The 140,503-nt window shown below is 38.0% G+C and overlaps 13 protein-coding genes, 1 long non-coding RNA gene and 1 other non-coding gene across 16 annotated transcripts in view; 8 read left to right on the top strand and 7 right to left on the bottom strand.

The window, feature by feature from the left end:
• LOC116305309 (uncharacterized) overlaps positions 1-6,585 on the top strand; it is an 8,856-nt gene extending 2,271 nt beyond the window's left edge. The window contains exons 3-8 of the mRNA XM_031715192.1: positions 391-594; positions 2,599-2,654; positions 3,104-3,282; positions 4,065-4,325; positions 4,623-4,851; positions 5,629-6,585. Coding sequence (XP_031571052.1) covers positions 391-594; positions 2,599-2,654; positions 3,104-3,282; positions 4,065-4,325; positions 4,623-4,851; positions 5,629-5,816 — 1,117 coding nt within the window. The 3' untranslated portion in view covers positions 5,817-6,585. The remainder of the gene's footprint in view (positions 1-390; positions 595-2,598; positions 2,655-3,103; positions 3,283-4,064; positions 4,326-4,622; positions 4,852-5,628) is intronic.
• Positions 6,586-7,951: 1,366 nt separating this feature from the next.
• LOC116305330 (ribosomal oxygenase 2) lies at positions 7,952-16,652 on the bottom strand. Its single transcript, XM_031715228.1, has 10 exons — positions 16,119-16,652; positions 15,509-15,628; positions 15,020-15,151; positions 14,605-14,708; positions 14,197-14,317; positions 13,281-13,458; positions 11,625-11,797; positions 10,127-10,496; positions 9,421-9,617; positions 7,952-8,796 (listed from the first exon to the last, which is right to left on the bottom strand). Exons 1-10 carry the CDS (start codon positions 16,557-16,559, stop codon positions 8,632-8,634), a joined length of 2,001 nt encoding a protein of 666 aa, XP_031571088.1. The 5' UTR covers positions 16,560-16,652; the 3' UTR covers positions 7,952-8,631.
• Positions 12,743-12,864, top strand: LOC116305332 (U5 spliceosomal RNA). Its single transcript, XR_004198157.1, has one exon. It is a non-coding gene; the product is annotated as a U5 spliceosomal RNA (small nuclear RNA).
• A 1,039-nt stretch (positions 16,653-17,691) lies between the features above and the next one.
• On the bottom strand, positions 17,692-27,859 carry LOC116305320 (protein GDAP2 homolog). Its single transcript, XM_031715207.2, has 13 exons — positions 27,605-27,859; positions 26,434-26,576; positions 26,104-26,155; positions 25,103-25,204; positions 24,591-24,679; positions 23,924-24,000; positions 23,573-23,660; positions 22,807-23,044; positions 22,088-22,164; positions 21,397-21,473; positions 20,957-21,096; positions 20,095-20,293; positions 17,692-19,450 (listed from the first exon to the last, which is right to left on the bottom strand). The coding sequence occupies exons 1-13, from the start codon at positions 27,769-27,771 to the stop codon at positions 19,394-19,396; spliced, it is 1,506 nt and encodes a 501-aa protein (XP_031571067.2). The 5' UTR covers positions 27,772-27,859; the 3' UTR covers positions 17,692-19,393.
• A 1,569-nt stretch (positions 27,860-29,428) lies between these two features.
• On the bottom strand, positions 29,429-67,177 carry LOC116305303 (cilia- and flagella-associated protein 47). Of its 2 annotated transcripts, none has more exons than XM_089038509.1 (54): positions 66,800-67,177; positions 66,426-66,583; positions 65,631-65,838; positions 64,827-64,873; positions 64,459-64,687; positions 63,885-64,191; positions 63,033-63,381; positions 62,217-62,375; positions 61,301-61,453; positions 60,710-60,813; positions 60,470-60,552; positions 60,158-60,254; positions 59,628-59,731; positions 59,119-59,231; positions 58,722-58,855; positions 57,502-57,606; positions 56,989-57,119; positions 55,899-56,021; positions 55,281-55,364; positions 54,080-54,205; positions 53,887-53,955; positions 53,668-53,749; positions 53,036-53,127; positions 52,324-52,608; positions 51,758-51,968; positions 50,792-50,990; positions 50,026-50,247; positions 48,454-48,891; positions 47,216-47,726; positions 46,427-46,622; positions 45,816-45,913; positions 45,539-45,655; positions 45,071-45,205; positions 44,500-44,601; positions 43,831-43,992; positions 43,273-43,472; positions 41,966-42,042; positions 41,148-41,528; positions 40,101-40,355; positions 39,325-39,545; positions 38,829-38,972; positions 37,895-38,013; positions 37,190-37,244; positions 36,801-36,967; positions 36,235-36,603; positions 35,585-35,692; positions 35,307-35,418; positions 34,433-34,537; positions 34,163-34,340; positions 32,824-33,313; positions 32,211-32,357; positions 31,928-32,089; positions 30,665-30,833; positions 29,429-30,049 (listed from the first exon to the last, which is right to left on the bottom strand). In XM_089038509.1, the coding sequence occupies exons 1-54, from the start codon at positions 66,947-66,949 to the stop codon at positions 29,831-29,833; spliced, it is 9,561 nt and encodes a 3,186-aa protein (XP_088894635.1). In that variant the 5' UTR covers positions 66,950-67,177; the 3' UTR covers positions 29,429-29,830. The 2 variants fall into 2 exon arrangements, with proteins under 2 accessions (XP_088894635.1, XP_088894636.1); XM_089038510.1 differs by having other exon boundaries at positions 66,426-66,580.
• A 216-nt stretch (positions 67,178-67,393) lies between these two features.
• On the top strand, positions 67,394-73,605 carry LOC116305304 (uncharacterized). Its single transcript, XM_031715186.2, has 6 exons — positions 67,394-67,996; positions 69,879-69,937; positions 70,336-70,541; positions 71,498-72,756; positions 73,095-73,160; positions 73,488-73,605. Exons 2-6 carry the CDS (start codon positions 69,902-69,904, stop codon positions 73,499-73,501), a joined length of 1,581 nt encoding a protein of 526 aa, XP_031571046.2. The 5' UTR covers positions 67,394-67,996; positions 69,879-69,901; the 3' UTR covers positions 73,502-73,605.
• Positions 73,436-74,636, bottom strand: LOC116305305 (uncharacterized). The gene is made up of 2 exons (XR_004198155.2): positions 74,457-74,636; positions 73,436-74,139 (listed from the first exon to the last, which is right to left on the bottom strand). It is a non-coding gene; the product is annotated as an uncharacterized LOC116305305 (long non-coding RNA).
• A 129-nt stretch (positions 74,637-74,765) lies between these two features.
• On the top strand, positions 74,766-77,171 carry LOC116305316 (guided entry of tail-anchored proteins factor 1). Its single transcript, XM_031715204.2, has 6 exons — positions 74,766-74,930; positions 75,067-75,162; positions 75,499-75,568; positions 75,976-76,043; positions 76,405-76,519; positions 76,874-77,171. The coding sequence occupies exons 1-6, from the start codon at positions 74,835-74,837 to the stop codon at positions 76,933-76,935; spliced, it is 507 nt and encodes a 168-aa protein (XP_031571064.1). The 5' UTR covers positions 74,766-74,834; the 3' UTR covers positions 76,936-77,171.
• LOC116305315 (uncharacterized) lies at positions 76,840-92,220 on the bottom strand. Its single transcript, XM_089038147.1, is given in 8 exon segments — positions 76,840-78,836; positions 79,365-79,502; positions 80,441-80,946; positions 82,075-82,494; positions 84,802-86,148; positions 86,244-86,954; positions 86,956-87,255; positions 92,144-92,220. Coding segments are annotated over 7 exon segments (4,776 nt in total). The 5' UTR covers positions 87,080-87,255; positions 92,144-92,220; the 3' UTR covers positions 76,840-77,306.
• A 2,731-nt stretch (positions 92,221-94,951) lies between these two features.
• LOC116305308 (macoilin) lies at positions 94,952-108,537 on the bottom strand. Its single transcript, XM_031715191.2, has 10 exons — positions 108,328-108,537; positions 108,053-108,194; positions 107,777-107,903; positions 107,418-107,547; positions 101,292-101,358; positions 101,076-101,190; positions 99,864-100,369; positions 99,104-99,174; positions 98,418-98,603; positions 94,952-97,876 (listed from the first exon to the last, which is right to left on the bottom strand). Exons 1-10 carry the CDS (start codon positions 108,408-108,410, stop codon positions 97,195-97,197), a joined length of 2,109 nt encoding a protein of 702 aa, XP_031571051.1. The 5' UTR covers positions 108,411-108,537; the 3' UTR covers positions 94,952-97,194.
• A 1,437-nt stretch (positions 108,538-109,974) lies between these two features.
• LOC116305324 (uncharacterized) lies at positions 109,975-111,658 on the top strand. The gene is made up of 2 exons (XM_031715211.2): positions 109,975-110,159; positions 111,101-111,658. The coding sequence occupies exons 1-2, from the start codon at positions 110,108-110,110 to the stop codon at positions 111,460-111,462; spliced, it is 414 nt and encodes a 137-aa protein (XP_031571071.1). The 5' UTR covers positions 109,975-110,107; the 3' UTR covers positions 111,463-111,658.
• Positions 111,659-112,053: 395 nt separating this feature from the next.
• Positions 112,054-114,785, top strand: LOC116305326 (superoxide dismutase [Cu-Zn]). Its single transcript, XM_031715213.2, has 4 exons — positions 112,054-112,207; positions 113,154-113,250; positions 114,097-114,284; positions 114,485-114,785. The coding sequence occupies exons 1-4, from the start codon at positions 112,142-112,144 to the stop codon at positions 114,593-114,595; spliced, it is 462 nt and encodes a 153-aa protein (XP_031571073.1). The 5' UTR covers positions 112,054-112,141; the 3' UTR covers positions 114,596-114,785.
• A 481-nt stretch (positions 114,786-115,266) lies between these two features.
• LOC116305290 (superoxide dismutase [Cu-Zn]) lies at positions 115,267-120,519 on the top strand. Its single transcript, XM_031715170.2, has 5 exons — positions 115,267-115,420; positions 116,489-116,585; positions 117,302-117,374; positions 119,038-119,155; positions 119,613-120,519. The coding sequence occupies exons 1-5, from the start codon at positions 115,358-115,360 to the stop codon at positions 119,718-119,720; spliced, it is 459 nt and encodes a 152-aa protein (XP_031571030.2). The 5' UTR covers positions 115,267-115,357; the 3' UTR covers positions 119,721-120,519.
• A 371-nt stretch (positions 120,520-120,890) lies between these two features.
• Positions 120,891-125,005, top strand: LOC116305298 (uncharacterized). Its single transcript, XM_089038146.1, has 6 exons — positions 120,891-121,203; positions 121,561-121,644; positions 121,973-122,143; positions 122,406-122,555; positions 123,040-123,212; positions 123,300-125,005. The coding sequence occupies exons 1-6, from the start codon at positions 120,963-120,965 to the stop codon at positions 123,618-123,620; spliced, it is 1,140 nt and encodes a 379-aa protein (XP_088894272.1). The 5' UTR covers positions 120,891-120,962; the 3' UTR covers positions 123,621-125,005.
• Positions 124,942-140,226, bottom strand: LOC116305297 (uncharacterized). Its single transcript, XM_031715179.2, has 15 exons — positions 140,101-140,226; positions 139,892-139,975; positions 139,705-139,749; positions 138,076-138,144; positions 137,240-137,332; positions 136,689-136,791; positions 134,756-135,229; positions 134,017-134,237; positions 133,530-133,633; positions 132,931-132,950; positions 132,393-132,677; positions 132,127-132,227; positions 131,566-131,673; positions 130,634-130,820; positions 124,942-130,257 (listed from the first exon to the last, which is right to left on the bottom strand). The coding sequence occupies exons 1-15, from the start codon at positions 140,137-140,139 to the stop codon at positions 128,018-128,020; spliced, it is 4,173 nt and encodes a 1,390-aa protein (XP_031571039.2). The 5' UTR covers positions 140,140-140,226; the 3' UTR covers positions 124,942-128,017.
• Positions 140,227-140,503: the final 277 nt, after the last annotated feature.

The raw sequence follows: 140,503 nt of genomic DNA, 5'->3' as shown, positions 1-140,503 counted from the left end.
TATGAATTTTAGTATCTACGTAGTATTAGCTATTATTTTTAGTATTATTCTCAAGCATTAATCATCTTTATCATGTAAGGTCATTATCATTTTCGTTCAGTAATAAAGCATGCATGCAGGAAGTGGCGTAAAAGATGAAAGAAGTGTGAGGAGAAAAACGAGCTGTAGGCCGAGTGCTTCTCACACTTCTTGAGTGCCTACGGCACTTCCTAAGTGCTTTATTACTGAATGAAGCACGGTCAAAATTGTTTATTTGTTTTATTATATAGCTACTTTTTTTTCTTCAGTATTGATCCATGGGTTCAAAAAATGTTTGAATATTTCAATTTAGTTTTTTAATTACATATATTTTAAGTCTTATCATATTTGATTTTTCTTCCTTTGTTTTAGTAACCAGACTCACTTACCACAATACCCTTGCAACAAGCCACTGAAAATGAATCATGCAAATAATAGGTGTGCCTTGCCTTGTGAATGGGTGTCTTTTACCAAAAGTCAAGATACTGCACAAACTATAGTTGATAACATCTCATTGACGATAAGCCTGCTTGGATTTTTGTTCATCCTTCTAACATGGATATCTATTAAACGATTGTAAGTAAATAAATCAGGAAACATGGGTGGTGTACTTAGACTTGTCAGACTCATTAATAATTGATGAGGAAAACACAACAGAAATCACGACCGTGAAGAGTGTTGTAAATCTGATACAAAATTGTGTTCATTTGCATAAACTTTAAGTTGTATTTCCTTGGCCAGATTCACTTCAATTTTGAAAATTTTAGTGAAACACAAAGGAACTAACCTAGACGTTTGACAAGCAATCTATAGTATTGTGTCCGTGTTGTATCCGATATACAAACTCTTAGCTACGCCTCCAGTTTGTGTATCTGATACAACACGGCCACTCATACTGTATATATTACTTCTAAAAGGCATTAATAATTCATGAGGAAAACTACCAATCAAAAAAGTTGAAATGATCATGTGATGTCATCTGAGTGTGTATCCCAATACAAGGTCAACAATCTAAGGCCCCATCCACACATATCCGGAAATGTTTGTATCCGCAAATTTTTTTTTTTGGATACGGGTTGCGTTTGCAAATTTTTGTGTCCGTATCCACAAATTTTACAAAAACGGATACTTGTGGACGGTGAAAACGATCCGAATACGCTGCATGTGGATGCAAACATTTTTGTATCCACAAAAAATAATTTGCCGATACAAACATTTCCGGATACGTGTGGACGGGGCCTAAAAGTTGGGGACAAGGGGAGTGCGGGGCTAATGTAATATTTCCATGCTGATTACAGTACGCTGATTGGCTGATTCAAATCTTTTAATATTCATGAGTTCTGTAACTGATATTTATGAGTTCTGTAACAGATATTCTTGTGTTCTTTAACTGATATTCATGAGATGATACAGAACTCATGAATATCAGTTACACAACTTGTAAGGATATCAGTTATTAAACTAAAGAATATTAGCCAAACTCGGATTTTGGCTTCCGAAATTGACTCATCGAGACTTGTTTGCCTACACACAATTAAAAAGATCGAGATATTTTTTACAAACTGCCATCTCACCAGTGACCTCTGTCACTAGACTCAGTGTCTTATGTGTGTAGAGTTGAATGTTTTTCTAAAGACTCTCTGGTTTTCCCACCTCTGCAAATAATTATTTAAACTTCAAATTTCCAATCCCCTGTTAATTCCCATTATCATCATCATCGTCATCGTCATCAATAATTATTGGCCTAATTTTAATCACTGAAACTCAAAGAGCAAGACTGCTTCAGAGCACTGAAATCTTCAAAATTTGGGTTTCTTTGGGTACCAGTTTACATAATTTGGGTTTCTTTGGGTACCAGTTTACATAATTTGGGTTTCTTTGGGTACCAGTTTGCATAACTTGGGTTTCTTTGGGTAGCAGACATAATTTGGGTTTCTTTGGGTACCAGTTTACATAACTTGGGTTTCTTTGGGTAGCAGACATAATTTGGGTTTCTTTGGGTACCAGTTTACATAATTTGGGTTTCTTTGGGTACCAGTTTGCATAACTTGGGTTTCTTTGGGTAGCAGACATAATTTGGGTTTCTTTGGGTACCAGTTTACATAACTTGGGTTTCTTTGGGTAGCAGACATAATTTGGGTTTCTTTGGGTACCAGTTTACATAATTTGGGTTTCTTTGGGTACCAGTTTACATAATTTGGGTTTCTTTGGGTGCCAGTTTACATAATTTGGGTTTCTTTGGGTACCAGTTTACATAATTTGGGTTTCTTTGGGTACCAGTTTACATAATTTGGGTTTCTTTGGGTACCAGTTTACATAATTCAAATCATAGATGCAGCAAAAGACCCCAAGTTATACCATATTATTTGAATCCTAGAGTTGACATTTGTGCATGAGAAGACATGAATATTAAATCAATATAGATACTCAAATGAAGAATAATATATTCACAAGGGAATTACATGTGGTCTGAAATGGGAAAACATTACACCCAAGTCAAAAAGATCTATTCACTTGCAATTTAAAGTCATAGTTATAAAGTTATAGTTTTATCAATCAATATTTATTTTTTTTTTCCAGGCGTGTCTTTCCTCATATTATTCCACTCTACATCCAAGGGACTTCCTCTTGTATTTGTGAGTTGCATATGATGGGCAGTAGATTAATATGAAAAATACTGTTTTTCCCCGTGACCTGAAGCTCAATTAGAAGCACATGATTGAGCTCAGGGAAAGCATGCAATAACCTTGTGGCTAAAAGCCTTCAATAAACTTTATCAGACCTCAAAACAACCTCTGCCCTGATGTATTTCACACAGGAAACCCATAAGAGGCATAACAATGTTGAAGAGAATTCATCTCAAATTGACAGAAATTGTATTTGAGAGCTTCGTCTAAACATATTTAACTCAAACACTTTCTTAACTTTGTGCAAAAGAGGAAATGTTATGCCTAGTTATGCTTTTCCCCCTTTCTCACTACTTCATTTTCAGTTTGACACCTTTTGCCCATTCATGGTATAACAGTTTCAAAAACTCAATGTTTTCATTCATAGTGATTCTATTTTTCATACCATCTAAATATAGCACTGCTCATCGTCATCAGCAATGCCATGGGCAGAAAGGAATCTTTCTGTTCCCATGAGTTTTTCACAGAGGCATCAAAAAGCCCAACAAATTTCTGTGTGGCTCAAGGGTTACTGATTCAGTACTTTTCCAATGTGACGGCAATGTGGTTTATAGTCTACAGTATCTGTCTTCTTCAGGTAACTGATCATCATTCTAATGATGTTAATAATAATAATTAACACTTATTGACTGGGACTGAGGGAAACATCGCCGTCGAAGGACCACAAAACACACTGCTTTCCCCGAGGTTCTAGTCAATAAGTGTTTTGTTATATACAAGCTGCCAAAGAACAAGAAGCAGTTACTTAATTTTTTGATTATTCGATTTTGAAAAACTTAGAAAAACTTACATTTCCGGTATATTAATTTCAAATTGCTTCCCGTATTGGTCTTACCGGTCAACGACATTTTGTTGCCCACTGAGAGGCGTTGCCAAGGAAATATCAAAACTTGTTCACGTTCACATGATACCCTTTCCCCCAATCAGAGTATGAGAAAAATGGACTTTGACAGTTGGTATAGAACAATAAATGATATGACTTAGCTAGAAATTATAATATACTGATGGTAAGGCAAATTACCCCATCACAGTATGGTGGCAGCATATTGACAATGCAGCTACAACAGCTAGCCTATTTAAATTGGACAGAAGGAGAAGAAATTTTTAGTATTTTTCAAAGGAAAAACTATTGAGATGTTGATCCAGTTATTGAGATGAGAGACCTGTAGAAGGGGAAGGGGCCTAGAGTGGGCCTATGCCACCCTAATAATTTCCTCTCACTGCATGTTGAACACTTAACGTTTTAGGACTGTTACTAATATGTAGGGTGTTTTAGAATAGGGTTCTACAATATTCTTCGCCTTGGTAAGGGCCTGCATGAGGTAACTTTTTTACATTTCTCATGTCCCAATCGTTTAGATGATATGCTCAAACAACTCCTTTCATCGTAATCGCTCAACCAGAATACCACACCTTATCAGTGCTGCATGCTGCTGCCTGTTACCATGGATACTGGTCGGCATAGTCTTCAAAGAAGGAGGTTATGGAACAGTATTAAACATGCGCCTATGTCTACCCAAGAGTGAAAATCTGACTTACTACACGAATGCCATGATCACTGAGATAGGTCAAGCTGTTGCTTGTAGCTGTCTATTGTTCGTTGTCTTCAAATTATACAGCGTAAGTTACTTTGAATCCAGATTAAATGTCCATTTGTTTGTGGGGGAGGGGAAGGGAACAATTTGGACGGTAATTGATATACATTGGGGGAAAAAAATTTTCGAAAAGAAAAAAAACAAAAATTCCAGTTCTTTTGAGTTTAAAATCGTTTGCCAATAAGATGTTGTACAATCAAATGAGACAATGGGAAGCCAATTGAATAAGCGGCATGTTGTATCGTGTACGTGCTGTAAGTCAGTATTGTATATCCCCACTCACACGAAAACCACCCTAATAAGTATTTCACCTATTTTTTAGATAAGGAACTTGGAACTTCTACAAGGAGACCAAGCGAAGAGAAGAAAAAGTCGGTTGGATAAAGTAGCCATTCGTCTAGTTTGTCTAATGTTTGCATACGCTGTCATTACCGCACTAGTTTATATTCCCATGTGCATCCAACAACGCAACAAACCTTATTTGAAGAAATATTTGAAAGAGTATTTTGGTTGTTTGTTGTTTGCTCCATCTAGCGCTCATTGCTCGAAAGGTTAGAAGTTAATTCCTTAAAATTAATTTAAAAACATGGGCGCAGTTTACCTATAAAGCTATGGACACACGGTGCAACATTGCGCGAGGCAGGCAATTGATGTTGCGAGCAATGTCCCACAACGCATTTTGTTGCACGCAGCGTTTATGAAGAAGAAAACGATCCTACTTTAGTAACATTGCGTGCAAGATTGCGTGCAATATTGCTCCGTGTGTCACGCCCTTACTTTTTTCCCCCTTGCCTTTCTATTTATCGCCTTCTCTTTTTCCTTTCCGTTCCTTTTTTTCTCCTTAATCTTTTTATGTCTTTACCAGATGCGTTAGCGAGGTCTCGGTCTTAGGGGAGGCAATTTACCTTTTACCCGCGCTTTATCGCATTTTATCTTTAGAGTTTCCCACCAAATCCCACAGTTTTAGTAAAACCTTTGGGGGGGGGGGGGGGATGAGGTCCCCCTCTCGCTACGAAAAGGGTGTAATGTTTTCCCATTTCAGACCACATGTAATTCCCTTGAGAATATAATTCTTCATTTGAGTATCGGTATTGATTTCATATTCATGTCTTCTCATGCGCAAATGTCAAAGAAATGATACTCTAGGATTCGCTACGCCAAGAGTCCCTCAACTTTTTTCTTTCTTTTTATTCCTACCACTATTTTCGTCAACCTTTTTTTATTCATATCCTTTTACTTAAGTACATTCTATTCCTTCGGTCCGCTACTGTTATAAATTCGTTCTCAAGCCAATAGTACTAATATTTCAATCAATCTTTTCATTACAGAAAAATATCAAAGTGTTGCCTACGCCAACACGTTCATCATCTCTTACCTTAGTTCTGCCTTGTTTACTATCTCAACCATTTCATTCCTGGCATTCAACAAGCAGTCACGTCGGCTGTGGTTTTTTTGGTGGCAACGGTTGGTCGATTGTTGCTGTCTTCCTGAAGAAACAAACAGCGCCGACCTCTAGCATCCCAAGACTTCTAAAGCAGCATCTCCGCTTATGATCGCACCAAGACCATGGTTTTCTTTAACCACGAAATAAACCGCTAGAAAAAACGCTTAACTACCGATCTAGATGCATAGTTATGAGAATAAAGACTAAAGAATTGGCCGCCATGTTGGATGGCAGTGGGAAAATAACCAACATGGTGGTTTTTATATTTCATGGATTTCAATAAAATAAAATAAAAACAGGCATTTCTCTTAATCAGGAGAAATAGTCAGAACAGCAACAGCCTATAAACTTATGATTTTTATAGCAGCTTTTAAATCAATAGTTTCAGCTAATGGTAGACGACATCTAAATTGGAAACTTAGTTCTAAGTCTATAAACCATAAGTCTGCAAATCATTTTAGGATGATATTGATAGGTTTTATTTCGACCATGCTATAGATACAAGGATCGATTCAATCAAAGAATTAGAACTCAAATGGCAGGGTCTATCTGCCTTTGCATTTTTAATAGAATAAGAGGACAAAAGAGTTAGGTTGGTGCGCGTCACGTTGGTTGGCATTAACAAAAGAAGCCAAAACTAAGGATATGACATGCATCCAAAGAATAGTGAATTTTAGTCCTAAACTTGAGAGAAGCTTAAAGCTAAAGTTTTATAATCTGTAGGATACAATTCTACCATAAAACTTACCTTAGAGGTTAACTTATCGCGCCTTTTAGCAATTTAAATACAATGTCAAATCTTGGGATCAAAATAAAATAAACGACACAATTGCTAATTAAATTTCAAACTTCTTTTCTTCTTCACTCATCACCCTGTTGACCTGATACGCTGATAAAGAAACAGTTTAACATCAGGGTTTTTCTTTCAAGAAATACGTCAATAAAGGCCCTGACAAAATGGTCCCAACATTTGACCAACATTTGTAAGGTGAAACATTGAGACTATTTGTCATGGCTGGCTAAACTGTTATCTAAGGCCCCGTCTACACTAGAGTACAAACACTAAAAGTGTGCAACACTTTGCACTATTTAGTGGTAAAATGCTAATTAAACAATAGAAAACAATAGGATCACAGGTAGCCCAAGCTTGGTTTCTGTGGTGTCATGTTATAAGAAAATGTATGGGGAATCATCAAAAATTTCAATAAAATCATTAAAACGTGAAATAAAGCCTCGAAATTTTACCCGATCATTGAGAAATAGCACTTCTTTCGAAAAAATCCTTAAAACGGGCTAAATTCAAAAAATAACCACACAGAGCGAAAGAAGTGCTATTTCTCAATGATCGGGTAAAATTTCGAGGCTTTATTTCACGTTTTAATGATTTTATTGAAATTTTTAATGAATCCCCATACATTTTTCTTATAACACGACACCACAGAAACCAAGCTTGGGCTAACTGTGATAGGATTAGCAGTATTTAGCAGTATTTAGTGGTATTTATGTTACACACTATGCCGGATAAATTTGAATCCGAATTTTTATTTATTCGGTTAGGCCCACCGTCCACACTAGTCCGGGCGATTCACCGAAAACGATTTTTTTCGAATACGGTCTCCAGAGTGGAACAATTTGAAAACGCCGGCTAGCCGTATTAGTGTGGACGGAAAACTTTTTTTTCGGTTTCGGTGTGAAAATTCGGATTCAAATTTATCCGGCATAGTGTGGACGGGGCCTAAATGTTAGGACCGTTCGTCAGAACTCGATGGTTTACAAGCTGCAAGCTAAAATTTGGTTTTTCGCTGCCGTAATCAGTAGTCGGTACCTTTTATGTTCTTGTATTGCGGCAATAAAAAAAAAGCAATTTCATAAGCCGTTAAAGTGTCTGATTTCGCAGAATATCGAAAACCGCAGTAACGCAACCTCAACGCATATGGTTTTATAGTTGATATAGCACAGGATGTGCACAATGGCTTTTTTAATGAGCAAATGTGATGTTTTCTGGTCTAACTTCAGTGTTAAAAGTGCTGCTTTTTGAGAAAAGAAAATCTGTCAGAAGTCAGAAGCGGAGAAATTGTGCACAACATGTAAAACTGCTGGTACAGCATAAGGAATCGTTGGATGTCGAAGTGCATCCAAAACCGCAGAATTTTTCAAAGTAAATACGAAGATAAATACGTAGGAACAACGCAAAATTTTATTCCATGAAAGATATTTTAATAAACTCAATTTGAAAACATTTCGATATAAACCATGTTAATGTTTTATTGACAAATTGTCAGCATTATATGTCAATTGTTATTACCTCTTTATATCTTATAAATTTATCTTTCTTGTTTTTGCTAATATCTCCCTTATTAGAAAACCCCTTCCAGATAAACTTAGCCTGCGTTGACGCCTGTCTGCGGTATTGTGGATGAAGATAAGAGGAAAGGTTTTTCTCGTGTTCTCTTGCCTTTCCCCTTCTTCGCAAAGCCGCAGACCTTCAAGCAACGCAGGCTAAGATAAACATATCTCGCCTGTTTAACAGAACATGAGGTTGTGGTGGATGAACAACTAAACGAAACAAAGTACATCAAGTATTATGTCTAACAATGGAAATCAAAACTTTTTGCTTCTTGACTTACACAAAAAAACTTGGACTACCTTTGGAAAAGTTTCCTGTAAAGTTTCACCAAATATTATTGATCCTCTAGTTCGTTCTCACAAAAATCTTTTCTCAAGAAAAAATAAACAAGGTACAAACCTTCTCATTGGTTCCTTAATTTTCGCTACAAATGTAACAAACATTCTGATTGGGTCCTTAGTTCTCGTAACGTAAAAAACTAACAAACATTTTAACTGGTTTTAACACAGAAAACTAACAAGCATCATGATTGGTTTGTCATCAATCCTTGATTTTTATCAACCCTTCTGACCACAGAGAGGTTATAAGATATAAACTCTCGGGTTCTTTAAGAGGAAGACTCTTCAGAGGAATAAAATCATAGCGGTTATGGAACAAGTGCAGCAGTGCGTCCTTGTACGAGATTGCAAACTTCAGTACTGAAGGCTGAAAAAAAAAAGAGAAAAGGTTTTTCTTATGGAGCTGTTACAAGAATCAACTGCAGAGACTTCGCCATTGCGCGTTGCGAGTTTTTGAAACTGAATCAAAAACTTTCAACGCGTTACCGAGTCCAAAAATCGTTGTACGTGGCATGTTACAGGGCATCAATTTTTTTGCGCAACGGTGTATCGTGAAAAATCGTCGTTGCGAATCGTCCTTCACTTTAGTGTCTCTCCAGCACGCGCAGAATCGTAACAATTTGCCGTCACGACAACATAAAATTTTGGTGGACTTCAATCAAAATGTTTCTATATTAGTACGGTCGGAAAACACAAAGTTTTTAAGGATACGTGCCTATGGAATGTCATAGAAACGCCTTGATTGACGTTTACCAAACCTACTTCGTCGCAACGGCAAATTGTACGATTTCGCGCGCGTAATTGGGAAATGCTCTAACAGGGAGCCCCGATTACATGGGTGCGTGTAATTGGGATATGTTGTAACAAGGTGCCTCGATGGCGTGGGTGCGTGTAATTGGGAAATGCTAAAACGAGGTACCTCGAGTACGTGGGTACCTTCCGCTTGGATCAAAGTCGGGTGTTTTTTTTAGTGAAGTTCAACTGTACTTACCTCCTGTGGATTCATCATGTGACTAGCTCTGATGTTATTAAGAGAATGATGTACGTAAACCCATGGACCCTCATCATCATCGTCATCAGACTCATCTTCGTCATCACTGTCTTCTCCAGTGTCTTGCTCACCAATATCAAAACTCTTGTCTTCCTCATCGTCATCTTCGTCGTCTTCACTTTCCGATTTTTTCTTGCCTGGGTAAAAAATCCGTTGAAAGAATTAAAGACAATTTGCGCCAAGCAGTGTTAGCTTTGTCAGAGCATATTAAAGTCGAGGAAAAGCCATTTGCGAAGCGTAGATATGTAGACGCAAAACCGGAATACTCATTTGATAACTTGACTGAAGAAGAGCTCGCAACGCCACCAACAAAAATGAGAGGGAAGAAAGAAGGTAAATGAAAACTGCGACTGTTTAGTTCTATTCTTGGGGTGCAACCACATGACTCAAAATCTTGATATAAATAACAATGAAACAGCCACCATGTTGGTTGATTTAACACCCTCATTTTCCATTTATTTATTTGATTTATTTAGAAAAAAGGAAAATAAATAAGCAAACAATCGTGATGAGGGGCAGGCGAATGGTCTCATTCTCTCCGTGAGCCCTTCCCCCCTCCCCTCCCATCCCGACACACACCCACACTTGTATACTTACAAGACAACATTATATACATTAAACAAGAAGTGGATTAACAGACACTCACTCTTCTTTCCTTTCTCGGTTTTCTTTTTCTGCGCATCCTTTTTAGCTTTGCCTTTCTTGGATTTGGGCTTTTCTTCTTCGCTTGATTCCTCTTCGTCTTCCTCCTCTTCTTCACTTTCTTCTTCCTTCTTCCCTTTCTTGCTTTTCTTTTCCTTGGATTTCTTCGTTCCCTTTTTCTCTTCCCTTTTTCCTTTGCCTTTTTTAGCTTTGCCTTTGGTCTCCTCTTCACTTTCGTCTTCTTCATCTTCCTCTTCACTTTCGTCCTTCTGTTTCTTTTTCCCTTTCTTTACCTTCTGCTTTGCTGTTTCCTTTTTGGACTTTCCTTTTTTCTTGGGTTTCTCTTCTTCCTCGCTTTCTTCCATGGATTCATCCTTTATGAGAGATAAAAATGACATGCAAAAATAAATTTTTGTAATAGTTTGTTATTCTCCTACAATGCTTTCAAATCACACGCGCGAAATCGTACAATAGGTCTTTGCAGTTAACGGTCACTTGTCTGTACTGGTAAGCAAATTTTTTTTTTATTGGTGATTCTTTTTAGCTACTTGTAAAGAACTGAAAGAAACGATGTGTAACCAGTGTGTCACGAAATGTATTTTTATCACGATCTCTCGAAACAGGTTGTAGAAAGTTTTTTTGCTCACCAGTATATTTCACCCAGGGAAATCAAGATGTTCATTCATTTGCTCTCAGTGAATTAATCAGCACGTGATTACTGAACTGCAAAGGGCCTATTAGCCGTGAGGAGAAAATAAGGCTCAGTTTTGGTGGACGTCAATTAAGGCGTTTCCATAACATTCCATAGGCACTTGCTCTTGAAATGTTTTGGGTGTCCACCAAAACTTATTTCCTCGGGACGCAAGTTGTACGATTTCGTGCGCGACTTGAAAGAAAGGCAACAGCTAGTCTGTTGTTACTCTGTTCAGTCGCAAGAAACTTAAGAAATAAGGTCAAAACAATTGCCATCTTAAGGAAACCGATTTAGAGGGGAAGGTTGTGTATGCAACGACTCTGGAAATGAAATCCTGGTTTTTTTTTTGTTTGTTTTTTGTTTTTGTTTTTTTTGTTTTTTTGTTTGTTTTTGTTTTTTTACTCAGATATCTGGAAACCTAAGTCAAATAGCAAAAAATGGATGTATTGCCTGTTTGTAGGGATGCTAAACAACGTATTTATGTATAGAAATGCTCACTTACGGACAAACTTTTTCGAGCATTTTAGCAGGGCCCGGTTGTACGAAACCTGGATAGCGCCAACCCGTGGATAAATCCTTATCCAGTGGATAAGTCGATGCTGTTATCCAATAAATTTATCCACTGGATAAGATTTATCCGTTGGATAGCGTTATTCAGGCTTCGTACAACCAATCCCAGATCTCTGAAGGATGGGTAGTCATTATTCATGAGTACCCACCACCTGAATCAATAAAATTGGGTGCCTATTTTGAACCCTAAGCGCCAGTTTTCTATATAAAAAAAGGAATTGAAAATACCAAGTTCTACCTCAGGTTCTTCTTCTCCTTCTTCAGACATTTCATCATTTTCATCGTCGCTATCTTGTCCCGCTTCGAATACGCCAATAGGAATATTATCCGCATCTCCGACAGAAATCCGAACATATTCGGGATAGCGGAATTTCACTTTGCTGTCTGCTGTCGGTGGTTTTTCGCTCTCGCCTATTGATTGGACAGAAAAAAAAGCTATAGACTTAGGGACAGACCATTAGATTTTTGAGGGATGGATTTGGGCAAAAAAAAAAAAAAAAAAAAAAAAATCGAGCACAGTTTAAAAGAGTGAAAAAAACCGTGCATAAGGAAAATGCCAGAAAAAAATTCCTGCACAGCCATGGGCCGTAAAAAAATTCCTGCACAAACCCCCCCACTCCAAATCTAATGGTCCGTCCCTTATTCTATGGGCTCCTTAATGTAAACCACAGGAAGACCAACACACATTTTATCTTTGAGATTATTGAGCTAGAGATATCTACTGATCTACTGATCTACACTCGTCGAGCAACGAAGAACTGTAATTCTTCGAGCATAAAAAGGATTGGCATTGTCCCTTTATTGATACAAAATAAAAACGTAATTTTTAAGCGATGAAAAAGTAACTTTCGTATATTTCCATGTTTTCGAGGGAGTGCAATGGTTTCCTTTAACGTAGCAAGTCATGCCCATATTGGTTCAAAAAGTAGACATTCCAACGTAAACTGATAATAAAAACTTTCCTTTAAACCAATGCTTGAATCATCTCTAACACGTGATCATGTAATTCAAATAAAAACGAATTCCGATAAAAGACCACGAGGGTTGTCACGCGTCACGTCACACGAACAGCGTTACATCAAGAAAATACAATGCTTTGGAAAGAATCTGAGGTTATCTAAAAAAGCTTAAAGTTAAAGAACTATCTGAACTATCAAACCAAATAGATTTTGCTTAAGATAGTCTCATTTCTCGAATTACGAATGTCGGAGTTGGTGAATAAACATTCTGTCATGCGTAGTAGCGTATCAATAGAACAAACCATAGAACCAAGGACCAATCACGATGCACTCAATGCATCCCACATGTGATAAGAAGTCGCGATGATAGCCCCCTTTTTTGGATTTCAATTTTCAGGTACTCTGGTTTCCCTTCAGATCGCATAAATCTTTCGCCTTTTACTAAAGATTTCCGTGGAGGGGAACAACTCAATGAGTCTATAGACCAATTTTTTGTCGCCCTGCCTTATCGGCGGGGCAAATTTCTAAAAATAAAATAAATACATAGAACAATCTACGTTAAAATAGGCATTGAGAGATTTTTCTCTGTGAAGGTATGCAACACAAAACTACAAACATTTCTAGTTAAAGATTTTGTTTCTGCGGAATATAGCCCCAAACAAGCAAGTATTTGGACTACGTATTTGCAGGTTAAAACGAAGCAAAAAAAATTCATGTTAGGCACACATCCTAAGCTCTAAGATCTTCCATACATTTTTTACACCAAATCCTATTAGACTTGCCTCGATCAAGTCGACCTCTCTGTCTCAAGCGAGAGTTTTTTTCTCGAGCGAATATTGAGACAAATTTTTGAGAGCAGCGATCGATCGACGAGGCGGCGGACTTTGTGAAAGTCTAAACCACTAAACGATATTCCTCGTAAATGATATAAGTACCTTGATCTCGGGTGGCTTCTACCTTCTGCTCGTAAGGAGGTAGTCTGTTAAACACAAAATCAGTCGCTACTTTGTCTGTTGTCCCATGAGCGTCCACGTAGTCTGCTAAGCGTGTAAGCAAGTGTTTGACTTGGTTGTTAAAGTCTTCTTGCTTCGATTTCGCTTTCCCATCACCTTCCTTTAATTGTGTACAAATAAAAATAAATTCGAGAAAAATTTAAAAAATTACTTGAATAAGTACGGTAACATGGTTTTATGAAGTGTCATGATTTTATGAAGTGTTTATTTTGAAGATAAGAATGTCTCTGGTGATAGAAATTGATTGTGTTGATCAAATTAAGTGATAATTGGTTATCTGTAGCAAACCCAGGAGTTTGATGCTGTAAAATTATTATTATTATATCAATTCTACCTTTTTCCTTCGTGATTCTTGAAATCAAAAACTTATTTCGATAACAATTTTCGAATGATTATTTTAAATTGAAAATTTAATTCGATCAGTCAGAATCAAAGGGCTGTATGTTAAAAACATTTTGTGTTTAATAAATCTTTACCCTCTATTTATTCTAAGACCGTTAGCCATTTTACAAAGGGGAGTTGACTATTCATAATTTTTTGGCTGTATTTCAATAAAATGCTAGGTGTGACTTATATATACATAATGTTGTTATTGTAAGTACTATGCATGTAACAACTTTGAAAACTTTATGCTAAAGAGAGGGTGGTTGCTTAAGAGTTAGAGTGAAGGCATTTAACCCATGAAATAAAAAATATTAGTCAACGTATAGACACAGAAAACAATGGAATAAGGGTGCACTAAAGTGTATTAGTCTAATATCTATTTCACAGGTTTAGTGACTTCACTCTAATTTTCTGTATAAAAAAAGGTAAATCATCTGATTCTCTATGAACTTACCATCCCCAATCCCATGTAATTCAAATAGTTTATTGGAAGACCACGTCTGAATTCAACATCAGTGTCCATGGCCTTGTCGATGGCATCCGTTAAGATGCTGGACATTAGGTTGCCCCATGAACTGTGGGTCAGAAAGGATTATAAATCATGCACATAAGTGATGTTTGAAAAATAACTACATAAGACTTCATACAGAGATTTTTTAATGCCTCATTGAGTAGGGAATGTAATGGCAATGATTGTGACTCACTGGACAAGCCTTAAACACTGTAACAGATTTCTATCCTAGCTCTATTAACACTTTTCTAAACCAGTTTTTTCTCATTTGTAATACATTTTATAATCAATCTTTTTTTGTATTCAGGACAGAAACATTATGATAAATACAGTATTTTATATTTTTCTTACCTTTGTTGGTAGGTACTTATGGTAAGGTGAGTAGAGTGTCCACTTCCTTTAGGTGTAACGGCTTGGTGTATTGTACCCCTGGGAAAGTACAAAAGATCTCCTTCCTAGAAAACAAAAAGATGATAACTTGCCGAGTCGTTCATAATAAAGGCAAGAAAAATGAACTATGAGAAGGAATTCCTGTGCCCTATCATGAGCACTCTTCGATGCTATTTCTATAATTTTTTATGCTTTTTTCAAAATTTTTATGCTGTTTTAAGAATCATTAATTTGATTTTTTTTGCACACACATACTGCATGTGCTCTATGCTGTTTGGTTATGTTTTCTTTCCTGCCACAATCATGAGACAAATGGATAAGTATAACCTTTGATTTATGTCCACAATAAATAGCCTTTTCCATTCAAATAGCTTACCTGTAATTCAATTTCATGTGTTGGTTCCCCTATGTCTTTTTGCTCAAAATCAGTGCTGTAGTCTTGAGCAAGTTCTGACTTGGGTTGGTATAACTTCCATTGTTTCTTACCTTCTAGTTGAAGAACAAAAGCCTAAAAAAAACAGAAAAATATTCGAGGTTGATAGATTTTTAGGAAATATTTCATAAAATTTCCAATCTGATAGCAATGGTCAGTAATGGTAGGAAATTTGCCTCTCATCTCTGGGGTCTTAAGTTCGATTATTAGACTTGACATTACATGTGAATAGAGTTTGATTCAAGGGTTTTTCTCTAGGTTCTCCCATTTTCTTCCCTTGCTAAATTCCAATTTGTTCTGTGAATTAGCTGTGCCCTGCCTGACTGATCAGCAACAAAGGTTGTTTCAAGTTATCCATGAAATTTGGTTTCAAAACAAAGTCCCATATAGTAGTAAGTTAATAATCTTCTGGCTACTGAGCTGGAAACATACCTCAATGTCGTCATGATGGGGTGCCAATCCCTGAGAGTCAGGGGGGGTGATGTAGACATTAGCACCCACTAGACACCCAAACACACTCTCCAAATGAGCATTCAGTTGCCATAAGATATCCTGAAACAACATTAAAATATTAAATATAAAAAATGTATTAAATCTAATAAAACAAAAATTAAACAGGGACCACAGAGAGGTGGGGTGGGGGAAAGGGGGAGTGGACTGGGGGGCTATATTCCCCCCCCCCCCCCCACCCCAATAATTTTAATGCCATATTTCAAATTACTTGTTTGCAATTTAAAACATCTATAGGAAATGCAATAAATATGTTGAAAATGCCCCTAAACACACTAGGAATTGCACTTCCAAGGGTCTCAGTTTTAACATTTTTGATGGTGCCTGACCCCTAACCACCCTGATGTTCACGCCTTCAACAGTCGTGAGCTCCGCCAATCAAAATTAGGCTTCTCTGTCCCTGTTAAATCAAAAAATTCTCACAACGTATTTTTCTTTCATCCTTTTAACAACTCTTCCCATTTTACATTTCTTTCCATTAAATTTTTCTCAATGCATTGCAGCATGTTCTATAGTATTTTTTACTAAATACCTTAAAACGTTGAGGCTGATGGAACTGGATAGTAGCCTTACGTTCTTTCACTTCTTTGGAGACCTGAGAAGCAGTTGCCTTTGTATTTATATCCCCATTTAAGTATTCCTTATTGCCGTCTTCATACCGACACAAATTTAAATCTTGCACGAACAGAATTTCCTCTTTCTTCAACAAGCTATCCAAGTCAGACTTCGAGAACAAAGTCCCATAATACTCAGGTTCTTTGCGCTGCATGAAAAGCGGTTTTTTCTCCCAGTACTCAGAGAAGAACTCTTCTGCAGTAGTTGGAGAAAGAAGCGAAGAAAATAGCTTCTCTGGTGAACTGTAGTCAAGCTTGCCGCTTTCTTGCGCGTCTTCTGCCTCCGCTGTTTTCTTGGTTTTCTTACTCCTGCGCTCTTCAGTGGCATTGGAACTGGAAGGGCGGTCCTTGCGTTTCATCTTGAATGCAAACTAGCGCTAAATGGGTCAAAAATATGAGGATTTATTGAGAAAATATAAAGAGGGACAACACTCTTCTCTTCGGTCAAAACAGCAAAGTGGTGTCACATGGCGCAGAATGGAACAACTTTTTTGGCGCGCTAATGACATGCAGTGGGTTCTGATTGGTCATTATCATAGTGTGTTTAGTTCATATTTACTTCCGTTTCCGGTTGGACAGAAAACCCAGCTCTACTGCGGTAAATATGAATTTGACAGGGGAAAATATTCTGCATATTTCTCAGGAGAAAAATGTCGTTAATCAGGATTTTGAAGTTAGGGCCATTGCCAGCCAACCATTACTTATTTTCTGGAATTATTAGTATATTCAAGTCTTGGTAATAATTTATATTTCAATACTTAGAACTTCCTTGAATTTGCTAAACCCTGGAGCTAAAACAACATACTAACTTGAAAAATTGCAGCGAATGAACAAAGACATTGTATTCTGTCCACTACAGGGGTCCCACTTTTCCCCCCACTTTTTCCATACTACTTATATTTTCCAATCTTAGCCCCCACTTTTTCCCATGCTAGTCTCTTATATTTTCTAATCTTAACCCCACACTTTTTAGGGTGCTCCTCTGTCCCTGTACTAAAGTTAATTCAGAAAATCCTATGACCAACAAAAAAGGGCCAAAGGCTAAAGAACAAAAAAACTACTCAAGGAGCTGGGTAACTGGGAACTGATATGATTTAATTCCAATTTGAACAAAGTCAAGGATCCCATGGCAACTGAAACTAAGGTCAATTATCCCATGGCAACTGAAACTAAGGTGAAGTATCTCATGGAAACTGAAAATAAGGTCAATTATCCCATGACAACTGAAACTAAGGTCAAGTATCCCATGGTAACTGAAAACAAAGTCAAGTATCCCATGGTAACTAAAAACAAGGTCAAGTATCCCATGGTAACTAAAAACAAGGTCAAGTATCCCATGACAACTGAATAAACAAGATCAAGTATCCCATGACAACTGAATAAACAAGGTCAAGTATCCCATGACAACTGAATAAACATAGAGTCAAACAATCAGCATTTCTCTTTAAAACAAAAGAACCATCATTCTCAGGTTAATAACCATCAACTTCATTTTATGTTTTGAAATTCCTTTTATTATCATAATCATATCTATAGAAATATATTTTTTCTCTATTGTATTTTTTCTGGTGCGGTATAAACATTTTATCATTGTCACCCGGACGATACCTGTAGACAGCCAAAGCTTAGAACTACAATAAAATACAACAGTACAACAGCAGGACTCAATTGATTAATATTGAGAATTTCAGTTTGCCGTTTAAATATGGGTATACATGATTCATCTAATTCTGATTTTATATTCTATAACGAAATTTAGCTCTATCATTTTGCTTATTTGTAAAAAAATTTACAGAAGGTTATTTTAAATTATGTCAGTCATTATTTAGCCTCCTTTGCAGCCATTCTTAGGGTCTTCACGCAACGTTTCCCTTCCCACAAAAAGAACGTTGCATGACGACCCTAAGAACAGCTGCGAAGGAGGCTAGTCATTATTGTGATTGATGAAAAAAACGCCACAAAAAACTTCGAAGGCTTATTTCTTTCCAAAATTAATAATCGCTGTATGAGAACTTCAACTCTCATTTTCCAATTTCGTTGGTCCATCGTGTTCACATTGGATGTAAAAATAACTTCAAGAAAAATGTCAATGGAGAAAAAAATTACAAGTACAGTACATCACTTCCAGTACATCATTTCCACACCACTTTCATTTAACCTTGAAAACTAGAACATAAACGCAGTGAAATACTAAGCTAAAACTTGTGTGCAATGGCACTATGTTTATCCCCATGGCTATGAAAATAGAAACTTTGCTTAACCCCACATGATCTTATCCTAAAGGGCTTAAATACGAGGCTGTGTGGGGGACATCTACTGTCAACATGGCTGATGTGTGATAAAGATCCATGGTGACTGTAAAACAAGTAGCATAAATACTTGTAATATTGTGAAACTTTCTTGGTAAAAAAGATGAGGAGCTGGTTGCTTGCTGCTTATTATTGTCCCTTTTCTCATTCAGTAAATATCACTGTGTTTTATGACTAAAGACTCATCTGCGCAGGCTTAGCTTCGCTTAAGAGCAAATCATTTGCAAATTTTGCAAAAGTCATCTGTAATGTAAAGAATGTGCAGCTTGAACAATACCAATGGTTTGAAATGCAACAGACATTAAATGGTACCTGTGAATAGCTGATATATAAATGAGGCTAAGCCTGTGCAAATTGGTCTTCCAAAACATTGAATGCAAAACTGGTGCGTCGTGAAAGTTGTCTCATTCAACACAAGCTTCATTTCTAACTTTCCCTGAGTAACAGCACCTCAATCACGCAACCTAACGATGATGTTGCTTAAGCATTATTGCAGGTATTAGTAGCCAAATATTGTTTAATTCATACATTTTTTCCATTTTACTAATTTTGAAAACTTATCATTTGATTTGAATTTGTTTCGTAATCATGACATTTTCTAAAGAACGTGTAGTTCCAGAAATAATAAGCCATACACCCCAAAGAGGAACTTTTTTAAATAGCCCCCACCCCTGCAAATTCCAATTTTCTTCCATACAAACTCTGTAATATTGTTCTTTCTTTGACAACCAGTCCCCGACCCCTCACAAATTCCAAATTCCTCTGTTGGGGGGGGGGGGTGGGTATGGATAATTTCTGCAGTTCTACACAATGTAAAACTTTAATAGTTAGAAGTGTCACATGGATTCAGAAAATTAGGAGAAATTTTATAAGGATCTTAAAAATTAAAGACTTCCTGTATGGTAACTTGATGTCGGGGTGTGATAATTTGTTCCATTTTCCTGTGAAAAAACAACCAGTAAATTGTTATTACAGCATTTTGTCAGTTTGAATATTAGATAAATATTGTCAAAGGGTCGTTTTTTAACATAACCAGTCAAACAGGATTATCATCCCAACTATGACCTCCATCATCATCATCATCATCGTCATCATCACCATCAACATCATTACTGTCACCACCACTATCACATCATTACCATCATGATCACTATCATATTACCATCATTAACTTCATCATCTCATCATCATCAATAGATATCGTCATCGTCTCATCACCACTATCATTACCAACGCCATCACCATCATTATCATCATCCCCAATATTAACATCAATCAACTTCGTCATATTATCATCATCACCACCACCACCATCATCATCATCATTAACATCTCATAATCATCATCATCATCATCAACATCATTAACATCTCATTATCATCATCATCATTGTCATCAACATCATCATCATTAACATCATCATCACCAACACCATCATCATCATCATTAACATCTCATTATCATCATCATCATTGTCATCAACATCATCATCATTAACATCATCATCATTAACATCATCATCACCAACACCATCATCATCAGCAGCAGCAGCAGCATTGATATCAAGAGCCATTTTCATACAAACCTTCATGTCATGTTCCAGTACGAAAGCAGGTACATCCAGTTGATCAGGATTAATCCAGTTGTACAGATACTGTATCCCAGAAATAAAATGAACTTTATCTTTAATACTTGATGCCGTGAAGGTAGTAAAGAACCACGTCACCACCCTGGCCCAAAGTGTTGGATGGACAATGTAAAATGCTTTGAGGTGACGCCGATACCTACAGAAAATCAAGAAGATGAAACAATAAATATTTTATAATTACCACATATAAAGACAAAATTGTACATCAGGAAAATCCTTTTAAATAAAGTTCCTTAACTGCCCACCCCTTCATGGGGTACCGCACAGTTCCAACTGAATGGCAGTACATGATCACTAAGTGATCTCTCTTGATGCATGGGTAGCCACACATACATGTACATACCCCATCTAGACCCCTCCCTATTTCTTGGAATTTTTCTCCAATTCCATGGGAGATGACAAATGTTTTCTCTGACAAAAAATGTAGGATTTTTATTTTTTTCCAGTTCGGTATCTAAAAAATTGTGCATTGTGATTGACTGAATGAGGGGGTGGTATTCCCTATCTCTGCCTGCGGCCGTGTATCCTCATGTAAGGCTAACGTCATCCAAGCACACACATGGGAAAACAGATTGTTAGAAAATGAAACAAATGCGAAACAAATAGAAATTAAGTAAATAGGAAAAGATTAATTAAGTTATTTACTGGTATGCTAAAGTCGGTCCGGATAGGGAAAATCTGTACCCTCGGTTTTGAAAACGGACTTCAGTTTAACAGCCTCCGTCCATATTTTCAAGACATTGGGCACAGTTTTTCCCTATCTGAACCTCCTGGGCAGTAAATCTCATCGTTTTCTCACTTGTGATCAACTATGTGATACAGATCCTTCAGGAATGACAGTGGCGGCTGGTTTTCTACGGCACTGTGTGTGTGGAAATATACCACAACATACTCTCTATTCACTATTTTGTCCAGAACATTAACAAAATATGCAACAGCCTGAAATTTAAAATAAATGAAAAATTATTTACTACTACATAATAAATAGCATGGGATGGGTATGGGAAGCACGGGTGGAGTTCGTGGCTAATGCGTCATCTTTCACCGCTGTGAGTCCAACAGGTTGGGTCGCTGGTTCGAGCCCTGCGGTCGCCACATGTGAATTGAGTTTGTTTGATGTGTTGTTCTCTCCTATATGCTACGAGGGTTTTCTCGTTGGTTGGGGGTGAGCAGTGCTATAGTTCTACGATCAATGAAACATGAACAACAATCATTTAATAGAACATGCTATATTGTTACCTTGCTTAGATCAGATGACTGAGCATTAAAATGCCGTGCCACAAAAACCACAACAGGCCGTCCAAGAAAATCAACGCCTGAAAAGAAAAAGTACATAAACATGAGGTCAAGTTCAGTTACCCCAACTGAGGGAAAGAGCAACAAAGACCACTGGAATGTTCTTCAAATGTAATCAAAATACTGTAACAGCCTCAGGCAAAGTCAGCTATGTAGGGCATGGTTAAGTCAGAAATCAAATCCTGAAACAACCTCTTGCTGATCCAAGTCAGGGCAAGGCTAACTCACAGATTGAACCCTGAAACAACCTATTAGCTGATCTAAGTCAGGACATGGCTAACTCACAGATAAACCAGGAAACAAGCTCTGGGCTGATCTAAATCAGGGCATGGCTAACTTGCAGATCAACCAGGAAACAAGCTCTGCATGGGCCGATCAACCTCAAGGCACTGCCAACTCACAGATGAACTTGGAATTCATTCATCATTATGTTTAGCTTTTGGGAGAGAGAAAAACTGGATATTTCTGTTGAAAAACCCTCTAAGGAAAATGGAAAGCCTAAAAAATTCTAATCCTATGTGATCCAAGGAATTTAAGGAAATGAAACCTAAATATGAGAGTTAAAAGGATTTAAACTACTGCACCCTTCTCTTCATTATTTTCAAAGTGATAGTGTTAGATTTGAAAGTCTAACCTGATTGATAGAGCATCTTTTGCTGTCTGAATGCAGAGAAGTCTTCAGTATGAGCTCTGCGAAGCCATCTTTGATATCTAGAAATGAGACATGAAAAACATTACATAATTAATTAATTTTAATTAATAATATTCAGGGGTTCGTGCTACATTTTCGTTACAAAATTCAAGGACTTTTTAGGCACTTTTCAAGCACAAAAATTCGATTTTCAAAGACAAAGGTTTTCGTATTAGAACGTGGTTTAAGCATTGATTCAATGTTACAGTGCAGCTAATTCAGCCGGGGCCACTAGCTTAGATAAATAGATCTTTAATATATGCATTCTTACCAGAAGTACCCAGATATTCAGCTAGGCTATACGCAAATATATACGCAAACTTTTCAATCAATTTTAATCGTTATATTTTAAAACAAAAGTTAAAAATATCATTATGTTTGCATTAAATTCAAGGAGTATCCCAGGAGTTTTGGCGTTTTCTCTATTTTCAAGAGCTTTTCAAGCGCCCTTTAAAACGTTTTTTCAATTCAAGGAGTTTTCAAGGATTTCAAGGAGTAGCATGAACCCTGAATATTAATTTTTATCACTCAGCTACATGCATCCCTTCCAGGGATCTATGTGCTCCGTTTGTCGAGTCATTTGATCATGGTCACCCTGCATAGCTGCAAATGCATGCTGACAGATATGCAATCAAAATATCACAAATCTTTAAAAATCTCACATTCTTTGTCGCTCAGCTACATGCATCTCTTCTGGCGATCTATGTGCTCTTTGTCGAGACATTTGATCATGGTCACCCTGCATCGCTGCAAACGCATGCTGCCCAACATGCATTTCTTGAATATCTAACATGTCCTCTGCTTGTTCAATTTCATCATCATCATCCCTGTCTGTTGAGGCTAGAGTGTCGCTGATTCTGATCTGTCGCTCTGGGATAATAGGTTCTCCCTCTTCGTTACCTTTCAATTTAGGAATGAAATGCAAAATTAAAATTAGATTTTTATGAAATCCATGTGTAGCTGAGGAAAGTAGAAGTAAAAGCAAAATGATAATGAGACATCAAACTTGCGCATGCATTTCCGGTTAATATTAACCAATCAGAAGCATTTTCATTGCATCACCAAAAGTTCCATGATGAATTTCAAAATGGAGACATATTTTGAGTTAACCTTTTTAAAATACGTCTTGAAATTATAACTTCTAACTTTACTTGAAAATTTTTTTATGTTTCATGTACCAGAAAAGCTTCCCCTTGCCCTATGAGCAGTTAAAATTAATAAAAACAAAGCATAAATGCAATAAAAGTAAGAAAAAAATTGGTGTTGTCTTAATTAGTCACCAGCCGCCATTTTGATTACCATGAGATATTATGAAATAGGAGACTGGGTTTTAGGAACTGTTTGCTTTGACAAGTAATCCTTTGTGCTCTTTGAGGCAAGATCACCTGCTCACAGGTCACACTTCAACAATAATAGTAATAAACTCACCAATATCTTTAGGCATTATCTTCAGTACATAGTCTTCTTCATTCTTATTTCTTGGAAAATATATCGGCATAATTTTCCTATAAATAGTCTGAGAAAAGAATACATAATTAAATGTTATTTGATATCAATGATCAGGGTTTTCATTAAGGGTTGGGGATCAGAGAACACTCCAGTAACTGAGCCAAATTCTCTGGCTTAAACTACCATTAATAGCTCACTTGGGCCCCATGACTCTCCAGCAGTTCATAATCTTCCCCTTTGAAAACTTAATGAAAACCCTGAATGATTGATGAAAATTATCAGCTATGTTATAATTCAATTTGGTAAAAATAATAAGTTACTACAGTATACCTCTTCGGCTCCCTCCACTACAAATGCAACTTTTTCAACCGTCTCTGTGTACTTCTCTAAAAATCGACGAACAGTTCCTAAAGACACAGAGATTATAATCATGTATAAATGGACAATTGCTTCAATAATAAATACACCTACTTGCAAGAACGTTGTCATACGAAAATAGAACATTAGTGATTTAGTGGGATAGGAATTATATTAAAAAACAAAAGAAGATCACTGAAGCTGAACTTTTTCTTTTGTCTTTTAATGTATTCCTGTATTCCTCACTAAATTACTAATGTTCTATGACAACCTTCTTGCACTTAGGTGTTAATAAAGAAGACTGCTGGCCCAGCGTGCCTTGACTTTAACTTTGCCTAAATTTACTTTAGCCCCATGAAATTTCTCAAATATTGTGGGGTCATTATATCAGCATTGTTTTGTTTTCCCCCTGTTTGACCCATAATACCTTGCTAGGCATCGTCAAAGTAGTCCATTGAAACTTGTCTAATCAAATCCTTGCCTTGCTGGTCATTTAGACCAGCGGTGTTTGAGCCAGAAATGAGGTATGATGGGCTAAAACTTATTTGGCCAGTCATAATGAATGGTGACTATTTTGCGATCTGCTTGCCAAGTTAAGGACCTCTGTCAGTAAATCATAGTGCTATGGGGAAAAACTTACGTAATGCTATATGTGCACCATCTTCAGGTGGGTATCCTCTTTTAGGAGTGTTAATAACACAAAGACCCAGAGTCTCAAGCTTGTTCTCCCTTTAGGAATTGGAAGGAATAATCAGAAAGCCACGTTGTCAAAAAAAATTATATGATATCTATAAATTACCCAACTTATGCAACAGACTTATCATCTGCTTTAGTTCTGACGCACTGACAGAAAATGAGCCCAGCTCTTCCAACACCTTGATCAGGGCATCTAGAGAGTCAGTCAGACAGACAGACAGATGTACAGACAGAAAGACAGAAAGAAAATGATTTGCATTCATTTAGTGTAATGATATTATCGTCATGAAAAGAGACAAAGTTTTATGGGCACATGGCAGTTTATAGAATGTCATGGAAACGTCTTGATTGACATCCAACAATATCTTTGTCATGACGACAATTTAGTATGTGCTACTGAGAAGCACTGTCGGTATTATTGTATCAATATATATACATATATACATAAAGTAATACCTTACAATCCTCATAACATTACGATAACATGAAAACAATGCACTCTCAGCTGCTGTCTTGTACTTAGTATTGTATCGAGGGCCAACAGTATGAATCACATATCTAAAAATAAAATAAAAACTCTTTTAATGTATGGATTATTCTACCTTACAGTAACTATGGTAATCGTGTACTTCATGACCAGCCCACACGTGTTGGTCGAATATCGTCCGACTGTTGGTCGATAGTCGGCCGACTGTTGACCAGCACTTGCCCAACAATTAAATTCTACCAGGCTCAAATAAGCGCTGCACCTAATGCCACTAATTAAGCTGCTGCCCCGGAAAAAGTGCCCCTTTCATCCATACAAAAAACACATTGGTAATTTGTATTTTCTGAACATTATTGTATGTCATTTTGTATTAAATCATTGGCAACACATTACGTACAGGATATGGTAAACACATTAAAAAAAAAACAAACCACCCTCGAATAAATGCCACTCCTGAATTAACCCTGCATATTAAACCAAAAGCATGTATTAAGCGCCACGGCACTTAAACAAGTAAATATGGTCATGACAAAAAATTTAGGAAAACTATTTTTGTTTCCATTTTTAAGTGTTACAGGTAAGATAAGAAAATTAAAATTTTCAAATTTCTTCTTTTTTTTTCACTGTGCACTGTTGGGTAAGGTAAACTAAGATCAATCTACGCCCCAAAGGAGGGAGAAAACTTTATTTTACCAGGACTGGTCTTAGTCTTAGACCGTGCACTGTTGGGTGAGGTGAACTGAGATCAATCTATGCTCTAAAGGAGGGAGAAAACTTTATTTTACCAGGACTGGTCTTAGTTTTATACTGTGCACTGTTGGGTGAGGTGAACTGAGATCAATCTATGCTCTAAAGGAGGGAGAAAACTTTATTTTACCAGGACTGGTCTTAGTTTTATACTGTGCACTGTTGGGTGAGGTGAACTGAGATCAATCTACGCTCTAAAGGAGGCAGAAAACCTTTTCTTTACCTTGCGGGTAAGTTGTAACCTTCAGACATTTTAGCTTCACCAGTTCTACAACCTTCAATAAAGTAAAAACAATATTATCATCAATTTATTTTTGTAACGAATGGGTGGTAAATAATGTACCTAAATGACTGCAGTATAGCATATTTCTCTTCCATAAAGCTCCAATAAATTGTATAGTGTATATTATAACATAATTCATTGATAATTGGTAATATCTTATTATTATCCTATTGTGTTATTATTATCATTTTCATTATTATCGCATTTAAACTAATTCCATACATTTTTAAAACTCTTTAGATGTTGATTATTATTAGAGATTATTAATACCTATTAATTGCTGTCGGCATTCTATAAGCAGTTCTGGCCCAGCAGCGCTGTGGATTCTTTGACTCAGCTCCCCTTTGTCACTCAAGCTTTCGTTGGTGGTATTTACGATAGCTGTTGCTCTAAGGCTAGTGATGTCACCACACCTGGTATGGGGAAAAAAGAAAGGCTTTGACGACTGTCATTGCTTGGTTTTTGGCTTCCATCAATCAGTCATGTGCTGACTTAGACCAGCCCAGAGATTGTTTCAGGGTTAGCTCCGCGAGTTAGCCGTGTCCTGACTTAGATCAGCCAAGAGGTTGTTCCATAGTTTGGTCTGTGAGTTAGCTGTGCCCTGACTTAGATCAGCGCAGAGGTTGTTTCAGGGTTCGATCTGTAAGTTAGTCCTGCCCTGACTTAGATCAGCCCAGAGGTTGTTCCAGAGCTTGATCTGTGAGTTAGCTGTGCCCTGACTTTGATCAGCCAAGAGGATGTTTCAGGGTTTGATCTGTGAGTTAGCTGTGCCCTGACTTGGATCAGCCAAGAGGTTGTTTCAGGGTTTAATTTCTGACTTAATCATGCAATAACTGACTTCATAGATCAATCCAGAGCATTTCCAGGGTTTTTTACAATGGTGGAAAAAATACAAAACTTGTTGTTTACTCATGGAGAGATGCCAAAAGTTCAATGTGTTTTGTAGAAACATAACAATTAGTGCTATAAAAGACAATAGCCTTGTTTGATACGAAACTGCTTTGCCACATATAATATGTGACTGACCAAATTACCTATAGTGTATGATACGTTTTTGGTTACATTCACATTTACATTCTTGGTCCTATTTACATCTTGGTAGTTCATTTTATCAAATTAATATAGAATCCGAAATCCTTGCAAAATTAAAAAGTATTGGCTTAAAAAGCTCCGTTGATATTCTCATAAGGTTTACACGAACCATTTTTCTGCGAGATATCTAAGAAATTACGACAACAATGATTTTTTGACTGAACATACTTTTATCATTTAGCTCGAAGTCACGTGAGCCTATGACAGATTCGAAAGTTCAAAATCACGGTAACCATATCCTTTATAAAATAAGCAGCTTCCAGTACTAATTTTAAAGCCACTATTTAAGACTCTAGTAGCAACAGAAAGCTAAATTATACTCGGTATATAGAGGAAATATTTTTTTTACCATAGAGTGACCCTATCATTGACGTCTTTACGGACAGGAAATGGTGTTGGTAGGAAAGAGTTTTGCTCGTCTTGCACTGCGTTAGGATACAATGGCACCGGTGTGGACGACCATTTAGGAAGTGATGTGATATCTACGACGCTTGAACTTGCTCCTAGAGGATCCATTGTGGATAATTCGTATGTTTTTTAGCCCCAAAAGTTGTGTTGTTTTCGAAAGGGCAACTCAATCATGGATTACAAAATACTAATGTCCATCAAACGAGCCCGGTGTGAGTGGGTCAGTGGTCTGTCGTGATAGTGCCAGACCTCTTTGTTGGATGCTCTTTTCTTTTCTCCGCTCTTTTTGCTTCTCTTCTCTTCTCTTCTCTTCTCTTCTCTTCTCTTCTCTTCTCTTCTCTTCTCTTCTCTTCTCTTACGGAAGTTCCATTCCTTTCTTTTCATTTTATTTCCCCCCTTGTTTTTTGTTTTTTGTTTATCAACCATTCTCATTCAAAATTGTAATTTCTTTGTGAATATGGCAATAATATTCCTCGTTTTTGACAGTTTCAAAAATTTGACGGTAGGTCACAGCCGTTCAAAGAGGCCAATCCACGCCACTATGTGACGCAAGAAGTGAAACCTCCTATAGACGGTTACAGAATACCTTGCGTCAGTATCATGACGGGAAACCATTAACATGCGGGGGAAAAGGTGGGGGAAATGGAGACTCAAATCGATGGAAATTAATTTTGAGAACTTCAGGTTAATCGAGTAAAACTTGATATAGACAAATGTTTTCAAATTCAGTCATAAACACATTTATTAGAAATTATTTGTGCAAATTACTAGAATGTGGGGACGGTGACTAGTCACACCTTCGCCACCCCTGGATCCGCCACTCTGACATCAACACCGTAATTACCAGGTTTCGCGCTGACATAGGTGCTATGCTGTTCCAATAATAAAAGGATCGGGAACGTTTGACCTTATAAAAGGATATTCTCAACATATAAATAGATGAAACAAGAGCAGTTTTAAAAGCGCGAGTGGAGACGAAGGGCGGAACTCGAGGAACAACTGAGTGGAAATTCACCTTCAACTTTACTTCTTTTCTCAAGCAAATTAGGGCCGAGAGGAGAGCGTGTGGAACACCTTAGTCATCTCAATAAACAAAACCTAAACTTTTTCCATAAAAAAATCTGGTTAACTGAAGTTTTATTTAAAATCATTGAAGATGTCAAAGAAATATCCAGCTCCTCGCAACGAAAGCCACAGCCAAAACAGAGTTAAAGTTCAAGACCCAAGGGTTGATTCATACAAGGATCCAATGATTACGGCCCAGCCAACGACTCTTGCCTCCACGATTCATTTTTATTCAAGGCACTTGAGCGAGCACTGGAAAGCATGTCGCACGATAAGGGAGACTAAAACGCCATTTGAGGGTACTTTTTTGGCGTATAAACCTTCATAGTTAACAGAATAAATTATCCATACTCTTAAAGTCAAGTCTAAATCCATGAAATAGAGTGAAGTCATTAGGTTAGATTGGTTATGGTTAGATTTAGGGATATAGCGCTTGGGTTAGAATTAGTGTCATATTATGCTCAATATGCTATGTGTTTATTATGAATTTTTGCAAATTTATTACCCATTTGAGTCAAAGGCTCGCTTCAATCGCATTTCTTCGACATCATAGAATGTGCAAAGATAACAAAAATAATCAAATAGACTGTAATCTTGAAGACTAATAAAGATTGTGAAAAAGAACTTGATTTAAAATAACTAAAAGAATTTTACTGCTGTACAGATTATCCCGCTTGGTTGATAAAAAGCGTGTCAAATGTTACTGAAATTATGATTTTATTGTGTGTCATTCATAAAGTAAAAGCATTCTTGTACTACAACGGTGATATGAAAAAAATCCTTGGATCACTTTTTCAGGATAGTAAACCCTTAAACAAATTTTCAATATTTACGAGTTTAGAAAAATTGAAATTGTGAGACATTATAGTCTTAATCGTGAAGCTTCGGGACATAGGAAGTCGGAAAGATGAAATGGGGAGCCAATCACAAACAAGGACACGGCCATAAGATAACATAATACTAGAAAAATACGATAAATATTTCAGAATTCATGTTCCTAAAGAGGGTAAAAATTACTTAGTTTAACATCCAGTCATTGACAGTATATACACCAGAACTCGACTATTATGTACAAAAATGATACATTTCCTTTGTTGCTAGGTTACATCGTTTTGTTGCTACGGGAAACCAGCGGTGCGCCTTTGAGCGGAGATGAGACTGCGGTGTTAGGCAGTCTTAGGTTTTCAAGGACGTAGTTTTTCTTCTGCCTGACACTGCGCTTCTGCGTCTGCGCACTGGATACGACTTTTGATTGGCTGTTAGGTGGGGTGTAGTCGGGAGTGGTTCCATAGATGTCATACGTCCACTGCATGTCTGACGTCTAAAACAAATATATGTTTATCAGTAGAACTTCAAAAATTGTAATACATGTATATCTCGTAAAAATCAGAGTTCCTTAGAGTAATCAAAACCGTATGTATATCTCGTATAGAAATTATTGATTATTTGTCTCTAGCTGAAAGAAACTCGGAAAAAACAGAGTCCCTGATAGTAATTGAAACTGGTCGGATGCTCTAACCACTGTGCTACAGGAAAGACCCATGATGAGCAATGTTTTACTTAACGAGTTCGATTGCTATCATGGACTCTGAGTTTTTTTTCAGTTAGAGAAAAATGATCAATAATTTCTAATGGACTACTTCGACGATACAGCGGCCATCTTGCCATGGGGTAAAACAAAACAAAGATGATGGAAAATGTATAGTTTCGTGTGTTTGTCTTTCTTTTATGGGTAAAGGTGATCGATGTGCCGCCTTAATTCATTTTTTGTCGTATTCTCTTTTGGTGAGCTGTTAATATCAATCAACGTCATTACTGTAACAAAGCTTGATTTGCCCCAGGGTCGCCCCATAATGCTTTGCGTTCCAAGATGGCCGCCGCGCATCGTCGAAGTAGTCCATTAACAGCCAAGATGTGCATATTTCTTCTTTCATACCTGTATAATGAGTTTAGCGCGATGAGTCTTGCCATAGAGGGTTGGCTTGTAACAAATCTTGATCAACGTCCCTTCAGATCCAAAAGGCAACAGTTCTCCACATGAAGGAGTTACAGAGAACTCGGAGTCTGAACCGGTCGCGAAGTATGCCTCAAATGGCAAAACGTGTCTGTAAAGACAGAAGAGATTGGTTTGTATAAGTATTTCGACGCGACGAATTTATTACGACAAAGAATCGATTGCAGCTTAGGAACTTGTCAGAAATTAGCAGGGGGGGAGGGTGGAAACATGGGGAAGGTCATAACTTTTTAAGACCCTAAAAAAGGGAGGGTCAAGAAAAAATGTGCTGCTTAAAGGGGAGGGTCGTTCAACATGCTTGAGCTCATACATTGTTGGTTCACAGTATAAACAGATAAGAAAAAATACGGCTATATTTGGTTCAAATAACCATGACAACAACAACAAAACATATCGGATGTATAAACTGTGGATTAACATGTATCATATGTCCTAAAAATGTCTTTTTTGGGGCACATGGTTAGCGTTATTCCAAAAAGTATAAAATAACATTAATTAGGAAATTCCACTATTGCCTAGCCTATTTTACGTGCTTTCCTACTACAACATGTTTGTATGTTTTGTAATTTCCTGTTAATAGTCCATATAAACTGTTGTAATAATACTCATTTGTAAACTCCCTGAAGAAGTCTGTTGATTACGAACGAAACGCGTCGGAGTAATAAAAAAGTTTACAAAACCTAAGGAAAGATCAGTTGCTCATTTGCGCTGCTCACCTGTCATTTACACAAGAGGGGAGGGCCATGGTATTTTATGCTAGGCCCAAGGGGAGGGTAAGGAAATTTTATTCCCATTACTTGGATGGGTCACCCCCCCCCCCCCCCCCTCCCATTTCCAACCCAAAATTTAAAATTCCCACCCCCCTCCCCCCTGCTAATTTCTGACAAGTCACTTAATCTGAAAGGCAAAACAGAAAAAAGTTTGTTCTAGTTAAAATTTTTGCTGTTTTGCCTTCCAGATTAAGCTGCATTTGAGATATTTAAGACGAAAATCCAGGATTACCCTTCCAGAGGTGTTGGGTTTCGGGCAATCCCAACCCTCCACTCTTAATCGAGTCCCGTGAGGTGAAAATTGTTAAACCTTGTCTTTTATCGATATATAATGAGAAATACAATGTCATCTTTAATTTGCAGCGAAATTCGCTAGGTTCCGCCTTTCAGTACAATCTTAAGTAACCATGGTTACCTTGTCTGACTAGTGAGCCGGAAACCAACAAAAGATTCCTTGTTTAGTCCAGCGGCTTCCATATTAATGACATCATCTACTTCCGGTTCCGTGGCCAGAACACGGAAAGGGAACCTCCAGACACCGCCCGTTACGGCTGATACCACCAGCTGAGCTCTATGACTAAATAACAAAGTAATTAGAGTGCATACCATATATCGGTGAAAAACTTTGTAAAAATTGCACAAATTTGTAAGTTCAATGACTCTATAAACCAAATCAGACTGCGCTACTATAGCCTTACCTAAATGGCTTGAATGGCGAGAAAACAAAATTAAAAATAAGACTGATGATTCCAGAGACTTGGTTTCTTGCTTTCCTGATCAGACTGACACCAAGAGATCGTTCCAATGCTGCCTGACCTTCAGCATCTTCGTAGATAACTTCGTATCTAAACCACCAAACAGACAGACAGACACAAAGAAAGTGCAATGATTGGTTAGAGATGACGTATACAGGAGGGTATTTCACGTGTAATCGCATGAAAATCAGGGAACCCACGTTATCATAACAAGAGAATACAGCAATAAACCAGATCCAAACTACCGCTGTCTTCCTTGATTGTAGACTCATTTACTCAAGGTTAGCCTCGTATCAGTGCTTAAATATTCACAAATACCAACGGTAAAGTAAAGAATGCACAACTTCAACAATATGAACACTTCGAAATTCCACGGACCTTCACTGGAAGACATGAATATTCTACACAAAATCGAGGACTAACCCTGAGCAACAGAGAACTCGAAACTGGCAGTATAGACCTACCACAGGTATCCCATGCTGCTGGAGTCAAGCCGAAACAAATGGAATTCGAAGTAAAATATACGTTTTGTTTAGATGCATTCAAATGTTTATACCTGAATTCTTCAGGGACATTGATATAATCAGATCCATAATCCCATTCGTTTGGTAGAATCTGTATAGGAGTCAAAGTCCTGAGATACGAGGCGTAGCTTGTACTTGTGGAACTCGGAGCAACACCCGTCAGCGTGACTTCGAGCCGTTCTTCGACGCGACCGCGCGCCTTACACTCAATACAAGGAGCCTGGGATTCTTTTAAAGGACAAGACTCGGGTACGCCCTTGACTGGGTAGATCCACTGCAGATCGTTCATGATACACGAACCAGATAACCCATCACGGTTGTCCCACTGTGTCCCATCATGCCTGTGCATGACTATTGTTATAGTAGCTTCGTAAATCTGCATAGTGTCGGGCGCAAAGGATATAGGGATGTCCAGGGTAGCGTTAGGTGCGAGCTTGATGGATGTGGGGTGCTTGAGGAGGAGACAGAACGTGGATTCCTTGGAGTCGGTCTCTTGATCCCGCAGGGTGCTGAACATGGAACCTGGAAAAAGCACACCTTTTATTACTACTTATAAAATAACAGCTCTAAATCTTACGTTCTGATTGCTTGGGAGTGCGTGCTTTATGAGAGCACACTGCACGCGCGCGCACTTTCAGTTTCGTCATTCATGTAATTTGTATTTTATAAAAGAAATAAAAACTTGCTTGCTGTGTTGTGCTGTGCTGTGCTGTGCTGTGTGCAGTTATAAAGCACTTGGGGATTGGCAGAACACTCGAGAAGTATCAAGAAGCACTCCACTATGCGTCATGCTTCTCCTAACTCTTCTCTCGTCTTCTGCCAACCCCCGCGTGCTTTATAACTGCACACAGCGCGCGCGCGCGGTTTCTATTTCTTCAATATCACTCATAGCTATCAGGGCATGTCCTTAATCCATGAAATCAATGGTTGCGTAGAACCCGCCTTTCCAATCTGGGTTCTTAGGTTTGATTCCTGAACAGAAGATCACATTTGAGCAGAGTTTGTTAGGTCTCTCCCTTGATTAGAGGGTTTTTCCCTGAATCTTTCTGATCTTCTCCCCTCTGCAAAATCCAACAAGCTAAATTCAAATTCGATATCTGATTTGGTCGTGCCCTGACTTTGATCAGCCCATAGGTATTTCAGGGGTCGGTCTGTGAGTAAGCCATGTTCTGACTTAGATCATCCGTGCCCATAGGTTCTTTCAGGGTTCTATCTGTGAGTTAGCCATGCCCTTACTTAGATCAGCCCAGAGGTTGTTTCAGGGAACTAATGAAATTTGAAGGTATTTGAGTTATTTACCAAGACCAAATAATTGCACACATCAGGGTGCGCAAGCTTGTTTTCTCCTTCCTAGCCCTAGCAAGTACTTACCTGACCGAGACAGCATTCGTTCTTTCATTACAACATCTACAACCACTTCTTGTTCGGTAGGATTTCGGAAGGGAATGATTATCGACGAGTTTCCGCCGAGCTCCGAAAAGATATTAATTGGTTCATTAGTTCCTGGCATTCGTCCGGTGCCAGAGGCTAAAAATGCCCAGTCCCCCAGCTAGAAGAAAACAGAAAAATCTTTTTTCTTTTTGTCTATAAACGAGTTGTATGCCTCAAATATATTTAGAAATATGAGAAAGCACTACAAACCTCCAGGCTGTGAAAGACTATCTCAGCTGTGTGGTTGCCATGGCCGATGTCTGATGGTGTGAATTTAAGAGGAACCTCGAGAATTGAGAGAGGAGCTAGAGGAAGCTAGAGATTAAAATAGAATACAAGAAATAAAATAATAATAATAATATAATGAAATAAATAAGAAATAATATTGATTAATAATAGATTAATAATTGCTTCTTTTACTCCAACGAAGGAATAGCGTCCGAAACGTCAGTAAGTTTTTTCATCTTTTCACGGTGTATAATTTACCTTTTCATCATTACTGTTTCATTAGAAACACCGACGCAGCGCACACTAGTTTTTAGCTAGTTATCTCTTCTTATTAAAGTGCCTATCACCCTTCTGACAATATTCACAGTATTAATTCTATATGGGGTAAGATGTTGAATAACACTAAAAAAATATATAGTTTAAGTGCAACTTCTTGAAGTCTTAAAGGTTTTTCCATGCCATATGCTAATACTGTGACGTATGAGGAGTAATCATTTAATATACAAAATACTGCTGGTACAGATAAATTAAATTTGAAATACGTCATTGTTTTCCTCATTGCTCTTATAGAAATGATTGCAAGTTAGTTTTCCCATAGAAGCCGGTGTTTCGAATTATGAGGAACAACAAATAACCATATGCCTCCTCATACTTCACAGCATTAGCATATGACATGGAAAAACCTTCATAACTTCAAGAAGCCGCACTCAAACTATGTAATTTTTTCGGGTTATTCAACATCTTACCCCATGTAGAATCAATACTGAGAATATTGTCAGAAGGGTGATAGGCACTTTAATAATTGAGGATTAATGATTGGTGATTAATGATTTGCAGACACGTGAAGAAGTTTTACCTGTTTTGAAACGTCTATTTCAAGGGAGAAGTTTCTTGTGTTGGAGCAATAGGGAGTGAAGAGAAGGGTTTCCTTTGTAGGGTTCTGTAGCCGAATCATCTGATAAGTAGACCTGTATGAGAAAAAGAAATAAAGGAAAATTTATGTTAGGAGAAAGTCACAGTCGGAAAAAGTACCCCACCCGCAAGTGAGAAACGCACAAATTAGTCCTGAGAATGGTAGATTTCGTGGGACTTTGAATATGTCTTTGAATCTATGTAAATAGCAGTCGTACTTACTTTCCAATTTCACAATGCATGATGGGAAGATGTGAGGGGGATGGCGCGGTAGCATGGAGAACCAAGTCGTACCAGAACTCGGCAAGGACTGGGTGTTGGAAGATAACGCTGAAATAACGAGAAATACCATCAGAACAAAGCAAGGACAAACCACCACAAGTCAAGAAATAGAAGCTTTGCACCACCACGTGATGGCAGCCATGACAGGGGGCAGGAAGAGTGGACTTTATCGAAGATACAGCGGCCATCTTGCCAGGGGGCAAAACAAAACGAAAATGATAAAAAATATATAGATTTTCGTGTGTTTTTTCTTTCTTTTCTTTCTTTTATGGGTAAAGGTGATCAATGCGACGCCTTAATTCATTTTTTGTTGTATTCTCTTGTGGTGAGCTGTAATATCAATCAACGTCATTACTGTAACAAAGCTTGGTTTGCCCCCTGGGCGCCCCATAATGCCTTGCGATCCAAGATGGCCGCCGTATCGTCATATCTGGTATAATCTAATTTACATTAGAATGAATCCAGTTTCCCATGAGGGTAAAAGACTCTATTGTTGTGCCTCATGTCATGGCTGCCATCACTTGATAGCACAAGAGTACAAGAGTAAATCAAGATCAAGCCAAGATCTTTTAGATCAGTGTTCTTCATACCTTCCCTTGAACTCTCCAATCTTAGTAGGCGAGAAGTGTAGCCTGTAAATAGCCTTTTGCCTCGGGTGCACAGTGATCGTGGCATCTCCATCGAGCCCAACTCCATCTATAATGATATCTATGTCCGCTTTCTCACGTGTGGGATTCGAGACTTCAATTTCAACAGACACGGCGGAATGCGCCGCGCACGTGACCTCGATAGTCTTTTCCTGGGAAGGAGCTGAAGCCTGGACCTCTATGGAGTACCATAGTCGATAAGGTCGGGAGGGTGGATCGGTTATTGCTCCTGGTGAAGTGCCTCGTTCTGAAGAGGAGTGATCGGGTTTTTTGACTCGTGAGTCTTCGTCTTCGCTATCGGTGTCTTCGATCCTTTGAAAAGAATAAGTTGTATGAAATGAGACAGAATGGGATGGGATGAGACGAGACGAAAAAGTGGGTAAATGAATGATAAGTGAGTAGAAGCTAAAATAGCTTGTAAAAATACAGTCATACTTTGGGACAACATGAAAGTAAGCCAAAAGGACAGAAGGACAGACAGACAGACAGACAGACAGACAGTAACAAACCTTGCTGTAACTGGGGTAATTTCAGTCTCAGATATCGCAGTGAACGACACCATCCCAGTAAACTTTCCACGTTTCCATGGCGAGACTTTGACCACGTGTTCAGCTGTTTGCGATGGAAGCACCGTTATCGATGAAGAGCCTGACACAATCTCTAAATCAGTCAGAACCTACGGAAAATAACATACGAGTGGTTATGTCCTTCCTAGTTCAACCCTAACTCATCCAAACTGGTTAGAGCTGTGCTCCGGGGTCATACATGGACTGCATAGAAACTGCCACAGGCAACCTTTACATTGTTTTCATTTCGACCGCGTTGAGCTGCGCCGCTGCTGTACTTGAGTTGGTGATTAGCGATAAATTTTAAAGTGAATAAGTTTAGTCCTGTTTACCTGGAAAGTCACCTTCTTCTTGGTCATGTTCGGTACGGCAAGAACGTGGGTAATACTGTAGCAAATTGAAAAATAAGAATATTATCTTAAAAATCTAAATAAAATAAGAATATTCGAAAATATCTTGTTCTAGTACAATTTTAGACTTGAATACAGTATAGCTAAATTGACTCGCACCTCGGTAATTATTCAAATTAAACTTTCTAGTAATAATAATAATAATAATAATAATAATAATAATAATAAGTATATGTAATAGGACTCCATGCTGTCCAATTAAGAAATAATTGGACGAGGAAAATCCCGAGGACTGACAAAATTGGATGAGGGCGTAGGCCGAGTTCAATTTGGCAGTCAGAGGAATATTTCAAGTGTAAGGTTTTCTACTCTGGAACAGGGTATATAAAATCGCTCTCGCTCTGGGACAGGGTATATGGAATCACGCTCTCTCCTCTCTGGAACAGGGTATCTATTTTTGCAATACCGGAAAAGGGTATGGTTTTCAGCGATCTTGCTCTGGAACAGGGTATGAATTTCAGCGATTTAATCTGGGACAGGGTCAGGGTTCAGAGGGCTCAGCGGCACATCCCTACCCTAAAGGGGCAAGAGTCCCCCCCCCCCCCCCCCCCGGAGCTAAATTGACTCGCGCCTCGGTAAATATTCAAATAAAACTTTCTGTGAAACTTCTGCAGTCAGAGTACTTACCTCTTACCAGCTTCACACTCAACGATAATATTATCTAACGCCAGGGGTTTTTCACCCATTCCACTGAGTCGGTAGATCTGTTCTGTACCGTCTGCCGTGTTATTCAACACTAGCTGACCCTGGAGAAACAGAAAATTGTACATCAGAAATTAAACTGACATTTGATCTTTGTAATTGACCCCTTGCATGTGACGACGTCAAAGCAGCTCAATTTGGAGGATTGATTTTTCCGGGTTCTTCAGTTTACCGTCCTCAGCAAAAAACAACATTAAAAACCCTAAAGGCTGCGTTCATAATGTATGGCAGGGGGGGGGGGGCAGGTAAAATTGAGGGGCGATCGGGAACATTTTGGTAGGAAAAAGGGGGGGATGGGCAAATTTTTATCAGAAAAATGGGGGGGATGCACAATTTTTGGAAGAAGCTACAAGCCTTGCTTAGGGGGGTTCATATTTTTTGCATGATTTTAAGGGAGGTGTTAAGAATTATTCTGGACATTCAAAATTTCACCTGCCCCCCCCCCCCCCCCCCCTTTGCCATACATTATGAACGCAGTCTAAGCAGCGCATTGCGATATAAAACTAATAGACCTCTTGCACAATTTTCATGACATTGAAATTCTTTTATTTTGTCTTCCGAATTGAGCTGTTTTGACGTCACAAGCAAGGGGTCTACAGCGACTGCGTAGGAAACTAGTAGGTGACGTAAGCCATGCCGTCTTAAGGCCGGTTTGGACGGTACTATTTTCGCCTACAACTATCGTATACAACACGCTCGCGTCTGTCGTAGGCGAGTTGTAGGCTTCATTTACACGCTACGACTCGAGTTGTAGGATGGCGCGAGCGTGTTGTATACGATAGTTGTAGGCGAAAATCGTACCGTTTAAACCGGCCTTAACAGTGATACCAAATCTACTCTATCGTTTTATGACGCGTACCTGTGAAGGTCCTTCGTGTGACGGCCTGAACATTAAAGGGTAAGGGGTAGTAACCAAAGCTTTGGCCAATAGGACAGGAGGACCGTAAAAACCTTCTCCTTCTAGTGTGGCTGTCAACTGCCAGTCTTGTTGACTGTGGTTTACCTGCACATTAGAAAACAGAAATTCAAATACCTAAGAAAAAATGCCATTCCACCTACTAATCATAAGACCACCACCATCCTGGGTGTGGAATTCAGAAAAGACATATAACGTCAAAATTTTGTCTCTTTAAAGGGGCACTTGGATGAAAACGCCCCAATTTTTGAAAGTCCGAGTAACTGAAGAATCAATTATGATTATGTAAACCAGATTGGTGAACATTTTAGCCTAGGAGCCATTTGCAGTGGAGAAACTTTGGTTCAAAAGCAGAAAGAACAATAGGGTTGAGTAAATGGCCATTGTTTTCAATATGGCTCATGCGCGCGAGAAGTTCGACCTTTGACCAGAGCCTTACCACTGGGATGTCCTGGGTAACAGATTGATGTGTTGGTGCATTGAACTCCATTTCCAATGCTGCGCCCTTAGAACTAACTGTACACTCAACCTGGTAAACCCTGATGTCATGCGCAGAGCGAAGGATGACCTGACAGGGGTAGTGACCAGGCCCTTTCGGCTCAAAAGTGATGGGAATCTTTGCTGTGTCTTTCATGTTCTTTCTGTGCCTGGCTGATGATGCTGTTAGTCATAATAAAAAGAAGCATTTGCATTAGCGGGATAAAGAGTATTTTATTCAATGACTCTTAAAAAGGCTTCTGCTCTGAACCAATAAAAACGCAAGAAAATACAGTGTTTGAATACAAGAGGTAGTAACATAAAGAACAAAAATATAGGCACGCTTTAGCCTACTGCACCTTAGTGCAGTTTTCGTATGACTGTGAAAAGTTCACGGCACGAACACGGTCGTGACACAGCAAGAGATACGCCAGACCAATCACATTGCACGAGAATTTACTCTCCATCCAATCAAATACCCGGAACACGGCATAAACACGGCGCGGACACGGTCACGCCAATATCACGGCACTTTTAGACCAATCACATTGCGCGTGAAAAAAATCAGCCAATTAGAATTCTAGAAAGTATCACGGTCACGGCACGTCACGCTTACGGCACTGAGCTTTTCACAGACATACGAAAACTGCTCTATACCTTAGCAGTGCACTGTACATTGGAAATTGAAAAACTACTATTATAATCACGTGACCTGTTAAAGCAAGTCCCCTATCTTACCTGAGGATTGTTCGTTGCATGCAGGAATAGTGACATATTTCGGGACTTTGTAATATTTAGAGCTCGTCTCCGCATTAAACTTGGTCTGCGCAAGCTCCAGGGAATTCTTTAGAACAGGGTCGCTGACATGTATGAACTTTTCGTTCCCAAGCCCAATGGCTGCGATCTTGGCCGTAACTGTACTGCTGGATAACGTCCCTGTTAGTTGACGCCGATTGAGTTCTCGTTGAGACATGCGCTGTTGGGCTGCTATGGCTAAAAGAAAACAACAAATAAATTAATACATTGAGTAAAATTTTGTTTAACAATTAGTTGTTTTTTTTCGTTCGTCGAAACAAACGATAATAATGGGCATAATGCTTTCTCATTTCAGACCATGTATCACTCTTCTGAAAATAATATTCTTTGTTTGAGCACAGGGAACCCGGCTATATTTGTTTTCTTCTTTTAGAAAAGTAATTTGCTCTTTGTGGGTTTCCTGTGTTGTGATCGGTTTCCTATTACATCAGTTGTAATCAGATCTGCGCTGTAATCAGATCGGCGCTGTAAACTGATAGCCAATTAAATTCAAATCAATAACCGTTGGTAACGCACTCTCTAGTAAACTGCTTACTAGAAAGTGCGTTACACACCACAGGCAACCCATAGTAAGAAACAAATCACCAACTGTGATCACAGCGCGCAGATCTGATTACAGCTTATGTAATAGGAAACCGATCCCAACACAGGAAACCCACAAAGAGCAAAGTTACTTTTCTAAAAGAAGCAAAAACATATAGCCGGGTTCCCTGTGGTTTGAGTTGTATCTTCAGTGTCTTCTCATGCATGACCGTTGAACAAAGAAATAATACTATAGGGAATGACAAGTGGTTTTAAATGGGAAAACATTGCACCCAAGCTAAATGGGTCGAGCCGAACCTAATTGAATCAATGGATAATAAAGCGGTCTTCTTTGATGTTATTAGGTTCGGCTCATGTGAAGTTCGACGTTTGACATGAGCCTTAGTACCCGTGTAAGTTTGTTTCCCACTCATATCTATGACTTACCTAAAGCGTTCTCCCTCGCTACATTATACAACGGTACATGAAGCTCTTCAGTAAATTTCTCACTGTTCTCACTCTTCCAGTAGACCACTCTGTCATCGCCACCAAACACTCCTCTACTGCTTCTCGCCGCAGCAGCGCTACTGATCCTAAGACTGTGAGGTGACTCCACCACGGGGAGGGGGGAGGGGAGAGGAAGAAGGGCGTTGGCTTCGATGGAGTACAGGAATTCGCCGACTTTGTCGTTGATGAAGAGGATTGAGCACTGACGGTGACCAGTAGTGAAGGGTAGAAAATGGACCTCTACTAGTGCTGTGTCGTTGGCATTGAGATGGACGGTGGGGTTGGCGCACCAGAATGCACTGAGCTGAGGTGTGGGTGAGGCTAGGAATAAACATATTGGCCTGACAGTTAGAAATACATGGCTTACTATCGTCGGGTGATTGGGGTTGGGATGATAACAGAAGTTTTGCAAACCTGAGACTTTTTTCCCCCTAGGGGTCGTGTGGGTGGGTGGGAAAGCATTTCTTTCCATCGTAAGTCAGAATGAACTGAAGTTTAGATAGATTGGTTTTCACATAAGGGATAAAGCCCCTAACCCTTGAATATTATTCCCTAAGGGTCGTGGAAACTCTGTGGTCGGGTGGTTTGCTGTAAGTGAATGGGTCAGAAATGCTAAAAAATAGCATTTCTTTCCTTCGTAAGTCAGAATAAAATGAAGATCAAATAGATTAGCTTTCACACAAGGGACCAAGCCTACCCATTACTTATTATTCTCTCAAGGGGTAAAAAACTCTTAAAGACATTTCCACTGTACTTACATTTAGGTGATTCTGGTCTCTCTGGTTCAATACGCGGTAACATTTCCTTGGCTGGTGACCTGGGGTTACTCGTTTGCCTGAAGAAAGAAAAAAAAATTCAAAGACTGCTGGAGAATGTACCGAAGGGGGTAACCACTTGATAATAGTATTCTTTGAGTTGCAGTTATATCAATTACGAATACTAAATGGAACAGTGAACCGCGCAAAGAATTGGGAGAACATTTATCCCAAATGTAATAAACCCTTTTCAATTTCAGGCCACACGTTATTTTTTAAATGATTATTTCTATAAATTTTGAATAGTACTTTAGAGGGTTCAGTACGTAATAGACCTTATTCGTGGCGTGACAATGTTTTCCCAATTCAGCGTGACAAACCTCTGGGGGAATGAAGAGGTATTGTTTTGAAACTCGTCGGGATATCATCGTTATTCCTTTCGTATCCTTTGGGATAGTCATGAATTTTTCGAAGAATAAAAACAAAAGAAAATGAATCCCCTGGAGGTTCGTCACGCTGAATTGGGAAAACATTGTCACACCACGAATAAGGTCTATTGGGGTGCTTTTCAACCAATAGACAGTTTTTCCAAGATTGCGTGCACATCCAAATTTAAGGAACTTGACGGGCCACGATACCAGAACACGAGTATCATGCATTGCTATGAAAAATTTTTCGATAAGAATTCATAAAATGTGTATGTGAAAAATGTGTACTGTGGTTGTAATGTATCAAATTGAGCTGATCCTCGCAGTATGTGAAGCAATGTATGCAGCTGTAAATTGAAAAAATTCAGAAAATATAAAACTGTCTTCTCAATTTTACTGAATTTGGGTTTTTCAGTTTTGTGGCCCGTCAAGTTGGATGTGCACGTAACCTTGAGAAAACGGTCTATTGCTAGGGTTAATTTCAATCAGCTGATAATAGTCTCTGAATCTCATTATCTGCTCTAAATGGTGGTCAAACACTGGGTCCTATTGTACGAAGCCTGGATAGCGCTATCCGGCGGATAAATCCTTTTCCGGTGGATAAGTCGATGCTGTTATCCAATAAATTTATCCACTGGATAAGATTTATCCGTCGGATAGCGCTATCCAGGCTTCGTACAACCGGGCCCAAAGCACCATGACATGCTGTCAGTCAGGAAAAAAATATATTTAAAAATTTGTGATTTAGCTGATAAACGTAGCGCATTAGACAGGGAATGAACTCATTAAGTGAAATCGAAAATTGCCTTTGGGGGGGAGGGGTTGGGGGTTGAACATTATGAGCATTTTACTGAGGCTGAAAGGTCAAATGTTCTAACTCACCCATGATCTGTACGCGATGGCACGTTTTTCTTGGGCATGCTAGGCTTGCTCTTCGGCGACGTAGTACTGGTAGTACCAGGAAAAGAGAGCTTAGCTTCGACCAGGACAATCCTAAAGTCACCAGGTGATGAGAACGGGTTGGTTACGTCAAACTGGACCTTCTGAAGCTCGTAAGTTGGTGATTCACATCTTATTGTAGCCTGTTGAAAATAATATATAGCCTGGATAGTACTCACGCTCTGATTGGTCGAGAACTGTATCAGCGATATATGCTGACGCCAACCGCGCGCGCGCAGCCAGCTTTGCAAAGGAGTGTAAGAGAACAGCATTGAAAACTACTGATTTTTACTATTACATAAAAACAAAATTGCGTTTTTTCGGTGCACCGTTAAGTCAAACGGCACAGTTCTCTTTCTTACAATAACGAAAACGATAAAACTTCTCGGCTTTAGCTTGTCTGTCTGTCCTCTTACTGTTGATAAAAAATCAGCGAGCGCGAAATTTGTAAGTTATTGTAAAAACTAAAGTCGTTTTCTATAATCGTTGACGCTCTCTTACCACTGGTGTTATATTGTTGATACAGGTATCTAGATTGAATACCAGCGTGTTGCCGCACGGTGAACCAACACGCTTTCCCACCAGGACCAAAGTAGCGCTACCAGGCCTGAGAAAACGGCTCTTGAATTCAACGGGTAATTGAAGTTGACCTTTGGCTGGGACCTAATGGGAAAAATGAAAAAAGAAGAATTGTAAATCAAAAGGTTTTTAAACAAATTTTGTCTTCACTTACCGCCTGTTTTGTCTGTCTGCCCATATGTTCCTATCTATACTGATCTATTAGGATTTTCTCAAACACAGTTTGGTTATAACTTTCTGGTTCTGGTCACTAATGTCTTTTCGTCTCTCTATTAGAGAGAAAACGAAACTTTTCCGCATCTTTTAATTTGTTTGTCTGCCTGTCTGTCTGTCTTTCTTATTTTGTCTGTATGTCCACCTTTCTACATCTTTTTTCTGTCTGTCTGTCTGTCTATTTTATTTTGTCTGTCTATCCACCTTTCTACATCTTTTATTTGTCTGCCTGTCTGAATGTCTGTCTTTTTTTAATTTATTTTTATTTTTGCGGCCGTACCAATCAGTTTGCGCAGTCCTTCCGCTAGTATGATTACGAGGATAAAATAAATAGGGATAAATTATTATTAATAACGATAAATCGTTATTGTTTATTACCTGTACTGAGTCGCCCATCGGCACCTTGAAGTCAGCAGCGTCACGCCCTGCCAGGATAACCTGGTAAGACAAGGGTTTGTTGCTGGGGTTTTGAAGACGAATCTAAGAACAAGGGCGGAAACAGTAGCAAGTGGTTATCTACTACTATTAGTATATGTAATGGGACTCCATGCTCCCCAATCAAGAAATAATTAGACTCGAAAAATTCCTCTGACTGCCAAATTGGACTCGGCCTACGGCCTCATCCAATTTTGTCAGTCCTCGGAATTTTCCTTCTCCAATTATTTCTTAATTGGACAGCATGGAGTCCCATTACATATACTAATAGTAGTACAGTGGTGCCTCTATAAAGCAAACACCTTTGGGACCTTGCCTTGTGCCCACTTGATAAAGGGTGTCCACTAAAGAAAATTTCAAAGCCCAGCAACTAGTTGTCCGTTTAATGAGGTGTGTTCGCTTAATAATAGGTAGCACTGTAGATAGCATCGTTACGGCAGTCGGGTCACCACGGCAACGTAGTAATCATATCAAATACAGTTGTTACCATGGTGATACAACACATATGACTTACGTGTTTGACCACAGTGGCATGAAGAGGCCCTTGGAATTCCACCGTGGTTCTTGGGAGATACTGTGGCAGCCGTTGATAAAGATGAAGACAAAGCAACATAATGCTAATGGGGTTTGGCTCTGTGATGTCTGCAGGCTGTTAGAAAAATAAAAATGTCTTAATAAATATGTATACCGTAGTGTTTAAAACCCACACGAAACCTGCTGGAAGTTTTAAGGCTGCATTCATTATGTATGCTAGGAGGGGGTAGGGGATTTTTACAATACAATCTAAAATCCCCCCACCCCCCCTCCCCAAAAACACTGACCAACATTGGCTTGTTAATAGGTGTTGTCAACCAGAAAAAATTCTATCGCAACTTGATATTCAGTTAATGAACATTTAGCACGTGACAAGAAATGACCTCAAGAAAGCCAAGCAATTTAGTCGGTATTCAGATGCTTGAAGCATCGTGGTACGATGCCATACCTGTACATCATAGTCCATTCCAATGTGCCTGAGAGCCTGAACGACTTTCTGCACATTATGCAAACAGTGCTGAGACGTGATTGGACGCATGTAGAGAGAGTAAAGATGAGTAGACACCTGAAGAGAAAGATATTATAATGAATTTGTGTAAACACGTGTGAAAAATAAAATTCCCAGGTGGAGGGGTAGTCACGGAAGAGAGCGTTGCGTGACGACACTAAGTAGGAGAGAAGGAGACTAGGTGGGTTACATATTATACTAGAAAATATCAACTTACTAGAAAAGGAACAAATGCTGAAAGCAGAGCTGCTAGAACAAGACCATCCATGAAATCAAGATCGAAGTTGACGATCCACCGACACGAAGGGTTTGACCCTGTAGGAAAAGGTAAATGTAAATAAACAAAAGCAACATTGTTCTGCGCACAAGCTTCTACAAAAGATCATTCTACATTTTTGATAGTACTTGTGCTCTGATTGGTCGAGAACTGTGCTGTATAGATTGCTATCAATAGACGTCACTTCCGGTAATAGCTCTTTTTTGATGGCTTGTAGAATCCTGGAGGTTGTTTTGATCTCTTGTTTTCTGGTTTGATGTCGTGAAAATAGTCAAATACAATAGTTTGAGGACTTATTTTGATATGTTTTGACTTAGCATCCGCTAGTTGCTCCCCAGTCAACCGCTTGTTTGCCCCCCAGCCAACTCAAAAAAGTCACGTGATTGATAGTAAGCAATCAGATAAAGGAGAACAGTTACCGGCGCCAACCAAACGCGCAGCCAACTTTGCAAAGAAGTGTAAAAGAAAACAGCACTTCGCGCGACAACCAATCAGGACCCGAGTTTTATAACCTTTATTTAAATAATTGTTAATGAACTGCGTCTTCCTACCATCCATGCTTCCATGCCACTGTTTCTGTCTCTGCATGTCATAGTGGTGGTTAATCCACGATAATAGTACTCTCTCTCCGACACTGTAAACATTGCTGACAACAGGGTCGGGGTTGAATACCGGGGACGGTTTATCCCTGAACGGAGACTGCAGCTTCTTATACTGCTGAGGCGTCACACGACTTAGTATCAAAACCTGAGGGGAAAAGATTGCTTTGATCAAAATGTAATACTAATGTGCGTGAAGGGTCCCCCCCTGCAATATTGTATTTCGCTACTTCTACATGATCAAAAGCATACTATTAGTCTTACAGGGGCGGATCCAGGGGTGGTAAAAGGGATGAATTGTAACCCCCTTTTGCTCAAATTTCTCTGTATATCGTTAGTAACAGTCACCTCTCTTTATCTCGAACTCCTGAAAAAAAACTTTCAAATATTCACCCCCCCCCCCTTCTAAAATTCCTGGATTGGCCCCTGTCTTAATTAACTTGATTGTACTAGGGTAAATGACTTTGAATTAGTCCAAAAACTATTTCAGGTATCTTAACAACTAATTTCTATTTATTTATATTTTCTTCGTGTTTTGATTTTTTTTCTTTTCTTTTTTCTTCTTCTTTTTTTTTTTTTTCATGTAAATAAAAGGTGTCAAAAAAATAATAAAAAATAACAATTAAAAAATAATGAAAAATAACAATCTGAATCTTGGGTTGAGTCGACACCATGAAGTCTGCCAACACCCCAACCTATTCTAATACACGTACGTTTATTTCATATCCTCTAATTATATACCTTGATTATTTGTGCTAGGACGTCGGTCCAAGATTTCGTAGATACAGAACCAAATCTATCCAAGTCTCTTCTATCTTCCTTCAATTGTTTTTGCTTCATCTCATCGTCAAGTATCTCATTAGGGTCCGTTTTCTTCTGAAGTTTTCGCCATATCCGGTAATCCCCCGGTGCCAACAGATACTCCGGCTTCACCCCTGATAACATTGCCCCCTGCGTGCGGAGGAAAGTAAGAAATGTCGAGTACATCCAGTGGATCTGGCGCACCCTCTCCGTGGGGTTTGTTGGGAGAGCTGATGTCAGGGGTATCCCTGGTACGGAGCGCCCACAGAGATGAGCGACCAGATCGAACACGGATCTCATTCCTTTCTTGCTGTTATTGTCCCAGTTGGTGGTTCTGGTTGCAGCTGTAGTGCCAGAGGGGACTTCGCTGAGGTCTTGTAAGGCCATGCTTAGGGACTGGGGTATGGTGATGGGGTAGGGACCGCTTGACCAGCCTTGGACTGTAAACCATCTGTAAAAGATAAACAAAGATCATCCTGGTGGATGTAATCCTGAGAAGGACTGTTTGATGGGACTGACGTTTCGACAGCCTGAGTGGAAGCCATCTTCAAAGATTTAATCCAATGTCAATGTTTACGCTACTGGGGTAAAAAGACCTCTGGTACTCAGGGTAGATAGATTTGTTCAGCTGCCTTCAAGGCCATGCTCAAGACTGGGCACATTAATAGGGTAAAGGTGCGGTAATACGCGTATCACAATCGTGCAACTTATTGCGCTGCAAGTTGCAGAAGAAATGTTTTTCGTTTTACCACTCCGCGCGCAACGAATTTTCTTTGTTTCACAAAGTATAGGTAATTTCTACTTCGTGCAGCGATGACAATTTGTTGCACGGGCATTTTATCATAGTACATCAGTTTCTAACTGTTTAAAAAAGGTTTTTAGTGTTAACCCAAAACGAAAATTGGGGTCCAAACTCATACGAAGGTCTATTATTGCTCATTATTGAAAAAACATTTCCTCTTAAGCATTACGCCATCATCACGATACGCAATCACAACGCGCAAGATCACTGTTTAGCCAATGAAATAGCTCGGACAAAGTACCGGCACGGCAACGGCACGGCGTCTATACCGAGAATTTTCATAATCATGCGAAATTTATTTTTTGTTAAGACCCAATGAAATGGTAATACGGACCTCATCTGACGAGGGGTTATGGTATGATCAAGTTTAACGTACCTTTGGATAGCCAGAACCACTGAAGACAAGAACTTCTTTTCCGTGTCATTGGTGTTTGAAAACACACTAAGCGTCGCCTGATCGTCTGACAACACAGTCGTATCCCTAACGGCTTCATCCTGTTCCACGTGGTGAGGCGTGGACGGGAACGTAGAAGATGTGGCACTATTAGTCGACTCTTGGTAACTCGACGAACTGATCCCGAACGTAGTGCTCGTCTCAGTCGTCGATGCCTGCGTATTCGGTCGGTTTGGCGTTAAGCAAGGTTTCATGATGGCTTCGCCGGAGATTGGTTTGGCGCCATCGGTTGAATTTTCTTGGATGCTTCCGTGTTGTTCTTGGCCGCAAACGATTTGGTAGTCCTCTCGGTGAGCTGCGAGGAAGTGGTATGACGTCAAGAGGCAATTATCTGCTGTAGCTGTTACTGGTAGCTCGTACCTGAAACAAAGAGAGTTGGACTTTAAGTACACTGTAAAAACCGATTGGTTAAAACAACCAAATTAATACGGTTTTCTCAGAGTCAGCTAGGCTAGTCTGAGTCTGAGGCCCCGTCCACACGTTTCCGGAAATATATTTTTTTTGCGGATACGGGTTGCGTCCACATGTGTCCGGAAATGTTTGTATCCGTATCCGGAAATTTTCGAAAACTGTCTCCAAAAGTCACAAGTTTTCGAATACGATGACGTAAACACGATTTTGCGCATGCTCAATAAGAAAAATTATCCGTCAAAGGGACTAGGCACTAGCGTGCATCAGGGCGGATTATGAAATTTCCGGATACGTGTGGACGGTGAAAACGATTCGAATTCGCTGCGTGTGGACGCGAACATTTTTGTATCCGCAAAAAAAAATTTGCGGATACAAAAATTTCCGGATACGTGTGGACGGGGCCTGAGAGAACCAGTTTTATTTTGGTCGTTTTATTCACTCAGTTTTTTCAGTGTCCTAATAGTTAGAGCCGAATTTTATGACATTATTTTACACGATTACAGACAACATGCATATCAGCTGCAACGTTTTCTTATTGGTGGGTTGCATAAATGGACCTGCTAAAAGCTGGTGTGCGCATGCGCTGCGTATGCAACACTCTTGATTGAGAACCAAGAAATTTTATTCGCTACGGCTGGAAAATGTTTTCCCATTTCATAACACAAGTCATTCCCTTGAGTATCATTCTTTGTTTGACACTTACACAGGAGAAGACACATGAATATGGATACAACTCATGCAAGTAATACAATTCTCAAGAGAATGACACGTGGTCTGAAATGGGAAAACATTCCCTTAAGTACCAAGACAAAACACTACATGTATATGGATACAACTCAAACAAAAAATCCTATTCTCAAGAGAATGACACGTGGTCTGAAATGGGACAACATTCTCTAAAGTATCATGAGAAAACACTACATGAAATATGGCTACAACTCAAACAAAGAATCCTATTCTCAAGAGAATGACACGTGGTTTGAAATAATTACGAGGTCCCCCCCTTTTTTTTTTTTGTTATCCCCTACCCTCTCCCTCCCCTACTATATCTATCACCCTCTTCACCCTCCTAAAAAATTTTACCTGTTTTTCCCATCAGTAAACGTCACAACGCAGCTAAACGACACAGGGCTGGGTGATTTAAAGGTGATTCGGCCATTGACCACGCAGTAATCGTCTTCCTGATCTTTATCAGCACAACAAGGACGGATGGTCTGACCATCAGGGAAGGACACATCTAAGACGGTTGCGACGCTGCCATCTTCTAGCTCTGTAACTGGTACCTCACAGGAGACGGTTGTCGCTCTGTCGATGAAGTAAAGTAATTTACTACGAATAAAAACTAAATGCGCAAAGCTGCAATGAGCTCTAAGGATACTCGAGCTGGTATTTCGATTCGTACGATGCAAGATTATGGATGGTAATGTCAGCAAAGTAAAAAGGGTCCATTCAAGTTGAGCGGTGGACACGGCGCGCAAAGCATGAGGGGACAAAATGACCGACCCTAAGAATTTTTGGAGCTTGAAACGAAGCAAACATGGCGGTAAAAATAAATCGTTTAATATTCTTCCTTGCCATATTTCTGCTCCTTGTAGGCATGTGGATATCCTTTGAATATCATTTCTTTCTTTTTTTTTTTTTTTTTTTTTTTTTTACAGTACGTTACAGTAGCCTGGAAATAAGGGTTGGCGGCAAAACAGCTAAATGCGCTGTGATTGGCTGAAACAAAATTTACCGCTCAGCTGGTTCTACATACATTTGCGTCCATTGTCGTACCCAACTCCTTCACAGGTTTCTAACGTTGAAAAGGATCTGAGTACGAGAATGCATTTGCGTCCTGTTCGTTTACCTTCTAAATCCCGAAGCAATGATTTTAAAGTCTACAGATACGGGGATCTCAAGCGGTGCCGGGCTGATACAGATGCTACCTGGCTCGAACTTCAAGGAAGCAGCCTTCAATTCTCCCCTCAGTTCCAGAATGCGGTAAGGGTTATTACGATCGTCGTCCAAAATTACTGGCACGTGGGCTATATATAGACCCGGAGCAGCTGTAGAAGAAACCACAGGAATACCAATTCACAATCAAGGTATGAATTCCCCACTCTCCATACATAGGTTCAATAGTCAGATACGAAGCATCGAATCGAGGGTGCTAGGGTTCAAATTTGAATAATCCTTTAAAACTACCTTACAGCCTTGATCGCATGATTTGTATTTGACCACTGAACCTTGAACTTTTTAGAGCAACACCCTCGTACTCGTAGACCTTCATAGTCAACCTCACGAGGCGATAAAAGAACCCCAAGCTGAAAAGCCTACCAGTCTAACCCCACTCTCCCCTCCCTGGGAATTCCAGACCCCCCTCTAATTACAACCTTGGAGTCAACCTAGAAGAACTACAATTTACTTACGAGGTAAAAAAGGTACCCCAAGCTGAAAAGTCTATCCAGACTACCCCCACTCTCCCCTCCCTGGGAATTTCAGACCGCCCCCCCTCTAATTACCACCTCAGAGTTAACCTAGAAGAAAGACTACAATTTACTTACGAGGTAAAAAAGGTACCCCAAGCTGAAAAGTCTATCCAGACTACCCCCACTCTCCCCTCCCTGGGAATTTCAGACCGCCCCCCCTCTAATTACCACCTCAGAGTCAACCTAGAAGAAAGACTACAATTTACTTACGAGGTAAGAAAAGTACCCCAAGCTGAAAAGTCTATCCAGACTACTCCCACTCTCCCCTCCCTGGGAATTTCAGACCGCCCCCCTCTAATTACCACCTCAGAGTCAACCTAGAAGAAAGACTACAATTTACTTACGAGGTGAGAAAAGTACCCCAAGCTGAAAAGTCTCTCCAGATTCAAGAGTAATAGATGGGATGGTACTTTTTCTACGAGCAGACGACGGAGTGAATGGTGATCCTGTCCTGTGCAGGAACTTGAAAGTACCATCTTCTAGCAGAGGCCCCCCTTCCAGGATGTGAAGCGTCCAGGAAAGAGTGCGGTCACTATTGTTAACAAACATACATCCCTGGAAAATAACATATTTAAAAAAAATTATCACATGGTATAAGAGTTAATTTTGAGAATAACTTGGCCCTATTTTTCCAATTTTGCAAAATTATTTAGATGCAAAGTTATAAAAGAAAAGTCGTCGGTTCAGACTTTTAATGTAAGAGAGCAAAGGTCCTCAGCACAAGAGAGAGGAGGGGGAAACAGAAGGAATGGCGCGAAATTACAAGCTCATCTTTTATTTCTTCCTCCGTTGCTCCCATTCATTCCATTCTTTCTTTTCTCCTTCCATCCTTCTTCCATTCTATCTTTCCCTCCTTTGTTCATTCCATCAGCCCCCTTCTCCCCCCCCCCCCCCTCCAGTGGATTCCTACCTGCGCCCTTCCAGCTCCTGACTCAATACCAAGATCATAGTAACCCGATGGCAGCGAGAAGCTGAGACTACTATGCGACAGTTGTAAAGGTGGCCGAAGAGCTGTAGAGATGACACGACGACTGGGTGTGGCCATGCCCGATATGCAGGGTATAGGTGTTGCCAGGTCCGATATGGTCCAGTTCGTTCGTGATGGGGACGGGGTAGGGGGGTAGACTGACGGGGGAGGTGTCGGAGCCAGGATGTTGTTGATGATGACTGGAATAACGAAGTCATAGGCAGCAACCTGGGAAATTGTCAAAAAAATGTCGTAAGTTAATAATGTCAACAATTTATGTGATAGACTTCATAGAGTAGGAGTGACAGAGCGTGAGAAAAATCATCATCATAGTTGTCATCTTCAGCATCATCATCATCAAAATCATCGTTGCTGCACCTTCATCGTCAAAATTAATTGCTAGGTTTCAATCGGCTGATAAAAGTCTTTGAATCTCGATATCTGCTCCAAATGGTGGTCAAACACTGGCCACAATCTCATTTCGATCAACCAGGAAAAATTCTATTGATTCAGCTAATGAACATTCTGCACGAACATTCTGCACGTCTGCAAGTGAGCATCTCCCAGTGAGTTAGCGAGAACAACTTGGCACAAGTTTATAAATTCCACAGTCAACACCGTGAACAAGACAAATGACAAAACACATTCAACTTACTTCAGAAGGCGAGAACTCAAGAGTACAGTCAATAGTTTGTCGTGGGGCCAGAGTCAGACAATAGATACCATCACCTCGATAGACCGGCTCATCTATGGACGGAAAGAAAACATATCAATAAACCTTCTTAACTTCTCATGCAAAGTGCACATTTCAGATCACGTGACATTCCCTTTAGAATTGTTCTTTTATGAGGGACATGTTGAAATATTTACACATGAAAGAATCAACTCCCCAGAGTGGCATCACGTGGTCTGAAATAAGCACAACAAACAACAAAGCTAAAGAGGTCTATTGACCCAATTGTTTTCCCATTTCAGACCACATGTCATTCCCTTGAGTATCATTTCTTTGTTTAACGGTTGCGCATCAGAAGCAAGACACATGAATATGGATACAACTTAAGCAAAGGATGTTATTCTCAAGAGAATGACACGTGGTCATTGAAGAAGATTTCGATATTTTCTACTTTTAATGCCCAGTCGCTTCTCTTGTCTTATTTGATCTCACACTGTGGTTGATGGGAAGGATTTAGTGAGTTCTCCTTCCCAAAAGCCATCGCTCGCATCAAAAAAGTGTCGTGCGCATTAAAAATACGTGAGTGACGACTGGGTACGAGTCTGCATCAGTACCTATCTCATCGACGTCAAAGACCTTCAAAGAAAAATCCTGGTGTCGAGACAGATCAAGTTCAAGTCTTGCTTCAGTACGAGCCTAAAAGAAAACAAAGAGGAATAGCTTAGCTTTGGCATACGTCACTTCCGGTCTCTAGCATCACATGACAGAAATGGCTATAAGCGTTAGCGCCTTACGTTACTTCCGGTCTATAGCACGACATGATATGCACTTACCAAGTTGTTCATTTTGAACGGTATTTTAGAAAGGGCACCACAGTAGACTCCCCCAAAACGAAACGAATCCTGGAAAAAAAGACGTGTGAGCTTTCTATGTGCAACATAAGTTTTGACACTAACTAATTTCAACTGAGCTACGCCTGCTCCTCACGCAGGCGCAATGGTTATGTGTTACTATAAAGATACTTACCACGTCGATGTCTACAGACGGCGGTTCTACAGTACCACCCACACGAAGAGTGATCATTTTACCGCATCGTATATTCACTTGAATGTTGGTGTCGAATTTGTGTACCGAGTCAGGATGGAACTGAACCTGAAGGGAAACAAACAAATAGACATGAATAATATTATTTCTTCTGAGACTAAGACCATTTTGCACGGGTGGGCATCATACAAGCGTTCAAGGGACAAAGCCGCTTGAAATAGACCGCCTCAACACAAGTTTCCCTGAATTTTCGTAAAAAATGTAAAAATATGAAATGATTTCATGTGATCATTAATCGATCGAAGTTAACGTGGAGAGAATGGGTCAGGGTTTCGTTGTTAAAGTGCACCTAAACCCCCGATACAATACTTTCAGTATTGATTCTACATAATGTGAATAGTTGAATGGTGAAATATTTCTTCATTTGAATGTTGCGAATTTAAGTTATGAAGGTTTATGCATTCAATATGTAAATGACTGTGACGTCACCCCAGGCTTCATTAAAAATACACATTTTGACTGGTTCACCCAAACAGTTTTGAAGAACATCATCATTATACTCAAGGTTTCCACAATGTTTATTGTAAATCTGATGTCTCGTAATGGCTAGTGTTTAGTATTAAAAATTAAAACAAATACACTCCAAAGCCTGGGGTGACATCACAATCAGTAACATAATGGAGGTATAAACCTTCATAACTTAAAGACGTAACATTCAAATGAAGAAATATTTCACCATTCAACTATTCACTTTATGTAGAATCAATGCTGAAAGTGCTGTATCAGGGTTTCGTTGCTTTAGCGTATGTGTACTCGCATGTTGGCTTTGCCCTCCGTGGTTAGCTTTGCTTGCTTGCCTTGCTGTTTGCATTCAAATTCTACAATTACCTAAAATGCTCTGCTGCATATGTATATAATAATCCAAGGCATGTCCAAGGCATGTTTGTTGGTTTTCTCCTGTGCTTCGAGGGTTTTTCTCCGGGTTCTCCGGTTATCCTCCCTCCTCAAAAATCAACTTCTAAATTCCAATTGGAATCCAGTGGGAGAAGAGCCACTCTGTAGAATCCACTGTTAATCCCATTATGATTACGATTCTTATGATTATTATTATTATCAAGGCACACTCTACAATGAGTTATGTATTAGTGGGAGGTGGTTAGTGTGAATGATGTGTATCAGTTACCGTGATTTCTGTCGTCCCACCAACAGGGACCACACCTTCTTTAGGACTGATCATCATACTAGGGATAGGTTGAACATCAACTATCTGGAGAAAAATAAACATTTAATTAAAAACGTTTTATTGTTTTTCCGGCATGTCATTGCTATTGCGAAAAAAATAAACATGTAAATCATAAACAGCTGATCTGTAAAGGCCGGTTTAGACGGTACGATTTTCGCCGACAACTATCGTATACAACACGCTCGCGTCTGTCGTAGGCGAGTTGTAGGCTTGATTTACACGCTACGACTCGAGTTTCAGGATGGCGCGAGCGTGTTGTATACAATAGCTGTAGGCGAAAATCGTACCGTCTAAATCGGCCTTAATAGTGACATGGATATGACGTCACTGCAAAACTGAGGTGTGAAAATGGCCAACGAAAAATAAATACCTGTCCACCTTTGCAATAAAAATACAAAACTCATTAGTCATATCGTATTACTTCTATTATTAGAAACGTTATTTTTTCCGTTCGGTGGCCTGGAAATCAATAATTTAAGAGGGAAAGTGACTTCTCAGTTTTGCAAATTTTCTCGATTCTGATTGGCTAACATTTTCTCTCGGATTAGCTAGGAGTACCTCAAAGAAAGCATGGTTATGACTGGTGTTCTTCAGAGACACCGTCTTGGTGGTAGTAAGATTGAGGGGAACTGGTCCAAACAACAGACGTCTTTCTATAAAGGCGCAGTGTGCTGTTCCAAGCTGAAATAACAAAATTACGGAGAAAACGATTATAATTGTGTTAATGCTCCAAGAGTTTTGAATCAGCTAGTTTGTTTTTGCTCTTTCTGCAAAAATCAACTCCTAAATACTAATTTGTTTATGGATTCGGTCTGGGACCGAAACTCATGATGGCTGTGAAGGAGACTAGGAATGAGGCCCACACGTCTGTTTAGTCATTGGCTAGGACAATGATGTCGTCATGGTGGTGATGATAATAAGCAGAGAACTTGTATCCATATTGTTTATGTTTGTAATGATGATTGTATTGTCGAATAGGATGCAGATAACAATGTGAAATTCACATTGTCACGAACATTCCTTTCAACATTGCCATCAATAAGATGAGGGTAAAAATAGCAATCATGATGTTAATGAATGGTGATCGTAAAAGTGATACAAATAAGGGTTCACATCAAAAACCATTATCATCTTACGGAACCCGATTTTGAAGGGAGAGGAGAGATTACCCAGTACCCACCACCCGAGGAAGTGAATTCCTGGATTTTGTCCTCAAATATCTTCAAAACTAAGAGTAAAGTTGAGAAATGAATGTGCTGTCCATTTTCATGTCTGATAAACAATGTATTTGTGTATAAAAATAGTCGCATTTCAGCAGGTCTCTGAAGAGAAGGAGTATTTACTGGTATCTACCACCCAAATCAACAAAATCGGGCCTCTATTTTGGACTACTGTTTCGACAATGCCCCTAATGATGGCTATTAACCGAGAGGAGGTTGATCAAGTGGCACGTGACCTAATCGACCAATCACAATGCTCCACGTGCCTTGACCACCCTCCTCTGCTATTAACCATTCCAAACGCGAGGAAAAAGCTGGGTTGTGTTAGGACATATTTCCAGTCGGTTCCTAAAACAGTCCCACAATGCACTGCAATGCCAACTACACCCATTTTTTCTTAACGATCTTACTAATTATGACTGTCCTACCTTTGCTTTACACTTCAGTGTTTTTGTGGCGCCTCCAATCACATGCATAGCGAAGTCTGCCTCGTCTACAGCTGAGAATGATGGCATGTACGACACTTGGCATACCAGGTTAGTGTACGCTTCCACCATACCTATATCAATATGAATTATTAGTCACAGCAGGTTCTGCATGACTGTGAATAGTTTACTCAAACATGACCGTGCCGTGACCGTGTGCAAGCAATCTGATTGGATGATCAGTAATCTTGCATCCGTTTTTCCTACATTCTTGGTTTTTTTATTTATCAGAGATTATAAATATAAAATTTCTCAAAAAAAAAAGATCTACCAGTTTTGGGTGTAATCTTTCATATTTAAATTTGTATTTCCTCTTGATGAGAATAGTAACACAACTGATGCTCATTAACTCAACAAAAGAAAGTGTGCAAGGGAGTCTGGTAGTGGTAGTACCTGACGCCATAATTCAAACGACCTAATGTATTATTGTCTTGTATGGATGAGTCAATAACAAACCTTGATTCGGTTTAATGAAGAACGGAGCTTCGTATTTAGCTGCTTCCCATCTAAATTCAGCCGGGTAGTTCCTCTTGTTGTACACTGTGATAGACCCTTGGAGCCCTTGTGATCATTAAATAATGTGCATGTATAAGATATAATTATAGACCCCTTGCATATGACGTCAAAGCATCTCGATCTGGGGGACAAAACAAAACAATTCCAATCTTGAGAATTAGAATCTATTGTTTTGTCCTCCAGATTGAGCTGATTTCCAACGTACTGCACGGGGTGTATTATTGGCCTTTCCGAGGTTGCGCGGAAAACTGGTAACGAGTAGGAGGCGCGCTGCATCATGGGGCTGTTTTTGAGGACGCCATTTGTCTCTCTGTCTGTCAATCAAGTCACATTTATTTAGTTTTTCCGACTGTTTTAAGAGAGTTTGCTAATCTTTTCCGGGCCGCCATATTAAAAAATTGCGTCCCTAAACAGCCGCATGATAGAGCGCGCGTCATACCTGTCGTTAGTTTTCCGCGCAACCTTGGAAAAGCTACCATTTGGTCGTTTCAACATGTTGTAATCATCAATAGAGGGGTTTTCGTATGATTGGGGGGAAATAAGATCACCATTGTTATCACCGCAATCAACATCATTACCCACATCACAACCATCAGTAGCATTAACACTGACCACCACCTTTGTCATCATCATCATCATCATCATCACCATCAATAACAACACCATCGTCATCAGCGGAATCAACATCATTACCCACATCACAACCATCAGTAGCATTAACACTGACCACCACCTTTGTCATCATCATCATCATCATCATCACCATCAATAACAACACCATCGTCATCAGCGGAATCAACATCATTACCCACATCACAACCATCAGTAGCATTAGCACTGACCACCACCTTTGTCATCATCATCATGATTATCACCATCAATAACAACACCATCATCATCAGCTCAATCATCATCATTACCCACATCACAACCATCATTATCATCATTACCATCATCATCATCAATAACACCATCACCATCGTCATCAGCTCAATCAACATCATTACCCATAACCATCACAACCATCATCATCATCACCATCCCCATCACCATCATCATCATCATCATCATCACCATCATCAACAACACTACCACCACTACCCTCGAAAAACAAAATGAATTTAAGGACCTACACGCGTGGTGTTCGTTATCAAACTGACCTGATTCATACAACATTCCAGGGGAAGGTTTTAAAGTAATTTCTTCACTGCTTATCTCTAGGTCAACAGGAACAACCTCTGCCAACACGATGATATGCTGATGGTGATTCCCATTGATAGTGTAATCTACACTCCTGTACAGGGAAAAGAAATATAACTCAAGATCACTCTAGACTACTTGGACGACGTGCGGGCCATCTTGAATCGCAAGACATTTTGGGTCGCCCAGGGGGCAAAAAAAACACAAAGATACACAGTATGCTCTCTAACTCATTCAGGGACGGATCCAGGAATTTTAGAAGTGGGGTGACTATTACGAAAAATTTCCCAGAAATTCGGGCTGACTGTCACCCCTTTTACCACCCCTGGATCTGCCCCTGAGTAATGTTTTTTGTACCTCTCAAAGTGTCCTTTAGAGTTAGACTCAAACATGAGGGTGAGTTTAGCAAGAGATCGTGGAGGAACAACCTGGGATAGAGGTGACGTCTGCCTCAACTCACGACTGTCAATCTGAAATGTTGGCAAAGATTAGAATCAATTAAAGCTGTGAAAAAGAGAGGCTAAGTTTTTGGTTTTTAGGATGCCTGTTGAAGGTCATAGTTTTGGCATTTTGTGAAGTCCAATTTATCAGGCATGTTTGAAAGTCAATTTACATATGTTTTAACTAATTTGCATACGGTTTTAGAGCATGTGCAGATTTTTTTCACTTGTGTCTCCCCTATCTAGTTATAAAATTGTTTGGGTGGCGCTATTACACATCATACAATTAGGGACCACAGGAAACCCATCTTAGAATGAAAGATTGTTTAACACTGTTTGACTTACGCTATGGAGCTGGGATCTCTGTGTTTGAATGAAGCTTTTCCCTAAATACTACATACATATGAAGACTAACATTACCCTTACCCTTGCTACAATGTGAATATAGCTATCCAGGTTATTTACGATCATGAGATCTTTACTGCTGACTGAATGAAGACATACTTGACCAAAGTCAATCAGAGATGGACCTAGAAAATAGAGGGGGAGGGGTGGTTAGATAATGAAAGTACATCCACTTATACAATCATATGTATATTTATCAATTAGACAACAAAAAGTCGCACGCCAATGGCGTTATAGACGCACGAGAGAAAACATAAAGAACGATTAACGAGCGTTAAGAGCGTCATGAGGTGTAGCCGAGAAAATAGTTCTTTGGTTTTTGGCCAATCAGAGCGCACGTAATAATCTAGCTATATTATAAATTACAGAATCATTTGCATTGTTAGACTGATTCCATAAGTCGTGGTTTTGCTCCTTTGTGGGTTGTGCCCGCTCAACTAGCGATCGGTGTGTTAGCGATATCCAGAATCGACAAAAGCACGAAAACACCGACTTATAGAATCAGTTTAATGCATTGTGGGTCAAAAAACTAAATAATCAACAAAGCTTACTGATGTCAAGTTGCTTGAGTTCTTGAGGTGTAAGTCTTTTAGAGCAATCTGATTTCTCTTTATCAGTCATTGGAACAGCATTCAAACCATCACTGATCTGATGTACACCCAATAACAAAACACTGCCATTAGTATCTTACACCGTTTTGCACATAAAAGGTTAGAGAATCATTTCTGTAAATCTGCGAAGGTATACTGGCCTTGAATTAGTAGGGGTGAGGGGGAATATCCAAAATTATGAGCTTTTTGACCGGCAACTAGACACATGAAATAATTGGTACAAGGTTACATACAGGGTTACAAAGTACTTACAGGTTTTGTAAGGGAGCGTGATTTCTCCTCTGCTAAAACCTTGGAACTTAATAGTTTGACATCCTTGCTTACTGGTGATGGAGCTGTCAAGAGTAACAGTCAGAAGTTAAAACTATCTATCCACTCAGGTAGGAGAGATAGGAAAGATTGATGAATGAATAAATGAGATGGGTGATAATATAGCAACTGTGATCACACTTTTATTCCAATATTTAGCTTCCCTCCCATTACTACACCTACCTTTTGCAGGAGGTACAATTTCCTTGACAGATAGTTTGGGAGCTCTAAGCCCTTTTCCGGTTTTGATTCCAATATCTAAATCATTGTTGAGATTTTCAAACTCTCTATAGAGTAAAAAACAGAGGAAAAAATCAAATCAAAAAATGATTGAGAAATTTCTGTATCCAACATATTCACGCCTTGCCTCACCAGCCCTTCATGATAATAGTCTAATATCTGTGCCATAGCCAGACCAAAATGTTTACTGAGGTAAATAAGCAGATAAGGAACTTTAAGGGAGCTTCAGGGGCAATTTCCCCTGAAACATTTTGACATTGAGACCCATGGAAATGTGATTTTATAGAGTATTGAGGGGCATTTGTGACAATTTACTGAGCCAACTGCCTTGCTTGCCTCATAGCTTCTACGGCTGAGAATATTAAGCTAGTATATCACCCATACTTACTTAAGCCCCTTGCCCCCATTGGCGCATAGGCTACATGACTGTATTGATGACTTCCCTCACCCATCAATACACTTTTATGCCACCCATAAGACAGTGAACATAATTCATCTTGGTTTCCAAAGATTTTTTTGCTTTATTTAATATACCTTTTTTTCTGGTCAACCTTTCTTTTGGTTCTCAAGTCATCAATGTAGTCCAGATATTGCTGTTTGTGTTCTTCTCTTTGTCGTTCTTCTTCATCTGTGTATGCGTAGTCTGGATCTGTGTAGGTATACCTCTCAGTACCAGTAAACAGTGTTCTGGAACAAAGATTATGATATGTTAGAACACTTGTCTAGTAATCCATCCATTTACCCATTTAACCATTCATTTGCCCATCCATATCTATACATTTGCTGCCCCATCTATCCATTAAACCATTCATTTGCTAATCTATCCATCCATCTATCTCTTTGCTATTCATCCTGGATCCATTCATTTGCTTATCTATCCATTTTTCCATCTATTCATTCATCCATTCATCCATTCATTCATCCATCCATCCATCCATTCATCCATTCATCCATCCATCCATTCATCCATGATTCATCTATTCATCCATACATGGTTTAACCACCTGTCAATTTACCCAATTTTCCATTCATTCATTCAGATTTATTTATACATTGTCCTATTTGTTCATCAATTATACAAAGTTGCATGCATCCACTAAATGCCCACCTACTTTCCTTCCTTCGATCCATTCATTATCACCCACCCACTCAACTATTCATTAATTACCATCTATTCATATTATATTTATCTAACTGTCCATTCAAATGTTCATTCAACCATCTAGCCATCCATTAATTTATTCATCCAAAAATTCATCCCCCTATATTGACTTTACCATCCACTACCATCCATTACCTTCCAATCTTAATAGATTCATGCAACCATCCAATCAAATTTAATGCTCATTCAACCATCTAGCATGATCCATTTACTTGTTCATCAAAAAATCCATCCACCTATAATATGGCTTTTCTTTTCATACATTACAAAAAGTTCAGTTACACATACTTGATTTTCTCTTTTTTGTTGGCAGGTCTAATACTGGTAGCCCTGTCATCAGGCTGTGCTATGCAATTATCTTTATTGGTTTGCAAATTTTGCTTAATATTGGCACTCAGTGCTCCTGATCCATGGAGTTGGATATTTACAGTATGAATTGTTATAGCCCTAATAAGACCAAAAAAACAATATATTTCTAATGAGGATTAATATTTTTTTAAACTAATAATGGATTAATAGTTTTATCATCCTATAAACATTTTGCGCTTCCAGCAACAAGCATGCCTGCACATCAGCGATTAAGCCTCATTACTTTCAATTTTAACAAACCCCACCCTAATCCTGGTTGAGGACATTATGACATCCAGGATATCAATTCTTTGCATGAATTTAATATAAACTGGACCCTCGACATTAAATTAACATGCCAAATCAAACAGGTTTTTCCCTGCTCCATTCTGCAAAACAGCAAGCAGGAAGTGACATAAGCATCGAAGAAGTGTGAAACTTTTTGAGTTCTTTTGGCAATATTGCTAATACTGTAATACTGAATGAAGCACAAAAAAAAGGAAAATTAATTCATGGAAAGAAGAATCCGTTGTGTAGAAGATTTCAATGCTGTTTTCTTACACTTATTTGCAAAATTTGCAAGCATGGTTACTTTTTGGCACCAGCAACGTAACCATGCATCCTTCACTAACACAGCACAGTTCTCAACCAATTAGAGCATGCATACAGATAGATTATCTAGCTACATAATAATGGAAAATGAACAACCTAGAGAAGACAGTGTTCAGTTTTCCAGAAAAAAACCTTCACACTGACCTCATTGCTGTTGGATCTTTGGCCTCCATTGAAAAGTTCTCAACAACACTCCCAAGCACATCGACAGGTAAGATTGTCTTGAACTGGCCAATCTGGTTAGGTTGAAAAGAAAGCACAAAATCTGCTGACTTCCCTGCCTTGATGCTACCTTGTTTTGGCTGAGTATGGAAGTGAGCTATCTTGTGAATGGAGAATGACACTGGGAGGTCCTCAGAGTCATTGTTGAGAATGCATAGAGCATCTATCTGTTCGTCAACTGTACATTGACCAAAGTTAAAGACAGGCCTGGGTGAAACAGACAGAAGAACTGGCAATGCTGTGCCAACAACACCTACTTCAACTCTGGGCCCTAAAAAATAAAAATTGAAAGAACAAATAAATAAGGAAAGCATGGATAGTGAGCACTATCAAAAGCACTATTAAAATCTTTGATTCAGTCTAAATTCTCTTTATTGTTGTCCTCCTTATCTCTTTTATTGATAGTGTTTTTTTTATTGATGGTACCAGCTGAACGGTGAACGTGACACGCAAAGTATGATGGGAGAAAATGACCAGCCCTGGTAAGCTTAAAAGAACGAAGCAGGTAAAGTGAAATTGTTTTTATTCTTCCTTTCCATATTTCTGCTTCTCGTAGGCACATATATTAGATTTTAGTCAAAAGAAAACAGAAAAATACAGAAACGTTGGGTTACACTAGCCTGGGGATAAGGGCCAGCAGCAAAACAGCTAAATGGGCTGTGATTGGCTAAAAAAAAATTCACCGCTCAGCTGATAAGGATAGGAGTTTGGCATATTATTTTCGAGTAATTTGAAAACCTTATTCCAACATAAACTTTCCAGAAAATAACTAACCTCCAGTTCCATTTCTCCCATGACCATTCTTCACAGCCACAGTATTGACACTGCCGACAGTCTCTATATGCATGAACAAAGCAAAGTCTCTTCTTGGAGGAGGCTGATCCAACATTTTCCAGCCCTTGTTTGAACGAGTGAACCTTGGACTAAAGCAGAAGTGAATAACACTTCTCTCCCCGGGTCCCAGCACCCCTTGACTGGGAAGCGCTGTGACAAGGCTTGTCAGGTCATTGGTTGTTCCTAGTTCTTCTTGGAGTGCCTGGGTAGCCAGTACAGCTGATGTTGTCTTTGTCAAATCAACTCCCTGTCAAAAAATGGGATCAATTCATCAACTGAATTCTCAAAATTACAGCTTTAACTATGCACTAGTTGTGGTCTTTGTCAAATCAACTACATGTCAAAAAATGGGATCTATTCAACTGAATTCTCAAAATTACCTTACTGTAACTATACACTAGTGTGGTAAGGTCTGTCCCTATGCAGTGGAAAGATGGGATCAGGGGGAGGGATGGGGAGGGTGGCAAGGACTTATAAGTTTTATATTTAACCTTCATTATGTCAAAGCACTCACCACTTCTTGTCCTTCTCCACCTTCTTCAAGAATTACTACAAAGTTGGCCACATCAGGGCTACCATTATAAATCATAAAAGACTTGACAGTATCTGTTCCATAATAAGCACCGCCGAAGTTGATACAGTCTACTTGCTGTGAGCCATCTAGGGTTAGTAGTTCCAGTGATCTTTCAACTACTTGACCATAGATCTCTAGGGATGCAGAGGGCTGGCCTTCAATTTTGACTCTGGTGAGTAAAAGAGGACTGACTTTAACTGTACTGCTGTAGCTTGCATAGTGTACCCTTAAATGTTTCTTAGGATTTCAATAGTATTTAAGGTAATCTATTTATTTGCTCTGTGAAGCGTATAAAGAGATTGACTTACTGGGCAAGTTCATGGAATGGTCCTGGAGTCTTGGCAATAAATTCAATCTGTAATTTAATGTATCATTTTCATCATAATATATCACACCATATTGTGCTAATCTTGTGGCAGTATGACCACTACTAATAAGCAGAGGCAGCATTTAGCAGATCCAAATTGTATCATCCCTGCCATTTTCACTGCAACCATCATTGCATCAGTAATCATTAACATTATCCATCAGCAATGTATTCAACATTATCATCATCACTAAAACCACCACTATCATTACCAATGTTACCATCATCACCATGATCATCATCACTATCACTACCATCATCATCACCATCACCTTACCACCATCACCATGCACCATCATCACCATTATCACCATGATCATCATCACTATCACCACCATCATCATCACCTGACCACCATCACCATGCACCATCATCACTATTATCACCATGATCATCATCACTATCACAACCATTATCATCACCATCACCTGACCACCATCACCATCACCACCATCACCATGCACAATCATCACCATGATCATCATCACTATCACCACCATTATCATCACCATCAAATGACCACCATCACCACCATCATCATGCACCATCATCACACCTATCATTATCAATATCACTACCATCATCATCACCATCACCTGATCACCATGCACCATCATCACTATCACCACTCTCATCATCTTCCTCACTATCATCATAATCATCATCATCATCATCACTTATCATTTAACAAAGGTTTACTATTACTGTGCCATGCCAACACTTATTTACAAATATCCTTCAGTACCTTGATCATTTGACTGTGTCCTGGTTGGACAACACCAGATGTCGGCATGATAGTAATAGGTTTGTTTCCAGTATATTTGATTTTGAATTCCCCAGCTGTACTGCCTTCATTGAAGATAGCTATTTGACGTGACAGGACTCTGCTGTCAGCCACAATAACACCAAAATTTGCTGGTCCACTAAGTTCCAGTTGAGAGCATGGGGCATAACTAAAAGTATGAAAACAATATAATATGCTACCTTTACTTTCAAAGTGCAGATTTCTACACTTTATAATGCATACACTGTAGGTACCTCCAAGGGTAGAGTTAGAGGGCCTGTGACATCATCCATTTCTACTAGCTAATGGTAAGATTTTAGCTGATCCCATAAGAACCCATAGAGGTGTAATGCACCTATAGATGTTAAGCCTCAGGGTGGGTCAGCAGCAGACTACCCTTGGGAACTTGACATTATTCAATGTTGCCATAGTAGGGAATTTGACATGGCCACCATCTTGAAAAAGCCAGAAAATACAATAAACATGTTTTTACGACTCACTGGTTCATTTTATGATACTTCGCAACTTGTCAATAAAAACTGTGCACACACACTTTCCATGGAGTTATCCCTGTGTGCTAAGGGTGGAAGTTTGAATTTTGTCAGTTGTCTGGGGGTGGGGAATTTGAAAATTTCAAAATGTCAAATTTCCCTGGGGTTCCCCCCTCACCCCCCCCCCCTCCCTCCCAAACCCTGGGACTTAACATTGATAGGTGCATAAAACAAAGGCCTAGGCAATACCATACAATATACTTACGCTACAAGAGGAACTTCTATCACATCATTGTCTACAGTGAGTATAACCCTGTCTTGAGAATCTTCATTTTCAGTCGTATAATACTCAACTATCGCTGATACTTCTAGACCCGGAGCAATTGCATTGTCTGGATTCTTTGCTCTGATTTTAAATTTCTGCTGGAAAAATAAAGTATCGTACTTTTAAAAGCTTATAGTTGAGAAATAATGAACGCTTATTGGGACTGTCGCATTAAAGATTTCGTACAAAATTAATATAGCAGTCGATGCAGAATTATTTTAACGCAAATATCACACAATATCCTTGCTAAAGTCAAGAATTATAGACACAATACACATAACTTATGAGCTGTACATTGTTTTTCTAGTACTCACGCTAGTAGCCGGTCCATGAAAGCGAATATTTCTTGACGTTTTGCTCAAATTTTGTACAGTTAGCGTCATTTGATGAAGTACTTCAGTCTCTGCATCAAAGAATTCTACCACTGGAGGAACAATTCGTACTCCAGCAACAGTTCCCTCCATTTTTGTTTGTATTTATTGCTTTATATATCAAAAAACATGGTTGTATTTGCTATAAAAATAAAAAAATCGTTTCACATGTCGTTCATAAGGTCGCCGCCATCTTGGTTTTTGGTTGTACTACATCTTGCGTCGCATAGCAACAAGGACTAGAAGTTGTCCGATATAACGAAGTTGGTGATTGGTTACAATGCGCACCAATAAAAAACCTTTTTCTATCTTTGCTTCCCCTTGTAAGATAGACAAAATAAAACCAAAGAAAAAAAGAAGAAAAATGAAAAAAAAAAAAAAAAAAAAAAAAAAAAAAAAACGAGGAAAATTAGTAGCCTCAAACAACACATCTTATTTTCAAGAAACAGAAAAATCACGAACATTTCTACAGTTTTACAGGTAATTACGTTGCTTTCCATTGGTTTTTGGCGGCGTTTTTCCATCTATAGTTTTTTTCACTAAATTAATCAAAAAATAAATTTATGAAAGTAATTCAATATGTCATGATTTATCGTATGTCAGGAGCAAATTCCAGAACCAAGGAGGCAAGATGTGTCTTATTTTTTGACATTTAAAATCCCACATTATCCAAAACCTGTCCGCAAATTCGATCAAAGTCAAGTGTTTCATTCTGTTATTAAACACAGAAACGATAATAAAGCTTAAAAACAAGAATATATGAATCCTTTTTAATAGAAAATATCCTAAAGAATTAAATAATGTCGACAGCAGAAGTGGATACTGAAGGCGCGCCCTTCGTTTTAAAACCAAAACAAGGCGTAAATTTATACAGCGAGATTTAAGAGCCCGGAAATGCTATTCCGCTTCTTGGGAGAGAATTAGCGCCAACTCATGTTGTCATTGGAGCATGATTTATAGTAAGGCTTGAAAGACAAAGGAAAAAGCAACTCGAAACCACGTGGACGGGACGAACCACCTGTTGAATCTTGTGACGTGGAGTGAATACTAATAGCACAATCAGCTGGCATTTGAATCAGCTAGACAAAAACCAAAACAAGAACGCTGAACGATTGATCTCTTGTCGTCAAGGGACTTAAGGTAAGAAAATTCTTCAATTTTGGTATAGAAATTAAGGGTATTTTCGATAGAAGCTTTGTTTTTTTTATGAATGAATTGGGATAAAAACTAGCAGTGACAAAGGGACAAGCGTTACCGGCCCATACCGTCTAGTATTCTCGTAACACCCTTCAACTGCCTCAACGTAATATCGCTTTATTACAAGCCCCGAGGATAGTTTGTGTCTATTGATCTTAAAAATCGAATAATCTAGAAAGAAACTATTTCTTGTTTTCTACATTCAAAATATTCGATAAGTTCGATTAAGCTATGGTTTCTCCAAGTGAAAAGTCAGCGATAGTTTCCGGTAAAAATGGAAATTAGAATTGGGAAGCTGAAACTCGAGACGACGCGAAGAGTTCAACATACCATTTCCAAGAAAAAACACAACTAACATAAAGAGAAATAGAATAATAAAAAATAATAATAATAGAAAACTAGAGGGATTTACTCATTTTTTCCATTGCGTGCAAAATATTGGTGTTAATGTATCTTACTATGGTTCGTTAGTTATCATTCACGGCCTTTCACGGCCCGCTACACGTACGTTCAGCGCGCGGGATCGCGTATAAACACGGCCGCATTTATTCTCTTCATATGGGGTTCCTTTCCTTTCCTAGCCAAAAAGATAACAAGCATTAATTTAACATTATCCAAAGGTAAATAATTTGTCATAAGAAATATTTGAACAGAATTTATATTTTATTGAATTTGTTTGTTTGTGTGCGTGATGGAGGGCAGAAAGCAAAACCATCATTGTGGAAATTAAGAAATAATTGCCGCACGATCGCAGCAGTGATTATTAAAATATTAGATCGCTCTGTCAACCTTGGTTCAAGTACATACCTCATCTAGAGTCTATAGACCATCTTGTCAAGAATACAAACAGTTGACTGAAGAACAATAATTAACAAACTATTGCCATGTTTCGAACTGTCAAAATCTGGCGAATTCTATCGCTACATTAAGGATTGTCTATCTTTATATACACCCACTCGTTCAAATAATCGATCGGCTCATTAAGCTGTCATCACATGCAATGGTTAATTTACAGACTGTTGACTAAGGAGATTAACGGGTTCGTAACTTATATACTTCTCGTACTTCCAGTCGACTTTGGATGCAATTTGTTGGCTTTTCCCAAAGTTTTTAGAGGAGACTCGAACCAAGCTTTGGGAATATAATGACTGCACCTTTTTTAGTTCCTGGTGAGTCGCATTGCGTTTACTTTTTCAACCCATCGTTGATGAATAAGTTTTGAAGATGTTTTGGTCTGTAAACACGCTTGTTCAATGAGCCTAATTCACACGCACACGGAGCATGTTACAAAAATGGACGTTTTTCCTATACTATGTTTTATCCTAACGGTTTGATAAAAAGGCGTATTAAATAGGGCTACAGTATATTATATTCCAGCCCCGAGGCATAAGCATTTACTCAACGTTGACTGATTTGACAATAAGCGTTTAGATGTTGAACTCTGAACACGGAAAATAACATAGAAAAAGACTCCAGAGTATGACGAGAAAAAAAGAGAGAAAGAACCTTTTCAAAGCAAATAAATATCAAAAACGCTGGAAAATCTTAACTTGTCTTTCTCGAAAAACTTTAAGATCGTTTTATATCGAATTATGAACATGAAAAACAAAGGAGCTTCTTTGCAACAGGTGGGAAAGCAAATAATGAAAGAAAGCTTTAGTACAAAACTAACAGACCTAACCCACGTGTTAATGAGCATCATTCATTAGCACAATCGTCGCGTTCCCTAAACTGAGGGCTGTACTATTTGTATAAAAGTAACGTTTTGAGATGTACAAACTTTGTTCAAGTGGTGACCGCAAATTAACAGGTGTTTTCTTTATAGGGCAACAAAATTTTGAGGCCAAAATGAATGAAAACCGAGGCCCGATGAAAGAATACTATGTAAGTAAACAAGCAGTACCAGCCTGCGGGCAAAATCTCAAATAAGTGAAATATATAGTTTCGTTGAAACAACATTTATTGGATTAAAAGAAAGGTTAAAACTTCGCATGACCAGCATGTCACTGTTTTAACGTTTCTTTTGTAAAAAAATCAGAAATTATTTATTAGGAAAATTATTTATAGGGGCGGTTCCCGATTTTTTTCTAAGGGGGAGGGGGGTACCATCAGGGATTTTCGTTTTAGGAGAGGGTACGCCCTTTTCTTACAAACTAAAACACCAATAATGCAGTAAATATCAGCTCATATAGGGGAGTGTGCTCCCCCCACAAATAATTAAAACATTTTGTAATGAAAGGTATATAATGACTAATCTGACAAAATAAATTTTTCTTCTAAAGTATGAAGACATGGAGGCCATGTCACAGACTGCAAGAGAGGTGTGGTTAGCAGAACAGTGCTCTGCCTTTGAGTCAGAGCTGCGAAGGATGTCAGAGCTGATGGAAAAGGAAAACTTGATTGAAGAGCTTTACAAGAAACTGAAGCAAGTGACTCGTAGATGGCAGTCATGGAATCACAGATCTTTTGGTGGAGTTACATCGAGAGGGTAAGGCATTTTTCACATAAAAAACAGTTTGTATGACATTATCATAAACCAAGATTTTAGGGGAGGGAATGAAAAGATAGATGAAATTTGGTTAAAAAAGATGCTAAACCTTTGAATATCATTAGGCTGGGAAATCCCAATACCCTCTCTGTGGGGGAGGTATGGATATTTCCTTTTGCTACACAATATACCCTCCTCAGACCCTCCCCACCCCTTGGAAATTCCAATCCCCCTCTGTGGGGGAGGTATGGATATTTCCTTTTGCTACACAATATACCCTCCTCAGACCCTCCCCACCCCTTGGAAATTCCAATCCACCTCTGTGGGGGAGGTATGGATATTTCCTTTTGCTACACAATATACCCTCCTCAGACCCTCCCCACCCCTTGGAAATTCCAATCCCCCTCTGTGGGGGAGGTATGGATATTTCCTTTTGCTACACAATATACCCTCCTCAGACCCTCCCCACCCCTTAGAAATTCCAATCCCCCTCTGTGGGGGAGGTATGGATATTTCCTTTTGCTACACAATATACCCTCCTCAGACCCTCCCCACGCCTTGGAAATTCCGATCCCCCTCTGTAGTGGAGGTATGGATATTTTCTGGAACTACACAATATACCCTCCTCAGACCCTCCCCACACCTTGGAAATTCTAATCCCCCTCTGTGGGAGAGATATTTATATTTTATGGTGCTACACAATATACCCTCCTCAGACCCTCCCCACCCCTTGGAAATTCTAATCCCCCTCTGTGGGAGAGATATGGATATTTTCTTGAACTACACAATATACCCTCCTCAGACCCTCCCCACCCCTTGGAAATTCTAATCCCCCTCTGTGGGAGAGATATGGATATTTTATGGTGCTACACAATATACCCTCCTCAAATATACACATTGTTGAAAGGTAATGTTTCTCACAAACGTTTTCTTCTAATATTTCTTTTCTCTTCAAGATATGTAATGGAACTACATTCCTGGGAGAAAAACATCAAGTCACGAGGGCTTCTCTTTCCAAAACTGCCAAGTATAACTTCACCAGACACAAACATTTTAGAAAAATTTGAAGACTGGTGTGAAAGATATGAAGAGCTTCTCAATTGTTTTACAAAAGCAGTGTATGAGCCACTAAGAGACTTTCTCCTCAATGAGAAAATGACGGGAACATTGAAGGGTGTTCCTATGGAACTGGACAAGGTCTTAAAGAATTGGAAAGAATTGTTGTCTGTCGGTGTCATCAATGAGAAGCTATTTTCTACCAGCAGTGGCGAAAAGGTTTATCTGGTGGCAATAAGAAATAAGTGTCATGATTTTGATTTAATCTTAAGACTCATCCCTGATTTGTCAGAGAAGGCGTACGAGGTACTTAGACTTGCCCGGCGATGGCGCCTTATTTATAGATCTTCAGCATTACCAAGAAGAGAGGAAACTTATATAGTGACAAAGGGCCTAGAGAGGTCACAAAGACGCAGTAGAAATAAGGTTCTACATCGAGTCAAGACTCTAGAAATGGAACTGCAGCAGTCACAGGCCCATCATAAAGCCCTTGTTGCAGAACTGGAAGAATCCAATGCAAAATGTGCTGCAATTGAAAAAGAGCTCAGTAATTATCGACAGCAGTGTAACCAGCTTGAAAATGAACTTGATAGCGTGAAAAAGAGATGTGAGAACTTGAAGCAAAAACTTGATGCTGCAAAGCATGAAAATGATAATTCTAATGCAGCCATTGAGAGCTCGGCAGAATACATCAAAGTCTTACAAAAAGAGCTGAATGGCTCAAAAATGAAGTACTGTGTGCAGAAAATTAAGTTCATCAATGCCAAGCGCCATTACTCCCAGCTCATGAAAGAACTAGAAACAACAAGAGAGAATTTAGAATCTTTGCAAAGTGAACTTGTATTGAGCAAGAAAAAGTGTGAAGCACTCAAAGCACAGCTCGATAATGCAAAAAAGAATGTTTTTACACAAAGCAACATGCTTGATGTACTTCAGAATCAGTGTTTTACATTGAGAGAGGAACTGGAAGGAACCCGAGCCAAGTGTAACGAGCTTAGCTGTGAATTGGGAAAATCTCAGGATAAGTGTGAATCACTTGTGAAAGAATTAGAACTTGTAAAAGACCAGTGTCACAGTTTGAATACTGAATTAAGAAGAGCAAAGACCAGAGAGGAGTTGCTTATCCAGCAAAATGAACAGCTTAGGGCTTTCTGTCAGGGTGAGTTTGACTACTGGAATAAAATGATGGATGGATTGGTGGCTGATGAGAGAAGATGGATGGATGGATAGATTGGTGGGTGGGTCATGAGTACATTGACAGATGGATAGAAGTATGACTGTAGTGGGTAGTAGGTGAGTAGATGGATAGATGATGGATAAATTGGAGGGTGGATGAGTAGATGGGTGGATTAGTGGATAGATAGATGGATGGATGGGTGGGAGAATAAATGAATGGACAGGTGGGTAGATGAAAGATATATGTCAGATAGATGGCCATAGACGAGGGATTGATGATGAGAGCCGAGAATTTATAATTTATCTTTTTGTATCCAACAGAGAAAGGGTTAGGAGAGCCCACATTATCAAAATTTGGGAAAAATACACTAAATAAACCAGACTCAGGTAAGATTACTTGAATAGTCATAACAGTCATAAGTGTCATACTTAACTGCAATTTTCATAAACATGCGAACTCCGTGTCTGCAAGCTGTACGCTGAAATTTGGTTTTTCGCTGCCATTAATCAAACCTATAATCAGTTGGTACCTTTCAAATTTTTGACTGGCGGCAGCAAGAAACCAAATTTCAGCGTACAACTCAGAGAAACAGAGTTCGCATGTTGATGAAAATTGCAGTAACTATATATTTTATAAAAGTCACTGATATAAGGCTTCAAAAATTATTTGAGTCAAAATGGTTTAATCAATGCTCATATTTTGACATTTTACAGAGTCCTCCTGCTAACCAGCTACAAGGAAAGAATTTACAAAATTGCTCGACTTCAACTTAAAGTTATTTACACAATATATAAGATAATTATTATCTATATACAGTAGTTAAGATTCAGCAGCATCAACTGTCTTTTTCCTATGTGTACATTTCGTTAATCAGAAGCTTTTAATTAGATTAATTAAGCTATAAAAGACATTAAAGTTAAATACAACATTTATAAAGATAAGATTAAAAAAGTAAAAATATTTATAATGAAAGCACTGAGCAATAGATCACGTGCACCTCTAGCCTTAGGACATGCAGTTAAATTTGAGAATTTTCAAAACATCAGGAGTATCTATTAATTGTAAATTGTACAAGAAGATCAAGTGATCAAGAAGATCAAAATTTTCCATATGTGTACATTTCTTTAAGCAGAAGCTTTATTTTAATTAAGCTATAAAAGTATTAAAGTTATTAAAATATAATAATACATTAATAAAGATAAGATAAAAAGGTAAAAATATTTATAATGGCCCAAGAGTTTTGCATATTTTCAATCCATTTATGTAAATACATTAAAATATATGTTTGCACATGTCATATATTATATAAATTGTATTAGAGAAAAAAGTAAAATAAAGATTCTTCACTTGGCTCCATTTAGTATGCTAAAATAAATATCAAATCAGCTTTACTTATTAGGTGTAGTGCTTGTTACCATATGAAGTGTAAGGGGTTTAATACAACTTGAAAATGTTGAGCAGTAATCTAATCTTCAGGGGGAGGTAGCCTAAATATTGTACTTGAAAATCCAGGGTGGGGTGAGGGGGGGGTTCTCAGGTTGGAAAAGGGCAAGGAAGCTTGTCGTTCCAGATCTGCAATTTGGTACCTCTTAGGGTGTCACAAATCTAAAAGGACTACCAGAGAGTAAGCCAGTACCTCTAAATATCCACTAATATTATCCAAAACATCATTCCTGACTTACCTCACGTATGAAGTGACCCGAAAAGAGTCGAACGAGCACGACTGTTGCCAAACAACCCCAAGCACGTCCCCAAACACGTCCCTAAACACAAGGTGAGAGGGAAGGACCACAGGGAGCCCAGAACGAGAATGGGTTCAGGTAGGAACCCTGTGGCTTTTATTTTGTTGACTTTACTGAAGCACTGTTTGAATTTACCTTGATTTCATGGCGAATATTAACTTTCAAGAACATCGATTTCAGTATCTTATAGTGTCTAGAAATGAAGTTTTTTATCTAATTTTTAAACTCTAAAAAGACTGTTTTATTTGTTCTAGGCTTGGGCACCCTGTGGTGCTCGTCAGCGATCAGATCAGCGGATGATCCCAAATAAAAAGCAAGATGGCAGCAGAAGGGATGTCAATGACTATTTTCGTTTTTCTTTATGTTTTAACTCTACGGATATTCAATAAAATGCTGTCAAAGGCAGCCGTTATGGTGAGGTGATATTCCTTTTGTATGTAAGAAAGCCTTCAAATCTAGATCAACGACGTATTAGCGAATATTTGTATTAATTTGTGAGGGAGTTCAACTAAACATTTTTTCGTTGACGTGACTGTGGTTCTCGTTTTAGATCATTAGAATTTTGAATAAAAGTGACCCGAAAGAAGATGAATCAGTTGCTCAAATGAAGAAACTCATAGCAGAACAACAACTTATCAGTGCACAGGTAGATATAAACACGATTGACAGCAATATAAATATATGTGTATATGAGAATGAAAAAATAAATGGAAGGAGGCCAGGGATGGGAGGAAAGTAATTGATGGTTACCAAAGCCGCCATGTTGGATGAATTTTACAAAAGATTTATCATTAGTCTCCAAATGGTCGCATAAGCTTATCAAAATTTAAAACTCCATCAACTGTTATTATGGCGGTGCTAACAGTTGAGTGATTTTGGTAGTATTGAATACTGAAACAACCTCTGGGCCGATCATCAAACCAAGGTTACCTTGCGGAAGCTTGTGTTTTTTGCTATCTCATTTTCAATTTTCTTTTTAAAGGATGAATTTGCTAAATATGCTAGACTTCAGAGGAAGATAGACAAACTGAAAGATGAAGTTAATTCATTTGGTGGGTATCAGCTTTGCATGTAGATATATTCCTGTCAGATCTGCTTTACATCCCGTACTACATCTCTGTACTACATCTCAATACTACATCTCAGTAAGGGTCTGCACTAATTGGCATAAGCTGTTGCAGTTTCCCTGCCTCAGAACTTGTATTTATATTTGTTTTTGTTTTTTGTTGTTTCTTTTGTCGTTTTTGTTTTTTTCCTTCATACATGTATTTTGAACTGGAGGCAAAGTTAGATAAATAAATAAATAAAAACAGTGTAATATCTCATTCTCAGACCACAGAATAGCTAAGGATTAACATAGACATTCCAAACCTACCCCCCATCAGGCATGCTTTTGGTATCGTCAGCCACAATGGGCATTAATTTTGCTAGACTTTCATTTAGTATCCTTTTTTTTCAGGTTCAGAAAGAAGAAAGGCTGAAGGAAAACATAAGCTAATATCAAAAGTATTAATTATGATGTCAATTGTAAGTAAAATTCTAAAAAATATTCATAAGAATAAATGAATAAATCTCTTTGGTTAGTCTAGTCGTTCTAGTGCTTTTGCACTAATTGGGGACACTTTTCACTCACACACACTACCACTACATTCAATATTCTATGCACAGGGAGGGAGGGAGGAATTAAACCAGAGAAAATGCCTGTAGCATAAGGAGAGAACGCATTTAACAAACTCAATTCACATGTGCGAACCGCAGGGCTCGAACCAGCAATCTGAACATTTAGACTCAGAGCGGTGAAAGACGACATGTTAGCAGCATATGCCACCCATGATGCATTGAATTTAGATTTAGACCTCCAATCAATATCAATCAATATTTTTTGCAGTTTGCAATCCACATCACCTTCCTGATAATGTACAGGAAAGATCCCGTAATCATCCTGCCACACCAGTGGTTCTATCCCTTCACTTTTATCCTTTCATTACCTACTGGTATTTCAGGTAAGTTGTTAAACAAGAAACTAAGTTGCATTGCAGCAAGTACAAACGAAGCTCACTTTGAAGCAAAAAATAAATACATCTGTGCATGGAACTGTAAATTCTTCCCCTCCCCCCTCCCCCCAGATTAGCTAGTGTGCTGAGTGGAGAATAGGCCTCTTAGATCTGTAAAAATCAACATATGAGTTGAGTGTTGTATGTTGTAAATAAAGAATGTAGTGGTAGTGTGTGTGGAGTGAACCTCAAAGAAGAGCCCCATATGGGGAGTGATGGTCGTAAAATCCTTAAAAATATGCGGAGTTTTTAGAATAAAATATGGCCTCTCATTTTTACTTTTTTATTATTTTACATCTTCAGGTGCAATTGGGCTTCCATGCTGGATGTTAACATGTAACAAAATTATAGAAAAGATTATTTGATAAAATGAACTGACCAAAATAAGATGACAGTAAGTTTGGTAGAGGGGATGTATGGTTAGTATACCTATCTGCTACACCAACCAGTAGAAGTACTTGGGCATAATGTATATTTATTTTGTTGCACACAACACATAAATAATTATATTTTGATATCCATATCTTTTCATGTATAAATTAAGAATGGTGTTCTGCGTAAAATAATAAATATTTCTACTCTGATATTTCAGAATCCAGAAGTTTATGTTGTACAAAAGTTCTTGTCACTATTAATTTTGTATTTCTATTTCTTCTTCTATCAGTTTTCTTTCTTTCTTTCTCACACACACAGCACACATAGATTCTTTTAAAACATTTTTGGAAAAATAATTATTTTATAATGTCACTTCCTCTATATCATCATCTATAGTATCATTCAAAACATTCTTGACGGCAGGTACATTCTGCTCATGTCCCTTGTTCACACTCTGCTGGATCTTCTGTCGTCTTGGCAACAAGCTTTCGTCAACTGATTGTTTAGCAACATTGACCTTTTTTTCCCAAGGATATGACTTGTCATTAGATTTGTTAAAAGAATCTTCACTGAATAGAGGTTTCGATTGCTTTTCTTTTGAATTGTTGTTACTTAAGAAATCGTCCCCAAAAATTGAGTTTGAGTTTTGACCTAGATCGGTTCGACCTCGCCTACCACCTCTTCTTGTGGATCCATCATTTCCCTTAGCTGCACCAAATGTTGGTTGGTAAGACCCAAACAGGAGTTCATTATCCTTTGATGGAGAGGAAATTTTACTGCGCTCTTGCTTTCTACTAAAATCCAGTCCAGTGTCCTTTGAATCACTGAAAGAAGGATTGTATGAACCAAAAGTGTCCGATTTTTTGACTTCACGTTTTACAACTGATGGTTTATATGATCCGAATACTAGATCATCTTCACCAAGGCTGTCCCCTCGACCCTTAGGAGCAACGGAACGTAGATGTTGATCAGAAGGGTGAGCAGGAAGTCCATGGTGTAGATTTTGAATGGTTTCTTTGAAGTCGTACGAAGAGCTTTGACTATGTTTTGATCGTACAGAAGTATTGGAGCCATTTTTAAGTTTTTCGTTGTCATGAGAAACCCCAGTTTCTTTGGGTTTTTCTGAACCCTGTAAAAAAATTGGCAGCTTCTTTGGCTTCTCTTCTCGAGATTTTGAACCAAGATCAATGTCAATGATTCCATTTGGTTTAGTACTATGTTCTCCATCTATAGCTCTCATGCGAGCAAGCAGAAGGTCCTTTTTGCGTCTTGTTTCTTCATCTTCTTTAAATTTCAACCTTTCTTGCTCTTCTTTTTCCTTCCTTATTCTTTCCTCCTCTTCTCTCTTTTTTCTGATCATTTCTTCTTCTTTTCGTCTTTCTTCTTGTTGTTTCTTTTTCTCTTCTTGCCTCTTTCTTTCTTCTTCTTGTTTCTTTCTCTCTTCTTCTAGTCTCTTCTTTTCATCCTCTTGCCTCTTTTTCATCTGTCTCATTCTTTCAAACTCCTCTTCTTGCTCTCTTTTACGCTCCTCCTCTCGTTTCCTTGCATCCTCTTCTTCTTTCCTTCTTCTTTCTTCCCTTTCGAGGACTTCTCTTAGTCGTGTATCCTCCATCTTTTCGAAATCAAGTCTTTTTGAAACACCATTTTTATTGTCATTCTGTCTTTTCCCAACTTCACTTTCTGCCATATATGAACTTGCATCACTTGAGCCATTTGTTATGAAAACATTGCTTCTCTTTTTGTCGGAATGAGGCACAGTACTTTCAATATCCTTCATTGAATGCAAGTCTTCTGGTCGAACAGGAGGAAGAGCAAGTGGATTTGATTTTTTAAATCTCTTTTGGATACTTCCATAATAAACATTTGTGTTGTCCAACATTTTTTCTTTTTCCTGTAACATAAGTATAAGTAGATTTGAATATTTTTCTCAATACTGACTAAAAGAACTGGTAAAATGTAATCAGTTTTCCTTCCTCCACAAAAATCAACTTTGAATATATTTGAATTTGATCATGGACCAAGGGCCACAGGTGTGTTTGCCGCTGGCTATCAAGTGCTACCCTTGTAAAGCAGGCATGATTTATGAAACAAAGTTAAGATGCCAGTACAAAGATTACATTTTTGTGCTTGTGCCAAGTCCAAGGGTTGAACAAAAAGTTGGTGAGGGGACGAGGAAAGGGGGGAGGGCAAATAAGCAATAAGCATTTATCTGGGATAAACTTGTTTTACTTAAAGCACTCCAATTTAATTTCCGTCAATTCGAGGTGCCTCTTTCACCATTTTCCTGCCTTTTATTGGTTTCTTGTGGTATTGCGTGAGGTACCCTGTAACAGTCAACTCCCTTTTAAAAATCTTGGATCCACCCCAGTAGTCAACTCGTATTATTATTTATTAATGAATTCCCTCGTAATTACATTACCTTTAATTTTTCTTGGAGAAATGCAACTTGATCTCTGACAATCTTTAGTTCTTCTGCAGCCTTTTTATGTCTTTCCTGTTGTTCTTTTATTTCCCTTTGCCTTCCTTTTTCTGCTAATGTAATAGTTTTCTGTAGGTCCTGTAATCAAAAAACATACATCTTATCAGCTTCAGCCAATTTAATTCCACATATCAATTAATTCATTCATCCATGAATAGAGTGGAACCTCTCCTTAAAGACACCTCTAATTATTACAGACAGATATTTAGATTCCCACAGAATCATCATACATATTCCTTGTTTTATAGACCCAAACACAATATTGAGAACACCTTTATATTACAGACTCTTTTATCTGGCCCTTTGATATGTCTGAATTATGGATTTTCAAATAGTAGCATGTAAAAGTTTTAAAACTCCATCTCTATAGAAATCATAGAAATCCTTTAGTATTGAAAAATATTATTTTTATTGTATTATTGTACTTGAAAAATTCTAGTTCTCTAGCTTGAATTAACAAAATCCACACATCCAATTTTTTATATTTTCAAGACTTTGTTCTTATAAACTTTATGCACTTCAATAATTGACTTAAAGGGATTAAGCATGCACACTGTCAGTGTTTAAAAATTTATGGGTTCACTTAAAGATTTGAACACTTTTCTGTAACTAACCCCAGCAAATCCATACAAGACACCTGTTATCACATGACTTTTGGCTCGACAAAAACAATATTTAACAGTCTGCCTGAGTGAGTAATTTTTGATTGACTGTTAAGATTTAAATCATAAGGTATCTAATGGATGTGGTAGAGTGCTAGCTGGTCACAGAAATTAAACAAAATGAGTGTACTTTTCTTATCAACCTTTTTTGTTTGGAAGTAATGACCTTCTTCACATCCGAAACAACATCTTATGCTCTTGAATATTACTTCTTTTTTTTTCATTCTTATCGGTTTTGGAAAAGGTCAGAATTGGATCTGTGTAACTTGAGCAACAGATTTCTTATCAAGAGGAGTGAAGTATGGAAACATTACATTCAAACAAAACGTGTTTTCATTTATAATTTTAAATTACCATAATTCTTTTATCTCTCTCAGACAATGATTTCTCCACTTTTTCAAGTTTTCTTGCTAAAGCAGCCCTTTCTTCAAGTTTCTTGTCATTATCCAATGCTTTATAGTGTTGGACTTTATCTCTAAGTTTGGTTATTTCCAAGTCATGAGTATGTGACTCCCTTTCCTTCTTTGTCATGTCCCCTTTTGTTTTCTTTAATCTTTCACGATAAGTCCGTAATTCAGCACTGTGTCTCTGTAAAAGTTGAGGCAAGCTTGCCTCGGCTTTTTCGATCTGTTTCAGTTCTTTTTCCTGCTTAACATGCAATCTTTTTAAAGTTTTATTTTCCTGCCGTAAGTTATCAACTTCATGTTGGAGTTCTTCCACTGTATTGTAGAGCTTAGTAATCTTGTTTCTGTTTGCTGACAAAATCCTTTGCACCATGTTGGATGTTTCCTCTGTTTTCACAGTTCTTGTACTTGCAGATTGGCTTTTTTTGGTTCTCTTTTTCGACGGTTTATTGGTAGCTAGAAAAAATAAACCCACAAATTAACTGTAAATCATTGAATTAAGAATAAATTTAGATTTATAAGAGCATGATAAAATCAAGAATAAAGGTATTGTCTCTATTGGTTTAGACTGGGTTGTAAGGTTTCAAACTCGGAAGTTGCCCAACATATTAGCGTTTAATCAACAGGGCACAGAGTTGACATCAAAGGGGTTAAGATCCTCACAACAGAGCTAGTGAACCTTGAACATGGAGTGAAAGAGGCTATTTATATTCACACCTACCAACCCAGTCTCAGCTGAGATTGAGAAAGCCACAGACTCACAAAAATGTACTCCAAACTTATTTGCACTCATGCAAAAGGTTCCCTAGAGAGTTATCTGACTGAATTAACATCATTCTGATAAACTAAAGAAGCCGAAGCATTGGTTGAAACTTTTAGTTAATAATTGTTGTTCAAAAGTTCAAAATTCGTTCAATTTTTCTGAATTCCCAACACAGATGAATATCCATTGAGAGAAATAGTCTTATACAACCATCAACATGATAAACTTAGACGATACTATCTGTAGGTACCTCTAATTCTTATAATCCTACTTACGACAGGTGCTTATTTGTGAATTCAATAGAAATGTCAGTAGTATCTTCTGTTAATAATAAGGAGAACAGCATGATTTCTTCTTCTTTTAGTTGATTATTTGAGTCGTTAAAATATGTACAAGGTTACCAGGGACAACAGACAGAAATTTGCAATGTTTTTTAAAATTTTGCACCGGATAAAAATCTTTGATCGTAAATATTTTTAAGAATAAGGATAAAGTGAGCTATATCCTTCCGATTCTCTTAGGTTAGAGTAAATTTGATATAATAAAAAAATCCCGTGATCTGATCTTGACCTGATATATACAGCTGAAACCGTGGGAAACAAAGCAGAATTCCAAATTGGAATACAAAAAAAGGAAAAAATGGTTTCGTAACAGTAGATCTAAATTACATTTATTATACAATTTTGACACATGAACTTAGTATTTTAAGTACTTATTACAACAACCAAAGCTGAAACGAAGAAATCTCTATGTCACGACTTAAACGCTGAACAAATATTAACCTCAGCGCGGATTTAATATTTAACTACAGTGGATTTTACCTCGACTGTTTCCATAAGCGCTTCTGTAAGACGTTAAAGAGTTTCTTCTAGAGTCTGTATTTCGTTTAGTTCGTCTTGGGGGAGTAACAGAGATATCTGAACGAGTATAATCGCGAGAAAGATAAGAAGAACGTCTTCTCCCTGGTTCTTTTCTTGAACGACTTCGTTCTTGACTGGCATCTTCAAAATCGTCGTCGTAACTGTCGTAATAATCCGAATGATTCGATGCCATATCTTGTATTTTATCCTTGGATATCGGTTCTTTGTTTTTCGAGATATTTTCAGGTTTAGAGCGAGGTTTTTTGGTGGCTATTACGCCGGACTCATCAAGGCAAAATTGCAAATCATTGTCACTACGATCAAGACCGATTTGAGAAATTTTAGGAGCCCTTTGAACCTCTAAGGACATAACAAATCCTTAATAAAACTAATAACAATGGCCTAAGACTATTTAACGAGAGATCGGAACTAAAATACGGCCAAAATGAAGTCTAGAAAGACTGAGTTTCATGGCCACTCCGACTCTAATGTTTTGTCGAATATTGACTGTGACGTCACGTTGTCAAAAAACATCGGCTTTGTTGACATGGTAACCAAATAAAATCACCGCTGAGCGCCGCGCCGGTGGAGTGTATCACATAATAATTCAATTATTATTTATTTTTTTTTTAATTTGAGGTCAAGATCTGATGTCTTCCAAAATATGAAAGAGTAAAAATACAAATACAATTACGAGGATTTTTTTTACGTATCAACGACAATGGATACCAAGGGGAATTATGTAGGAAAACATAGTGCGCGCATTTTTTACGCTTTTTTACTCTTTTCGGTATTTTAAATTTAAAAGCAAGTGTCCTATAAAAATTAAAGGTTAAAAGGAATCTAGAGACAACTATCAGAAGAAAAATTAAAGAAAAGTAATGAGAAAAACTTTAGATAAACTTTTCAAAAACAATCAATAAATCCGTCAGAGAGTAGCGCCAAAGTCAGTATTCTTTTACGAAATATTAAATTTTGATAAGAAGCATTTCAAATTATTATCATTTGTACGATAATTTATGAATATAGTCTCCAACTCCTGCTTTAAGATTTAATCCAAATAACGAGTTTATCCTCTTTACAATTCCGATTCTCTCTCACAACATCCTTTTCTCCAAACACATCTCTCGTGCTCTCACGACTCTTCTCTCACATGTCACTCAAACTCCCTCCACAGGGAGCCCAGTCCTTATCATTCTCTCACATCATTTCTAAAAAATTTTTCAAGTAGTCTTTAATCAGATAATCCCTATTCTATAGTGCCGTTTTTATGAACTTAGAATTTTGAGGACGCCAGACTTATTTTTCATTTCATCAGATTGAGGTTAGTTTTTTGCGGTCACTTTTTGTCTCGATTCTTGGGATTATCTTCCCTTTTCATGGAGAACTCGTAAAAGCCTCCGCTATCGGTAAAGTGGCCTCTTTTAATGGGTTCATAAGAATTTTAAGCCTTAATCTTGTGAATAAGGCTTAGAATGAGAGCCAGGTGAACCGGACTAGGAAGGGAATTTTATTGCAGGATACTCAAAGACTCCTTGGCGGCCGGTTTTCAAAGAGTCCATTATAGTGCACAGGAGATCAGCCTTTCAGTTTTATAGTCTTAGCTCGGTTTTTTCATTTCACTTCCGATTTCTTATCCATGTCAGTTTGTTCCCTAGGTCATGTTGATCCTTCCCCACGATGATTTCAGTCCCTTTTTTTTTTTTTTTTTTTTTTTTTTTTTTAGTTTAAAACTTCTCTTCTCTTCTCTTCTCTTCTCTTCTCTTCTATTCTCTTCTCTTCTCTTCTCTTCTCTTTTCTTCTCTTCTCTTCTCTTCTCCTCCTTTCCCTATATATTGCAATCTTCCGCAAGGCTAATTCATTTTACCATTTCTTTGTGCTATCCATTTCTTTTATTTTGGTAGCTCTTTCCTTTGAGCTCTCAGTTTTTTTGACCACTTATCCGAAAATAATGACATTTTCTAGAACCGACGCCGCTTCAGTGCCCCGAAGGTGGCATGAGCTGACGCACCAGGGTCGTTACTACAAGAATAGCACCTAACGATTAACACGGTTTCCTAAGTAAAATCGAATTGTCATCGCCTCTTTTGCTGTCGTAGAAATAAATGAAATTTACATTCTCTGAGAGATCAGTATAATTACATAACGCCCGTCGTGTTTTTTCAATGATTCAGTAAAAAAAACCCAACTCATATCATAATTTTACCATCTTTAAATTTATCACATATTAGCAGTTTACTGAGCTCATATGTTTACTTTTTAAGTCGCTAATCATAGTTTCGAAACAAAAACAGCGGAGACAAGTAAAGACTAAATATTATTTTAACTGCGCATGCTCGACGAAATGCCAGAGACTAGTCTCTGGCCAATCTCGTCACTAGAGCCTTTCCTAGAGCGTTTTCTTTGGTCAGCACCGGGAAACGACCTTGGTGCTGACCAAGACTAACGGATATGTTCTGGGAATGAGATTGAGTCTCATTTTTTCGAGCATGCGCAGTAAGCATGAAGTAAGGATAAATCAGGCACCCTTCACCACAGGGAGTCCACTATACGATAATTAAAAAGTAATGATTAAAGGATAAATTTTACACCGTGAAAAGATGAAAAAACTTACTAACTTTGCAGACGCTAGTCCTTATTCGGAGTAAAAGAGGATAATTAAAAAGACAAGTCAGAGTCACAACTTACCGAGTTTTCCAAGAGTCAGGAAACGAATCCTCCTTTCTTGAGACAGGGCTTGCGCTCTGATTGGTGGAAGCTCTTTAATCCTACCACTGATTGGCCAGAATATTTTTCTCACTTCTTTGATTGGTGGAGGCGAAGGTAGATCTCGACTGCTGACGTAATCGCTTTCTTCGTCCAAATATGCCGAGGAGGAATATGAGGTATTCTGGGATGCGGCGCTGATGTCTCTAGTAACGTCACTACGGGTTTTAGTGACATAGCTGGACTTCGGTGACGTCACTTCCTGAGAGGTACAGACTCGTTCCCGCCATTCGTCACCCGAACTGGAACTAAACGATGTCTCCCTTGGCTCAATACTTGACGCTTTATTTTTCTCACCTTCGTTTTTGAAAAAATCGGAATAAGTTCTCGTTCGTTTGATATTTTTGAGTGAAGTTTTTCTCCTTTTTTCCCGCGCTCTTTGTTTCTTTAACGTATCTTCATCATCCTCCGTCTCTGAATCGCGATAAAGTTCGAGTCTAAGTCTTTTTATTTCTTTTCTCCTTCTCATTTTTTCTCTTCTAAGCTTCGTAGTTTTCTGATTCCCGCCGTGAGCTCTCCTCTTAACTTTGGTTTCCATTGTGTTTCTGCCTGCGGAAAGTTCGGGTTCAGGGCTTGAGAAATGTAGTTCCATCATATCAAAGATGGTTTCCTCACACTCGTCAAACTGATATGACCTCCGCTCGACTTCACTGAGAGGACTGTGACGAGGGCTGTCAGACTGGCCGCTAATTAACCTTGTATCGGGTCTTGATCTTGACCTTGATCTTGTCTCGAGTTGGCTTTCAAAATCATTCTCATCGTCTTTCTCTTCTGTGTCATTGTTTTCGAGGTCTTGGCCGGTGTCTTGAAGGCCAGACAAGGCAGTAACAGCCCTCGAAGTAGACACAGTGACTTTATCGTCTTCTCTGTCTCTATCGCTGTAATATGTTTCAATACTACTTCCACTGTCTGCGGTACTAGTGTAATAACTGTCATCAACAGACAAGTTTTCCTCATGGCTCTCTTTCTCTTCTGTACTATCATCTTGACTTGTCGTGTAATCAGCATCGTCGTCGTCGTCGTCGTCGTCGTCGTCGTCGTCGTCTTCAAACAGAGCAGGAGAGCTTGTAGAACTAGTGACAGTAATACTGTCTCGTTCTTGGTCTCTTATCGGTGCTGCGTGAAACTCACTCTCGCTTTCACTTTCTGTTGGAGAGTCAGTATTCTCCATCTTTTCTCTTAGTTTTCTCTCGTAATCTGCGTAATCGCTCTCATATGACTGGTATAGATCGTCCGTTTCGTAGTGGAACTCGTCTGTGCTGTCATAAGCTATATAATTTAGGTCTTTTCGTTCTGTGCGTTCTTTGTCGTCTTTTGAATGCGAATCAACTAGGCGGGATTGCCGATACGCCTCTTCCTCTTGCTCGTCATGCTTTTCTTTTTCTTCTTCTTCTTTTCTTCTTCTTCTTCTTCTTCTTCTTCTCCTCCTTCTTCTTCTTCTTCTTCTTCTTCTTCTTCTTCTTCTTCTTCTTCTTCTTTTTTCTTTTTTTCCTTTTCTTCTTCTTCCTTTTCCTTTTCTACTTTTTCTTCGCTTGGTTTGCGACTATTCATGATTCTAATCATATCACTTTCATCTTTCACGACAGACGAGGACGGGATCCCGTATTTTACATCAATACTATTATTTCTCAGCTTATCTGTTAAATCTCTACTGTTCAACCCAATATCCTCTGTACTTTTCGTGCCATCGTCATTAACAGACGCTTTTGTCTGCTTCCCTAAAGAAGCAGAATCTAAAACAGCTTGTTTAATATTTTCATTCCTTTCTCCATTGACATTTTCCTTGTCGTATTTATTACTTTCTAAGGTCTTTTCTGCCTCTTTGATGTCAAGTATATCCTTTTTCTCTCTTTCATTTTCACAGCTTTCCTTCACGTCAACAACTTCTTTTTCTTCTTCATCTGTTCTCTTATCTTGTTTTCCATATTGCGTATCTCTAACCAAAGAAGATTCTACAAGCTTCTGTTTATCACAATCTGATGACTTTTCTTCTTCTTCATCGACAAACGACAGACTCATTAGTCTGTTTTCTTTAAGTATTTCCTCTACGCTTTGTCCATCTCCTTCAGAGCGCGCCAACTTTTCCATTCGTGGACGTAATTTCCATCGTGTTATTTTGAAAATTTTCAGTTTCTTCAAGTTGGTTTTGTAGTTTTTCTATGTTCTCCCGTGTGAGAGGAGCAATGTTTGTTTGCAGCATAACTCTTTAGTTTGCAGGATCGTCATTCACAACTGATCTCTTCGGGAATTGACACTTCGATCTCGCTTTTAGCGCAACCTCTGCCTCGAGATTCGTTTACGATCGGGTGTCGGTCGATGGCTCATGGATGAAATAAAGATGATGGTTAGCTGCGCTCCACGACAGCACAAGTAATTCTGAAAAAAAAATGGAACAAACAAAATACTCTTCATTAACAAACTTTTTAAAATTTGAGAATATGTATAAATTTTTCTGTCTCTTTTATGTCCTCTCTCAGTTTCACATTTCACCTTACGATTTTATCTATATTTTGCTGCTGATATTAACTTCCTTCAAGAGAATATTACTTCATATTCTCTTGCTTCCTTACATATCCGCTTTCATTCTTTCATTCTTTCTTTCTTTCTTTCTTTCTTCCTTTCTTTCTTTCTTTCTACTTTGCACTAGGGTTTTGAATTCTCAGACTTTAAACAAAATAGAAAAAAAAAACACAAGTAGTTTTTTTCCTTATTCATTTGCAGCTTTTCTCCTTTCCTTCCCCAGATCAGCTGACTTTTATTTGTGTTAGAAATCTTCGATATTTGTAGCTACTCTTTTATTTCCCCCGACTTTTTAAACCAGTTCAATTTTACTAGTAAATCACCGTACCAAAAACTATACTTAAGCAATTGAGTTGATTGGTGTGTTATTAGAATTGGACTGAGCTGGCGGCCGGTACGATGACACAAATTCGCACAAAATACTGGAGACGGAATGTCGGCTGCAAAACTCAGTATCAATCTTAGAAAAGGGAGACTGGTAATTGCCGTGTTTCATGCAGTATATTTAAACACTAAATGCTATATTGTTGCTTCAGTACTGAGCATGAAATAATTTGTCATGTCATTCTCTTGGGAATAAAATTATTTGTTGAGTTGTATCCAGATTGTGACTTCTCATTTGCAAATGTTAAATAAAGAGTGACTATAAAGAGGTTCAATTTTCGTATGAGTAGAAAACTATACGGAAAATCCGTATCGTACCTTATCTTACCGTAATTGTAACTACGCGTTGTGGTTGGATGAATTACTGAAAGATAATGGGAAGCCATTTCAATGTGCCAGCGTTGTCGTGTATGCGCGCGTGTATGTGCTGTAAGTCTACAAAACTGTATGTTTCTTACTTATAGAATAACTATTCTCACTGGAAGCTATTTCAATGCTATACGGCATAACGTACCGTGTATACGTGTTGTAAGTCAGTACCTTATGTTTCCCACTCATAGAATAACCATTCCTTATGGGAAGCCATTTCAATGTTGCAGGATGTCGTACCGTGGAACGTCCTGGAAGTCGGCACAAATACCGTATGTTCCCCTTGCTTATACGACAACCATTCTATCATTGGAAGCTATTTCAATGCTACCGGCATATCGTACCATGTAAGTCAGTATATTTCCCACTCATACGAAAACCATTCTTATATGGGAAGCCATTTTAATGTTACAGCGTGTCGTACCGTGTTTCTTGCTGAAGGTCAGTACCGTATGTTTGCCACAAAATGCTCTACTGTGCGACGAATACGAAAGTCAAAATTTGGTATCTTTCCGGATTCAGATATCAGGGTAATAGAGGATGACAATGACAGTGTTCGTATTTCGTACCAAAAAAATTACAAAACGAACTCTTACAAGATATATAGAGAAACGTCTCTTAGGGAGAGTTTGACTGAAATAGGACTATGCAGAGTAATTTTCTTTCAGGTTTTCTCTTACGCGTCCAAAACACGATGGATTTGATGTATTAGTTCAATGACATGAGCCAATGAAATGCTGCATTCATGATCAAAAATATATGTGGGAAATACAATCCGGTCTAAGAACTGCTATAAAAAGTAATCATTCAACATCACTGGAACTTCAAATCAAATTTTATTTTCCATATCAGAGTTGTAGAAGAGTCGAATTTCACCCTTCCTTTGTTGAAAAACATAATTTTTCGTACTATCTTCTTGACTATTTCAAATCCATTTAAATCCTTCAAAATTAGTAGTCATATATTCTCCAAAAGATTCCAACCAATTTGCTTGTTCCAACATTTAATTCTTTGCTGTTTTCTGTTTTACTCAGTGCAACACGTTTCCATGGCGACGTTAATTATGACGTGAAGTTAGAGTGATTTTTAACAGAAAATCCTCAATGGTTTTTCTTGAAGGTAAATTTGGTTTCAAGTTACTAAAAGCAACTCATAGAATTACTGCAAAACGTTTTTCTTGAGGAAATTTTAGACGCAATTCATTTTGTAGCTTAAGAGAGGCATGAAAAACTAACTGGTTGAAGGCTAGGATCTTATTCGTTGATTACTTCAAAATAAATTAATACGAATTCGAAGATTATGTACAAAACTACGTATACGCATTGAGAAATACTGGGAGGAAAATAAATAGGTTGAAAATTAACATTTTTAGCATGAAAGAACTTTGGTATTTTCATGCTAAAAAAATTTTTTTTTTGGATGTAAATAAATTGTTGGACTTACCTCAATCTCCAGGAACCATTAACAATTTTTACTTTTCTATAACTTCAATTATGCTTTATCAATGCATTTATCTCTAGATTAAAACATCCCTCTGTGATCTTAACGAATTCTTAGATGTCTGGCTAGCTATTAGTCTTGCAAAGGGATCTGGTTTTATAAAAGGTTTGCTATATCTGTGAACTGGTGCACCGTCATTCGTCGAGCAATCTTACTGCAAGGCTTCTATTCTAATGAATGATGTCTTTAAAAAATTCTCCTAGGTTGTATTTTGAACCTGAAAGCCCGGAAGTTCCACATTTAAGTCTTCATTAATACCCAGCATCTTAATTACTCATTTTTTGACAGTAATACTCGACTTGATAGACTTCTGGTCTAGATTTGACGTCCAAATTCGTAGGAACTTAATTTGTTGGATATATGTAGAGAAGTAAAGATTGACCACTTAAAACTTTGTTTCCGTCGCTCCTTTGTACGTTAATTACAAATTCCTCTCTAAATTACTTTGTTTTCCAAATGTAGGACATTTAATATGCTTTTTGGTGTGAAGTGGTTAAAGAAATGAGGAAATATAGCCGGAGATATGTAAATAAGTTAAGCAAAGAATGCTGCGTTTTGGAAAAACAATTTTGAGCCGGATTTGAATTTTTAAATCGTCTAACTAAACTTATGGCAGACTATCTGGCTGTTGCAAAGTATAGATTTACCCAAGAGAATTGTGTTTGCTGGAGCAATACCAGCTGTGAGCGACCATTTTGAGTGACCATCTTAATAGTGCGACTAGCATGACTCAAAGTCGTTAAATAGGCGATTGACAGTATGAATTACCAAGCACGATGTCGATCAAATTAGTTGCCTTCCTATGTGCGAAAAACAAGAGGAATTTTCAAGTAGCCAAGCAAAAATTAAAAACGAATTCAGCTGTTTTCAGAACTGTCACGTTTTATTGGTATACTCTGAAACAACCTCTGGGCTGATCTAAAAGCACTGTTGAAGTCCCTGGTACAAGAAGAGCTTGAATGCAATGCTGACCAAAGCAGAGCATTGCAAATTGCAGGTGAAGTGTCTGACGCTTGCAAATCTCTTCGCGACTTGCAATGCAACGCTATCTTGGTCTGCAATAAAACCGGGGACACGGAAGAGCTGCGCTCTGATTGGTTCCCTTACGACAGTGATCGCATTGCACGTTGCAAGTAGAAGCCCGTTCAATTCAGTTATACAACTTGCAACGTTGCATTGCGAGTTGCATGGAGGGGGTGTAACACGCAAAATCTCTTCTGCAACTTGCAAATCAACGGCGTTGCATTGCAAGTTGCAAAAAAAAAAAATGACCTCCATTAGAGGCGTGATTACACGGAGCAATTTTCTCTGCAACTTGTCTCGCAACGGCTTTGCGACACAAGTTACATGGAGCATTCCAGCATGTAACCAACAGCAAAAAGTTCAATTTCTTGCAAAAAGTACAATTCGTTTCTACTTTTAGCAACGATTGCGTCTCCGTTGCACCGCGTAACGGCCTCTGACTTGTGTCGCAACGCTGTTGCGAGACAAGTTGCAAAGAAAATCACTCCGTGTCAGTCGCGTCTTAAGGATGCGATTTGGGAATTAATCGCACTCCTTTGAACCAATTAGATTGCAGGATTTGGTAGTGATTACAATAAGGATATGATTAATACTGAAATTAAGCATACTTAGTTAAATTCGCAAGTTTTTCAGTCATGCTATTGCATTTTAGAAAAATAGGAACCTATCAATAGTAAGATAAAAATAAATAAAATCACCCTCAACAAGAATCTTTCAGTCTTTTGAATTTTAAGAATAAAACTATTGGCTAGAGTGTGCATCTTTGAACGACTTTTCTTTCAGTTTCAAAGCAAATTCAAACTTACGATATTTATTACGATAATTTTGATACTGAACAGAAAGAAAACAGTTTTCAACCGGCCAAACTAATATAAACAAACTTTGTTAAACACAACTAAAGTGGTACATATTTTCTTTTCCAATTTGAATCAAACTTGTCATATTTTTACGGCAGAACTCGAGCACAGTTGATTTGGTTAGTAGTTCGAAACACATTGAAAGTGCAAATGAGTCTTCAAAAGCTTAAAAGTTTGCGAGAAAAATTGAAGATGATGAACTGAACCATGTAAACAGCACTACAGGACACTTCTTTTCCATAAATCAGCTCGAAGTGAGAGAAAAGTTCTAAGAAATAATAATGTTTCGTAACCATGCCAGTTTACAAGTAAAACGGTTGAACGAGATTTTAGTTTATATAACCAAGAGAAAATTAACTTAGTAGTTCATATTCTCTTGATATAACGTTTTATAATATTTGCTACATCTGATAATAGTATAGTAATAAATATCTATGGATTTTTTTATTCCTAAAATCTTGAAAAATGGAGCTTTGAAAACTGTGAATGGTTCGTACAAGACAATCCAAAGTTATACACATAGATATAGATATATGTATATGAATTATAGATTGTGTGAAAGAGCAGAGGAAAATTGAAAAAGCTTCATTTTTCCGTGGAAATATACTTACGAGGTAATTCTGTCACAGTTGCCAGGGAGAGTGAGGAGTTTTCACGTCAATGAAGTTGAAAACAAACAACTGATTGAATTCCGAAGGAAGGTGGAAGTAAAAACTGTTTTTCTATTAAACATTAAACGATAACTCACTTTTGAATGAATCATAGCGAGTTATGTTTGGTTGTTATAGGAGACAGTCATTGTTGTAAATTTTGTAACAAAAGAAATAAATTAGAATGTGCATGTTTTATCCTTTTCTGGCGCTCTTCAAACAGGTGTTTGCTGCGATTCGTATAATTGAGTCAAAACCCATTCAAATTAAGGGCATTTTTCGTGTGTGCTCTTTTTCTAATGAGAATTTCCGAGCTAAATTGACTGAATTTAGCATCAATAACTGCTCCAGAAAAAAGCTGTACTGTTACAATAAGGCACCAAATGTATAATTTGTATTTCTACACGCCTTTTCTTTATGGAATAGTTTTAGTCATCCGTTGTCATCTTCTAGTGTGTGCTAGAGCTAGGGAAAAATGACTATTTGGTTAGTACTAGTTGATAACGAAAAAAAGAAAACAATTGGTTTAGAGTCTACTACTAAATATTATGCGTACTATTTCAGCTTTCACGGGTTCAGTAAAGAAAATCACTCTAACGAGAATTTTGCAAACCTACATATATACAGCAAAAAAGAAGAAAGACATACAGTCCAGTAATTATCAAGATTTTCTTAACTTATTTAATTTTGCACATTAAGGGACCGGTCATTAATTACAGGAGGGGGGGGGGGGGGGGGGGTGGATGATAAATTCCCCCAAAATGCACTTTTTTAAGGGAGCCCCTAAGAAAGAAAGAAAATTTTCAGGACGCCCCCAAATATATCAAAACTCTCCAATATAGAACTTCGAAACGCCCCCTAATTTCATTCGGGTGAGCTTCGCGCCGCCCCCCATTTCGTTTTAATTTTTTTTCAGGACGTCCCCTATTTCTCATCCTTCTCATCCAAATTTAAGAAACTTGACGGGCTACGACACCAGAACAGGAGCTGTATAATGAGGATTATCATATACTTATATGACTTTTTTCCCGATAAGAATCCATAAAATCGAGAAAAACGAAAAAGCGATCAAGGAAAAAATATTATGGAATTCAAATTCTATAGGGGGAACAACAAGTCAACGATAATAGGATAACAGTCAAACCAGCTTATGCGTTCCCATCGAGGTTACAACATTCAGTTATTATTCGAAGTTTGATTTCCATCTTGCTTTGAAACTTGCATTAATGAAACGAACTTTGTAAATTTGAAATCTGGGATCGGATTAAAACTTTATTTGAGTCCTTCACGGATTCGTGTAAAGCCAAAATTATTTTTTACAGTTGTGGCTACCAATTTAAACTGATCTGTATGGCGTGATGTTTTGTTCAAAAAGTCCTTTCACAAATGAACATTTTGATGTTTTGAGGCAAAGGCCGGGAGTGAAATTTATAACGTTCGTTTGATTAATGCAAGCTTCAAAGGGAGATGGAAATCAAGCTTCAAAAAATAAAATGAATCTTTGAACCTTGGTAGGAACGCATGAGCTGGTTTGACTGTGTGTAAGGATACTCGTAATTATAAATATAGTCATTAAAAAAAGGATACTCCTTAATATGGTCATTTGAAAAAAGGATACTCCTTAATATGGTCATTTGAAAAAAGGATACTCCTTAATATGGTCATTTGAAAAAAGGATACTCCTTAATATGGTCATTTGAAAAAAGGATACTCCTTAATATGGTCATTTGAAAAAAGGATACTCCTTAATATGGTCATTTGAAAAAAGGATAGTCTTAAATATGGTCATTTGAAAAAAGGATAGTCTTAAATATGGTCATTTGAAAAAAGGATAGTCTTAAATATGGTCATTTGAAAAAAGGATAGTCTTAAATATGGTCATTTGAAAAAAGGATAGTCTTAAATATGGTCATTTGAAAAAAGGATAGTCTTAAATATGGTCATTTGAAAAAAGGATAGTCTTAAATATGGTCATTTGAAAAGAGGATACTCCTTAATATGGTCATTTGAAAAAAGGATACTCCTTAATATGGTCATTTGAAAAAAGGATACTCCTTAATATGGTCATTTGAAAAAAGGATAGTCTTAAATATGGTCATTTGAAAAAAGGATAGTCTTAAATATGGTCATTTGAAAAAAGGATACTCCTTAATATGGTCATTTGAAAAAAGGATACTCCTTAATATGGTCATTTGAAAAAAGGATACCCTTGAATATGGTCATTTGAAAAAAGGATACCCTTGAATATGGTCATTTGAAAAAAGGATACCCTTGAATATGGTCATTTGAAAAAAGGATACTCTTAAATATGGTCAAGGATACCCTTAAATACGTTTATTTGAAAAAAGAATACTCCAGGGTTCGTGCTGAGGTAACCACTTAAAATTCAAGGACTATTCAAGGAGTATACAAGGACCCAAAAATGAATTTTCATGGAGTATGTTCAGCTAACTATGCCAAGGTTTTACACAGTGGTTGCACATGGCCGACTTTCAGATTTTCCAATCTTTCCGACTAGATCTATTTCAGAACCATACAAGCAATGATTGAAGCAAAAATTCAAGGAGTTTTCAAGGAGTTTCGCTAAAATCGTAAAATTCAAGAGCTTTTCAAGAGCCCTTGAAAACGTGAATTAAATTCAAGGTGTTTTCAAGGAGTTTAAGGAGTAGCACGAACCCTGATACTCTTAAATATGGTCAAGGATACCCTTAAATACGGTCATTTGACTCTTAAATACTTGCAGAATACCAGTCAGTATTTTAACGCCTATTTCATCTGTTTACGGCATAATTTATTAAACTATGTAGTTCTCAACTCTTTCTTTTACATTACTTGTTTTTCGTTGATCGCGAAGCCTTCACGATCATGTGGCTCTGTTGAATCGTTACATGAACTGTAAAGCTTTCAAATATGACTTAGTGCCTTCTAACGTGTCGCTGAGACCATCTAATCACAGGTTGCTACTGGCATGGAATTGACGGCCATGTTGTAAAGTGACCGACCCTTTACTCGTAAGCGAGTCTGTGTACGACTTTTATCGTAGTTTCAAGGTAACTAAACGTTTTGAAGCAAGATTTGGGCATTTTAGAACTTCAAGATTCAAATGAAAAAATAATAAAAGTTGGGTCGTTACGAGCTGAAATGTGCGAAAATTTGAACTAACATTCGGTGGGTTCCGAGTTTAAGGGAAAAACTGGGTCGAGTTGGCATTAATGCATTGCATTCCAAGATGGCGTCTATCTTAAAACAGTCCCAAAATGCACTGCAATGATAACTCGACCCAGTTTTTTTCTCAACCTCGGAATGGCTAATTCCAATTGAGACAAAATGGCGTATACAATGTCACACACAAAATGGCGGGAGCTGCTCACATAACTGTTAACACGAATGCTAATGATACAGTATTATTCAACTATGTTATACGCTCATGTGAAATTGAAAAAAAAAAAACAAAAGCATTTTAAGACTGTGTTACCACAGGTATCCCAGTAAGACTATGATATCACAGGTATCCCAGTAAGACTGTGATACCACAGGCATCCCAGTAATTATGTGAAATTTTTCGAATGAAACAGGTATTCACGGTTGGAGTCTCACAGATAACCTCGTTTCTCAAAGTAAACATTTGGTGAGTTTTCAACATGGCTGCCAATACCAAGGCGGTTTAAAATAAGCAACAAAACTACAATAATAGGGAAAGAACGGAGCGTGAATGCAAAGTCAGTTCTTCCATTCGAGGGTAAAGGCGCAATAACACGGAGGAATTTTCTCTGCAACTTGTCTCGCAACGGCGTTACCGCACGAGTTTTATGGAGCATTGCAGCGTGTAGCCTACAGCGCAATTTGAAAAATGTTGCGAGACAAGTTGCAGCATTCGTTGCGAAAAGTATAATTCTTTTCTACTTTTGGCAACAATTGGGTCTTCGTTTAACCCGTGTTGCGACGCGAGTGGCAGAGAAAATCGGGCCAAAAGGTCCAGAAGATAATGGAAGATTATGTCCAATACGACAAAAAGAGGTGAGAGGTAACGCTATAAAGATATTACAACGCGACGAGGAAGTGGTTGAAGACTGAGATGGATAAAAATGCTACAGGAATCAGTAGGGTAATGAACGGAGATGCGTGAAATATGCTTCCGAAGGAAATTTTGAAGTAATCGAATGAATGGTGTACGTTTTTGTGAACTTGCAAGGAAACGGCAAGAATCGTTCGTACATGATTATTTCTATAATCCTTCTTGTAACAAGAAGCAGAGTTGGTCCGGGGAGATGACGTTGCTTATTCCCTTTCTCTCGATTAAAATACGAAATTAAAAACATTTGATTTTTTTTCTCTGAATCTTTTGCGCATGCGTAGTTTAACTACAAATCTAACGAGTGAACGAAGAAAGAAATTATACCGGAAAATAACTAAGACGAAATATATTAACTGGATATCAATGGCAATCCACCGAATATACGACTATCCTAGAAGTCCCAACATGCCCTTCGATGACAGACACACATACAAACATTGACTAGTAAACATTGATAGACCCACCATGTTCTCATCAACCGCGTAAACCTAAAAACCATCATGCAACTCGTTCAACGATGGCACTCGCAAATCATGTTTTCTAACCACCCGCCCTTGCACGAACCTTCATGCCTTTCCACCACGTTACCTCAACAATCCCATCATGCATTACTTTCTTCAACACTAACTGCGCTAACACATCACGTCTCCTGTTAATCATCAGCCGTCGCACGAATATTCATGCCGTTCAACCACGTTACCTCAAACAATCCCATCTGGCATTACTCTCACCTCACCCAAGTAGCCCCAATATTCTTTCCCTTTAAGCGCTTCTCCCTTTTTAACAACACCTAACCTATCTCTCTTTTAAATATGGAATAAGCAGGTCACTAAAACTTAAACAAACGGAGCTACTGGAAATAAATCATAAATTACCAATGAGCAGCCACGATATACAACTACACTGGTCTCAGCAACATTAATAACTTAAATACCATCTACAACAGGCCATTTGCTTTTTTGTTTGGGATATAGCAGGGAGCACTTGGGTCTAGACCACTGCTTAGATCAAGCCCTGCGTGGGTAGTAGTGAAGTGGGGTATGGTTTCTCCATAGGTAGTACCCGGCATTACAGCCATCACCTCAGCTATCTTGGCCTTCAGGTTATCGATATCTCTGTCCTTGCTGGTCACTTGGTTCTGGGCTATCTCCAGCTGGCGGCGAGTTTCACCCAGCGCCGAAAACAAGTCAAGCTTCAGTCTGGTCTCAGAGCTGAGGCTGTTTTCCAAGTGAGTGTTCTTTCCTTGCATGGCGGTCAGAGCGTTCATGAGGATCTCAGTTTCTTTCTTCAGTTGAATACTCTCGAATTCCTTGGTCTTTTGCCTTAGTCTTTCAGTTTCTTTTTCCATGCGTCTATATTCTTCTTCTTTGTCAGACAAGAGCATGCGCAGCTGACGTGTTTCTTCTTCCATTTCTTCGCGCAAGGAGATACAAGCATCATGGCAGTTTGTCGTGTCTTCGCGTTGTTTCTGCGCGGCGCATTCCGCTTTCTGCTTCTTGCGTTCCTCGCGAAGCTGGTTTTCAGCCAACAGACGTGAGTCGCGTTCAGTTTTCAGCTTGCGCTCCAGAGAGGAGATGGTGTTACGATCTTGTTGCCTGATGTTATTTAGCGACTGGATCCTGTAATGTACCATGATAAAAACAGGAAAATTATTATAAGGTTTGTCAATCGAAGGTGGAGGGAGTGCATAAGCTTTCCCCCTAATGGGGCCTCAATTCGCTTGGAAGATTACGAAACAATGGTTTGAAGTCAGCACTAAGCTTGATTCTTTTATTTATCAGTCTCGACTTGAAATCATTGTTTCATGGTCATCCAAGCGAATATTCGGAGAAGTTTCAATTCATGCATCATATGAGAGTAAAGTTTGTTGGGACTTTCCCTTGATTCAAGGGTTTGTTTTGTTCTCATTGGTTTCTTTTGTCTTATTCTATCATATAAGCACCCCTTTCTACCACCTCTTTCTCTTTTACTGCAACGAAGGACTAGCGTCCGAAACGTAAGTAGGTTTTTCATCTTTTCACTGTGTAAAATTTACCCTTTTATCATTACTGTTTCATTAGAAACACCGACGCGGCTCACACTAGTTTTTAGCTAATTATCTCTTCTTAAAACCTAACACGCTTTAATTCCAATTCGATCTGTAAGCAGCATATTACGTACTTCTGTTGTAGAGTGTCGTTCTCAGACTTTAGCTGTTGCAGTTCTATCTTAGCAGACCTCTCGTTGGCCATCAGACTGTGCATGTTAGATCGCAATTCATGTTCACACTGACGACTAGTCTGAAGTTCAACTTTAACTCTCCTGATGTCATTCTCAAGTAGAACCACCATGCTCTCAGACTTGCGCCTATAAACGAAAACCAAATTAAAAAAAAAAAACAGTTTAGAAAAATTAGCAAAAGAGTGAGAGCATTCAGAGGAGTCCTTCCCACTTTTCTTGTGTTCTCTAATTTTTAAAAATTATTATTATTATTATTGGTTGTTGTTGTGTGTTTTTTGTCTATAGCGTGTGAGCCGAGAGTTCTGCGTACATAATGTTGAATGAACATCGTTGTCGTCGTCGTTGTCGGAGTAGTAGTACTAGTGGTGTGGTGGTGGAGATATTGGTAGCAATACTATTGGGGTAGTGATAGTAGTAGTGGGGTAGTGGATTAGTGGCAATGGGGTAGTGGTAGTGGCAGTGGTAGTGGTAGTATGAGTCTGTGAGTTAAGAGTTTCTTCACACCCAAAGGAGATTGATACTAATTTCAAAACAACATCTGGTGTAAATTCCTTAATCAAAAGTAACAGCCTGTAATGGGAAGAAGGGAACAGAAAAGTATATACGTCAACGAGTCAAACAGTTACCTTGAAGTTTTTTCGTCTTTTAGCTGCGCCAACAGACTGATAACAGTATCTTGACTCTTCGCATCATGACCCTACAAATAATAAAACGGCTCGTAATTATTTTATATTACTATCAATATACGAGCTATGATATATCATCTCTTTTTATTCATCACTATAATATTAACACTACGCGTCATGTTTCTCCTAAGACCCCCCCCGTGTGTTGCCAATCCATGCGTGCGCGTTTTCTATTTCCTAGAACCCATCCTCACGTATACGGATATTTTTGAAAGGGATTTTTTTCTTTTCGGATTCGTCTTCCGTCCACACGTTTCCTGTTAACACGCCCCTTGAAAACGTAACTTTTTGAAAACGGATACGTATGGACGGGCAGAAACGGTTCAAAAACGCTACGTGTGGACGAGATTAATTTTGAAAAAGGAAGAAAAAGATTCCGTTTTCAAAAATATCCGGATACGTGGACGACGCCTTAATGAATGAATACTGGTGATTCTATAGGCAATTTACAGTGCGACTAAACCAACCAAGGCCACTTAGACAAATTTTCGTTCAAATTAGCCAATCACGATTGAGTAATTAAACAATAGAATATGCGCATTTTTTTTACATTTTCCCCTTTAAGATCATATACTTTACTTTACACGAGTCAGAGTGTGTGTATGATTAGGAGAGAACAAAAAACATAACATTATTTCAACAGTTATTCAAAAAAAAAACTTTAATGCCTATCACTATTTTATACCTTTTTTTCACTAACCTTCGGAGAATTGCTTCTACTGCTCTTCCTGCTATTTCCAACAGAATTACTCGAATTACTCAGCGAATCACTATCAGTATCCTCATCCTCCACATCCTCGCACTCCTTCGAATGCCCTCCACCCGCCCGTCCATTGGACATCTTGGACACCGCAGAGCCTTTACCAAATGCCCCGAAACTTGCTGATCGACCGTGACTTCCTTTAGAAGTCTTAGTATGCCCTTCTGAAGGGGATTTATCAAGTTCGTTTAAGTTATGGTCCTCATGTAGTTTCTTGGACCTCAGGTGCGTCAAGGAATCTAGATCTTTGAGAACTGAATTGGTCCCTCTTGCACCTGTGCTGGCTTCCATATCACTTAATCTTAGCCCTCGTATCTTGTTTTCCTTTTCTATCAAGAGTTCAACGTCTGTTTTAGTGTTTATGCCATTTGTCATGATAGGTAAGGATCTGGCTTTTGATGGTGATGAGTCGCCACTGTGTACGCTAGGTTTACCATTACATATTGCTGGGGAAAGAAGAGAAGTGGATTGAACTCAATGCAAGTGAAGGACTGAACAAGGGAATTGGGTGGCTGACTTCTGTTTTTTTTTCTGACTTCTGGGTTTTTTTAGCTTGTAATTGCCAGAAGTCAGTGCAGTGTCATTATTTCTCTATTCGAATATATGTATATTTATTTTATTATCATTGTCTGTAAATATTGTGTACATTAAAAATTAAACCATAGCCAACCCTCTTTAGAATATCAAAAATAAGAATAAAGAGTAATATAAAATTTAAAGTGGAAGTAGACTGGCAGGGGGGGAACTTGGTTGAGTTGACATTGTTTTGTGGAAATAAAAACTGTTGTTGTTGCAGTGCATCAAGGGGGTGTTTGGTGAACAAAATAGACGCTCTCTGGGAAATATATCCCTTAACAGTCCCACAATGCACTGCAATGCCAACTTAACTCAGCTTTAAAATGTAAGTATATATACATATATATGATGGATGGTGGATACTAATATATATTTTGTCATGCCTCATTACCTTAAGTATTATGTTTTTCTTTAGACATTATGCTCAAGATACACCGGCAGATACACTAATATGGGGTGGAACTCAAAAAACTCAGTCTTAACCAAAACACTTAGTTAACTTGATAAGGGCTCAATTAGTCCTGTTGCCAAGACTACTAGTTGCCTAGCAACTCGACTGTCAGTTACAGTACTAACCTCTAGAAGTCTTTTCTGTATTGGTTTCTGTACAGTTTGTACTTTCTGTAGGCAGCGCTAGATTTATTAGCTGCATGTAAAACTCATTTTCTTTTGAGACTTGCGTCATTTTCCGCTGCGAAAAATATAAAAAAAAACAACTCCATACTGTTAAAAAATATAATTCCACAAGCTTGGTGGCTTGCCAACCACTAAATTTGAACCATGTATACATACCTGTTTCATCTTATATCCTAAATAGCTTTTGACCCCATAACCAAGCGTCACCACAGGATACCCAATACTAAAAACAAAAAAGCAGCTTAGAATAACATGGATTTATTTTAGGTAGATTACAAGAAGCCAAGACTGAAAGGTATCTGGGAAACGACATAAATTATCCTCAGATATATTTATTTGAAATACAAAGTCAAAATGAAACTTGTTGGAAGTATCATTGCTTTCTGTCAGTGCAACAATTTATGAACATTCTACAAGTTGTCCACCGAAAAAGGACATTTAGACATTTAGACATTTAGACTAAAAGAAATATCACATTTCCTTGAACGTTCTGGCACAAAACACTCTGAAATACCATTCTCCATCTTAAATCCTCACTAAATGGTCAGGGCATTATGGATTTTTGATTCACGAGTTGAATTTTATATTTAAAGTTCAGGCTGACGCACATGAAGCAAAGAATACATGATGAAACACGTGATATATCTTTATAGTCTAAATGTGTAAATATGTAAATTTCAATTTCAGTTTATTTACAGTTTTTTTTCCAATTTTACATAATAGAATTATAAGAATATATATAGTTGAATAGTATTTAGAATTTTTAATACAATTAACAATATAATAGGTGTAAGTGTACAACAGCCAAAGGAGCTAAAGCTTTCTAGTTGGCTGTTGTAATTTTCATTTTGGGTCAAAAAAAAAAAAGAAAAAGAAAAGGAAGAAAAAGAAGAAGAAGAAGAAAAAAAAAAAAAAAAAAACAAGGCTATAATATTATGATAATACTATAATATTAAATTCAACAGTATAAATTTCCACTATAGCAAAAAAGGAGATAAATCAAATAATTATATATAAATATATATGTATAATGATATAATTGTTATTGATTATTGAGTAAGAATTCCTTATATGTCTGTTTGAAGGATGAATAAGGAAGACTTTTAATTGATTTGGGTATTGTTTCCCAGATTGTAGAAATACTAAAATTAAATGTAAATTTACCATAATTTGTTCTTACTCGTTTTTTTTATAGAAATTATTATTAGATGAAAATCTCGTATTGGTAAAGGTGTAAATGTCTTAATGTCTTTTTTCAGTGGACAACGTTAATGACATTGAGTGTATCGCATTAACGTATTTCCCATTTATCATTTTGTCTCAGCTTCTATGTTATATGTTTTGAAGATTATGATTTTGCAATTGAGTATACATGATAAAATACAACGGCAATTTTTATTGCGTTTTTACATCTCTTGGAAATAGATGTCCAGGTGATCTCGCGCATACACTTCCAGTTACTATTAACCAATTTTGCTGATTTAATAGTCATATTGACTACCAAAAATTTTGGTAGTAACTCTTTTTGTAACAATATATATTTGCCCTTTTCTGTAAAACAATATCTGCAATATTGTATGGTAGTGAAAAATATCATTTGCTAGCCATAAGTCTATGAAGGAAAAAGATTCGAGTGCCCATACTACAGATTTTTTTTCTGCATGAAAAAGTGACAATAACCCTATGGTTAGTGGTCACTAGTCAGCAAGTGTCCTTGTTACAGATAATAGCATATTTACATTTACTTATCTTAATTTATTTTACCTAATGTGCGTCCTCAAGGGAACTGCCTAGCATGGGACTTAGAGTTCCATTTGCACTGTCCCTATTGAGTAGTCTTTCACATTTATTTTTCTAATTATGTATACACGTACCTTAGTTATAGCTTATAGTTTATTACCCAATAAAGCTGTAAAAAAAATACTATCATTTCCTAGCCTTTATTCTTTAAAGGAAAAAAGTTAAATATTAGTCCCAATACTATTGGTTTCTTTTTTCTGTAATGAAAATATCTAAAAATTGCTATAACTATATGTAATTTCGCTCAAATTAATAAACATTATGTGTTTTTGGTGAAACAAAATGCACAAGTGTATGAACGTGTGACAATACTGTCAATAATCAATCAGCCATAAAATATTAAGCACTGATATAAATCAAAAGTGTGAAAGCTGACAAAATCCTTAGGAAATCATAGGCTGGATGGATCATTTTTGACATTATAGGCTTTGGGTATTCTAAGTGTCTTAAAACTGTGAATAAGTAGTATTAATATCGATCATCTTTTAGTGTTCACAATTGAATTTTATAGATTCATTAGTCTGTATTTTCTTTTAAATCTCCTAGTGACTACAGACATATTTACAGTATAGAATTAGTTTCCAGCAATTCCACTGCTCTATATACTGAGCAACGCCATTATACCCATGCAACAAAACCAGAAAAGTATCATTGATTGTTTTTTTATATTGACAAAAAGTAAATATCACTCAACTAGAACTTATCAATTTCATTGGATGCATGGAGGTATTAAATCAGCACCTGATACTTTCATCTCTTGGCCTTTCTTACTTGTATTATTCATATTATTTTTCTAACTTGTATTATTTATATATATATATATTTTTTTTGTTTTTTTTTTTTGTGTTTTTGTTTTGCTTTTTCCTTTTTTTTCTTTAGTTTGTTTGCTATTGTTGAAAAATTCTGAAGGCCAATAAGGTTGTTTAAAATATATATACACATATCACTTGGTCCGCAGGAGTCTCTTATGCTCCATGATCTTATTTTTTTATTTTAAGACTTAATGAAAACCCTGAGTTCTAGCTGACTGTTATTAAATTCCGAGAGGAAATGAACAAATTATTTACATTTCAGACAGTAATGATTTTTGGAGAATATAATGAATGTCAGAACGCTTGTGGATTTAATACCAGTATCAAAGAGGTAAATAACAATGTGTTTTAATGATATAATTGTTAATATTGATGTAAAATCATCTATAAAAATCAAAAATATTCAGATATACTGCCAGGCTTTCCTGACAGGTGCAAATGCAAGTAGTTTAAATTTGGTTCAGATAAGGCAAAAGTTCTTTGAAGCACAATTATTTGTTTTTGTTTTGGTGACCTTCTGGGACAATAGCCCACTTCTGAAATATGATTCACTTGTCATTAGCTAAGGTTCTAGTATGAGGCTACATGTTAAATTACATTTATACTTTTCTCCAAAACTCATTGAGCATTATGCAAATTGAAACATTGAACCTCTGTGACAAGCAAAGCATGCCTCTGACGTGGGATATTTGAAGTACGCTAAGCATTTCTTAAATTATTAAATAATATAAATTTTATAGATAGATGATTTTATTGTCCAAGCTTTTGTAGCAAAGCGACCATCTTCAAGGAATGTTTATGAATCGCAAAAAATGGTTATGAATCGCACAAAATTATAGCAAATAGCGCAGCGCACTGATTCTAAAAACAGCTTATAGATTCAGACAAATATTGCATTCTGTTTAACCGCTACAAGGATTATACGAACCGATTTTATTATTTTTACTTAAAGTTACAATAATAACCCATGTAAACTAAGATCAACTGCGATCACCTGTGAAAATTATCTGCTGAAAGTAAACTTGTAAGTTTGTTTGTCCAAATTTCGCCCTTGTCTTTGTTTTTATGACGTCACGGTTGCCCTGCACTATTAAAAATTGTCTTAGCTTAAGCTTTATATGTTAATGGTAGGTTATGACAAGATTGGTTTTGAATTTATATACAAGTACCGGTAATAAAATAAAATAAAGAAATCACTTTTATTTAAGTGTCTATTCGTTCTAGCGCTTTCTCACTAATTGGGGACACTTTTCACTCACACGCACTACCACTACATTTAATGTTCTATGCACACAACGCTCAACTTACATGTTGATTTTTACGGAGGGAGGAAACCGGAGAACCCGAAGAAAACCCTTGAAGCATAGGAGAGAACAACATATCAAACAAACTCAATTCACATGTGGCGACCGCAGAGCTCGAACCAGCGACCCGACCCGTTGAACTCACAGCAGTGAAAGACGATGCGTTAACCGTGAACACCACCCATGCTACCCCAATCTTCATAGTTTGAAAGATATACAGCTATTTCTATAAAGGTTGGAAAAGGTTTTGCTGCATGTTGCATGCTGCGGCTTACTAAGCTTGAAATGTATCATATTCATATGTAAATTATGTCAGCAAAAAAGTAAATATACCGTAAAAATGTGCACAAAATTTATATCACTGAGACTTTTCACTGATGGTATTCACATAACCCATGGTGCAATTCAGGGTTGATATGCAACATGCTGCATGCAACGAAGACCAACTTTTTTTAAAATAGCTGTGTTCTAACAACAGATACAATAAGAGATCATTAAGAATTAAGAAATGTCTTCAATACTTAAAGAAAAAATCAAATTTAGATTTATCAGTTAGCATTCCCAAATAGTGGCTCTAGCTTACATGAATCTAATTGGCATTGGAAATTTAACTGCCGATATTTTGTGAGAGTAGGGAAGTCCTAAAAGTACAGGAGAGATGCAACAAACAAATATGCATATACTAGACACTAATTATGGGAATCAAACCTAAGTAGCGCTACCATACAAATGCTTCCTAGAAAAACTACCACAATTCCAATTATCGACAAAGGAAATAAAACTTTTGATATTGAAATTCTAGGATATTGCAGGAAATTTTGGGGTATTATTTAAGAGAGTTTTTAAATCAAACTGTATCAAAAGCATTATTTATGTATATATTATACTTCCATCAACTTCTGTTTTGTAAAGAAAAAAAAAGTATTTTGAAATTCGAAGTTTTCAAGAGGTACAGGAAAATTCAAGTTTCAGTGACGAACAAAATCAGACCACTTGCATTTTCCAATATCCATCCATTTCTCCCTGAACGATAAAATCCACTTTAGAATAATACGTAATCAACTGTTTTCCCATTTCAGACCACATGTCATTCCCCTGAGTATTACGTCTTTGTTTAATGGCTGCACATGAGAAGACACATAAATATGGATACAACTCAAAAAACAAATCTTATTCTTAAGAGAGTGACATGTGGTCTGAAATGGGCAAAACATTATGCAAAATTGGATTTGGTCATTTGAGTGATTAGAAAAAAAAGATAATATGGCTTACTAGTTTTTCGATAATAATAATAATTTTGATGGGATTTCAGTTAAAATCAAAACCTATTAATCCGGATAATATACGTAGAACTTGAATACAGTTTAAATTTCGCCAGCTGTCGATAGTAGCCAAACAATAATCAAGATATCTACACACCTTTTTATGTTCATATTGCATAAACGTTATAGAATCGACCAGGTAATCGCTTCTATCACAACACATGAACTCTTAAAACTAAAATAATCGAATGTGAATATTGTAGTCATTATTTTTGTCCTCATCATCATGAAGTATGGCATTATTTACTCAGGGTTCAACACAGGTGCAATACTTCATCATGAAGCAACAGACTGAACCAACAATAAAATAAAAGCTTATATTCATATATTATTGTAGTAAATGTGATTGAAGATCCCAGACATGGAGAAAAATAGAAAAAGATCTTCATAATAGGTTTTTTTAATATGCAAATTTTTTGAAAGCATTTATCATAAGAATAATGTGTGCATATTCAATTTTGTTTGACATAAGAAATTGTTAGATTTTCACTGAAATTTTTCTAAAAAATTAGTATGATTTAAATTATAAAGTTAAATGACCATTTGGTTATTAATTGTTGAGGTTAACTGAATAGTAAAATGGAAAACATATGGTTAAAAGAAAAAAGAGTAGTTCGTTTTTCATTCACAGTGAGTACGGAAGCATAACAAGAGGAAGGAAAAAAACCCATTGTTCAAAAAAATGGAGATTTTCCAAAACATCAACCCATAAAATCTTCCAAAAATCTCAAAGATATTTTTAACTCTTGTAATATATGATGGAAACTCCATTTTAAAAAGTAATTCTAATTTTAAAAATTTAAAATTGCTATCCGGTTAAGAGGAGGACTGATTGATTGGGAAAAACATAGTGATCAATATAATAATCGAGATGGAATCGAATTTATGCAAATTCGAATCATAGATTGTACATTTTCCAGTTAAAAAAAAAACCACGAGATTGGTGGAAACCAAAACACTCCAAACCTCGTTAGCAATAATCTAAAACGATATAAAGAATTATTACTTAGTATTTTATTTTTAATGGATGTTTATTGAACTTACCAGTGAGCTGCAAAAGGCCGACAAAGATCTAAATGAAACGGCAGACTTTTCAGTTCTCGAAGTCTGACTGAAGCTTCCACATAAACGAAAATTAGCCATAAACTGACTGTTGGAAGACAAAGCCCTCGATCTGCCCAATAAAAAAAGAAGATACTAAGTTTAGAAGGGGGACTAGCAGCGGGAACTGGTGGGATGATTAAAGTAAAAGGTCATATAGAGGTTGAGCAGTTGTCTAAATGGTCAGCCATGTTTGTAGAAGGAAGCGTAAACAGACTCTGTAAATGGAAATAATTGAGCCTATGCTTGGGGGAAGTAAAAGTTTTTCTTTGCAATTTTATAAACATCTAGGTGCCTTTTACCTGTATGCCATACAAACTGGACCCAGACATAAGTACTAGCGGCAAAAAATAGCCAGTGAACGGGTAGAAGTACTAAACAAATCATATCAGAACAGAACGCTAGTGTAAGGAAGAGTAAGGAAAAAGCCTGTCGAAAAAAATCGTGAAAGAACATGGTTAGCTTGGCAAGGCAGTCGCTTAAAACCACAAATATAGGATACCGTATTAAACTATCAAATGAGTGGAATGGCGTAGTGTTTTTGGCTAGACAGGGAAGTATTATCGAGGTCTACTTACTAGGCCTTGATATTTGAATGAATCATAAGCACTTCGCAAAAGCAACCAGAATGGCCACAAATATTCGAACCGAAACTCCAGAAGAAAGTCCGCAGTCAGCACCAGAATCCAAACCAGGAAGAACCTTATATATAAAAATACACTGCAAAACACAGAACATCAATTATTACTTTACATGGTGGGATATAAAAGCACAACGTCGTTGATAATAATTCTTATAAATCAACACTGCCAGCCAGACAAACGAGATCGAAAACACAGTACTCTTGTCTGACCTTCCATAGATAGATTCAGTTATCCGAGAACGCTTAAGCGGTGGTCTCCTAAGCTTCGAAGGATCAATAGTTCTCCTCTTCATTGTGTTTTTGGAGTCATAGAGTGAATATATGAGAGAAAATGGCGAGAAAAGTAAGGTATATAAGCACGATTCAGTGATGTGAAGAGAGTCACCACCAATTTTCCATCGGGAACGACGAGCGCGCTTACCGCGCATGACCAAATTGGCGGCCTTGACGTCACAAGATGGCGGGCGCGAAGTTCATTTCCAGTTCTGTCACCTGCGAAGAAAAAAAATCTCATCTCATTTACATCTTAAAATACTTCATACATTATATCTTTTATGTATGAAATATGTTTAATCTTTAGTAAAAATCTTAAAGAATAAATATAAATTAATTTTCAAAGCAAATCATCAGTATCTTTATATTTTTTCCGCATTTTTTTCTTTACTTCCATGATCGGATATTTTAGTGTTTGCCCATATTCCTGTTGAAGAAGCAATACTATTGCTATTAGCAGGATTCTTCTCTTTTCGTTAGTTAAAAAGCCGGTCAAGGCGTCTCAACGAAACAGAACTACTCGAGTATTTGGCTTCGGATTAGGAATGCGGTTTTTATGTGCGTCCCGTAATCATGCTGAAAAAGCTTGCACCTTTTTAGTCTATTTTTAGACTAACTTTCTTGAATTTTATCAGTTTCAAAGTTCATTCCCATTTTGTTTGCAATATAAAAAGACTGAGTTATAAGATTATATATATTTTTTAGTCTCATCCTTCCTTCAGAAAGCTCTAGTCTTCTCCTTTTTTTAACTGACATTTTTCGTCATTTGGTCATTTGTCTCCGTGGACTTGTTTGCTTTTATTGGGGCATTTCATTATATTTTCCCTCTTTTCTCTCTATGAACTTTTCGAACCGTATGGGCTCGGAAAAAATCATTACTAACTGATATGCTGAACTTCAACTTCAGCAGAGGGGCTACTAGTTCAAACAAAATTAATACGGGATTCTCCTGATTATTCAAAAGATCAGTAATAAATTTATTGGGTTTTAATTGATGTTCTGTGTTTTGCAGTATCATTCGGGTTGAAACCCATAAGGCATATACCTAGAGAGGAAAATTTCGACCACGTGGACACTATACATTTTTACACTTCAATGGATTCTATGCAGAAGAGACCAGAATAAATAAATGATAGGAATAAATTAAAGTTTATAATTTTATCGTTAATTTGTCCTTTAAGCCTCTGTAATGACTACATTGAGGTTTCATAGGAATCTATTGATTTTTTTTTTATCCCTTCTGGCTCTTGCGGCATATGGTGGATGGTTCTCTTGCTTCAATTTTAGGGTCTGAATATTAATCCTCACTATTAAAAAAACACTTTCAATTAGTTTCTCTTCAAAGATATATCAAGGACAAATTTCAAGCTTTTTCATAGTTTTAAAGCGTCATTTTCGACGTCGTTGAATTGACGTTGAAAACTCGATCACATTGAATACCTTGAACTGACATGGTTTGGTTTTCAGTAGATCCAGCAGTGCCACCTGCTCTAGCTGTCACTTCCAATTAGAATTAAATTTTCACAGGAAATCATCAAAAATACCAAACGTCTTTAAAGGTTTTCAACACGATGATAGTCACTTTGTTGTTTTGATAGATGTGCCATTTGTACGGACAGACCATGCTAGGACAAGTGTCCTGTCAAGATAGAGAAACTGGTTCTGACAACTCACAAAAATAACAGAAGTCATATGAAGGAAAACGTAGTTCATTAAAATGATTGTGCTAATGTTGTTTATCTTCTCCTTGGCGACTGCTTTACCAAAAGGTAAATTTTACTGTTTAATTTTGCTAAAATTTTTTTTTTTTTGGCTAAAATGACTTTTGTCACTGGAAACCAGTCTTCGGTAAGACGGGTGGTACGTTATCAGGCTGTCCAGTAAAAATTCTTATGAAAATTTAGTTCATTTTTGCCACAGTACTCAGTCAAAATGACTTCAGATTTAGAAATTTAACATATCAAAAAAAATTACATTTATTGCTAAATTATATCGATAAACTCCTCATTTTGTAGTTCGTAGTTCTAGTTCGAGTTGGGATCATGGATGGCGAATAAATTATCGTTTGTCTTTAAAACGTCTTTTTGTCAAAACATGGAATGAAATTACATAATGGATGATCTAATTAAGTAAAAGACAATTGAGAAATAGATTGGAATTGATTTTAACGCATTTAAAAAAAAATCTTTTGGAAGTGGTGACCTCCGGTATGTGACGAACCATGTGAGCCCGCGTGAGCGGTGACCCAGACAGCGGTCACATGGGTTTCAAAAAACTGCACTTAGTTTATGTGTTTTCGATGTTTCTGCGCGCTCCAACTTCGTTCCCAGAGTTCTTAGTTTTTAATTTCACGGCTTTGGGAAAGAGATTGTGTGCGCTCCACAAGCTTTAAACGTTTCCATCAATCACAAACCTGCTGACTCAGACTACTGTAAGATGCATCCGTAGAGTGTCACGTCACTACACTAAGACCAGATGCAAAGGAGACTAAGATCTGCCTATCTGGGCGGGTCTTAAAATCAAAGCCCTGCTTTGGGGGTACATGTAACGTCATGGTTTACATCTTACGTCATAGTCGCCATGTTGGTTGACGATAACAAAGCCTCATAGATCAACCAACATGGCGGCTGTTTCCTCATTATTTATATCTCGAGGGATTTTGAGTCATGTGGTTGCACCCCAAGAATATAACTTCTTATGTTTTTAATAGGTAGCAAAACCGAGCAAAATTTAAAAAGCTTACTTCAAACTGTGCATAACCTTGATGAAGAGAAGCCAGAGACCAAAGTGCAACCGGAAGCTACAGGTCCGAACAAAAGTGAGCCCAAATTCTCGTCGCCCGCTGAAAAACTGAAATGGAGGCTGAATAATGCTAGAAAGAAACTGAGCCTCGCTAAGGAGTACCTGAAACTAGCAGAGAAATTCTCTAAGAAGGAGAAAGACACGCAGAGTTCAGCCCAACAGGAGTCTGTGAGAAGTATCATTAGCAGAGCAGAGAAACAAGTGCTGCACTCAGGAGAGAAGATGGGACTATCCTACATACACTATAAAAGAAGCACACACCCAATATAGTAAAGAAAAGTATATTGATTATATGTATGTCTGTCTGTTTATCAGCCTGCCTCACTCTTGCCTTTCTCTCCCCGCCTGCCGTCCTGCTTGCCCAACGCCTGCGTGCCTCTGGCTGTTATAGTCTGTCTGTCTAAATAACTGTCTGTCTGTCTAATTTGTTACGGTATTTTATAGAGGTAATAAAAATCCAAGTTTTCATGGTCGTAGTTTGATGTAAATATACTGATAGCTATTAATTCAGTGAGCTACGGAATCTTAGTAACGCACTTAAACTATTTTTCTTAATCACCTTGTTTAACGCGTTGGAGCTAACGGCTAACGTTACAGAGTTGACGACTATAGTAGAAGACACTACGCGACAGCAAGCAATGTATTTCATAATAAGCAAGGCTTCTTTCATCCATGTTTTTCAAAGATGAATGTGCTTAGAACAGTAACGAGATCACGAAAAAGATATTTTTAGATGGAAGTATTGGAATAAAGGAAATACAGTAAAAATTTAGATACAGCAACTGGAATTGATGGATGACTGTTAGTGAAATTGGTGTATATGGTAATTGCGACACACAGCTTATAACACAACCCATGACGTACTTTCCCCTCAGTTGGCCCTTGGAGTTTCAAACTTGCTTTCAGTGCAGTGATCTAGAATATTACCTTCCAGACATTTTTGCTGAAAATGGTTGTCAAAGCCGTATGCTGCTTGATAGGAGAGGTTAAAGGAACCATCCACTTCACTCAGGAGGTAAAATCTGCTTGAAAAAATGACGAAAATTAGCAAATTTATGTAAGAGAATTTGGCAAAACAAAAGGCGTTCCAACGTGACGTTTAGACTTAATTCAGAGACATTTTATACTGGATTTATCGTGTTCTTTCGTTCTAAAGTTGGTTTATACTTCAATCAAACTTCAAAATTATTAAACTGAGCATATCGTTGCTGAGATTTCGTAGATGAAGACTGAATATTAAAATAGAACGTTTGCACATGTTCGACGTCGCGTGATAATTAAGCTCAATACGTACTCAATATTGTACATTTTTATAATTGTCGGTAGGTGTGAGTTGTTGAAAGATTTTTGTTCTATCGACGGAGAAGTTTCTAAATGATGGAAAGAGGATAATTTGAAGTGCAAATAGGCCAAAGAATTACGTAATCGTCGATACCATTCAATTTCTACTGATATTATTTATAAGTGTCGAAGTACATACTCACCTGTATCACACACCTAGAAGATTGGTATAAAAACTTAACCCTCTCCCCCCAGGTTTTTCTTTGATATTCAATTTCATGTTTTAAAACAGAAGTGATGGTTTGACCTGGTTTTCTCATGTTTAAAAAGTTGACTGTCACGCCCCCTCACACACCTTCCAAACATGATCTATTGTTGTCCAGCTCGGGTATAAACTCCTGAAAGGTTTTGACTGACAGTCACACCTCCATCACACCTTCCAAACATGGTGCATTGTGTTATAGCTTGGATATAAACTTCTGGGAAGTTCTTTTGTCCAATAGTCACTTACCTTCCAAATGTGGTGCATTGTTGTCTAGCTTTGGTACTAACTACTCTTGTGCATGTGTGCCTTATGGTGTATTTTGCACCCAAGCCAAACTAGAATGCAGCAAAGACCAATGGGGACTCTTCCTTGCCAATTCACTTTAGATTTAATACTAAAAACTACATTTTATTAGGGAGATGGCAAACCTTGCCATGTCTCAGGAGAAGTCACAGGTCTCACTGAAGGAAAGCATGGCTTCCATATCCACCAGTATGGAGACAATACCAATGGTAGGTTATTCTTGGTATACACCTATTTCAAAAAGCATCAGTCCGAGATCTGAAATAGGCAATCTGAGACTAAATGAAATATTTGTGCTTTTATGCTTTCTAGCTAAAATAGGAAAAATCACATTTCTAACTCGAGGTTCATGCTTCATATTCCAATCTTATAGGAAACTGTCTTTGTTGGTTGTGAAAATATTACAAATCACAGTCTACCAGCTACTCAGTCTCAGATTTCAGATATCATATCTCTGACCGACAATGTTTTTTAAATAGGCGTATACACCTTAGTCATAAAGTTTGGTTTGATCATACAGCTGGCTGGCTTATGGCAAGGCTTGTCACCAGGGTTCTTGTCAGGGGGGGTTCCTATTTGCCATTTGATGGTTGAAGTACTGTTGAAATTAAAGAGGGAGGGGGGCTGTTCATGCCACCCTGACACCATCCCTGGCGATGTACCTGTGGTTCTTAAGCAATCTCAGATAAGTTCATTAGTTTTTGATAAACCTTCACTGTGTTTTAAACAAAAAGAGAATGGCGTTATTTAAGTGGCGCAAATAAATGGGGTCGAGCTTAATGGAGGAACCTCTTTCAGCTGCTAAACAGTTCATATAACCCTGGAGCATAACTCTTAAGCAGTTTGAATTAGTCAGGGTTGGTTTGAGAGAGGGGAGAAAAACCGGAAAAACCTTCAGAGTAGTCAAAAAAAGAAACAACCAACTCTGAGCTCACATGAGGCAACTGGGAATTGTGCCCGAATTGACTACAGAGTTTGGAGAGGACCATTTTATGCTTTCCTGACTCGCTTACTCCACACTAATTCCCCTCTTGCTTGATTACCTCTATCTAAAGGCTGCACCAGTGCTGGATCTCACTTCAATCCCTTCAACAAGAATCATGGAGGACCTGAGGATGCCGAAAGACATGTTGGTGATCTGGGTAACATAGTTGCTGGAAAAGATGGAGTTGCCAAAGTTGACATGATGGACAAACAAGTCACTCTCCTTGGGGAGCACTCTGTTGTGGGACGATCTGTTGTGGTAAGAGCATGTAATTTTGTTGATGTTTTGTTTCCTACATATAACACTTCAATTATTTCAAGACCCACTTTTTCACAGTCACTAACATTTCAAGGCCTCCCATTTTCTCACTCACCCCTCCCCCTTCCAAGAAATAATGAATGGTCCCTAAAGTATGTTAAAGAATAGATGCACCATTAAAAATCTTTTTCTGTTTGAAGGTACATGTGGGTGAGGATGATCTTGGCAAAGGTGGCCATGATGACAGTCTTACAACAGGCCATGCAGGTGGTCGTCTTGCATGTGGTGTCATCGGCATCTGCCCTGTCTGATTCAGCTACCCGGATCTATTCCCAATAAAATAGTAACAGAAAGTAATCTACATCAGATTTGTAAATTGTGTTATAGTTTAATCTACATGCATTTGAATCTGACAGTGTTCGACATTGTCACCATGGCAGCATGTCTTGTTCAGGTGTACTGGTTTCTGTTTTAAAGTAATAAAAGAAAATCTGAACCATACATGAGTAGTGTGTGTCTTTTATTGTTGAATTTTCCATCCATTTGTCAGTGATTATCTGCGTCTGTCTGTCTGTCTGTCTGTCTTTCTGTCTATCTCCTTTCCGCAAAACTTAGCACTCAAATTTGCGATCTGTAAATTAGCAATATCCTGACTTTCATAAAATATAGAGGTTTCAAGCAATCCATTTTCACTCCTTTAGTCGCCCTTTCATCTCATGTATGCAATAGCCAGACTTGTACCCAGTCAGTCATTTGTTTCACGCTTTTTTTTGCGCCGGGAACTCACTAAATCCTTCCCATAAACCACAGCATGAGATCAATAAGACAAGAGAAGCGACTGGGTACGAGTCTGTACAATAGCCCATTTGCAGGAAATAAGCACATGACTGTCAAAATGATATATTAGCACGTGACTTCATTTTGTCGCAAATGGCTTGTGTTGTGACGTAAGAATGCTGTGGAGTTGTTTATGTTGGGCTTCCTGTGGTGCCAGCGTCTGTTGTCAACCAAAGTTTTGTATGGTTGCATGCTCAGTTGTGTATTAAAAGTTCGCCTTTAGATGCTCAAATAACATGATCAGAGCAGTTTGCTGCCTCGTTGGAAGTGTCCAAGGAACTATTCATTTTATTCAAGAGGTATGTTGATCAAAAAATATATATTTATCTCTTTAATAAACTTCACTTTCAAAAAAATTACCGCCATGATTAACTCCAAGGCCGCTCAACTTGACACCATTTTGGCTGTAAATCCTAAACTTTTCTAAAACTGGTGTCACTCTTAGCGTTTATTTGGGTATAAACTAGTAAATCGCTCTATTTATCTTCCAATAGATAAGAAAACTACTTGAAAACGTATATATATTAAACTGTTGTTTTGACAAAGCTGCATGATAAAGACAGATTAAATTTATCGCGTTTAAAAAGGTATTTGAAAGATTAACTTGATTCGGTTATTACTAGTAACACATCTTTACAAGCCGATAACGCGCTTGGATAAGGCTTTAAGAAGTAACAACTTCAATCTTAAGCTTCAGTATTAAGATTAAAAACTTAAAAAATATAATTAATGTAGAACTCCAACAAAAGTATAAAAGTGTTTGGTTGTAAAGGCCTAGAGGTACGGTACGGCGGTCAGGTATAGTTGTGTACGGTACCAAGGTGGAGAGGGGTGAGGGGTGAGGGGAGAGGGTGGGGGTCAGGGGCTTTGCCAGGATCTTCCCTTGGGGGGTGGTGGGACAAAACCCATTTTCAGAGCATTGGTAAGTTGAACTTGTCATATGACTACATAGATGAACAGCTTTCTACAGCATTAGGATAGGGAGACCCAGCCCTATTGGCCCCCCTGGCTATGCCTCTGGAGGGCTCAGATGCCAAATGTAATAATGTATACTATAGTATGAAGAGGATACCCTGACTTCCCAGACAACCACATTATCACCTCTAAGATCTGCAAGATCTAGCTCTTACTATATATCATAATGGTAGAATTCAAATAATAAAGAGTTTTACCACTGTTTTGATTGCTACCCTCCCATTGAAACAGGGACAGGCAGTACACTACAGTCAATCAGAGTGTAAAGACGGTACTAAACAGTTCATTGATTGACAGTAATCTAATGCCCAATTTTCCTGTCACAACTGCTTACTTGATCAGCTCACACTAGTAATGAAAACTGTGGTATCTTTACTTCAATTATTTTACAGATACCAGATGGGCCTTGTAGAATAACTGGTGAGATAAATGGACTAACTGAAGGTCAACATGGATTCCACATCCTTGAATTTGGAGACAGCACAAATGGTTAGTAGCTATGTCTAGTCATAACTCCATAGTTGTACAAGCTTTTGAGAAAAACAGGGACTGCAAAGGCAGGGGTAAAGCCCCCTCGCTTTTAGCCCAAAATGATTTTCTGGTCTCTCCATTATGAGTTGCCTAAAGGTTTGACTTGCACTTTAATGCAATAGTTATGTTGCAACTGCCCCTCAAAACTGTGGCAAGTCTGGAAATCTTATTTCAGGAGATGTGGGCATTCTAATCTAGGACCCCCCAGATAAGCCCACCCCCCCCCCCCCCCCACTCAAAACTATGCTGCATTGGTCCCTGCATATAGTCACACTGAGCCTTTGCATATTTTAACAACAAATTAAATAAAATTTCTCAAACATTCTTAAGTTTTCTTCTCAAAATATTATTTTAATATTATTTATATTAGTGGTTTTGAGGAGCTGATCGAGGCATTCCTAAAGAGGGTACCGACCCCTTTACCCTTTGATCCAAGTTACCATTTGAATTGAAAATCAACAAGTGAGTTGAGCATTGTGTGCATAAAACATCAAATGTAGTGGTAGACAAGTGTGTGAGCTTAAAAGTGCCCCAGTATAGTGTTAAAGCGCCACAACGGCTAGACACTTATATAAATAATGATAAAAACTTTCATTATTTTAATTTTAATTCTAATTATTTATATTCTTAACATCGAATTACCTTTACACTGGACTGTGCTTTCTCATTTCTAGGGTGTACAAGTGCTGGAGCTCATTACAACCCTTTTGGAAAGACTCATGGTGCACCAGAAGAGCTAAAAGAAAGGTTGCAAATAAAATGGAATTATTTTTAAAATATCAAGACTGTAATAGCTAAAGTTTAGGATTCTCCCCTGTTGTCATTTGGAAGTAGCTTTTGATTACCATCCAAGAAAACTACAAATTGTCAAATACCCCCCCCCCCCCCCCCCCATGGCTCCACACAAAAACTTTTATTACACGAATTTTATATGCAGATGACCTGGTTCTGTTCTCTAAATCTGCTAAAGGGCTTCAGAAATATCTCGACAAGCTAGAGGCATTTTGTGAACAATCAGGCTTAACAGTTAATATAACAAAGACAAAAGTGATGGTTTTCAATAATACAGGGAAGACAATGAATAACTTCCAATTCTATTTGAACAAATCTAAACTAGAAAACGTTAAATCATATAAATATTTAGGATTAAATTTTACAACCTTTGGAAACTTTACGTTTGCAAAACAAGAATTAAAAAAAGCTGCATTAAAGGCACTATTTCAGATGAAAAAACAAATGGGTGAATTTTTCACATCCAATATCAAATTAACTATAAAACTGTTTGACTCGCTTGTTACACCAATACTTCTATACGCAAGTGAGATATGGGGTATCGAAACATTAAGCACCAAAGACCAAGAGCCCATGGAACTTGTTCATTTGAAATTTTGCAAAATGCTCCTCAAGGTGACAAAGAATGCTAGTAACCTTGCATGCAGAGCTGAGTTAGGAAGGTTTCCGCTAAAATGCAAAGCATGCAGTAGAAGCTTTAAATTCTGGCATAAAATTATAAAGTCGGAACTACACCCAAAAAAACTTTCAGCCGAAGTCTACCAAGATATTAAAAATGAAACTAAAAAAGCCTTTTGGAGCATAAAAATTAAAACTACTTTAGAACAACTCGGATTGGGGATAATTTGGATGAAACAAAATGAACTTTCTCCAAGATGGTATGAATATGGAAAAATAATAACCCAAAGAATATATGACATTGAGAGGCAAATTTTATGGAGTAATCTCCACAATGATGAAAGGAAAGACAACAGACATAAAAATAAACTCAGAGTCTTTCGTCAGTTCAAAACGGATTATAACTTTGAAGAATATTTAAGTCAAGTCACCAATATTAAGCACAGAGTGGCGCTTACAAAATTAAGAATTAGTAACCATAAGCTTGAAGTAGAAACGGGGAGGTATAAGAGGCCTTATCTCATTTACGATGAAAGGATTTGCCCAGTGTGTAAGTCGGGAGTAGAAAACGAAAAACACTTTCTAGTTTGGTGTCCACTATATAATTCTCATAGAAACGACTTAAGAGAGTTCATAGAAAAAAACACCAGCATTAATTTCAACAATATGAGCGCTGACAGTCGTTTTATGTTCTTAATCAATTCAAAATCAGCGTCTCTACAAAGAGCCATATCAGCATACATTCATCAATGTATGCTGATACGTGAAAATGAATTAAGAAAATAATCTAATACATAGTATATATATATATACCTATAATATATTTGGAATCAAACACTCATGTACTATTAGTATAAGGTGCCAAATAAAATTGTATTGTATTGTATATTACATGGCCCAATACCTCATAAACCCAGATTGCTAAACCCACAAACTATGGAGATGTTATTAACAAAAATTTTTTATTATAATTTGTTATTTAAATTTTTCTTGATTCCAGACATCTTGGTGATCTAGGTAACATAGAAGCAGACAGTGATGGCAAAGCTGTAGTTAACATTACAGACCCGCTGGTCAGCCTTACAGGGCAATATTCTGTTATCGGGAGATCATTAGTGGTAAGTTATGATCAGGTTTCTGTTTAGAGAACTTTTTCAGAGAAGAATTTTTTATTTCTAATCAACACTGCAGTCCTGTATTTTCCCTCAGAAAGTGTGGTAACATTCTCAGAACCCACCCCTCCCCTCAAAACCATGCCTTGCGAAACATGGACAAAGTAGCAGTGGGAGTGCTCATCTCTCACCAATGCGACCTGGGTTTAAGTCCTGCCAGGCTCGATGTTGTATGTGAGCAGAGTTGCTTGTTGGTTCTCTCTTGTGCTTCATGGGTCTTTCTTGGGGTTCTGGTTTTCCTCCCTTTGCAAAAATTAACTCCTAAATTCAAATTTCATCATGGATGAGGGCTGCAGGTTTGTTAGGCAATTGGCTGTTAATTTAATGCCTTCAAAACTCAGTTCCTATCTGCAAATAAGTTATTTTTGGCTGTCAGTGAAAATATTTTTTCATCTTCTTGCAGGTGCATGAGGGAGTAGATGATCTCGGCAAAGGTGGCCATGAACTAAGTCTAACTACAGGGAATGCAGGAGGACGTCTGGCTTGTGGTGTCATAGGGATAACTAAATGAGCTATTATTCCTGATGAGCCAACTTATTTATAGCCAACAGATAGATATAGACCCTAACCTATGTTTCATTAGTATTTTTTTTAAAGATGACTGTATAGGGAAGGAGGGAAAAGGAGGGGAGGGGTGAGATCCAAAAAAACCACAAATCCTTCCTTTGGTATGTTCTAGATTATGTTGAGGATGCGGAAAAAAATATATTTGTCTTTATATAGGCATTTTTATCTTAGAAGTTGTTCTTTCGTAGTTTTACACTTAAGCATTAAACCAATAGAAATTTGGTGGAAAACTGAATACCAAGGCAAACCTTTTAAAAATTGTCTGGAATTTGATATGTTATGATATATACTTGGTACAATAATTTATATATAAGTTATGAGATGTTTCTAATAAGTGGTTTACCTTAATGAACGACAAAGAAAAATTTTTAACAGGGAAAAAACCATATACTCCCACTTGGAGTTCGCTCTGCTCAGTATTAGTCTTGATTGTGTACGAATGTGTTCTTTCCTTTACTGTAGTACTTTAGGTACTATGGAACAATAGGAATTGATTAAGATTCCACGGGTCTTGGTTGAATAGCTGAATATATTAACGCATAACTGAGGCTAGGGCTGTCAGCAAAAGAAAACTCAAAACTGGATTATTGTTGATGTTTTTAGATATAGATGCTCTTTCAGAAAAAAAAAAAAAAAAAATGGAATAAGTTACATGACCTCTTGCTTTATCTTCCTATGTATATTATCAAAATGGGAACTAGAATACCAAAGAAATGAAAAGAAAAACGAGCAAAATAAATATGAAAAGCAAAAGTGAAAAAAATTTTTTTAATGAAAATGCAATTACAAAGAAAGGGGAAACAAAAAAAATGTTGAAAGGAATGCAAGAAAGAAATTCGAAAAAATAAGAAAATACAAATAAAATAAAAAGATATAAATTCTATAAAAAGATAACTAGTGATTGGAGAAAACAAATGAATAAAAACATAAGACAAAAGAAAAGGTACGATTTTACATTCGACAAAATATTTTATCAAAACACTAAAACTTAATTAAAACAAACAAAAAGAACAAAAAGGCAAAGAAAATGGGAAATGGAAAATAATCCTTATTACCAGTCTCTTCCGTCATGAGTGCACGAGCAAGCCTGAGTACCAATGATATCATTCTTCAACAAATTTCGTAAATCGTAATCTTACAGTTTTCCTTTGCTGGAAATACTGGCTCAAAAAAGCCTAATTTAAAAATGAACTACACTGCTGAAAACTTCAGTTTAGGTACCACGACCTCCAGTAGCTTCTTCCCTTCCCAGCCTATGGATTTGAGCGGGAAACTCATCATAAAAGCTCAGTTAGGAGACGATATTCGTAGGATTCCAATCCACAATGAAGAGCTTACTTACGACGAACTACTCCTGATGATGCAGAGAGTCTTTAGAGGAAGGCTTAATAGTTCTGACGATGTCACGATTAAGTACAAAGATGAAGGTATTCATACCGAGAGGGGACGTTTATGTAATTAATGTTGTCAGGAATGGAGATTTTGTTTATGTATTTGTTAAATGTAACGTTAATTTGTAAGCTTACTCGTACAAATGTCTCATATAAAAACATCTGATATGATAAACTTATCTTTTTTTTGGTTTTGAAGCCATTCATGAAATTCATTAATTATATAAACTTATATTTTAAAGTTGTGCTTTGTTCATAAAATTGAAATAAAATGAGTTATATTTCCAGATTTTGAAGAACGTTATATTTATTATTCATTCCATTCCTTTTGTAAATGTTTATGGGAACAGTTTATATTATTAATTATTATTACTTTATTTTATTTTATTACAGATGGTGACTTGGTGACAATGTTTGACAGTTCAGACCTCGCAGTTGCCAAATCGATGAGTCGCATAATTAGAATTACCTTATTTGGTATGTATCGTTCTCTATGCTGCTGCAATAACTTGAGTATGGCTTGTGATTCTATAGTCTTTCATGCTTTTGGTAGTTCCTGCAAGCTGTATTACCAAATATTCCAATGGATCTTTCTTAAGCGACAGCCATATAGTGGAAAAATATCATAGATTACCTTATGTTGAGGACTTAAGTTGAGGGCCAAGATTTTGTCAAAATTGGCTAAAAGTGGGGTTTAAGCACAAGTCACTCTTAGCCCTTTTTTCTTCATGTTTTATTATCTTAGATAAATCTGTCTCAGCTTGATCAGCTCACCAGTTATTTTCTCTCATATTATCTATTTCAGTGAATGGAGTCCCAAGACCCCCAGAGAATACGATGATTGAGGAGTTTAGAAGAGAACTGAGTCATTTGAGGGACAGAGTGCTTTATTTGTTAGACAGACTAGAGATTGGAAGTCCTGGCTCTTCTGGTGGGAAAGCAGAAGAAGAAAAAGCACCAGAGAAAATGAGATCAGGTATCATATGACTTCAACTTATTAAAGCTCAAGGGCATCGTTACAGACATAAGATCTAGCAGTATCTAACCTTAATGGCTATCTAAGTCAGGGCATGGCTAACTCACAGATTGAAACCTGAATCAGGGCATAGCTAACTCAGATATATCCAATTGGATTTATTTTTAAAAGATTCAACCCAGAAACCCTTGAGAAGAGAGGGGAGAGGAGAGTGCAATACTGCCAACACCTTGTCTGATTTCGTTATTTGTGTTTTTATCAGATGACATCCAGAGACAGAAGCAGCAGAAATCTAATGAAAGTCAGCCGTCTTCTACATCAGTACCAACCTACCCTAGTGTAAACACAGCCCTTTTTGACCCCTTACAACCAAACAATGACCAGCAGTCTATCAGCAGTACATCAGATTTAGGTGAGTCTACTAACGTACAGCATTCATTAGGAGAAACTCTTGGAAATTTTTTACCATTAGGGGTGCCATTTGGAGGCAAGAAATAACAGGTTAAGTCTCAATTTTTTTGTTATTGTCTCAAATCTCACTCTTGGAATCATGCATTTTCTCAGAGTCTCGTAATTATTCTCAAAAGCTCAGACTCGTTAAAATCCACCACTAAACAGCTCTAGCTCATACTAACGAATAATCCAAATTTTCTACCACGAATTCAAAGCTAGCCATTTTGTGCTCTAACAAAATCTCCTTTGACCATTCGGCACCCAATTGTCCCATAGGAGTGTAGAGGTAATGGACTTACTAGTAAGCAAGTCTTGGAGCAATTAACTAGAACACTATACCTATATGATATTAAATGGGTACTTAATTAGATTTAGTCCTTAGTTCCCCTCTATTAAGTAAACTAGAATTTGTATTAATTTTATTCCAAATTATATTTTTTTAGGAGCTAAACCTGATGATCAAGGATATCCATCCCAACCAAAGCCGGCAACATCTCAGCCACAACCCTCAACGGCCCAGCCATATCTCAACAACAAATGTCAGGCACCTACCCACGAAAACCCTCGGCATCCTACTCTCAGCAGGACCAGCAATCCTATGCTTCATCAAGCTCAGTAATTGCTCAACCCCAAGGCTACGCCCAGCAGAACTATTCCTCCATGGCAACAGGCACATACTCTCAAAATCAACCAACAAGCATAGGATATCAGAACTACCCTTCTAATCAGCTCCAAACTAGCCAAGGGTACGTTCCTGGGGGACCACCACCTACTGATGGCTATACTAGGGCATATTCTCCTCAGCTACAACAGCAGCAGCAAGCAGCAACAGCAGCAGCAGATGCCGCAGCAACAACAACCACAGCAACAACAACCGCAGCAACAACAACCACAGCAACAACAACCACAGCAACAACAACCACAGCAACAGGGGTCATACCAAGGGTACCAAACACAAAAGATGAACTATCCCCCACAATCAACGTATGAATATCCTGGCACTCAGTATACCTACAAATACTAAAATTCAGAAATATATAAGCTTATAAACCTTTGATTTGCTAGAGTGGCTACAAATCAATTGATGGTAGTGAAGGTCTGACTTGGAATAATATTGTTTTGCACTCATTCAAGCATTTTGGGGAAGTTCTATTTGCAAAAGCAAAAAAGGAGTTACATTTCTCATAATTTGTATTTACCAATCAATATTTCAAATCTTTAAGGAATAGACCCGTTTCGAATTCCAAATTACTGCTGTGTTTCTTGATCATAGACATAGGGTTAGCCTCGAGTTTGTGCAGAATATTCACATTTCAGTCAAGGTCTGTCGAGTTTCAAAGTGTTTGTATTGTTGAAGTTGTGCATTCTTTACTTTACCGTTGGTATTTATGAATATTTAGATACTGATACGAGGCTAACCCTTAGTAAACGAGTCTGCAATTAAGGAACACAGCTGTAATTTGGAATTAGAAACTGGTCTATTGACTTTCTTATGGCAATGCATCATGACTAGAATTTCAGTAAACTGTGTAACAAACTAATGTCCAAATTATTCTCTATAAATAATATGGCCAGAGGAAAATAATACTTCCTCATTATCATTATGCTATTTTACTGCAATTTTCAAAAACATGCAAACTCTGTGTCTGCGAGCTGCACGCTGAAATTTTGTTTTTCTCTTCCATCAATCAAACCTACCTGTCAATACCTTTCATATTTTTTCTGGAGGCAGCGAAAAACTAAATTTCAGCGTGGCTGCCGTCACATGATGGTGCAAAGCCTCTATTCACTCATAGACCATTCAGGCTGCAGATCTAATTTATTGTTAATAATTATTAGTCTACTAGAGTGCAAACAATACAACTGTGAAACTTTAGTAATACTAAATAGCAGAATTTCATGCAAATTCCATTGGTTTCTATTGTTTAATTAGCACTATTTTGTACTATTTAGTAATTAGTGTTTCACGGATAAATTATTTGCACTCTATTACTTTTCAGTATGAGAATATCAATCTAATCTTTTGTTTTCTGACCCAGACAGCTTGTCCGGCTTAACAGCACATTTTAGGCATCGTTAAAAATGGTTCAAATTTGTTGTTTTTGATTAACAGAATCCCATAGTTGGAAAGGATTTTGGGGTCACTCCTATTGAAAAACGGGGGATGAGAGGCTGAAATTTGATAATTTTATAGCTCACTAGGAATAGTTAAACTTTAACTGTGAGATAGATAGATACCTTACATTATGTAGATTGACATTCAATGAGAGAAGTGTTAATGAGCAATTATGATAATTATTATCTTTTGTACAATTTAGACACTACTTTTGAAAATTTGTGAGAGATTAAATGTTGTGTTTTGTTTTTATTGAAACAGAACAATAAACCACATTGACGTACATCTTTATATCCATGATTAGTGAAGTCTTTTCTCTCACGTGTAAAATCATAATACCTCTTAAATATACCTTGGGCTCCATTTCAGACCACGACATTCCCTAGAGTGCCTGCGGTTTTTTGATTTGCACTGCAATTCTCACAATGTTAAAAAAAAAGTGCTTATAAAAGTGCATGTGCCTACTGCTTTTTTGTTTAATGATTGCGCATGAGAAGACAGTTTATTACTATCCAAAAAGCAGTAGGCACATGCACTTTTATAAGCACTTTTTTTTAACATTGTGAGAATTGCAGTGCAAATCAAAAACCACAGGCACCTAGAAATATTTTAGAAATGCTCTATTCTTCTTTGGCCAGTCAGAATTGACTTTCTAACCACACGATAACAGAAAGATAACAATAACGCTTCCCATTGGCTATTACATTCTTTAAATATTTCCACGTTTTTTCAATTCCACTGCAAGTCAGCAAACGAAGCGTAAGCTATTTGCTAGCCTGATTATTGGACAAGAGTGATTGCCCTATTTCATAATGACGTCACGGTTTGTTTACATCGGCTAAAATGATAGAAATTCAGGCTAAATTTAAGCTTAATTCTCTTCTTTTGAGATATTTAGCCTTCACCAGCTGATAAACCAAATTTCATTGTGATTTAAGATGTATTGTTGTAATTCCATCCGTGACCATGATCCATAGCGTTAAAACAATAGTTTGTTTTGATGTGATGTCATTATAAAATAGGGCAATTGAGGGATAGTCGATACATAAACTAGAATATCTTATCCCATTCTCATTTCATTACCACACACTGAAAAGAATCCAGAATAGCAAAGTGGCCCTCTTATTTGTCAAACGTTTTGTCAGTCCCATTATTACCAGTATTTACTTTGCCTTAAAAAACTTCATCCTGTGAGGTCAAAATTCTACAATAGATCCTACAGCTACACTTCGTGAGTTACTCTGCTTCATGTCTTTACGACCTTGGATCAGGAAATGTGGCAATGAGAAATGAGCTGAAAATTGAAATATTGGGAAAGTCCAGCTTACAAACTAGACTTAACATTGCAACATTTAATTACTAAATATACAACTACATCCCCCCCCCTCCCCTAGATGTTTCGACTCCTTTGACAATCATTCTTTAGGGTGTTTTTAATCCAGCTTAACACAAAATTTAAAAAATATTGCTTCTATAGCACTAATATGAATTTATAGCTATATTTTAATTTTACAGAAAGGCAATTTTCTATGAATGAATGAGAAAACCTTTAGAGCCTGATCATTCAGACAAAACCATTTCAGCATTATTAATATTCAAGGGAAAACCATATCAATGAAACTCATATCAAAGTCAATAGCAGATGTCATGGATGCATGCAAATGAGACAACAAGCATCGTATCGACCCAATAGCCTCACTTGTATTATTCTTAAACAAAAGAATATATCATTGCCATCTCAACTGTAATGACAGCCATTTGCAGGAACCACTTGCTAAGAAAAACACTTTACAGCAATCCCTTCACCGTTCAAATGATACCATAACTTGTTTTTGCTTTAGACCCTAGAAAAATGGCATAAACACCGAATATTTGTGGGCTGTTAAAAATAGCTTTTATTTCTAAGTTTGAGACGATTTTTTTGTGGTCTGAAAATTTACTTGCCATAAATCCACAGCCACATTTGTAAAAAAAAAAAATTGGTGCACCCAAAATTGTGGACACCAAGATTTCTGTGAACTATCTAGTTTTGCATGTTGGAAATAGAGCAATCACTTCTTCTGTGCACCAAATTTGTTTCTGCTTCACAATCCTGTGTAACACAACATCTTATCTCCTCAATGAGGGATCTACTACATACAGATTAAATTTATTAGCCATTCAGAGGTCAAGGAAAAAACTGGGTCAAGTTGACATTGCAGTGCATTGTGGGACTGTTTGAGGGGAATAAGTTCAAGATGGTGTCTTAAGTTTTTTGTCCAATAAAACAGTCCCACATTGCACTATGTCAACTCTATCCAGTCTTCCCTCAACCTCGGAATGGCTAATATATCATAGATCCAATACGCGTATTATTTTGTTATGTATTCAAAAATGGTAATATTGAGGCACTCGCAACCTCAACAACTGCTTAGTGACTTGGATTTAGATTTACATCAATCAAAACAAAATTACTTATCACGTGATATGTTAAAATATGATGGATGAAAACATTCAACAGCTCCATAGCTTGAGACGCAGCATTCTGATCGCATCTACTTCCAGGAAATCACGCTTGTTTAAACTCATCATTTCAAATGTTGCTCGATGCCCTGAGTATGAGCTTTTTTTACTCTAACCAGAACATTTGTTGCACTTGGTGGTAATACGTGCAACACTAACTCCAATTGCAACAGTGTTGTGCAACAACCTTGGCCTCTTTCTTGCCTTTTCAATGTTATAGTCAGTCCGTGTCCATTATGTGTAGTTTTTGATATAATCAAATTTTTCTCTTAAATATGGCACAAATAAAAATATTATCATTCTCAACCTGCTGGGCTTTGCACTTCAAAATACTTCGCCTTCTTCTTCTTCATCAGCCTCTCTCACCCTGATTACTTTTGGAAATACTTTGAGCAATAAGTTTAAAAACCTGTTCAATCCGATTCAACATGATGAAGATAGCAATATCTATTGTCACCAGGGATAATTTAAAGTTCACTACTAACAACGCAACACTTGCGGTATCCTAGCACAAAGAGGTTACACTTCAACGTACAAGAAAGGAACCTTTTTAGTAGGTTTTTACGGTGGTTGTGAGTTGCTTTCTTGTAGTCTCGTGACATTTTCTTGAGATATGAATGACAGAGAGATTGATAAGAAATGTTTCTAAAAAATTCAATTGTATTGAATAAATTACATTGCCAATATACCCAAAACAATCTCAATACTTGCTATAGGATAAACGTCCTGGCTTGGGATCATAGTTGGACAGTTTTTCTATCAAAAAAAAAAATTACAGGTCGTTATGGTAACTGCCTGTGACGTCAAGTTGTCACGATTTGTTCAGAATTTGTTTCTTGTTTGATTTCAATATTCATTTCAGCTGTGTTCATTTCTTCAGTGTTATTTTTCGCAATGTCAATGGATGACTTTTGATCTTCAGTAGTCTTTAGCGGGTCTTCCACGGCCGCTTTCAATTCTTCAATTTTGATTTTAGTGTCAATAACAGCCTCGTTTTGAAGCTCTACTTGTTTATTTTCATGTGCGGATGTGATAATCGAATTGTTCTCATCTTCGATGACCTCGCCCTCCTCAGGTTCTGAGATTTTATTATTATGAATGACAGGCTCCATGGGAGGATCTTTGGCGTTAGGAGTTTCGTTTTTAGATTGATCAAGGTCTTTGGGCTGTTCTGATGGGCCAGTTGCTGTAACAAGGTTATCTTTTGATTCAGATGTAGTTGGAATCTCTTTCGATTGTTCTGATTTATTTTGTCGGTCGTATTTGTTGTCACTGTCGGAGCTTTTCCGACTGTCACGATCACTAAGACTTCGTTGTCGATCTCGATCACGCCTACCACGGTCACGATCACGATCACGTCGATCACGATCACGTCTGTCACGATCACGATCACGTCTGTCACGATCTCGGTCTCTGCTGGTTTCACGATCGCGACTCCTATTTCGTTCACGATCCCTACTGATTTCGCGATGACGATCGCTATCCCGACTTGTTTCTCGATCACGGCTTCTGTCGCGATCACTGTCACGCTCTCTCTCTCTACTTCTTGGACGATCACGCTCTCTTTCTCCACTTCTTGGACGATCACGATCTCTTCTACGATCACGTTCTCTTTCCCAGGGTGGGCGCTCATTTCGGTCACGATCCCTTCGAAAACGTTGCCCTCGATCATTGTCATCCTGCCCATCACCTGACTGATTATCCGGTCGCTCAGGCTGTTGATCTGGTTGTTCTGGACGTTGGTCAGGTCGTTCATCTTTGGGGCCAGAAAGCTGTTCGTTTGATAAACTCGTATCTGTCGACGTTCGCTCTTCTTGGATACGTTCAGGTGGAGGAGGTCCTCTGAGCCATTCTGGCTGTTGCATCCTCATAGGGGGCATCCCTATAGATCTCTCATGGGGAGGTCTCTCGTGGGGAGGTCTCTCTTGGGGGGGTCCCCAGTGTCTAGGTGGGGGTCCATGTGGCCCTCCCCGGAAGTCAGGTCGGAATTCCTGTCGGAAGTTAGGTTCTCTTGGAAATCCTTCTGGGCCCCTCGAAGGAGGTCCATTAGGACCTGGTGGACCATTCATTCCTCTAAATGGTGGCCTCATGGGACCACCAGGCATGTGGTCTGATATCATGGGCGGTCCTTCCAGACCAGTGTGAGGTTTTTCAAACCTCGTTGTTGGTCCTTCTGGACCCCTTGGAGGTCCTTCTTGATGCCTTTGAGGAGGCCCAGACGGCCCTTCAGCACCTTGGTGAGGACCTTCCAGTCTTGGTGGTCCTTCAGCACCTTGTGTATGACCATCTTGTCTATTTGGTGGGCCTTCCGGTCCTCTAGGGGGTACTTCTTCCATGCCATGGGGACCTTCTGCTGCCCTATGTGGTCCCTCTAATCCCTGTGGAGGCATATCTCTACCCCTCTGAGGCCCATCCATTCCACCTGCAGGTCCATCTAGACCTCTTGGTATCATTCCTTCTGGTCCACGGGGTGGTGGTCCATTAGGTCCTCTTGGAGGTGGACCATTAAATCCCCTATGTGGAGGGGGTCCATCGAAGTCCCTTGGATGCCCTTCTCCCATTCTTGGTGGTCTATTAAATTCCATTGGGCCTCTAGGATGTGGCCCTTCTGGATGGAACCTATGTCTAAAAGTGGGCATTCCACCAGGCTCCTGCCCTTGAGGGGGCATTCCCATCGGAAGGCGTGGCTGGAAGGGTGGATGGCCCTCACCAAGTTGATGATGAGGAAACTGACCCCCTCCAGGTGGTCTCATGCCTTGCGGTGGCGGGACACCTGGTCCAAATCCAGGTGGGGGTGCACCAGGTACGTTCATTCCCCATGGTGGTCTGTCTGGAGGCATCATGTTAGGATTGTGAGGTCCCCCCGGAAATGGAGGTCTCATCATCATATGAGGAGGCATCATTGGAGGAGGGAACATTGGATGACCAGGGGGAGGTAGGTGGGGAGGCATTTGAGGGGGGAGTACTCCAGCAGGTAATTGATTTGCTTGTTCCCCCTCTTTTGCTTCCATTTTTTCATCACCTTTAGTTTCCCCTGCTTCTGCTGTGAACAATAGAACAAAAAACAATTAGTCTCTCTGATCACAGGAAAGAAAATATTATTTTCCTGTCGGTCCACAACCCAGCGTTGAAAAAATTGACAGCACTGCCAATAAATGTCATCATGTTTTCTTGTGTTTTGGATTTCAGCCATCATAAACACCCCCCAAGAATATCTATGCTATACCCCCTGTTTTCAGTCCCGCTCCTGCTGCATAAGTCATGTAAACGCTAAGCTTCTGATATTTCTTAAGTTCTTCCCATGGGAGGGTGGAAGGGAGGTTGGAGGGGGTTCTCTTATAAAATACAAGGGTGCATGCATGCTGTGTGCTCTCATAAAGCACCCGCTCCCAACCAATAAGAATGCGAAATCTCAATACCTTGTTTCAAGGAGTTTTGTAGCTCTGCTGGCAAACTCTCTGGGTCAATCCAGCCTCCTTCAGCGATAGTCAATAGATCAGGAGCACTACCAAGCACTTCCCATGGGATATAGGTCACCCCAAGATTGACATTAAAGTATTCTTTGTACTTTCTATCTTTCACTCCTTTCGCAGGTGCCCAAGCCAACTGTGGAAATAATTAAAACACATTGATTATATATTTTTTAATCTAAAAAAAATTAAAACATGGGAAAACTAGGTGAAAGCCCAAAGGTCGAATTAGAACATAGAAGTTGATTTTTGTGGAGGGAAGAAAACTAAAGAACCTCTTATCTTTCGTTAACCAACCCTCGATGCACAGGAGAGAATCCACGAACTCTACTCACATACGACACTGTGCCTGGGAATCAAACCCAGGTTGCATTGGTGAGAGGCAACGCATTAGCCACCTTGATAGAAAAAGCAAGGAAAAGGTTGATTTTTTCAATTAAAGTTGGTGGAGCTGTTAAGACCATGTGGCTAACTCACAGATCAAACCCTGAAGCAACCTTTGGGCTGATCTAAGTCACAGCCTGATAACTCACAGATAGAACCCTGAAACAACCTCTGGGCTGATCTAAGTCACGGCATGGCTAACTCACAGATTGAACCCTGAAACAACCTTTGACCTGATCTAAGTCAGGGCCTGCTAACTCACAGATTGAACCCTGAAACAACCTTTGACCTGATCTAAGTCACAGCATGGCTAACTCACAGATTGAACCTCGGGAATGGTGAAATCCCCGATCAAATAGAATTATTTGTAATGATAAGCTTTATTATGGTAGAAATACTAGAGAATGTGGAAAAAACCCTCAAATAAAGGAAGAGTCCTAACAAGTCCAACTAACACCTGAAGATACGTACAGAAATTGAAAACCATGACAACGTACCTTAACAAAGTTACCATGAAGGCGTAAGTTAGATAGCCTGCTGACAGCCTTGTTAGCATCGTCTCGTTTGGACATCTGAACGTATGCACAGCCACGAGGGGGAACCATCTGAACATTAAACCATTGCATTACTGAATTAAAATGTCATTCATATATTGATTGGAGAGTAGGGATCCAAGCAAAGCTGGCAACAGCAAATTCCTTAAGGCCGATTTAGATCGTTCAACTTTCGCCTACAAATATTGCATACAACACGCTTGTGTCTGTTGTAGGCGAGTTGTAGGCTTGATTTACACGCTACGACTCTAGTTGTAGGATGGCGCGAACGTGTTGTATACCATAGTTGTAGGCGAAAATCATGCCATCTAAATCGGCTTTTATGCAACCATGAAGGTGAAGCAAACACGAGCATGTTCATAATGGTGCATAACTGCTGAACACCACTCTTTTCCTGTTAACTATGATAACTGATTAATCACATTTAACAACAAAATATTTATAAAGTCGTAAAGATCCATTACCATGGCAACCGTCCATTAACACTTGTTGACTCGTACTTACATCGATTGATGTCACTTCACCAAACTCTGCAAATATTTCCTGTAAATGTTCCTGCTGAACCGTCTTTGCTAGATGACCAACCCAGATAGTATTACTACAAACTATGGGGAAAATACAAATTTCAACAACCGTTTTTTGGATAGGAATGACGCAACTGAAAGGGCGCGTGCGTGCTGTGTGCTCTCATAAAGCACGCACTCCTAACCAATCAGAACGCGAGATTTATAACAGTTATTTTATAAAATACATTGCTCAATTTTTCTTACCACTACAAGCATTAGGTTCAACAGGAGGCAATCCCTTGTTTTCGGGTCCCTCTTCCACTTCTTCTTGATCTCGATCTCGTTCTCTATCTTTCCCTCTGTCGCGATCTCTGTCCCTGTCACGCCCCCTCTCACGGTCACGATCTCTGTCACGCCCTCGGTCTCTGCTTCTTGGTGATCTAGACCTATGCCGTGGTGAGCGCGACTTCCGTTTTGGTGATCTATTTCTTCGGTATGGTGACTGTGAGCGCCGTCGATGACCAGGTGACCTATCCTGATGGTGTCGATCTATGGTAGATTAATATTAAGAGTTATCAATCTTTATGCTGAAAATAATACTGCATGAGAAGGGTATCATAGAACAATTTATGGATCAGAAAAGAGACTATCGGCACTGACAGAAAAAATCTATCTAAGTCCGCCCGTCTCTTGTTGTCATCTTCTCCAACAAAGATTATCAGATGCTAAAGATTTTTCGCAGCAAAATGTTCAAAGACAATACGAGATAGTACTAAGAAGAAAAGAGAGGAAAAGTACTCACCTCTTTCTGTTTTCATTTGGCTGAAACAAAATCAAAGCTAATTAGCAATTGTTTATTGAGACAACAGCAAAATTCTAGGAGGCACAACAACAGAGTCCTTTTTAGAGTTATTTTTCATGTAAATCAGATCAGACCAGACCCGGGGTGGGGGGTACTCTTGCCCATTTAGGGTAGGGATGTGCCGCTGAGCCTTTTGAACCCTGACCCTGTTCCAGAGCAATATCGCTGAAATTCATACCCTGTTCCAGAGAAAGATCGTTGGAAACCATACCCTTTTCCAGTAGTGCGAAACTTAGATACCCTGTTCTCGAGAGGAGAGAGCGTGATTTCGTATAGTAACCCTGTCCCAGAGCGAGCACGACTTTACATACCCTGTTCCAGAGTAGAATTGCTGAAAACCATACCCTTTTTGGCGGCACGTACCCGTATAGCAAATATAGGGGAGTACCTCCCCCCCCGCCTGGGGACCAGACTGAATAATAATTGTTACTGCCTCCTGTCATGGCTGCTATATATGATGGTTGAAAGCCTCTATTAACAGACACAGGTTAGCTATAAATGACACTGGGCAGTAAAGTAAAATTAATATCTCTACTCACTCTTGACTAAGTCTTCTTTCTTCTTCCATCAAGCGTCTCCTCTGCTCGGCAAGTCTTGTGGCATCATCTTGTTCATCTCCATAGTCAAAGTCATCAATTACAGCCTGAAAAAGTACCATGCTTATTACATGCTGTAAATCTAATAATAAGTAGAACTTTGAACATTCTCTAAAGCATCTTTTGTATGAGTTGGAAACTATAGCAAATTGATAGTTATGCTGTAGCTTGTAGCTTGTCCTGGATCATATAAGAGTTGAGTTTATTTGATGTGTTGTTCTCTCCCTTGGCACAAGGGTTTTCTCTGGGATCTCCAGTTTACTCCCTCCGTAAAAATCAACATGTGAGTTGAGTGTTGTATGTCGTAAAATACAATACAATATGCTTTATTAATTCATTAATATAGAAGAAGTGGTAGTGCATGTTGAGGGAACCTCATGTTAAAGCCTTGTACAGGGAATGATGGTTGTAAAATGTGTTTTTTCTGTACCTGGTCTTTTTGGGGAGGCTGTTGAGGGGTTTGTTCAGGGGGTCGTCCAAGAGGTGCCAGTGAAGGATGCCCCCAAGCAGAACCTTGATCTAGGACACCTTGACCTAAAGGAGTGGCACCAGCATCTGGACCAAGGTTAGGTGGCGGTTGTTGGTTTGATGCTGGAGTGTCTTGTACTTCACCCTCATTTGGAAGTGCCTGAGGAAGTCGTATATTCATCCCTGAAATAGAAAATTTATTATAATATTATAACTACCCAATCAATCTCTTTGATAGCATCTTACTAATACTGCAGGGATAAATGGAACTTTCTGGAAAACAACCAGGGACTAACATCCCTAATGTTGGATGTTAATTGCAGTGTGATGCTGCATGACCGCATTTAATGTGTTTGCTCGTTTGGCAGCAAAAAGCCTGTGTACAGAAGTATGCGAATACATTAAATGTTGTCCCCTCCAATAGCTTACAGTGCTGCGCGCCAAACCATGAACACCTAACAAGATTTTTGATTTCTTTCAGACATCTTCTTGACAACTATTTTGAGAAGTTTTACACTGTACATAGATGTAATGATATCAAAACATTGAAGTAAAGTGCCAAAATATAATTGGTTAGCAGTAAAGGGATTGATTAAAACTTGTCAAAAACTTGTACGAAACTTTGTTGGGTGTTCACGGTTCAGAGCGCAGCACTGTAATACACAGCGTCTACCAATCATTACTTAATGTCATTTTCTTACCTGTCAATGCCTGAATCTGTGCCAACACATGCGGCTGCAGCTGAAACCTTGGCTGATCATCACCAGCGTTCTGTGTTCCACCCAACTCTGGTGGTACCCCAGCTTGGGAGGGTTGTAATACCTCTTGATGTGGAGGGTGAAGTATGTTCGCCTGCATTTGGGTTCCACCCTGCGGGATCTGTACATTTCCAAATGGTAGTGTCTGATCTATGGTCATAGGTTTTGACATTGCCGTAGGATTGCTTATGCCTGTCATTTGTTGCACAATTAGCTGTTGTTGTTGTTGTTGGTTGATACTCTGCTGTTCCTGCAGCTGCCGTCGGAGGTTTTCAATTTGTTCTAGATGTTGCTGTTGTTGTTGCTGTAATGCAGTCAAAACTGTTGTCCCATTCCCAGGCATGGCTTCTGATGGCTGATTTTCGTTACCTTGGTTTAAAGCTGATGAGGACGAGGATGATGTGATCTGAGATGGTTCTTGATAAACAAAGAAATCTTCATTAGCACACTCATATATGCTGTGAAAATGACTGTGTAGGTCCAAAGCTTAGCAAAATAAATGTATAAAAAAGCATAGTATAGTAGTAATAAATTATGCATTCGGTGTGTGTAATGAAGTATAGAGAATAAGAGAAAAATATCAAAAAAAAAGCAGTAGTGTCTTTCATTATAATAATTTATTTAGCTGCTGCTTAGTCCTGTTCGCTCCCTTGAGAACATAGGCACTTGAACATTGTCCTCAGGTGAGGCAACAACGATGATTTGGTTTTCCATAACCGGTGGGGCTTTCCGGGTGCAGGGGATGAGCCTACAGGCAAACCCCCAACATGGAGGGCCAGTGGATCACTCTTCATCAGGTCTCTACCCTTTAACCGGTTCAGCATGGGTGGCCCTGCCAGGAGTACACGACTCCCGCTGACATAACTCTAATTTATTTCGTACCTTGTAAATACTATGTTTAATAATAATGATAAGTAAGCTGTTAATTTAATAAGTAAAATAATAAGTGTTTTACAGTATAGGTTGTCTTAATAACCATAAGGGCTAAATTATCATAGACAACCTAAGGTAATATACAAAATTACAAAATCAGCGTAATGTGGACAAAAATTTACAAGGTGATAACAATAAAGTTTAAGATATAACATTGAGCTAATAAATACACACTTAAAATAAACCCTAAATATGAAATATGAAAAAAATTAATATATATTACAGTTGAATTACACATTTGAATTTTGTTTTGACAAACTGATTTTTCTTGGGGAAAAAATCCAAATAATTTACTTGATGAAAATTACTTTACATCTTTAATAAACATCTTGTTGACAAAGCTTTTTCAGTCTAGACAAAGGGAACATTTGTCCATAAAAAAGCAACTCCAACAAAGTCCCAAAATTCAGACCTTTATAAATTTATGCATTTTGTTCGTTCATTTTTTTGGAAAAATCTCTGCAATTATTGTCAGTTTCAATATATGTTTCGACCGTACATTGTTAGTCCTCTTCAGGGTCAGGTAATGTTGACTGTTTATTCTAGTATTGCATTCCGCGGCTCAAGATTTGTGCAAGTGTCAGGTGGGATTTTTTTGTTCTGAATGGATCTCATTGTCTCTATTGTAGAGCTGTTTTCGTATGACTGTGAAAAGTTCAGGACACGAACACGGTCGTGACACAGCAAGGGATACACCAGACCAATCATATTGTATGAGAATTTACTCTCCATCCAATCAAGTATCCGGAACATGGTGTGAACACGGCTTGGACATGGTCACGCCAAGGTCATGGCAACGCCAGACCAATCACATTGCATGTGAAAAAAATCAGCCAATTAAAATTCTAGAAAGCATCACGGTCACGGCACATCACGCTTACGGCACTGAGCTTTTTACAGTCATTAGAAAGCTGCTCTATCTCTATTGTGTTTATTTACATACCTTCATTCTGTTGTTGCTGTGCCATGTTTAGTAATGGTTGTACCACCTCAGGGGGATACACCCCACTTCTCTGCCATAGGTTTAAAACCTTCACTATTCTACACTGTAAATATATAAAAAAGAGTACTTTATTTGAGTTTTTCTCGCTATCAAAAGTTAGAGGGTCAAAATCTTGAGTTTGGTTTATATTCTGTAATAGGGGCTTAGCGAGGTCTTGATAAATGTGGGGGGGGGAAGTACCATTTTCTCACCAAATTCACAGGAATCCCACATGAATTAATTACATTTTGGTGCTGAAAGCAAACTTTTGAGGGACAATTACCCCCCATCCCCCCTCCAACCTCACCACGGCACTGTTCTATATTCTTCTATCTTCTTTCAGTTTCTTACTTACAGCACAAAAACAAGACTATTCCATTACTAAAAATATATAATCCTACAATATCATGTTGTATCTATCTTTTAGTTTAAGGAATCCATGGGGGTAGAACTTAGGACCTAAATATGTTAAAAGAAGCCCCATTTTGAAATTCGTCAGTACAGTTATTTACCTGATCTTCTGGAGGACATTTATACAAATGCTGGAATGTTAAAGTTATTGACTTTGCAAACCTTGGCCCAAATACATCTTTGTCTGCGCCAAACTATGAAGAATAAAATTAGCATATGCTTTAGTTAAAGTTAATAGACCTTTTGGCTTGGGTATAATGTTTTCCCATTACAGACAATGTGTTATTCCCTAGAGTATCATTTCTTTGTTCAACGGTCATGCATGAGAAGACACATGAATGTGGATACAACTCAGACAAAACATCTTATCCTCAGGGGAACGGCACATGGTCTGAAATGGGAAAACATTGCACCCAAGCTGAAAAATTAGGCAAAACAAAGGTAGTAAGGTGGGGTTAAATGGATTTTGGAACCCTTGAAAGAGTTATTGACCCTCATCAAAATTATCTTGAATATAAGGCAAAGATGGAAATACAAAAGAAATGCCACAAATTCCATGGAGAAAAAGTGTGATTTGTTTTGTATTTCAAGTAAGCCTCGCACTCAAGGTAAATCTGACAAGGTTCATAGTCAGGTATATGAATATTAGGACTATCTGAATTCGCTTCAGTGACCACAAAACAATAGCTTCAAGTCAAGTTTAGACTTGATAAAATACACATCAAGTCAAAACTCAAGTGGAGCCATTGTTTTGGGGTCACTCAAGCAAATTCAGGAACAATCTATAACCAAGAAAGAATGCCAAAAGGAATATAAAATATTGTTACTGTTGAATGTCTACGAAGAGTTACCCTAATTCAATTACTTAATAGGTAAATAAATAACCTGCAATCAATAAAGCTATTATTTAATTATTCATTTAATTAAAGTCAATTACCTGGTGTCTTGATTGACGAATGATTGAGTCTATAATGTACAATGCAGGGACTTTATATTCTTGTCGACACTGAAAGAAAAGACATTTAATAAATTCAAGAGTTCCCATTCAAGAGATATGCATCAACATCATCATCATCATGGCAGCCTCAGCCAACTTGCATTCCTGGACCCCCAATTCTCATGGTCAGCCATGCAGGCAGCTAGTTCTGCAGTGTAGATTGGACCAGCATCCTTTTTCAGGGTGTCAATAAATGTAGTTAAGATATGACATTAAAAAATTACCGTCGCTTTCACCTAAGCGGAAACACTTCTGACGAAAACCGCCACTAATTGGGGGCAGTACGTTAACTTTTGATGACCAAAGTTTGAAGTTTGGCTCCTCAAACTTTGATGTTTTCACATGGAAACATTACCAGTGTCCCAGAGTGAAACGTTAAAAGTTTGCGCGAAATTCCGAATAATTATGATTCATACAAACATTTATGGTCGCAATTTTCATTCAGATGCAGCACTACCTAGATGGTTTAGGTATGAAGTGGTGGAAAAGACCAATACGAGAAGTTTATAGTATGCAATTGCAAGTTCGGCCTTCCACAGTTTCAAAGTGGTTAAAAATATCGAGAAACAGGCGACGTAGGCCATTACCAAGTAAATTATCATTTGACGATAAAGATTATTGGAAACTATTGTTTAGACCAAGGGATTAACTTCTATTCAGGAAATTAAAGAACAATTTATTGATTTTGCTGACTGTGGAGGACTGTCTAACCCCACGATATCGAGAAATATACGAAGAGTTTGAAGCGCCAAACGTCAAAGTTTGAGGCGCCAAAAGTTAACTTGCCACCCCCAATTAGTGGCGGTTTTCTTTAGAAGTGTTTCCGCTTAGGTGAAAGCGATGGTAAGTCATCATTGTCACCATCAATATCAAATCTGACAAATCTTGATTCAAAAATGAAGCCAACTTTGGGGAATTGACAACTTGCTGCTAAATGGAGGAGGATCTCTTACTTCTATTAGTATGTGCTGATTGAAAACATGTTTTAACCAGCTCCTTAAACTCGTATGTTTGTCAACTAAAAAATTTTAACATTTGTCGATTTCAAAGGTGGTCTCTGAAAGCAAGACCAACTTTTGAAATCAACAAAACTAATGTTTTTAGTTGTTAAACATACTTTGTGATGTCTAGTGTTGGCATCTAGATGCAAACAAAAGTAGCATGGAAACCCACTTTGATACTTTTTAGTTGACATCTGGCCTCTAAATAGAGGTCAAACACTTTATATAGGTTTTAATGTAAAGCTTTAACAAGCCAAATTTGGATTCAACTTCCTTCCCCTCCCACAAACACGATAAACAGAGCTGACTCAAGGTAGAAAAGTGAAAACAAAACTGTCTTTTAATACATAGAACTCATAAATAGGGTTATAAAAGATTTACCTGAGCTAACTGTCATGCTTAAAAGAACTTTCTTATTCTAAGTTATCAACTATTAAAGCATAGGATGAAGCCATTACCTCATACTGTGACAGCTTGGAACAAATTTTGCAATATTTTATTCGCATAAGGAAAATTAGATATAAGCTTATAAAAAAATATGTATAGCTTTGCATCGAGCACTATTTACCTTTTGAGTGAATTTTTCCACGCTTTGCACCACATGTTTGTAGTACTATAATTGAAATCGAAAAAATAATTATTTTATAAATTATGGTCGTCCTTGTGGAGAACGGTCAATGCATAATTTTGCACGTGTTAGTGAGGTTGAAAATGGATTAGCAAGATATTACGCGAGGAATAAAGCCTAGGAATACCTTGATGGCCTTAACTGCTAGTCGAGTAATAGAAGCAACTTTTCCTTTGGAGATCGGTGGTTTAGTTTCGTAAATTGTTGACAGCTGTTGAGAGAAAAGCGTGAAATCAAATTCAAGACTATGCCGGACTTTGTTTAGACGTTGGTCGCTAAAAAGTCAAGGGAAAAAAGCTCTAAAGTAATAAAGAAATCAAAGAATACCCCAGTTACCTCGCTATTGAACTGCCTCACAGCTTCCATGTCAACCATTTTAAATTAGTTAAATGAAATCGAGGTTTTCAGGCCTGTTTTATCACATTCTAGAGTTTTAGCGGATGCAAAGCAACATGGCGGCGAAGGAGAGCGTGGTGCTATCCCACAATCCAGTGCGGGGAACCTTCCTGGCTCAATTATGTTCAGCGGAAACCGTTGCTATGGATACTAAGATTACATTAATTTTTCATATTTTTTTGATAATTTGTTTCTTTAAGTTTCCTTTTAAGTTGATAGTTCCAAAATTATGCAAAACAAGGTCCTTTCACTGGATGTGATCTTAGCTTCAAAGGTCCTTTCGCTGGATATGATCTTAGCTTCATCCGTTCACTGGATGTGACCACTTAACTTCAAAGGTCGT

Source organism: Actinia tenebrosa, unplaced genomic scaffold (genome assembly GCF_029948245.1).
Source record: "Actinia tenebrosa isolate PJP-AT-01 unplaced genomic scaffold, QUT_ActTen_1.0 PGA_scaffold5__44_contigs__length_20552954, whole genome shotgun sequence".
NCBI classification, from domain to species: Eukaryota; Metazoa; Cnidaria; class Anthozoa; order Actiniaria; family Actiniidae; genus Actinia; species Actinia tenebrosa.
The sequence above is the reverse complement of the archived record's forward strand: the minus strand, read 5'-3'. Positions and strand labels throughout refer to the sequence as shown.

Excerpts from the sequence above, each read along its gene's own strand:
- LOC116305324 (XM_031715211.2), top strand. The coding sequence starts at position 110,108 with ATGATTGTGCTAATGTTGTTTATCTTCTCCTTGGCGACTGCTTTACCA. Across the intron at positions 110,160-111,100 it reads GGCGACTGCTTTACCAAAAG|GTAGCAAAACCGAGCAAAAT; the intron begins GTAAATTTTACT and ends TGTTTTTAATAG.
- LOC116305326 (XM_031715213.2), top strand. The coding sequence starts at position 112,142 with ATGGTTGTCAAAGCCGTATGCTGCTTGATAGGAGAGGTTAAAGGAACC. Across the intron at positions 113,251-114,096 it reads GTATGGAGACAATACCAATG|GCTGCACCAGTGCTGGATCT; the intron begins GTAGGTTATTCT and ends CTCTATCTAAAG. Across the intron at positions 114,285-114,484 it reads TTGTGGGACGATCTGTTGTG|GTACATGTGGGTGAGGATGA; the intron begins GTAAGAGCATGT and ends TTCTGTTTGAAG.
- LOC116305330 (XM_031715228.1), bottom strand. The coding sequence starts at position 16,559 with ATGAAACGCAAGGACCGCCCTTCCAGTTCCAATGCCACTGAAGAGCGC. Across the intron at positions 15,629-16,118 it reads ATCAGCCTCAACGTTTTAAG|GATATCTTATGGCAACTGAA; the intron begins GTATTTAGTAAA and ends ATGTTGTTTCAG. Across the intron at positions 14,318-14,604 it reads ATAAGTACCTACCAACAAAG|TTCATGGGGCAACCTAATGT; the intron begins GTAAGAAAAATA and ends TCTGACCCACAG.
- LOC116305308 (XM_031715191.2), bottom strand. The coding sequence starts at position 108,410 with ATGAAGAGGAGAACTATTGATCCTTCGAAGCTTAGGAGACCACCGCTT. Across the intron at positions 107,548-107,776 it reads CCAGTTTGTATGGCATACAG|ATCGAGGGCTTTGTCTTCCA; the intron begins GTAAAAGGCACC and ends TTTATTGGGCAG. Across the intron at positions 98,604-99,103 it reads AAAGACGAAAAAACTTCAAG|GCGCAAGTCTGAGAGCATGG; the intron begins GTAACTGTTTGA and ends TTTCGTTTATAG.
- LOC116305290 (XM_031715170.2), top strand. The coding sequence starts at position 115,358 with ATGATCAGAGCAGTTTGCTGCCTCGTTGGAAGTGTCCAAGGAACTATT. Across the intron at positions 116,586-117,301 it reads ATTTGGAGACAGCACAAATG|GGTGTACAAGTGCTGGAGCT; the intron begins GTTAGTAGCTAT and ends TCTCATTTCTAG. Across the intron at positions 119,156-119,612 it reads TTATCGGGAGATCATTAGTG|GTGCATGAGGGAGTAGATGA; the intron begins GTAAGTTATGAT and ends ATCTTCTTGCAG.
- LOC116305297 (XM_031715179.2), bottom strand. The coding sequence starts at position 140,139 with ATGGTTGACATGGAAGCTGTGAGGCAGTTCAATAGCGAG. Across the intron at positions 133,634-134,016 it reads AGCCTCCCCAAAAAGACCAG|GCTGTAATTGATGACTTTGA; the intron begins GTACAGAAAAAA and ends GTACTTTTTCAG. Across the intron at positions 130,821-131,565 it reads TTCATGGTAACTTTGTTAAG|TTGGCTTGGGCACCTGCGAA; the intron begins GTACGTTGTCAT and ends TTATTTCCACAG.
- LOC116305304 (XM_031715186.2), top strand. The coding sequence starts at position 69,902 with ATGAATGAAAACCGAGGCCCGATGAAAGAATACTAT. Across the intron at positions 70,542-71,497 it reads GGTGGAGTTACATCGAGAGG|ATATGTAATGGAACTACATT; the intron begins GTAAGGCATTTT and ends TTTCTCTTCAAG. Across the intron at positions 72,757-73,094 it reads GCTTAGGGCTTTCTGTCAGG|AGAAAGGGTTAGGAGAGCCC; the intron begins GTGAGTTTGACT and ends TGTATCCAACAG.
- LOC116305298 (XM_089038146.1), top strand. The coding sequence starts at position 120,963 with ATGAACTACACTGCTGAAAACTTCAGTTTAGGTACCACGACCTCCAGT. Across the intron at positions 122,144-122,405 it reads ACCAGAGAAAATGAGATCAG|ATGACATCCAGAGACAGAAG; the intron begins GTATCATATGAC and ends TGTTTTTATCAG. Across the intron at positions 122,556-123,039 it reads CAGCAGTACATCAGATTTAG|GAGCTAAACCTGATGATCAA; the intron begins GTGAGTCTACTA and ends ATATTTTTTTAG.
- LOC116305316 (XM_031715204.2), top strand. The coding sequence starts at position 74,835 with ATGGCAGCAGAAGGGATGTCAATGACTATTTTCGTTTTTCTTTATGTT. Across the intron at positions 74,931-75,066 it reads TGTCAAAGGCAGCCGTTATG|ATCATTAGAATTTTGAATAA; the intron begins GTGAGGTGATAT and ends TTCTCGTTTTAG. Across the intron at positions 75,163-75,498 it reads AACAACTTATCAGTGCACAG|GATGAATTTGCTAAATATGC; the intron begins GTAGATATAAAC and ends TTCTTTTTAAAG.
- LOC116305303 (XM_089038509.1), bottom strand. The coding sequence starts at position 66,949 with ATGGAGGGAACTGTTGCTGGAGTACGAATTGTTCCTCCAGTGGTAGAA. Across the intron at positions 56,022-56,988 it reads CACTGAAGTGTAAAGCAAAG|CTTGGAACAGCACACTGCGC; the intron begins GTAGGACAGTCA and ends TTGTTATTTCAG. Across the intron at positions 53,128-53,667 it reads CTTTGACGTCGATGAGATAG|ATGAGCCGGTCTATCGAGGT; the intron begins GTACTGATGCAG and ends TTCCGTCCATAG.
- LOC116305320 (XM_031715207.2), bottom strand. The coding sequence starts at position 27,771 with ATGGATCCTCTAGGAGCAAGTTCAAGCGTCGTAGATATCACATCACTT. Across the intron at positions 21,097-21,396 it reads AGTCATCTGATCTAAGCAAG|GCTGTTGCATATTTTGTTAA; the intron begins GTAACAATATAG and ends TTTAAATTTCAG. Across the intron at positions 20,294-20,956 it reads TATCACATAGTTGATCACAA|GTATCGGCGTCACCTCAAAG; the intron begins GTGAGAAAACGA and ends GATTTTCTGTAG.